Here is a 144,179-nt window from a genome sequence, read left to right as displayed (position 1 = left end):
TCTCTAAAGAAGACTTACAGATGGCTAACAAACACATGAAAAGATGCTCAACATTGCACATTATTAGATAAATGCAAATCGAAACTACAAAGAGATATGACCACACATTGGTCAGAATGGCCATCATCAAAAAGTCTAAACAATATATGCTGGATAGGATATGGAGAAAGGGGAATGCTCTTGCACTGTTGGTGAGAATGTAAACTGATACAGCTACTATGGAAAAAGATAAGGACATTTCTTAAACAATTAGGAATAAAACCACCATCAGTTCAGTTCAGTTCAGTTCAGTCACTCAGTCGTGCCCAACTCTTTGCGACCCCATGAATCGCAGCATGCCAGGCCTCCCTGTCCATCACCAACTCCCGGAGTTCACTCAGACTCATGTCCATCGAGTCAGTGATGCCAACCAGCCATCTCATCCTCTGTCGTTCCCTTCTTCTCCTGCGCCCAATCCCTCCCAGCGTCAGAGTCTTTTCCAATGAGTCAACTCTTCACATGAGGTGGCCAAAGTACTGGAGTTTCAGCTTCAACACCATTCCCTCCAAAGAAATCCCAAGGCTGATCTCCTTCATATGACCTGGCAATCTCACACCTAGGCATATACCATGAGGAAATCAAAATTGAACAGGACACATGTATCCCAATTTTCACTGCAGCACTATTTATGCTAGCTAGAACATGGAAGGAACCTAGATGTCCATTGACAGATGAATGGGTAAAGAAGCTGTGGTAGAATGCAATATTATTCAGCCATAAAAAAGAATGCATTTGAGCCAGTTCTAATGCGGTGGATGAATCAGAGGCTATTATATAGACTGAAGTAGGTTAGAAAGAGAAAGATAGATATCAAATTCTTACACATATATACAGAATCTAGAAAAATGGTAGTGAAGAATTTACAGGGCAGCAACGGAGAAACAGACATAGAGAACAGACTTATGGATGTGGTGAGAGAGGAGGAGAGGGTGAGATGTACGGAAAAAGTAACATGAAAACTTACATTACCATGTGTAAAATAGATAGCCAACAGGAATTTGCTGTATGGCTCAGAAAACTTAAACAGGGATTTTGTATCAACCTAGAGGTGTGGGGTAGGGAGGGAGGTGGGAGGAAGTTTCAAAAGTGTGGGGATATATATATTTCTATAGCTGATTCATTCAGAGGTTTGACAGAAAACGACAAAATTCTGTAAAGCAATTATCCTTCAATTAAAAAAATAAATATAAATACATATATGTAAATAAAACTTTAAACTTAATAATCAATTAGTGTAGATTAGGCCTAGGTTGACTCATTTCATCCTAACAACTTATAAATTATTAGGGATTTATTAAATGCATCAAAGCAGTAAAGTAGAAATGTTCATTTATTTTGGGGCTGGTTGTTTTGAATTTTACTTTTAATAAAATCAGCTTAAGGAATAAAATAAAGAGAAAATGTTTATATTTAATTATAATTTATCAACAATTTTAAATATTTTTAGTTCCCTCATGAGTTTACTCTGTTTGAATTATTTTGGCTTCATAAAAATAGTTACTCACAAAATTTGTTTTATTATTCTTATATTCAACATTGCATTTGGCATTTTTATTAAATATATGAAATAAAATTAATAGAATAAGCTATTTTAAAAATTTCATTATTTTGCTCAATATTTTATGTATTATGATAGGAAAGAGGATCATTCTTTCACAAACCCACGTTTAATTAGGCTTCTCATGTAAAGACTCTTCATTTAAAAAAAAAACAAAACACCATTTTTAAGATTACTGCATAGTGATTTGTATTTTAGCTGTTATGAAATTGAACTCATGTCTTATAGCATCTTACTGCACGTTTATAAAAAAAAAAGAAACAAATGTACATTTAAATGTGCATTGTGTTGTTCCATGTAGATTCTCTTACTAACTACAAAGAGTTTCAATATTGGTTTTTTTTTTTGTTAAAAGTGAAATGATTCCAGATATTACCTACTTTGGAATTTTAACCTTCTCTTACTGCATTGATTCAGTTTGGTTCATTCGCTCAGTCGTGTCGGACTCTGAGACCCCATGAACCACAGTACGCCAGGCCTCCCTGTCCATCACCAACTCCGGAGTTTACCCAAACTCATTTCCATTGAGTCAGTGATGCCATCCATCAATCTCATCCTCTGTCATCCCCTTCTCCTCCTGCCCTCAATCTTTCCCAGCATCAGGGTCTTTTAGTTACAAAATCCACAAAATTTTAATATTAGGCTCATTATCATTGATTTTTATCTTGCAAGATATGATAGGAATATCTACTGTTTGTGAGCTTCATTGATGCTTGGCTTTGGAAGTTTCTAATTACCATCTTAAGACAATATTACACTTTGGATTAATTTTATGAAAAATTAATTTTGAAGTGATATAATATATTCTTATTATTTTTAAACTATATTTTTCTTAATTGATCTCACTATGTAATAAATCTAACAGCAGGCTTCTGAAAGTGGAATTTTTTTTGTGTGTGTACTGTGAAATTCAACATTTGTAATCTATTGGTCTATTAAATTTTTTAGTGTGAAAACTTTTTAAATATTATATATTAAATAAATAATATGGTTCATCTCCATAGGTTTTGATATTAAGTTTATTCTAGCTATACAAGATAGTTTAGCAAATTCTTTATTTCTTCAAGTCTGCAATAGCAACTTTACCTAGGATTAATTACATATAATTGTTTCTGGGTTTTGAGCCAGTGTGAAGAAGCATAGTCAGTGTTTTTTTCTTTTCCTCTGTTATATAAGTATTCTTTATTAAGATTTGCTACCTCCTCTAGAGTCAAATTTTGACAATATATAAAATTATTTATCATTAATATTTATACTGTATTGACATTCAGTCAGTCAGTTCAGTCGCTCAGTCATGTTCGACTCTTTGCAACCCCATGGACTGCAGCATGCCAAGTCTCCATGTCCATCACCACTAGTGGAGTTTACTCAAACTCATGTTCATTGAGTCAGTGATGCTACCTAACCATCTCACCCTCTGTTGTCCCCATCTCCTCTCGCCTTCAATCTTTCCCAATATCATGATCTTTTCCAATGAGTCAGCTGTTCGCATCAGGTGGCCAAAGTACTGGAGTTTCAGCTTCTGCATCAGTCCTTCCAATGAACACCCAGGACTGATGTTCTATAGGATGGACTTGTTGGATCTCTTTGCAGTCCAAGGGACTCTCAAAGGTCTTTTCCAACACCACAGTTCAAAAGATCTAATTCTTCAGCACTCAGCTTTCTTTATAGTCCAACTTTCACATCCATACATGACTACTGGAAAAACCATAGCCGTGACTAAATGAACCTTTGTTGGTCAAAGTTAATGTCTCTGCATTTGAATATGCTGTCTAGGTTGGTCATAACTTTTCTTGCAAAGTGTCTTAGTTTAAGGCTGCAGTCATCATCTGCAGTCATTTTGGAGCCCCCCAAAATAATGTCTGCCTCTGTTTCCGCTGTTTCTCCATCTATTTGCCATGAAGTGATGGAACAGGATGACATGACTATTGTTTTCTGAATGTTGAGCTTTAAGGCAACTTTTTCACTCTCCTCTTTCACTTTCATCAAGAGTCTCTTTAGTTCTTTTGGTTTTCTGCCATAAGGGTGGTGTCATCTGCATATCTGAGGTTATTGATATTTCTCCCAGCAATCCTGATTCTAGCTTGGGCTTCATCCAGCCCAATGTTTCTCATGATGTACTCTGCATATGTTAAATAAGCAGGGTGACAGTATACAGCCTTGATGCACTCCTTTCCAAATTTGGAACCAGTCTGTTGTTCCATGTCCAGTTCTATCTGTTGTTTCCTGACCTGCATACAGATGTCTCAACAGGCAGGTCAGGTGGTTTGGTATTCCCATCTCTTTCAGAATTTTCCACAGGTTATTGTAATTCATACAATAAAAGGCTTTGGCATAGTCAATAAAGCAGAAATAGATGTATTTTCTGGAACTCTCTTGCTTTGCAATGACCCAGCAGATGTTGACAATTTGAACTCTGATTCCTCTGCCTTTTCTAAAACCAGCTTGAACATCTGGAAGTTCACAGTTCACATATTGCTGAAACCTGGCTTGAAGAATTTTGAGCATTGCTTTGCTAGTGTGTGATATGAGTGCAACTGTGCTGTAGTTTGAGCATTCTTTGGTATAGATTTTCTTTGGGATTGGAATGAAAACTGACCTTTTCCAGGCCTGTGGTCACTGTTAAATTTTCCAAATTTGCTGGCATATTGAGTGCAGCACTTTCACAACATCATCTGTCAGGATTTGAAATAGCTCAACTGGACTTCCATCACCTCCACTAGCTTTGTTCATAGTGATGCTTTCTAAGGCCCACTTGACTTCACATTCTAGGGTGTCTGGTTCTAGGTGAGTAATCACACCATCGTGATTATCTGAGTTGTGAATATATTTTCTTTACAATTCTTCTGTGTATTTTTGAAACTTCTTAATATCTTCTGCTTCTGTTAGATCCATACTTTCCTGTCCTTTATTGAGCACGTCTTTGCTTGAAATATCCCCTTGGTACCTCTAATTTTCTTGAAGATATCTCTAGTCTTTCCCATTCTATTGCTTTCCTCTATTTCTTTGCACTGATCACTAAGGCAAGCTTTCTTATCTCTCCTTGCTATTCTTTGGAACTCTTCATTCAAATGCGTATATCTTTCCTTTTCTCTTTTGTTTTTTGCTTCTCTTGTTTTCACAGCTATTTGTAAGGCCTGCTCAGAGAGCCATTTTTCTTTTTTGCATTACTTTTCCTCGGGGATGGTCATGAACATCCATCCATAGTTCGTCAGACACTCTTTCTATCAGATCTAGTCCCTTAAATCTATTTCTTGCTTCCACTGCATAAACTTTAAGTATTTGATTTAGGTTATACCTAAATGTTCTAGTGGTTTTCCCTACTTTCTTCAACTGAAGTCTGAATTTAGCAATAAGGTGTTCATGATCTGAGCCACAGTCAGTCCTAGTCTTGTTTTTCCTGACTATATAGAGCTTCTACATCTTTGACTACAAAGAATACAATCAATATGATTTTGGTGTTGATCATCTGGTAATGTCCACGTGTAGAGTCTTCTCTTGTGTTGTTGGAAGAAGGTGTTTACTATGACCAGTGTATACTTTTGGCAGAACTCTATTAGCCTTTGTTCTGCTTCATTCTGTACTCAAAGGCTAAATTTGCCTGTTACTGCAGGTGTTTCTTGACTTCCTACTTTCGCATTCCAGTCCCCTAAAATGAAAAAGACATCTTTTTTTTAGGTGTTAATTCTAGAAGTTCTTGTAGGTCTTCATAGAGCCATTCAACTTCAGCTTCTTCAGCGTTACTGGTCAGGGCATAGACTTTGATTACCAGGATATTGAATGGTTTGCCTTGGAAAAAATCCAAGACCATTCTGTTGCATTGACATTAATAATACATTATTGTAAAACTTAATCATTTTTATCAGTGCTTCAAGTCCCCTTTTACAATTTCTCCTACTGATTCATGTTACTTTATCATTAGCTTTCTTATAGTTTATTTACAAAAAAAAAAAAAAAAAAACTTGAAATCATATATCTTTATCATTTTAAAATATTTTCTAAAGAGTTGACAATTGCTGTGAATTTTATCCTCCCCTTTACATTGTCTTTAATTTACATACTTTTATAAGATTTGTCCCTTTATATTATTGAAGTCTTATACATGAAGTATTTATTAATATTGTATCCTTACTGTCAACAAAAATCAACCTTCCCATGAGGTTTTGTAAATCTTTCTGTTAGAGTACAAAGACATAGAATAAAGTACACAAGCATACAGCTTAATGAATATTCACGAAATGATTTGTCTACATAAGCATCACTTTGTTCAGGAAACAGAACATTGAAAGCACCTTAGAAGTCCTCCGTGTGCTTCTTCCAGATAACCTTTCTTTTCTTTTTATGTTTAATTCACTAACATTTTTATTTTTATTTTTTAATTAATTTATTTATTTTGATTGGAGTTTAATTATTTAACAATATTGTATTGGTTTTGCCATACATCAGTATGAATCCACCACAGGTATACAAGTGTTCCCCATTCTGAACCCCAGAGTGAAGTAAGCCAGAAAGAAAAACACCAATACAATATACTAACATGTATGTATGGAATTTAGAAAGATGGTAGCGATAACCTTGTATGCGAGACAGCAAAAAAGACACAGATGTATAGAACAGTCTTTTGGACTCTGTGGGAGAGGGAGAAGGAGAGGGTGGGATGATTTTGGAGAATGGCATTGAAACATGTATAATATCATATATGAAACGAATCACCAAACCTTCTTTTCTTAAAAAAATCTACCTTTAGTCTAACTTTTGAAGAGGGGAATGGCAACCCATTCCAGTACTCTTGCCTGGAGATTCCCGTCGTCGGAGGAGCCTGGTGGTCTACAGTCCATGGGGTCGTGAAGAGTCGGACATGACTGAGTGACTTCACTTTCACTTTTCACTTTCATGCATTGGGCAAAGAAATAGCAACCCATTCCAGTGTTCTTGCCTGGAGAGTCCAAGGGATAGGGGAGCCTGGTGGGCTGCCGTCTATGTGGTCGCACAGAGTTGGACGTGACTGAAGTGACTTAGCAGCAACAGCAACAGCATTCTAACTTTTATTATCATACAACAATTTTGTCTATTTTTGACACTGTACACAAAGAATCATATAATATACTTTCTTCTGTTTGCTTTCATTTGCTCAATATTGCTTTTTGATATTCATTCATATTGGTGCATGGAATGGTAGCTCATTCTTTTCATTGATATGATTTGGTATTCTATTGCATGAATGTACTAGAATTTGATTACCAATTTAATGATTGATTGGTGTCATTTCTGGTTTTTGTTGCTCTCTGTGTGGGCTAATAATAGGAACATGCTGTGAGCATTCTCATTCATGTATTTGAATGAACTTATGACTACATTTCTGTGTATTATACACCTTGTAGTGGCATTAAGGATTCATGAAATACGTTTATTTTCAATATGCAAATCTCACCCAATTGTTTTCATTGTGCTTATATGAATTTACAATACCTCCAGCAGTGAATGAAAATCCTAAAACATCTTCACAGCATTGTAAACTATTTTATTTCTTTTTTTGACGGTCCAGTGTTTTTGTTTTTTTTTTTAATTGGAATTTGAGGATAACTGCTTTATGGATTCTCTCTTTTATTTTTTACTAAATGCTAATATAATCTATGGAGGTATGTTGGTACTAATTTCTTTCTCTTCATGACCAAAAATTGAATACTTCATTACAATATTGGTCATTCAAATATTCAGTTTAGTTCAGTTCAATCGCTCAGTTGTGTCCGACTCTTTGAGACCTTATAGACTGCAGCACGCCAGGCTTCCCTCTACATTAACAATTCCCGGGCTCACTCAAATTCATGTCAATCCAGTCCGTGATGCTGTACAACCACCTCATCCTCTGTCATCCGCTTTTCCTCCTGCCTTCAATCTTTCCCAGTATCAGGGTCTTTTAAAATGAGTCTGTTTTTCAAATCAGGTGGCCAAAGTATTGGAGTTTCAGCTTCAGCATCAGTCCTTCCAATGAATATTCAGGACTGATTTCCTTTTGGATGGACTGGTTTGATCTCCTTGCAGTCCAAGGGACTCTTAAGAGTCTTTTCCAACACCACAGTTCAATAGCATCAATTCTTCAGCACTCAGCTTTCTTTATAGTCCAACTGTCACATCCATACATGACTATTGGAAAAACCATAGCTTTGACTAGATGGACCTTTGCTGGCAAAGTAATGTCTCTGCTTTTTAATATGCTGTCTATGTTGGTCATAGCTTTCCTTCCAAGGAGCAAGCATCTTTTAATTTCATGGCTGCAATCACCATCTGCAGTGACTTTGGAGCCCCCAAAAATAAAGCCTGTCACTGTTTGCATTGTTTCCCCATCTATTTGCCATGAAGTGATGAGATCGAATGCATTGATCTTAGTTTTCTGAATGTTAAGTTTTAAGCCAACATTTTCACTCTCCTCTTTCACTTTCATCAAAAGGCTCTTTAGTTCTTCCTCGCTTTCTGACATAAGGGTGGTGTCATCTGCATATCTGAGATTATTGATATTTCTCCTGGCAATCTTGATTCCAACTCGTGCTTCATCCAGCCTGGCATTTCACATGATGTATTTTGCATATAAGTTAAATAAGAAGGGTGACAATATACAGCCTTGAAATACTCCTTTTCCAATTTGGAACCATTCTGTTGTTCCATGTCCAGTTCTAACTGATGCTTCTTGACCTGCATACCGATTTCTCAGGTGACACTGGTTATTTAAAATCGTCCATTCAACTTTTTGTCTATCGTTAAAAACTTAATTTTCCTTATCTTTATACTTTGTAAAATCCCTTATATTCACTGGCTATCAGAGTTTACTGAAAATAGTTATTGCAATGATCTTCCACCTGATGACTTGCCTTTAACTTCTCATAGTAGAATCTTTTTAAGAGTCCATTTAATGAAAAATGTTTCCTACCTCTAGGATAATAAACATATTTTATGTTATTGTGTAGAAGGTAATGCACATATTTATATGTTATTTTCTAGAAGTTTTAAATTTATTCTTCTGTTTAGACGTACAACCCACATAGAATGAAACTTAGTTTCTCCAAAACTAGCAGTCTATCGCAAAAATATTTGTCATATAATGGAAGGCAAGGCATATTACTGAAAGCTGGTAGACTTCAAATAATAGATGATACTCCCCCTTTTTGTATTTTCCATATTTTAAATTTTCTTTCTTTATAGTATTTTTAATAGTTTCCAAGTTGTTCTCATTGATCACTGTTTACTTATTTTAGAAAATTGCATGTGCCTCCAAGGGGAGACAATAACCCTTAGATCTATATCATAATATCATGAAAAGACACTTTTCTTTCCTTTCTCTCTCCTTCCAGATGTTAACTACAGCATTTCATTCTTTCAATTTTAGAGCCTTTTTTTTTTTTTTCCCTGCAATGTGAATATGATGTGTCTGTGTGTAGATCTTTGGTGTGCTTATTTTGTATTGTGTACTTTGGGTTGTGTGGGTTTAATGTTATCAGTGTGAAATACTAGGGTGCAGTATATTTCTATACTATTTTTCCTTTCAATCTTCCTTTATTTAGGACCCCAATTACATGATGTGATGAGTTGAATTGTAAACCTCAAAATACGTGTTCACCCAGAATCTTAGAATGTGACGTTATTTGGAATAAGGGTCTTTGAATGTATAATTGGGCTACAATATCAAGATGAAGTCATAATAAATATAGCGTTTTCCCTAAATCCAATAAGAGGAATTCATTTAATGGAAAAAGAGCAACAAGGGCAAAGAAAGACAAAGGAAAAGGCCATGTGAAAACAGAGAGAGACTGAAGTAATGCACCTTCTTGGAATGGATATTTTCTCAGAGCCTCTAGAAGAAACCAACCTTGATGCTACCTTGACTTCAGAATTCTAAAATCCAAAACTATGACAGAATCTGATTCTATTTTTAAAAGTCACTAAGTTAGTGTTAATTCATTGTGGTAATCTAAATTAATACACAGGCTTCCCTGGTGGCTCAGACTGTAAAAAAATCTACCTGCAATGCAGGAGACCTGGGTTCGATCCCTGGGTCAGGAAGATTCTCTGGAGAAGGAAATGGATATTCACTACAGTATTCTTGCTTGGGAAACCCCATGGACCAAGGAGCCTGGGAGAGTACAGTCCATGGGTTTGCAAAGAATTGAACACGACTGCACAACTATCATTTTCAAACTAATGCGAATGGATATGAAAACACCTGATATTCTCCAAGAAGTTAACTATAATCCTGTTCATTTTTTCCCCTGTTCTTTCATTCTATGCTTCATATTTTATGACTTACATTATATATGAAAGTATTTTTAACCTTCTCCAACATCTTCTTTGCTACTAATTCCATCTCAAGAGTTTTCTATTTATGAAGAACTTTTAATCTCAAAATAACTTATTGAATCTTTAGTTTGTCTCAATATAGTATTTTTCATTAAATACTTGACCTAGTAGGAATATATGTGCTCTATGTTCCATGTGCCAATTTCATCATATCTGTCACTATTTTGTATAATTCTATTAATCAGTTTTATGTCGTATACCCCTGTCTTTGAATGTGTGATAAATTCTGATCAGATTCAATGTATTGTATTACTTCTATAAAACTGAACTTTAGTATATTCATTTAAAGATTGTTGGACGATGTTTCAGTCTCTTTTCTTTGAAGATGTCCTTAAATCTTAAACCTGAGGAGGCTTCTTTGCAATCACACTGTCTCCAAATTCCAGTCATTTCCATCTCTCCAAATTTGTGCATCTCAGTTTAAAAAACACCATTCTCTGCTTGAGTTCCCTACCATGCTTAGGTGTCTTACCAAAAAATCCTTAAGCAAAAATCCAGGGAGATTATGGAACTTGGCTTCCCAGGTGGTACTAGTGGTAAAGAACCTGCCTGCCAATGCAGAAGACATAGGAGAGGCAGGTTTGAGACCTGGGTTAGAAAGATCCCCGCGTTAGAAAGATCCCCTGTAGAAGGGCATGGCAATCCACTCCAGTATTCTTGCCTGGAGAATCCCCATGGACAGAGGAAGCTGATAGGGTACAGCTCCTAGGGTCACACAGAGTAGGACATGATTGAAGGGACTGAGCATTATGGAACTTACTTTACTTATTTCCCTTCATTTACTGACAACAAACAAGTTATCAAGTCTCCAGTGTCTGAAAACAATTGTCCAATATATTTTGCCTAGTTTTCTGGTTATTTATAATGAGATGAAAAGTCAAGTCTCTTATACTCCATCAACACCAAAAGTGATAACCCCTTAAAATTGTATTTAAGCATGTTAAATTGCTAAATAATATTTAACTAACTTAATAGAATTGTTCTATTATAAATAGGGATATACTATACAAATGTTTTTCAGATCATTGTACTTTATAGATACAGTAAAAATATAAGTTAAACTCATCCATTATGCTCTATCTATTCTTATTCTTGAAAACAACCATGCACACATTGTGAATAAATAAGTTGTGTTGGCTGTGTTTATATTCCTGAACATATAGCTATACAGGGATATTTCACAGATATTTCAGTTCTGTTACAGACCACTGCAGCAAAGAAAATATCACAATAAAATAAGTCACACAATTTTGTTTTTTTTGATTCCCAGTGCATATAAAAGTTATGTTTACATTATACTGGAGTCTATTAAATCTGGAACATTATGTCTAAAAATGTATATACTTTAATTTTAAAATAGTTTATTAGTAAAAAAAAAAATATTAACCATAATCTGAGTCTTCAACAAGTTGTATTTTTGTTACTGAATTGTCCTAGATGTTGATGACAGTGCTTGCTGAAGGTTGGGTTTGCAGTGACAATAGCTTAAAATAATAGGGCAACAAAGTTTGCCATTTAAGCCAACTTTTCCTTTCTCATGGGATTTCTCTGTAGTATGCAACATTGTATGATAACAATGTAATAAAGCAAAACTTCTTTCAAAATTGGGGTTAGTCCTTTCAAACCCTGATTCTGCTCTATCAGCTAGATTTATGCAATATTCTAAATACTTTGTTGCTATTTCAACAATCCTGACAGCATTTTCAGCAGGAGTAAATTTCATCTCAAGAAGCCACTTTGTTCATCCATAAAAGGCAAATCTTCCTCCATGAAAATTTTATCATGAGATTACAACAATTCAACCACATCTTCAAGCTCCACTTTTAATACCATTTCTCACTCTTTTCACAACATCTATCGTTCCTTCCTTCACGGAAGTCTTAAACCCATCAAAGTCACACATGATAGTGGAAGTCAACTGCTTCCAAACTCCTGTTAATGTTGATATTTTGACCTCTTCTCATGAATGATGAATCTTCTTTATGACATCCAGAATGGCAAATCCTTTCCATGAGGTTTTCAATTTATTTTTCCCAGGTCCATCAGAGGAGTCACCATCTATGGCATCTATAACCTTAAAAATATATTTCTTATATAAAACTTGAAATATGTTTTATATAAGAAATAAATAAATTATGTATTTATTATTTTACTGTAAATAGTTGGAAATTAATTCCTTGATCCATAGGCTACAGAATAGATGTTGTATTTACAGGATTAAAAACAATATACATCTCATCATTCATCTACATCAGAGGTCTGATATGACCAGGTACATTGTCAAAGAGCAGTGCTATTATAAAGATAATCTTTTTTTTTTTTTTTCTAAGCACTAGATCTCAACATGTGTGCATGCATAGTCGCTCAGTCATCTCTTACTCATTGCTACCCTGTGGACTGTAGTCCACCAGGCACCTCTGTCCATGGCACTTTCCAGGCAAGAATACTAGAATGGATTGCCACTTCCTCTTTTAGGGGATCTTCCTGACTCAAGGATTGAACCCACATCCCCTGCATTAGCAGGCAGGTTCTCTACTACTAAGCGACCTGAGAAGGCCTTAAATCTCAACAGTGGGCTACAATATTCAGTATACCATGTTGTTAGCATGCATGCTATTATCCAGGCTTTGTTTTCCATTTATAGCGTACAGACAAAGTAGAATTAGCAAAATTCTAAAAGGCCCTGAAATTAAAAGATACTTACTCCTTGAAAGGAAAGTTATACCACCCTAGATAGCATATTGAAAAACAGAGACCTTACTTTGTCAACAAAGGTCCTTCAAGTCAAGGCTGTGATTTTTCCAGTTGTCAGGTATGGATGTGAGAGTTGGACTGTGAAGAAAGCTGAGTGCTGAAGAATTGATGCTTTTGAACTGTGGTGTTGGAGAAAACTCTTGAGAGTCCCTTGGACTACAAGGAGATCCAACCAGTCCATTCTGAAGGAGATCAGCCCTGGGATTTCTTTGGAAGGAATGATGCTAAAGCTGAAACTCCAGTACTTTGGCCACCTCATGCGAAGAGTTGACTCATTGGAAAAGACCCTGATGCTGGGAGGGATTGGAGGCAGGAGGAGAAGGGGACAACAGAGAATGAGATGGCTGCATGACATCACCGACTCGATGGATGTGAGTCTGAGTGAACTCCGGGAATTGATGATGGACAGGGAGGCCTGGCATGCTTCAATTCATGGGGTCGCAAAGAGTCGGACACGACTGAGTGACTGAATTTAATTGAACTGAAAGGGCCCTAGGATTTTGAAAATGGTAAGTGATTTCACACTTCAGTCTCCAGTAGAATCATTTCCTAAAAAGAGAGTCAGCTTGTCCTTTGAAACTTTGAAACCAGGCATTGACTTCTCTAGTTATGACAGTGCTGAGTAGTATCTTCTTCCAATACATGGCTACTTTATCTACAATGAATATCAATTGTTCAGTACAGCCACATTAATTATCTTAGCCAAATCTTCTGGAATACTTATTGCAATTTCTACATTAACATTTGCTCCTGCTCAGATGGTAAAGAATCTGCCTTCAATACAGGAGAATGTGGTTTGATTCCTGGGTGGGAAAGAAACCCTGGAGAAGGAAATGACAACCCACACCAGTATTCTTGCTTGGAGAATCCCATGGGCAGCAGAGCCTGGTGGATTACAGTCCAGGAGGTCTTGAAGAGTAGGGCACCAAATTTTCCATAGTTTGTAGTGATTCACACAGTCAAAGGCTTTGGCATAATCAGTAAAGAAGCCCAAGGCCAAATTTGCCTGTTACACCAGGTATCTCTTGACTTCCTACTTTTGCATTCCAGTCCCCTGTAATGAAAAGGTCATTGTCTTAGATATTAGTTCTAGAAGGTCCTGAAAGGTCTTCACAGAACCGTTCCACTTCAGCTTCTTCAGTTTTACTAGTTGGGACATTGACCTGTATTACTGTGATATTGAATGGATTTCCTTGGAAATGAACAGAGATCATTCCGTTGGTTTTGAGGTTGCATCCAACTATTGCATTTTGGACTTTTGTTTACTATGATGGCTAGCTCATTTCTTCTAAGGGATATTTGCCCACAGTAGTACATATAATGATCATTTGAGTTAAACTTACCCATTCCAGTCCATTTTAGTTCATTGATTTCTAAAAATCGAGGTTCACTCTTGCCATCTCCTATTTGACCACTTCCAATTTGCCTTGATTCATGGACCTAACATTCCAGGTTCCTATGCAGTATTGCTCTTAACAGCGTCGGACTTTACTTTCATCACCAATGACATCCACAACTGGATGTTGTTTTCGCTTTGGCTCCATCTCTTCATTCTTTCTGCAGTTATTTCTCCACTGACCTCCCATAGCATATTGGGCACCTACAGACCTGGGTAGTTCATCTTTCAGTGTACTATCTTTTTGCCTTTTCATGCTGATCATGAAGTTCTCAAGGCAGGAATACTGAAGCTGTTTGCCATTCCCTTCTCCAGTGGATCACAGTTTGTCAAAACTCTCCAACATGACCTGTCCTTCTTGCCTGGCCCTACACTGCATGGCTAATTGTTTAATTGAGTTAGACAAGGCTGTGGTCCATGTGATCAGTTTGGTAAGTTTTCTGGGATTGTGGTTTTCAGTCTGTCTGTCCTCTGATGGATAAGGATAAAACATTCATGGAAACTTCCTCATGGGAGAGACTGACTGAGGGGAAAACTGGGTCTTGTTCTGATAGACAGGGCCATGCTCAGTTAATCTATAATTCATTTTTCTGTTCATGGGTTGGGCTGTGTTCCTTTCTTGTTGTTTGACCTGAGGTCAAACTATGGTAAGAGGTAATGAAATAATGGGAACCTCCTTCAAGAGGTCCTATGCATGCATTGCTGCATTCAGTGCCCCTGACCCTGCAGCAGTCCACTGTCTACCCACGCCTTCTCCTGAAACTACTAGATATTCACAGGCAAGACTGGGTCAGTCTCTTGTGGGATCACTGCTCCTTTCTCCTGGGTCCTAGTATGCACAAGTTTCTGTTTGTGCCCTACAAGAGTCTGTTTCCCCGGTCCTGTGCCTGGCAGTATATAGTGGAGTTAATAGCAACTTCCTCCAAGAAGGCTCATGCCATATGCAGGTCTGCTGCACCCAGAGCCCCTGGTGTCTAGGTTTATCATAGCTTTTCTTCCAAGGAACGAGTGTCTTTTTTTTTTTTTTTTTTTTACTTTCATGGTTTCAGTCACAATCTGCAGTCATTTTAGAGCCCCCCCAAAATAAAGTCTGCCATGATTTTCATTGTTTCCCTATCTATTTGGCATGAAGTGATGGAATCACATGCCATGCTATTAGTTTTCTGAATGTTAAGTTTTAAGCCTGCTTTTTGATTCTCTTCTTTCACTTTCATCAAGTTGTTCTTTAGTTCCTCTTCACTTTCTTCCATAAAGGTTGTGTCATCTGCATATCTGTTATTTATATTTCTCCTGTCAATCTTGATTCCAGCTTGTGCGTCATCCAGTCTGGCATTTCATATGATGTATTCTGCATCACCTCCCTAAAATAGGCCCCTGACTTCTCTATCACATCCCCTCCTTGTTTGCTTTGCAAACACCTGTGTACCCAAGGAAAACAGTCACAACTAGAGACCAGAATCTTCCTGTTCCCTGTGGTTGCCTCAGCTCCTGCCTTTCCCACTGACTCAGCACCCACTCTACAAACACATTCTGAATATGTGGTATGGTTTTTACCTAGTGCCTGACTCTGTATGAACCTACAGCAAAATCTCAATTTGGTGTGTATATGTATATATATATATATATACATATATATATTTGCAGGTTATTTGGGACTCTTGAGTTGAAGGGCAGGTTGAAAGAGACTCATTAGCTGTTTCCCTTTTTTTTTTTTTTTTTTTTTTTTTTAGCTTCTTGGTGGCTCAGAGGGTAAAGCATCTGCTTGCCCTGGGGGAGATCTGGGTTCAATTCCCAGGTAAGGAAGATCCCCTGGAGAAGGAAATGGCAACCTACTTTTGGGGGGTTTTGTGGTGGCTCAGAGGGTAAAATATCTGCCTGCAATGTAGGAGACCAGTGTTTGATCCCTGGGTCAGGAATATCCCCTAGAGAAGGAGATGGTAACCAACTCCAGTACTCTTGCCTTGAAAATACCATGAATGGAAGAGCCTGGTAGGCTACAGTCCATGGGAATCACAGAATTGTGCATGACTAAGCAACTTCACTTCTCACAAAGGAGGTGGCTTCCCCCTTCTTGTGGGGAAGTCACATGACAGTATGCTTCCCCCAATCAGGTAAGAAGAGGCGTGGCCACTCACATTTACAGAGCACTCTCCATTGCTATCTTTGCTCTGCAAATGGTACAGTGTCTGTACTCTAGGAGTATCTTTACACAGCTCTAAATGTGCAGGGAAACATTGATGCTGGAACTCCAGGTAATATGGCAAAATCATGATATTCCTCCTGTGAAAGCTGAAATGTTGCAGCCTCCATCTAGCCAAGACAAAACACACTGGATCATTTTTCTGTGCATTATGCCTCTATTAATAAGGTCTTTAAAAAATTTATATGGGCAACTTTTATTCATGTGAGTAGGTCACTAGAAGTCAGAATTAAAGAAGTTATATGTTCCAAATTCCAGTCTATTATTTGAGTCTTGGCACTGTTTTATAATGTCCTGCTAATTTTTAGTTAGCTTTCTAGTTTCTATTCTAAAGTTAATTTTTTTAATTAATTAAATTATTTTTATTTTTTAATTTAAATTTATTTATTTTTAAATTTATTTTTGAGTATGTACTGCATTTTTATTTATTCATTTATTTATTTTACTTTACAATATTGTATTGGTTGTGTCATACATCAACATGAATCTGCCACAGTGTACACGAGTTCTCCATCCTGAACCCCCCTCCAACCTCCTTCCTCATACCATCCCTTTGGGTCATCCCAGTGCACCAGCCCAAAGCATCCTGTATCCTGCATTGAACCTGGACTGGAGATTCGATTCTTATATATTATACATGTTTCAAAGTTAATTTTTATTGGAGTATAGTTGTTTTACAATGTTTTCTTAGTTTCTACCATACAGAAATGGTATGGACCTAACAGAATCAGAAAATATTAAGGAGAGGTGGCAAGAATACACAGAAGAACTATACAAAAAAGATTTTCATGGTCCAGATAACCATGATGGTGTGATCACTCACCTAGAGCCAAACATACTGGAATGTGAAGTCAAGCGGGACTGAGGGAGCATCACTATGAACAAAGCTAGTGGAGGTGATGGAATTCCAGTTGAGCTATTTCAAATCCTGAAAGAAGATGCGGTGAAAGTGCTGCACTCCATGTGTCAGCAAATTTTTGAAAACTCAGGAGTGGCCACAGGACTGGACAGGTCAGTTTTCATTCCAATCCCAAAGAAAGGCAATGCCGAAGAGTGCTCAAACTACCACACAATTGCACTCATCTCACACGCAAGTAAAGTAATGCTCAAAATTCTCCAAGCCAGGCTTCAGCAATACATGAACCATGAACATCCTGATGTTCAAGCTGAATTTAGACAATTAAGAGGAAACAGTTCAAATTGCCAGCATCAGCTGTATCATTGAAAAAAAGTAAAAGAGTTCCAGGAATAAATATCTATTTCTGTTTATTGACTATGTCAAAACCTTTGACTGTGGATCACAATAAACTACGGAAAATTTTGAAAGAGATGGGAATACCAGACCACCTAACCTGCGTCCTGAGAAATATGTATGCAGGTCAGGAAGCGACAGTTAGAACTGGACATGGAACAACAGACTGGTTCCAGATAGGAAAAGGAGTAAGTCAAAGCTGTATACTGTCAGCCTGCTTATTTAAATTATGTGTAGAGTACCTCATGCAAAATTCCAGGCTGGATGAAGCACAAGCTGGAATGAAAATGGCTGGGAGGAATATCAGCAACCTCAGATATGCAGATGACTCCACTCTTATGGCAGAAAGTGAAGACAAACTGAAGAGCCTCTTCATAAAAGTGTAAAAGGAGAGTGAAAAAGTTGGCTTAAAGCTCAACATTCAGAAAACTAAGATCATGGCATCTGGTCCCATCCCTTCATGAGAAAAAGATGGAGGAACAGTGGAAACAGTGGCAGGTTTTATTTTTTGAGGGCTCCAAAATTACTGTCGATGGTGAATGCAGCCATGAAATTAAAATATGCTTACTCCTCAGAAGAAAAGTTATGATCAACCTAGACCACATATTAAAAAACAGAGACATTACTTTGCCAACAAAGGTCCATCTAGTCGAAGCTATGGTTTTTCCAGTAGTCATGTGTGGATGTGAGAGTTGGACTATAAAGAAAATTGAGCACTGAAGAGTTTATGCTTTTAACTGTGTTGCTGGAAAAGACTCTTGAGAGTCCCTTGAAGTGCAAGGAGATCCAACCAATCCATCTTAAAGGAAACCAATCCTGAATGTTCATGGAAGGACTGATGTTGAAGCTGAAACTGCAATACTTTGGCCACCTGATGTGAAGAGCTAACTCATTTGAAAAGACCCTAATGCTGGGAATGATTGAAGGCAGGAGAAGAAGAGGATGACAGAGGATGAGATGATTGGATGGCATCAGTTTCTCAATGGACATGAGTTTGTGCAAACTCCAGAAGTTTGTGATGGACAGGGAGGCCTGGCTTGCTGTGGTCCATGGGATCACAAAGAGTCAGACACGATTGAGCGACTGAACTGAACTGACTGTACAAGAACGTGTATAAATACATATTATCCCCCCTTTTTGAAAACCTTCCCATTCAGGTCACCACAGTGCATTAAGTAGAATCCCCTTTGCTATACAGTATGTTCTCATTAGTTATCCTTTTCCACATAGTATTGATAGTGTTCATGTATCAATGCCAATCTCCAAATTCCTTTCCCCACACTACTTTCCCCTTTCATATCCATACATTTGTTCTCTACATTTGTGTTTGTTTTCCTGCTTTGCAAATAATATCACTTATACCAGGAGTCCCTAACTTCCGGACCATGTACAGGCATTTTTTGTTAGATCAGAGACAGCATTAGATTAGAAATAAACAGCACAATAAATGTAATGTGAACCATTTCCCTCTACGTGGTCTGTGAAAAAAAGTGTCTTCCATGAAGTTAGTCATTGATGTCCAAAAGATTGGTGACTGTTGATTTTTACCATTTCTCTAGATTCCACATATATGTGTTAATATACGATATTTGTTCTTTGAAAAGCTAAAAACTATTTTCTGAATTATTTTTCATCAGAACATCTAAATGTATGCATATTCAATATATCATTTACAAAGAGTGCAACTTTAATGCCTACTAAGTGTTAAGACCTTACTTTTAACCAACGTACCCTAGCGGAGGCAGTATGTCACCATGGCTTAAGAACATGGCCTCTCTAGTGGGGCTGCGCAGGTGAGGACACTAACTTGTTTCCTCACCACGAGGCCTGTGTAATCAGAAAATTGATTAGATTCTCTTATGCCTTTTTTCCTCAGCTTAGGACTGAAAAGCTATTTACCATATAGAATTGCATGTGAGAAATGTATAAGAAATTACTTCTTAAAGTGTTTCAAAGAATGACTGGTCCACAAAAGAAAATAAACAAAGTTAGTTACTATTTTAAATATGGACATAATATGGTGATTTCTACCCCACTCCATATATTATCAGTTTGTCTGATTCAATGTCTGGTGTTTGTTTCCTGATTGTATTGATTGCTTCTAGGCAAGATCAATAGGCATCTGGAAGACAGAAGCAGTAGAATTTTGATAGTAAAACGTTATCAATGAAAAAGGGACATGAATAATTATATCAATAAATTAATGACATTGCTAAATGATATTTAAGTTTAAAATTTGGCCCTATATGCAAGTAACTACTTAAAAATGGACAACAAAATTTAAAATAAAATAATGTTTAGCTTTTGTGATACTCTGAAGGAATTATCTTTATTGTAAAGTACTCAGAACATTAACTATTCAAATACGTAACAGTAAATGAGAGTAAATTGATCTCTCCAATATTTATGGTATCCTTTAAAGAATTGTTCTTATTATTTACTTCAAAAATAACCTCTGAAGCATACATATTTAATAAAGGAGCCCCAAGATATGCATACAAACAGATTATACATATATACTTATATACATCATTCAAAAGATTTAATTGGCTACTAATTTGATATGATAGCCTTACTATTTTTATATTTGTCTGTAAAATTCTGAAATTCTGGGTATTGCATGTCTCTTCTAGCATCTAAAATAGGTTTCCTGTATGTAACAATTCTGGTATTGTCAAAAACAAATGAGAATTTTAAGTTCAATTAATTAGTCATTTAATGTCCTTGTTCTCCATAAAATCATAATAAAGTGAGCAATATCAGTTATTCATGACTATGAATAAGTATTTAGTGAAACAGGCCCTTGGGACTTTGTTCTAACTGCTACTGCAAATTATTCCCATTAGAATTTTGATTACAAGGGAAATCAATAATGAAATTCAAATTCCAATAATGTTTAACATTATTTTACAATGAAAATGCTTGCATATAAAAACTCATATAATGAAAATGCATGATTTCAATTTATACCTAATTAATTGTATATATTATTCATATACTACATTATAGAAATATCACCCCTTACAATCATTATACTCAGCTGAAAATTCGTTAAACATTGCAATTTTAAAGAGAGAAATGTAACATTTAGAGACTGAAAATTTTGTCTCCTATTACTTTTTTAGTGCTCCTCTGTTATTTTAATTACGTTGTACTTGTTGCTAAACTTCATAAAGAGATGTGTGGTTATTGTAAAATCATTCATGGTGCACCAAAAAAATGTTATTTATTTTTGATCAGTAATATATCAAGAAACATTACAACCTTATGCTGATTGGCAAATATAGTATCCTATTTTAGAACTGTAATATCATATTTCTATACATAGGTTAATATCTAAATATGAACTGATTGTTGTTCAAGGGATTATCATTTCTACTATCTTTACAATCAGTTTTCTCCATGGCAGCTTCTTTTAACAGCTTATCAATATCAAACAAATAACACCAAAAGGAATTAAGTACATTGTAAATGAAGAAGATAAATTAGCTTTTAATCATTTAGATTGTACCTTAAATACATAAACACAGTAGAATAATTCAAGTCACATTAGCTTTTGAAGTTCCTTAAACACTGAGTGATTCAACATAGGAATAAATGCAATAATACAATTTAATTTTAAATTGCTTTATATTTCAATAAGACAAATACTGTGTAGTTTTTTTTAAATATGTTCACTGTTTTTATACCATACAAGTGAATGTAATAAATTGAAATATTCATCTACTTAGTTAATTTGGTGTTTCTTCACTACTATATTTTAGTTACAGATATCAATTTCACATTTTAAAAAGCCCAGTACATCAATAATTTTGAGAAAGCTACAACACATATTAAAAAATAAGCCAGCGCACTGAATAACATTAAATGTATATGTAAGTGATTCACTGTGACTAATGTGCATTTAAAGATCCTCATTAAACACTGTTAATGAGTATTCATACAAAAACATTTGATCTGCACACGTTGAAGAACAAATTTTAACAGTCAGTTTACTAACATGAAAACAAAGGGACTATGGCAAAATATCTACAAAATCTGGGACAGTATATTTCATATAGTAGTGGTTCAATAAATATTTCTTAAAATAATAAGTAATAAACTTTAAGCTATAACAATTCCAATTAAAAAAAAAAGACTTTAAGAATCAAATCTTCCTAAGAAATGATTTATATTGAATTTGTATATCTACAGCATAAATATATAATACTAGAATTTTAAGAGTTTGAAATTTTAAGGCATGCGTTTTAAAGGCTTTATTTCAAATTTAATAGGAATATTTTATTTAGGTGACAAATGTGATTATATGACTTCTTATCTTTGTGGATGCTATATTTTTCAGAATACAGTATCAATTTGTAGTAAGTGCTTGAAATGCAGTATATTTATGTATTTTATTTATGCATATCCTGGCTTGTTCCATTAAATTATTTAATACATTTCGTTCTTTATTTTATTAGCATGTATATCAGTTTTACTGCACTGCAATTGTCCTATAGTAATAGAAGTCTTCAATGTTCGAAGGCCCTGTATATTATATAACATGGCAACAGATAACAAACCGTTCCAGGATGTGCCTGTGGATGATATGTAACTTCCAATAAATATGGATCAAACTCATAAATATATTTTATATCTAATATTTCACACTAAGATGAGAATGAAATGGAAAACCACTTCAGTAGTCTTGCCTTGAGAACCCCGTGAAGAGTATGAATACTATGAAAAAGTACACTTATAGAAGACATATTATTAAAAGCATTGGAGTACTTGACATAAGTCACACCTAATTAGAATTCATTCAAACCAAAAGGAATGATCTGTTGCAAATAAGTTTCAAGTGGAGTAGCTAACCTTTTATTTTCTTATTAAACCTATAATACGGAGTAATACTAAAATGAAAAATGTATTTAAGTGATATTTTGTTATATTTATTTACTTTCTCTCAGAATTTTATGCTTATTTTTTAAACTTTATTACTTTCAGAAAGAGCAAAAGAAATTAATATTTAAGTCAAAACTTTTCTATATTTTACCAAATATTTTCTTCAGAATATTACATTCTTGAAATAATGAGTCCTACAAGCTAGTTAATTCATGTGAGCTATACTTTTGGAATAAATCAATAACATGAGTATAAATAACTATATACATTTAAGCATTTTTGCATTTGTTTTTCTTAAATTATCACATTAAATCTCTATATGTTTGTCTCTCTCATATATATATGTGTGTTCATTTCTTAAGCTGACACTAACATCAATATATATGTATGACCCATTAAAATGTAATATTTGCCTATTTGTTTTTATATCTCTATATATTCATCTTATTTGGAAGACACAGACACTTCACCTTGGGAAATGTGGACATTTATCCAATAGTACAACAGATATTTTTTAGTGTTTTTATACTAGACTTTGTGTGTTGAGTGAAACCATAGGATGAAAACATATGGTTTGCTTTTAGAAACTTAGGCTAACCAACCAGGAACCCAAATAAAAATAATAGTTTACCCATAAATCAACCAATTTTTTTAATAAGGATATTCAGAAGATGCTAAAGGAATAAAGCAACTATGTTTATATCTGAAAGTTAAAAAGGTCTTTCCAAAGTGCTAAAACTTTGCACTAAGATTGGAGAAATGGTATGAAATTCTGCAAATGAGAAATCATTGTTGCAAAGGTGTGATGGACGAAGATCTATTTATTCAGTCTTCAAACAAAAATTGACCATCTCCCATATCACCAGAGGTGGGGACTTACATTTTGAAAAAAAAGCAAGAGATGCAGATTTCTCATATGCAGCTCCTGGGGAAAATCGTAGTGAATGTGCCAAGCTAATTTTCTATCCCTCCCTTCTCTCCTTTCCACACATGTCGGCTAGAGGCACAGACACCTGCATGTGCGTATGCACATCTGACATCACAAGCTTATTTCCATATTTTCAATTGGAAACTTTCTTTGTTTTACTGTTGTAAAACAATCAGATACACAGAAGCAAATAAGCTAACAAATTTCTCAATAGGACAGTTAACTTTATATCCAGTTATATAATTCAAAGTAATGTCAGGAGCTGTTACTCCCTGAATTCCAGGATCTCCAGCTGATACCAGTTTCTCAATCTCTGATGTACTTCCTTCTGATTCTTATCTTTCAAGATAAACGAATTATACAATGATAAAGGGAAATTAAACAATATCAAAAAAGAAGTTAATTCTTAAAAATGTTAAATAAATGACAAGCATCAAATAATAGACACCAAATCAATCTATGGTAATGTAATAAATGGGACAAAAACACAGATGCTTCATTGGTGGTAGAGTAGAATTTTTAGACTGTAAATCTGATGGATCCTGATTATGTTTGGGAGACCTTTTTTTTGTTACTCATGGCTCTCCAAGGTGGGCTGCTGTCTATGAGGTTGCACAGAGTCGGACATGACTGAAACGAATTATTAGCAGCGGTAACTGCTCCAAGGTGATACTTGAGATTAGGAACCATGGGAGAATGTTGTAGAAGGTTTAATAGTCCATTATAGATCTGTCTGCTTTACAACATCTCAAAAATTACCTTAACAATAACAATTGCCAGCAACTTGGGATATTTGGGGAATAGAGTTATCTTAATATATTAGATTCTCTTTCATTTCAATTCTGAGGTCTCTTAGCTAGTACTGATTTCAATATCTTATTTAATAGGAAGATTTTTGTTTTCTTTAAATATAAAGAGATGGATCTTGGAGATCATTCCTCATTATCCTCAGCCCTGAAAGAATTACCAGAGTTATATGAGCCCTGATTTTATGTGCCTTTGTTCTACACCTTTGTAGATATCTAATTTGATCCTAAGGTCGTGTCCTATTTGATTCTTTTTTTTTCTTTTATATGATGAGTGACAACAGGACCAAGATGCCAAACTAAAGCACACATGAGGAGCCTGGATGGGACACTAAAGGACTCCTCTTTTATGTTTATTTTAGACTCTCCACATTAAAAGTTTGCTTAATAATTTTAGCAAAAGAGAGGAAATTTCCTTTTGCAAACTGGCGCAGTGTGTGTTTTTTCATTTGTCTAGGATCATATGTTATATTCAGAAAATTCCTCTCCTAAGGCAATGGCAACCCACTCCAGTACTCTTGCCTGGCAAATCCCATGGACAGAGGAGCCTGGTAGGCTGTAGTCCATGGGGTCGCTAGGAGTCTGACACGACTGAGCGACTTCACTTTCACTTTTCACTTTTATGCATTGGAGAAGGAACCCACTCTAGTGTTCTTGCCTGGAGAAGCCCAGGGATGGGGGAGCCAGGTGGGCTGCCGTCTCTGGAGTCGCACAGAGTCGGACACGACTGAAGCAACTTAGCAGCAGTAGCAGCAGCAACAAAGATACAAGCCTTTTCATTCCAAGAAGCCAAGATGGACAAATATCTTTTTTATTTCAGTATTACTTCTTAATGGCTGTAAGAAGTAACCAACATCTTCCTGTGTATATGACATTTTTCTCTGTAATAGCATTGTCAAAATCCGAAGACAATAGGTAATAATAAAAAGTATGCTTTACTGTGACACAGCAAGTAAGACTCAGTTGTCTTGGCATGGAAAGATCCTTGCCAATTCCAATCCTACCTTTAGTCAGGCAGTATCACATCTTAGTTTTATTTTTCACAATATTGCACTCCAAACACAACGTTTGTATTAAGACTTTCCCCAAACTTTGGAAATGGAACTTAATCAAATAATATTAGTACCAAAGTCGAGGCATTTATTGTTCATATAATGATTCTTCCATGCACATCTAAGACAGGCACGCTATTACTATTTTCTTTTGATTTGAATCAAAATCTTAAGTACTATCTTCTCTACTGTTGGGTGCCTTTTAGCATTATCATTTTTTTTTTCAAATCAAGAGAAATTGTGAAAATATATGTAACTACTGGATACTTCAAGTTTACATACAACATATCTCATTTGATACAAGAAAAGGACAATGAAGAAGTTTTTTTAAAAGAAAATGATTTTCAATTCTGAAATGGAAAATTTAAAGAAACTTTTTAGATTATTAAGACTTGAGTCATAGACTTCCTGGTGGACAAATTGCTAAGAACTCGCCTTCCAAGGCTGGGGGTGCAGATTCGATCCCTGATCACGGAGCTAAGTTCCTACATATGTGTGTTAATTGCTCAGTCATGTCTGACTCTTTGCAAAACCATGGACAGTAGTCTGCCTCTCTGTCCATGGAATTCTCCAGGCAAGAATATTGGAGTGGATTTCATTCCCAATGTGGGATCACATGGATCCCACATGCCTATGACCAAAAATCTGGAAACATAAAACAGAAGCAATAATGTGTCATATGCACATTTTAACAGTATCATTTCTTCCCATACTTTAACCTGGGGTATTTTTACATTTATTTATTTTTAATTTAATTTATTTCATAATATTTCATAATTTTCAATATACAGATTTTTCAATTCCTTGGTTAAAATTTTTTCTAAAGTTTGTGTGTGTGTGTGTGTGTGTGTGCATGTGTGTGCACGTGTGTGTTTGATAATGGGGCCATTCGATTTTCTCTTTCTGAGAGTGTGCTGTTCTTCTTAGTTTATGGAAATGCAAATAATTTTGTATATTGATGGCAACTTTACTGAATTTTAATATTAGTTCTAACAGTTTCTGAATGAAACATTTATGTTTTTTTCTCTAAATTATACATGTCTTCTATAAACCAAGAGGATTTTACCTATTCCTTTCTGGTTCAGATGTCTTCTATTTCTTTTTTCTGCTAATTTATCTGGTTAAGACTTCCAATACTTTGTTGAGCAAAAGTGCACTTCCACTGCAGAGATATGGTCAGGGAACCAGGATCCCACATGCTGCAGTGTGTAGAATATAAAATAATAAATTATAACTAAATAATAATGGCAAATAACTAAATAATAACTAAATAATAATGGCAAATAACTAAATAATAACTAAATAACTAAATAATAATGGAAAATTTTTAATTAGAAAACTCTCTTGCTTGTTGGGCAGAACATATACTGAATTCTGGAAGCCCAGTTTATGAGGTAATGTTTTATAGGGAGAAAGTTCACAAAAAAGAAAAAAAAAAAAAGAGAGAGAGAGAGAGAGAGGGAGAAACATTAAAGAGGTAAATTAAGTAAGAGAAAATAATTTATAATGATTTAGCAATACAAAGCAGAAGTAACATTGAAAGATGAAGTTGGACATGAGACTATATGGTACTAGTTGCTTTTAATGCTGGGAAGTTACATCTTTTTATGTAGGAAGTTAAAATTTTTGCTTAGAACAAATATTTTTGAATTAGCACTCAGCAAATGATTAAATAATTGTTTCAATGGTTTAGCTATCTATCACTGTATGTCAGTTATCATGACAGGGATTGGACCACAAAAGCTAAAATTAAAGAATAATTTGGAAGAGAATAATTAAAGCATAGAAAACCATTAGGAGGTCATTGTTAATATCTTGATGAGGAAAATGAGTGTATTCATAAAGTATGGAAGGTGGTTGGATATAATTTAGATATACCTCTTTGGAAGGTATATACAGGCAGAATTTGGTGATTGACAATTGGTGTAAGAATGGGATGGGTTAAAGATAATTCTTAGATTTCTGACTGAGGCAATTGTGTGGGTGATAGTACCACTTGCTAAGATACTGCATTCAGAAAAAAACAGTTGGAAATAAAGATTCTGATTTATTTGATGTATTTGGCTTAATTTTGGGACAGAATAATATAATCAATAGTGTGTTACATCTTATATAAACACAGGTTCTTCAATTAAGTCAATCAGTAAAAACATCATCTCTAAAGGAAGTTGTATCTAAATAAAATAATTTGAGCCTCAGCTTCAACACTAGTCCTTCCAGTGAATATTCAGTATTGATTTCCTTTAGGATTGATTGGTTTGATCTCCTTGCAGTCCAAGGGACTCTCAAGAGTCTTCTCCAGCACCACAGTTAAAAAGCATGAGTTCTGCAGTGCTCAGCTTTCTTTATGGTCCAGTTTTCACATTGCACGTGACTTATGAAAAAATCATAGCTCTGACTATATGGACCTTTGTCTTTGCTTTTTAATAAGCTGTCTAGATTTGTCATAGCTTTCCTTCCAAGGAAGAAACATCTTTGAATTTCATGGCTTCAGTTACCATCTACAGTGATTTTGGAGCCCAAGAAAATAAAGTCTGACACTGTTTCCATTTTTTCCCTATCAATTTGCCATGAAGTGATGGAACCAGATGTCATGATCTTAGTTCCTTGAACGTTAGGTTTTAAGGTGTGGCCATCTATAAAATATCAAATTAGAATGGACAGAGGAAGCTGGCAGGCTAAAATCCATGAGGTCACCAAGATTCGGACATGACTGAGCACACACATACACACACACACAAACACACTCTCTTGTTTGTCACTCTACGAATACTTTTCCCTTTGCTAAAATGAACATATGGATGTACTTTTCAATTGTATAAATCTGTTAATCCATTAATCTCTTCACTATCTGTAAGCACATTCTTTGTCCAGTCTACCACCCATTGCATTACCTGAATACTTTAATACCAAATTATCCTGACATCTAATCAGTTAATTATTGATAAATCCATGAAAAACTCATGTTAATCAGATTTTTAAATATAAATCCATGATCGTGAAATTTAAACTGGATCTAAGAAATATTCAGCCAATTAAACATAGCTCCTTTTTTTCACATCTGAACAAGACAATTTTATTCTTCCCCATTTTTTTAAGGTCTTCCCAGGTGGCACTAGTGGTAAAGAATCCACATACCAAAGCAGGAGACATTAGAAAGGTGAATGTAATCCTTGGGTGCAGAAGAGCACCTGGAGGAAGTCACTGCAATCCACTCAAGTATTCTTGCTGGAGAATACCTTGGACAGAAGAGGCTGGCAGGCTATAGTCCATAGGGTCTCAGAGTTGAGCATGAGTAAAGCAACTTAGCATGCATGTTTTTTCTTAAACCTCTAAAATGTTAATTCACAGATATTTCTTAGCTTTTAAAATTAAGTAAAAAGTTAAAATCAACATTCTCACCTTGTTTCTAAAAAGCTTAAGAACCCACTGATTTACTGCATTTCTTTTTATTTGTTCCTTTCCTATATCTGCTGCTGCTGCTGCTAAGTTGCTTCAGTTGTGTCTGACTCTGTGCGACCCCATAGATGGCAGCCCACCAGGCTCCCCCGTCCCTGGGATTCTCCAGGCAAGAACACTGGAGTGTGTTGCCATGTCCTTCTCCAATGCGTGAAAGTGAAAAGTAAAAGTGAAGTCGCTCAGTCATGTCCAACTCTTCGCGACCCCATGGACTAGCGGGCCCTACTTCCCTCCTAGAAAAAAGAGAGAAGAAACTATATAACAGTTATCCTCAGGGACTTATCCTATGCCTTCTGAAGGACTTGGATCTGTTAGTTTGTCATTGATTTCTATGATATGTTCTCTTCTTCTATTCTATTATCCACACGAATAAAATAGTATTGGTGGAACAAAATTAATTTTTCTTAAACCATAACTCCACATCTCTAAATAGCTATAATTTTTGTTATCTATTTTTTAATAATTTGCTGAGTGTTATTTTTGCCAACTCGAAATCATCTTATAAAACAATATAGCCTGGCTTTGTACCGACTAACCCATTAAACCTCTTTTTATCAATGTTGCCAACAATCTCCATGTTTTAAAATCAATGGACTCTATCATTTCTTCTTCATTTTGTCAGTGTTTTTGAATGCAGTTTATCATACCACATCTTTTATGAGCCACCTTCATTTCTTTTGGCTATTCTGACAACACTTTATCGTGTGTGGTTTGTTATTTTGCTTTCCATAAATGAATAGTCCTTAAATAGCCTTCTTGGCTATTTCTTTGGCTGTTCCTTCTTCATCATCTATTCTCTAAAGGTTGCAATTTCTCAAGGCTCAGTATTTTAAATTTGTATTTTCTCTCTCATACTTCTTAAGGATGTAAATGCCACCAGTAATCTAATACTTCTATAGCTCTAAAAGGAAATCCCATAATATCCACATATTATTACTGTCCCCTACATATGAATGATCCCCTGGTAGCACTAGTTGTAAGAGTTACAGATTTGCTCCCAGGATCAGGGAGATTCCCTGGAGAAGGGCATAGCAACCCAACTTAGTATTCTTGCCTGGAGAAGCTTCATGGACAGAGGCGCCTGGAGAGCTGCAGTTCATAGGGTTGCAAAGAGTCAGACATGACTGAAGCGACTTAGCACATACATATATGCACACATGTAGGAATTAATTCCTTTCCAAGAGGATGTTCATAAGTCCAATTTGTTTGTTAAGTCTTACAAAGCTAGCCTAGGTAACCAGTTAACACAATAAGCTATATAGTACTGTATCTTAATCATTTATCATACTTTTCATAATAAATAATACATAAAAAGCAAGCAAACCCAAAAAATAAACATTTTTAATCTTACAGTAACATGAAAAGTACAGTAGCACAGTACTGTAGCTGACATACGAGGCCTGAAACCTAATGAATGGGCAAGAATGGTTATTGATGGGAGGAGGGAAAGGAGGTAGGAGATGCTAGGGCTGAAGGACTGTCAGCAACGGGAGTCAGAAGGCAAGCTACAATTTTACTCATGCCTGACATTGATGGCACAGGTTCTGGTTTCCTGCTGGATTCAATTCTACCTACCCCCTTGAAATAATGATTCAGTGATGTCTGGGTAGTAGCTTTTAAATTTTTTTCTTTATAACTGACACTCTCACTGGATTGAATTCTAAATTACTGCATGATTCTACATACAGGTCCTCTGCTTCCTCAAATAAAGAAAATCCTCTTGGCACTCCCTGCATTGTGAATCACTTCAGTTTTTTTCAGTTACTTCTTCTTGTCTCTCTTTTCTCTGCGTCTTCAATTTCTGGTGCTTCTTAGCAGTACTGATATCAACCAAGGTTTTTGGACTTCTCCAAGCAATAGAAATTGAATAGAGGCCAGATAGAAAATTCAGGAAAGGCTTTTTTGTGTTTCCAGCTCCAACAGCAGGAGGGAGCAAAAACAAGTAAAAGCGTTCACTAGTTCGCTTGTTGAGGTTGGGAGAGCTTGTTACTTATGTTGGGTGATGTGGGGTGGGGGGTGCATCCAGGGGTTGGGCTGGAGGGGTGGCTTAGGTGGTTTGCCCACTCTTTAGTTGTGTTGAGTGCAGGGGGCCGTGTGCAGCACCCTGCTTTTGCTTCAAACACCCAGTTTTTATTTTGACCCTGGCTCTTCAGAAATAGAATTTTTTTTTTTCTTCATATCTTTTGGTCAAACACTTGCCCCAATTGCACATGTATACAGTTATTTTTAGTCACATATAGATTCTTTGTATTTTGTAGTTCAAAAAGTGTGTCCAGGTGCAAATTTTGCAGTCCTGCAGCAAAAGTTTCCAGGTTCCAGGCTTGTTTCAGTACCAGCTACATCACTTATCAAGCACTTTATGCTTGATCTGGACATCCAGGGCTTGAAATAAAGATACTGTACCTCAGTACTGTATTGTACAGTAAAGTACACAGAATCACAGTCACTTGTAGAAGATACACATACATGACAATGTACTCCAGACATGTGAACTAACTTACATAATTGGACATCTGAACTCATGTTCACATTCTTGAAAGGTCACAATTTGAAGCTATGTAGAGGATTAATTGTTCAAAGAATTATTCACATGCACTAAAATAAAGTTACAAAGGGATAAAAAAATGGTTAAACTTCCTTCATAAAATTATAAGGTAAAATTATTCCTAATAGCAATTTGTATATTAATGTTGGTGTTTGCCTTGAAAATCTAATATAACTGCCTGTGTAAGTCATCAGTGGTAAAAATTAGAAGTAATTGAACACTAATTATATTAAATTACTCATCTTAGTATTAAAATACATCATTTAGAATCCACAGTACTATCTTAAACAGTTATAAAAGCATAGTTAATCTCCATCCTGAATAAAGCAATGTAAGTATAATCTGCCGGGAGCCAGCGTGAGGAACTCCGCCCATGGCAAAGGTCATGAGGAAGGAGGCTTGGCATACGCAAAGGCATGATCAAGCCTCAGGAAACCCCCTGTTCCCAAGCATCAACCCCAAAACCAGAGTCTGTTTTATGCTCTCACCTACACCTCTGACTTTACGGGGGGCTCTCCCCCATAACCGTTTCTCTCAGAGAAGGAGTAAATGTGCAGCTCCAAGTCAATAAAAATTCCTGGGCATGACAAGAGTGTTTCAGCTTACTAACTCCTCTGAAGGTTATCTAGCCCACCTGTATAGGTTCCTCCGGCCAAATGTGATTGTTTACAACCTCCCAATCTGAGAGGCACGAGATGTTTTAGACTTACTAAAGGCAAATTCTTTTGGGGAGTTAGAAATTATTAGTATAGTGGGTTGGTTAGGAATTATATTGGTGAAGGGATCTTCATTTGTTGTGTCAATAATTGCTGCTCATTCCCTGCTCTGGGTGGGACAAGGATGTCTCAGGTCAAACCTCTCTGCTGACAGACTAGCTTGTGTGACAGCATTATCCATACTCCTGCCACATGATTGTTTACTACCTCTTAACCATAAACAGTACAGAGAGTTTTGGAGTGTTTTGAGAGTCTTAATTAGCACAGGGCTTTTTCTTCTTGTTGAGTCAATGATTACCGCCAGGCCTCCATATCCTTAGGCACCTGGGAATATATTAATCAATGTATTTGGAATAAAGAAAAGGAAATATAGAAGTTTTAAGACTAGCAATACTAGACTTTTTGAGTTAATGGATTTTCTCTTTTGTAATAGATCACTGTACTTTGTTATAAATCACTGTGTCCTTGCTATGTTAAAATGTAACTTTATCATATCTTAAGACTAAATAGATCTAAAGGGGAGCATTGGTGAAAGGATTTTCATTTGGTGGGCTGATGTTTGCTGCTAAATCTCCATGTTCCCTACCCTTATAATGAATATAACTAGCATATAGGAAGAAATAAGTATTAACATTTAAGTATATAGGAGAAATAAGTATTAACCTTTAAGACTAATCATGTTAACCTTGGGTTAAATAAATTCCTTTCTTGATTGTAACTCACTGCACCCTCACCCTATAGGAATGTAACTTTATTTGGAGGGTGGTGCCTGGTTTAAGAAAAAACACCCTTGGAAGAAATAAGTTTTTTGGTTATCAGAAAGAAAGGATCATAAAATGTCAGAAGGTCTCACTAATGGCCAGAAGATGATGTACCTTTTTTATACATTTATATGAAGCACCTGATTTTGATAAAGGTCAGGACTGCTGACTCCTGTGTGACTCTGTATTCATCCCTATGTGTAACAAAAGGTATATAAGCAAACCCCAAAATAAAGAAATTAGATCAGTTTCCAGAAAGACTGATTCCCCCACATCGCTTCTTTCTTGCTCCCGTTTTTCTGGCTAAATTCCCATCTGGAGCATGGATGCTATTCCACGTAATCCAAGTTATTCAGCCTCTTTTTCTCCACTAATCTTCCTACTACACTATCCACTTCTAATCTCTCTATATCTGTGATTAAATATGCATTTTTCCAAAGACGCCGACTCCGTCCCCACCTTCGAATTCCCTGGATCCACCAGGGCTGGACCCTGGCAATCTTCATTTCAAAAAATCTAGATATATGTCAATTTTATGAACTAATATTTATTCCCTTTCCATATACTATTAGAAATATTCTGAAATATTAGATTTACAGCTAACCAATGCCTCTCAACTAAAAATGCTGTCATAGATAATGAGGGAAAACACTAAATGCATAGACAGTTTGACTTTATTTTATTATTTCTCTGTTATATGTATTTTTCCTTACATGTAAGAATGCTAAATATTTTAAGTAATAACTTCTGAAGGGAAAACTGGAAATTCAGTAAATTCTCATTTTCTTTGATTTGTAAATGTGTAGAAACTTTGTCACAAATGAAATCTTGCATCATTTTTAATTTCTAATTATTATTAAATTAGTAGGATCTAGGGGAAAATTATTTTAATTGAAATCCATACTATTATCAAAGATGGTTATGAAATAATTTAAGAGATAATCATTTGTACTCTGAATGTTTCTGTACATTTAAATAGAGGTAGAATGGAAATGGAAGAGCAGTCATAAATGTCTACAATTTTAGTGCAAGAGTTTGCAAACAATAGTTAATAAATATCATCAAATATATACCACACATGTTTCTCAGTGCTTCTATGCCAGTAACCATGGAATCCTTTCAGATTGATTCCCTAGACTCATATCTATGCTGGAATCTAAATTTCTTGGATTCTACTGATGGACAATTATATTTTATTTCCAGTTGGATTCAGTCAATGAAGAGGTATGCAAAAATATAAAAAAAGAGTGAAGAAAGTAAGAAGATAATATTTCAATAGCTTCACTCTAGTAGGATCACTCTGGAGTGGGTGGATCCTCTACTTCACAGATTCCCATCTTACTGCCTGTCTAAATAACTGTAAAATTTGTACTTACTGAAATAAACCTGGTCCTTGCATATGTGCAGTGGTGGAATCACTGCTATTGCTCATCCTAGGACACTGAAATATCCCTTATGAGCTTCTTAATTCCTTTTCATACATTTAAATTACTCCTCTATAATATTAATTTTATCTCATTCTAACTTGAATGTACACATTTTCCCCTAATTGACAAGTGAAAGTGAAAGTCGCTTACTCCTGTCCAATTATTTGCAACTCCATGGACTTTAGACTGCCAGGCTCCTCCGTCCATGGAACTCTCCATGCCAGAATAATGGAGTGGGTAATTGTTCCCTTCTCCAGGGGATCTTCCCAACCAGGGAATTAAACCCAGTCTCCTGCATTGCAGGCAGATTCTTTACCATCTGAGCCATGAGGGAAGCCTGAAGCCATACATAAATTCATATTCCTAGTTGTCCTAATAATCATTTGTTGGGAGTACTTTGGCCTCCATTTTACACATGAGAGAATTGAGGCAAAGTGTTTAGATCAAAATTGTTATGTGATAGAATTAAGATTTGAATCAATTAATCTGCTTCAGTTTAATTAATATCCATACATACCTGACATATACATATAACACATGCTGAAATATGAGTTATATTAAGAGCATACTACAAAAGTAGCATAAGAGTAAACTGTTTGACCATTTGCTTAAACTGTTCTAATTCTTGCAATAAGATCACTTGGGAAATTGTTTTAAGTGAGGACATGACATTATAGAAATGACCAAACTTGGTCAAGGGCACATAACCAGTTAAAGTTTTCTAGAAAGGCTTAAAACAAACTGATATGAACGATGGTTAAGGGAAAGATTGCATTCAGTTCAGTTCAGTTCAGTCGCTCAATCATGTCCAACTCTTTGTGATCCCATTAATCACAACACGTCAGGCCTCCCTGTTTATCACCAACTCCCGGAGTTCACTCAGACTCACGTTCATTGAGTCCGTGATGCCATCCAGCCATCTCATCCTCTGTCGTCCCCTTCTCCTCCTACTCCCAATCCCTCCCAGCATCAGAGTCCTTTCTAATGAGTCAACTCCTCGCATGAGGTGGCCAAAATACTGAAGTTTCAGCTTTAGCATCATTCCTTCCAAAGAAATCCCAGGGCTGATCTCCTTCAAAATGGATTGGTTGGATCCTCTTGCAGTCCAAGGGACCCTCAAGAGTCTTCTCCAAAACCACAGTTTAAAAGCATCTTTTCTTTGGCACTCAGCCTTCTTCACAGTCCAACTCTCACATCCATACATGGCTACTAGAAAAACCATAGCCTTGACTAGATGAACCTTAGTTGGCAAAGTAATGTCTCTGCTTTTGAATATACTATCTAGGTTGGTCATAATTTTTCTTCCAAGGAGTAAGCGTCTTTTAATTTCATGGCTGCAGTCACCATCTGCAGTGATTTTGGAGCCCCCAAAAATAAAGTCTGACACTATTCCCACAGTTTCCCCATCTATTTCCCAAGACGTGATGGGACTGGAGGCCATGATATTAGTTTTTTGAATGTTAAGCTTTAAGCCAACTTTTTCACTCTCCTGTTTCACTTTGATCAAGAGGCTTTTGAGTTCCTCTTCACTTTCTGCCATAAGGGTGGTGTCATCTGCATCAACTGCATATCTGAGATTACTGATATTTCTCCCGGTAATCATGGTTCCAGCTTATGTTTCTTCCAGTCCAGCATTTCTCTTGATGTACTCTGCATTAGTCCTGTATTAATCACAGAATATATTAAGGGAAAGAATTTTAGTGTTATAGGGAGAAGTGTCAGATATCTTACAGGGAGTGAACAGACTGCTAGCAAGTCCTGAGGATCAGAAAGCTTTTCTTATTGTGGGCACATGGGAGTCTAGATTCGTGCTTATGACAGTCTACAGGCAGATAAACTTTTCCAAGAATCTGGGATCCCTTTAGATTTCTAAGTATTTAAACATAATTTGCCATGTTGTTCTTAGTTACTCAATCCAATCCAACTCTTTGCAACCCCATAGACTGTACCTCACCAGCCTTCTTTGCCCATGGGGATTCTCCAAGAAAGAATACTGGAGTGAGTTACCATGCCCTCCTCCAGGGATCTTCCCAACCTGGGAACTGAACCCAGGTCTCCCTCATTGCAAGCGGATTCTTTACCATCTGAGCCACCAATTAAATATATTGCTAGTGGGGAAAAAAGGATAAATTTATTTAGATACCACACACAATTAAATGTTGCATTCAAGTTTTCCAATCTTAAAAAAGATCTAAGTTCTCATAAATAGTAGTAAAAAAGAAAACCAAACTAATAATTTCAGTGTAGCTCTTCTGTCCTTATTTGTAGCTAGAGGCCTTGATGAAATCATTGCTTCTTGAGCAGACTTGCCTTTCCCTGGTGACTGACCCTTCTACCATCACTCTGGTTCTCACTTTAAGGGTACAATACTGTCCCTAATTTCTATAATTGCATTCCTTACTATGGACCTTACTGAATGTTCACTGAAAACATCAAGGAATTATAATACAGATGATAATTTATAACCTTTGAGTTATGTAAACTTCCAAGTTCTTCAAACTTCCTCATTCCTGTGCATTTGTATCAAATATACAACCTCATGACAGGGTGGGGATTGTTTTCTGGTCCCAGGACAGGGTTGAACTCTTGATAAAAATATTTCCTGTCTTAGAAATGAATCACGAATTACAAAATGTCTTTTCCTTTTCTTACTCGAAGCCCTCTTCCTAGATAACATAAACCATGCCCAGAGAAAATATATTGTCTCTAATCTAGATATTCAAGGTCCCTTTAGTGAGTTTCATGTTTATATGTATTAATGATAGTTTCTATTTGACGCTTCCACTTGAAGACACACATTTGCCTCACAACAAAATATTCAAATACAATAACATTCTATCCTAGTCAGTATAAATGCCCACCAAACTAAACAAACTGGAAGAGATAGGGAATCTACCTGATAAAGATTTCCAAATAATAATAGTGAAAGTGATCCAAAATCTTGAAAACAGAATAGAGTTACAGAAAAATAGCCTGGAGACAAGGATTGAGAAAATGCAAGAACGGTTTAACAAGGACCTAAAAAAAATAAAAAAGAGTCAATATATAATGAATAATGCAATAAATGAGATCAAAAACACTCTGGAGGGAACCAACAGTAGAGTAATGGAGGCAAAAGATAGGATTAGTGAGGTAGAAGATAGAATGGTAGAAATAAATGAAACAGAGAGGAAAAAAGAAAAATGAATTAAAAGAAATGAGGACAACCTCAGAGACCTCTGGGACAATGTTAAACAACCCAACATTCGTATCATAGGAATCCCAGAAGAAGAAGACAAACAAGAAAGATCATGAGAAAATACTTGAGGAGATAATAGTAGAAAACTTCCCTAAAATAGAGAAGGAAATAATCACCCAAGTCCAAGAAACCCAGAGAGTCCCAAACAGGATAAACCCAAGGCAAAACACCTCAAGACACCTATTAATCAAATTAACAAAGATCAAACACAAAGAACAAATATTAAAAGCAGCAAGAGAAAAACAACAAATAACACACAAGGGAATTCTCATAGGATAACAGCTGATTTTTCAAAAAAAACTCTTCAGGCCAGGAGGGAATGGCAAGACATCCTTAAAGTGATGAAAGAAAATAACCTACAGCTCAGATTACTGTACCCAGCAAGGATCTCATTCTAATATGAAGAAGAAACCAAAAGCTTTGCAGACAAGCAAAAGCAGAATTCAACACCACCAAACCACCTCTCCAACAACTGCTAAAGATCTTCTCTAAACAGGAAACACAGAAAGGGTGTATACACTCGAACTCAAAACAATAAATTAAGTGGCAAGGATCATACTTATCAATAATTACCTTAAACATAAATGGGTTGAATGCCCCAACCAAAAGACAAAGACTGGCTGAATGGATACAAAAATAAGACCCATTATATGTTGTCTACAAGAGACCCATCTGAAAACAGGGGACACACACAGACTGAAAGTAAAGGGCTGGAAAAAGATATTCCATGCAAATAGAGACCAAGAAAAAAAAAAAAAAAAAAAGCAGGAGTAGCAATACTCATACCAGATAAAATAGGTTTTAAAACAAAGGCTGTGAAAAGAGACAAAGAAGGCCACTACATAATGATCAAGGATCAATCCTAGAAGAAGATATAACAATTATAAATATATATGCACCCAACATAGGAGCACTGCAATATGTAAAACAAATGCCAACAAGTAAGAAAGGGGAAATTAACAATAATACAATAATACTTGGAGACTTTACTACCCCACTCACATTTATGGATAGATCAACTAAACTAAAAATTAACAAGAAAGCACAACTTTATATGATACAATAGACCAGTTAGACCTAATTGATATCTATAGGACATTTCACCCCAAAACAATGAATTTCAACTTTTTCTCAAGCACACACGGAACCTTCCCCAGGATAAATCACATCCTGGGCCATAAATCTAGTCTTTGTAAATTCAAAAAGTTGAAATCATTCCAAGCATTTTTTCTGACCACAATGCAGTAAGATTAGATCTCAATTACAGGAGAAAAACTATTAAAAATTCCAACATATGGAGGCTGAACAACACCCTGCTGAATAACTAACAAATCACAGAAGAAATCAAAAAAGAAATCAAAATATGCACAGAAATGTGTGAAAATGAAAACACAACAACCCAAAACATGTGGGACACTGTAAAAGCAGTGCTAAGTGAAAGGTTCATAGCAATACAGGCATACCTCAAGAAACAAGAAAAAAGTCCAATAAATAACCTAACTCTACACCTAAAGCAACTAGAAAAGGAAGAAATGAAGACCCCGAGGGTTAGTAGAAGGAAAGAAATCTTAAAAATTAGGGCAGATATAAATGCAAAAGAAACAAAGGAGACCATAGCAAAAATCAACAGAGCCAAAAGCTAGTTCTTTGAGAGGATAAAAAAAAGTGACAAACCATTAGCCAGACCCAAGAAACAAAGGGAGAAAAATCAAATCAATAAAATTAGAAATGAAAATGGAGAGATTACAACAGACAACACAGAAATACAAAGGATCATAAGAGACTACTACCAGTAATTATATACCAATAAAATGGACAACGTGGAAGAAATGGACAAATTCTTAGAAAAGTACAATTCTCCAAACTGAACCAGGAGGAAATAGAAAATATTAACAGACCCATCACGAGCATGGAAATCGAAACTGTAATCAGAAATCTTTCAGCAAACAAAAGCCCGGGTCTAGACGGTTTCACAGCTGAATTCTACCAAACATTTAGAGAAGAGCTAACACCTATCCTATTCAAACTCTTCCAGAAAATTGCAGAGGAAAGTAAACTTCGAATCTCATTCTATGAGGACATCATCACCCTAATACCAAAACCTGACAAAGATGCCCCCAAAAAAGAAAACTGCAAGCCAATATCACTGATGAACTTATACAAAAAATCCCTCAACAAAATTCTAGCAATCAGAATCCAACACCATATTAAAAAGATCATAAACCATGACCAAGTGAGCTTTATCCCAGTGATGCAAGGATCCTTCAATATCCACAAATAAGTCAATGTAATATAACACATTAATAAATTGAAAACTAAAAGCCATATGATTATCTCAATAGATGCAGAAAAAACCTTTCACAAAATTCAACATCCATTTATGATTTAAAAAACCCTATAGAAAGCAGTAATAGAAGGAGCATACTTCAAAATAATAAAAGCTATATATGACAAACGCACAGCAAACATTATCCCCAATGGTGAAAAATTGAAAACATTTCCCCTAAAGTCAGGAACAAGACAAGGGTGCCCACTCTCACCATTAATATTCAAAATAATTTTGCAAGTTTTGGCCACAGCAATCAGAGAAGAATCATAAATAAAAGGAATCCAAATTGGAAAAGAGGTACTAAAACTCTCATGGTTTGCAGATGACATGATCCTCTATATAGAAAATCCTAAAGATTCCACCAGAAAATTACTAGAGCTAAAGATGATGCTGTGAAAGTGCTTCACTAAATATGCCAGCAAATTTGGAAAACTCAGCAGTGGCCACAGGACTGGAAAAGGTCAATTTTCATTCCAATCCCAAAGAAAGGCAATGCCAAAGAAGGCTAAAACTACCGCACAATTGCACTCATCTCACATGCTAGTAAAGTAATGCTCAAAATTTTCCAAGCCAGGCTTCAGCAATACGTGAACCGTGAACTTCCTAATGTTCAAGCTGGTTTTGGAAAAGGCAGAGGAATCAGAGATCAAATTGCCAAAATCCGCTGGATCATGGAAAAAGCAAGAGAGTTCCAGAAAAAGATAAATTTCTGCTTTATTGACTATGCCAAAGCCTTTGACTGTGTTGATCACAATAAACTGTGGAAAATTCTGAAAGAGATGGGAATACCAGACCACCTGACCTGCCTCTTGAGAAATCTGTATGCAGGTCAGGAAGCAGTTAGAACTGGGCATGGAACAACAGACTGGTTCCAAATAGGAAAAGGAGTACGTCAAGGCTGTATATTGACACCCTACTTATTTAATTTATATGCAGAGTACATCATGAGATACGCTGGACTGGAAGAAACACAAGCTGGAATCAAGATTGGTGGGAGAAATATCAATAACCTCAGATATGCAGATGACATCACCCTTATGGTAGAAAGTGAAGAGGAACTAAAAAGCCTTTTGATGAAAGTGAGAGAGGAGAGTGAAAAAGTTGGCTTAAAGCTCAATATTCAGAAAACTAAGATGATGGCATCTGGTCCCATCACTTCATGGGAAATAGATGGGGAAACAGTGGAAACAGTGTCAGACTTTATTTTTTGGAGCTCCAAAATCACTGCAGATGGTGATTGCAGCCATGAAATTAAAAGACGCTTTCTCCTTGGAAGAAAAGTTATGACCAAACTAGACAGCATATTCAAAAGCAGAGACAGTACTTTGCTGACTAAGGTCCGTCTAGTCAAGGCCTTGGTTTTTCCTGTGGTCATGTATGGATGTGAGAACTGGACTGTGAAGAAGGCTGAGCACCGAAGAATTGATGCTTTTGAACTGTGGTGTTGGAGAAGACTCTTGAGAGTCCCTTGGACTGCAAGGAGATCCAACCAATCCATTCTGAAGGAGATCCACCTTGGGATTTCTTTGGAGGGAATGATGCTAAAGCTGAAACTCCAGTACTTTGGCCACCTCATGCGAAGAGTTGACTCATTGGAAAAGACTCTGATGCTGGAAGGGCTTGTGGGCAGGAGGAGAAGGGGATGACAGAGGATGAGATGGCTGAATGGCACCACTGACTCGATAGACGTGAGTTTAAGTAAACTTCAGGAGTTGGTGATGGACAGGGAGGCCTGGTGTACTGCGATTCATGGGTTTGCAAATAGTTGGACATGACTGAGTGACTGAACTGAACTGAATCCATGAACACAGTTAAGTTGCAGGATATAAAATTAACAAACAGAAATTCCTTTCATTCCTATACAGTAATAATGAGAAAATAAAAAGAGAAATAATGGAAACAATTCCATTCTTCATTGCAATGGAAGGAATAAAATACTTAGGAATATAGCTACCTAAAGAAACAAAAGACCTATATATAGAAAACTATAAAACACTAGTGAAAGAAATCAAGAGGACACTAATAGATGGAGAAATATACTGTGCTTATGGATCAGAAGAATCAATACAGTGCAATAGAGTATACTTCCCAGAGCAAACTATAGGTTCAATGCAATCCCTATCAAGCTACCAACGGTATATATCACAGAGCTAGAACAAATAATTTCACAAAATGTATGGAAATACAAAAAACCTCAAATAGCCAAAGCAATCTTGAGAAAGAAGAATGAAAATGGAGAAATCAACCTACCTGACTTCAGGCTATACTACAAGGCCACATTCAAGACAGTATAGTACTTTGGCATTAAGATAGAAATACAGATCAATAGAACAAAATAGAAAGTCCAGAGATAAATCTACACACCTATGAACACCTTATCTTTGACAAAGGAGGCAAGAATATACAATGGAGAAAAGACACTCTCTTTAACGAGTGGTGCTGGGAAAACTGGTCAACCACTTGTAAAAGAATGAAACTAGAACACATTCTAACACCATACACAAAAATAAACTCAAAATGGATTAAAGATCTAAATGTAAGACCAGAAACTATAAAACTCCTAGAGGAGAACAGAGACAAAAAGACTCCGCTACATAAATCACAATAGGATCCTCTATGACCCACCTCCTAAATATTGGAAATAAAAGCAAAAATAAACAAATGGGACCTAATTAAACTTAAAAGCTTCTGCACAACAAAGGAAACTATAAGCAAGGTGAAAAGACAGCATTCAGAATGGTAGAAAATAGTAGCAAATGAAGCAACTGACAAACAACTAATCTCAAAAATATATAAGCAGCTCATGCAGCTCAATTACAAAAAAATAAATGACCCAATCAAAAAATGGGCCAAAGAACTAAACAGACATTTCTCCAAAGAAGATATACAGATGGCTCTCTCCCTTTCTTTGGTTAACAAGTTGTGTTCGACTCTTACAAACCCATGGACTGCAACCTGCCAGGATCCTCTGTCCATGATTCTCCAAGCAAGAATACTAGAGTAGGTTGTCATTTCCTTCTCCAGGGGATCTTCTCTACCCAGGATTCCAACCCAAGCCTCCTGCACTGCAGGTTATTAACAAGGTCCAAGTCTACACAATCTATTTCTTCTTAGAACAGTTAGCCATGATATGAATGATATCTATATTTGAGAGGAAAATAACATAATGGGAAAGACTAGATATCTCTTCAAGAAAATTAGAGATACAAAGGGAATATTTCATGTAAAGATGGGCTTGATAAAGGAAAGAAATGATATGGACCTCACAGAAGCAGAAGATATTAAAAAGAGGTGGCAAGAATACACAGAACTGTACAAAAAAGATCTTCATGACCAGATAATCATGATGGTATGATCACTCATCTAAAGCCAGATATCCTGCAATGTGAAGTCAAGTGGGCCTTAGAAAGCATCAGTATGAACAAAACTAGTGGAAGTGATGAAATTCCAGTTGAGCTATTTTAAATCCTGAAAGATGATGCTGTCAAAGTGCTGCACTCAATATGTCAGCCAATTTGGAAAACTCATCAATGGCCACAAGACTGGAAAAAGTCAGTTTTCATTCCAATCCCAAAGAAAGGCAATGCCAAAGAAGGCTAAAACTACCACACAATTGCACTTATCTCACTCACTGGTAAAGTAATGCTCAAAATTCTCCAAGCCAGGCTTCAGCAATACGTGAACTATGAACTTCCAGATGTTCAAGCTGGTTTTAGAAAAGGCAGAGGAACCAGAGACCAAATTGCCAACATCCGCTGGATCATGGAAAAAGCAACAGAGTGCCAGGAAAAAAAAAAAAAAACAATTTCTGCTTTATTGACTATACCAAAGCCATTGACTGTGTGGATCACAATAAACTATGGAAAATTCTGAAAGAGATGGAAATACTAGACCACCTAACTTGCCTCTTGATAAATCTGTATGCAGGTCAGGAAGCAACAGTTAGAACTGGGCATGGAGCAACAGACTGGTTCCAAATAGGAAAAGGAGTATGTCAAGTCTGTATATTGTCACCCTGCTTATTTAACGTATATGCAGAGTACATCATGAGAAATGCTGGACTGGAAGAAACACAAGCTGGAATCAAGATTGCTGGGAAAAATATCAATAACCTCAGATATGCAGAACATCACCCTTATGGCAGAAAATGAAGAGGAACTAAAAAGCCTCTTGATGAAAGTGAAAGAGGAGAGTGAAAAAGTTGGTTTAAAGCTCAACATTCAAAAAACGAAGATCATGGCATCCGGTCACATCACTTCATGGGAAATAGATGGGGAAACAGTGTCAGATTTTATTTTGGGGGGCTCCAAAATCACTGCAGATGGTGATTGCAGCCATGAAATTAAAAGACAATTTTTTACTCCTTGGAAGAAAAGTTATGACCAAACTAGATACAATATTGAAAAGCAGAGACATTAATTGGCCAAAAAAGGTCCATCTAGTCAAGGCTATGGCTTTTCCAGTGGTCATGCATGGATGTGAGAATTGGACTATGAAGAAGGCTGAGCCCCAAAGAATTGATGCTTTTGAACTGTCGTGTTGGAGAAGACTCTGGACAATGCCTTGGACTGCAGGGAGATCCGACCACTCCATTCTTAACATGAGCCCTGGGATTTCTTTCGAAGAAATGATGCTAAAGCTGAAGCTCCAGTACTTTGGCCACCTCATGCGAAGAGTTGACTCATTGGAAAAGACTATGATGCTGGGAGGGATTGAGGGCAGGAGGAGAAGGGGACGACAGAGGATGAGATGGCTGGATGACATCACTGACTCAATGGACGTAAGTCTGAGTGAACTCCGGGAGTTGGTGATGGACATGGATGCCTGGCATGCTGTGATTCACGTGGTTGCAAAGAGTCGGACATGACTGAGCTACTGAACTGAACTGTACCACAATCAAATAAGCATTTATTTTCTCTAATCTCCCATATTTGTGACTTTTTACCTCATAAACATCATTTTTGTCCTATACTTCCCACTTTTATAATGTTGAAATAAAGTTTCAGATGCTTTTTATCCTTTTTTTTAAGCAAAAGTCCCTGGTGGATCAGATGGTAAATAATCTGCCTGCAATGCGAGAGACGCAGATTTGATCCCTGGGCTGGGAAGATCCCCTGGAGAAGGGAATGGCTATCCACTTCAGTACTCTTGCCTGGAGAATTCCATGGACAGAGGAGACAGTCCATGAGGTTGCCAAGAGTCTGACATGACTAAGCAAGTTACACTTTCACTATCATATAATATCTGAAAATAAAATATATATAATCTGGTTATTAATAGGACACAAGAACTCCTGCTAGGTTTTGAAGTATATTTACCATTATGACTATTTAAAAGATTGTATTTCTATAACTTTCAGAATTGTATTTATTATAAAAAGGGATGCACTTTTTTTTAGTACAAAGCCATCTCTTCAAAACATAATATAAATTAGAATAATTTTTAAAAGATTTGTAACTTCCCCATAATCATTTTTAAAAATTTTTTTTCATAGATATTTAGAAATGAATAATTGTTAAATAACAGAATGATTAAGAACATGAGCTTCAGGTGCAGATAATCCAGATTTTGGTTTCATATAAACCATTTGCTAGCTGTGATACTTCCATTAAATTACTGAACTCTTCAGCAGTCCTGCTTCCTCAAATATAGGAGTTGAGAAGGTTAAATGAAAGAAGCATTTAAAGTGCTTAACTCACCCTGCAAGACATAATTATATTTTTGAAGATACTTGAAGGTCCCATTACTATTATTTTAACTGTAAATTGCTGACACATATGATGGCTTATAGAGCTATAAATGCACTTTTCTTTAAACTAAAAGCAACAGATGGTTTTTGAAAAATTAACTCTCAAGCATATTAAAAGAATTAAATTTCAGAACTGATTTGAATAATATTTTCCATATATATATATAAATATATATGTAAGCCTGAAACTTTATTTCATGCTGTTGAACTACGATATGAAATCCCAGTCACTATAGAAACTAAGTTCACATTTCCTCTCTCTACTAAGTCAGTTTAAAATGATTTTTTGGTTAAAAAATATAAGCAAACTTTGGAAGAATAAATGGAGAATATAAATATAATCTATAAATATATGTGATACAGTTTTTCACTCTCTCAAAAAAAAATATTGATAAATATTTTGGGATCCTAGTAACCTAGCATTTGAACGAAATTAAATTCAGAGAATGTTGAAGGTGTAAAAGTTTGCAATTCCTACTCTAGTGTAAAAACTTTCAAGACTTTCTCTTCACCTATGTTTTTCTTCAGAATATTTTCGGGAGCTTAGTAGTCATTTTAAGCATAAAATTTATTGATTAGGTCCTAGAATGAGTTCTTGGAAACTGTTGTGTTTGACCAGTTTAGCTGACATTTTTGTCATTGAATTTTATAATTTTTTCTCTCTAATGTGAAAGATACATTTATTTTCATGTATTGCTCTCTTAGCAAGAAACCCCTATCATTGATATATGAATTACTACTTCAAAAATATGTATGAAGTATATATATATGTACATATATTATATATATATATATATAGAGAGAGAGAGAGAGAGAGAGCCTAATTTCTACCAGATGTCATATTATCACATCTGTATAAAGAAAGTAGTAGAACTAGGAAAACGTAACATTTTTCAAGCAAGCACTAACCAAAAAAATATTTAAATTCAATTTAAATTATTTCTATCCTATTTCCACTATAGTCTCTCTCCATCTGTCTCCCTTTCTCTCTCCTGTTCTCTCTCTGTCTCTCTTGATTTCTTTCTCTGTTCTCTTTCTGTCTTTTTTCTGTCGTTGTTTATCTGCCTGTCTGTCTCTCTTTCACACACACACAAATATTCAAACACACACACACACTATAATTGTAAAAAGCAAGCAGGAAAACTGTCTTGAATATGTTGATGCAAATGAGCTCATCCTGTAAGGTAATCAGAGCCTCCATCTTACCATTGTGGTTCTAATTATGTCCCTGAGACTGTAATGAAGTACCAGTATGACACTACATTTTCGGTATACAAGTGTTAAAAACATTTCAAAGTCAAACAAAGTATAAAGAACAAATTAATATTTAGATAAATAAAGCAAATGTAACTGTCTATCATGCAGAAATCCAGTTAATTGTGCTGCCTGAGTAAAGAAGGTCACACAGAAACACGCTGTTTGCTTTTGTCAGCATTTTGAAGACACTTACAATCCCACACCACCAAAACTAACCAAAGCCTATACCTTTATTAGGTTACTAAATCCACACTACCTGTTACACCATCATTTCCTACAATAAAACTGCTACTATTGATAAAACCTTTTATGTTTATAGGAAAAATCATAATTCCAAAAATTATTGGAATGGGATGAACTATGAAATGTGGAAGGCATTTCCAAAAATATTGAACTCTTGTTCATCATTTTTAAAATTTTATTTTGTGTGTAAATATTATTTTAAACCTGATCTTTCCCTAAATTATTTTAAATATATCATTTTGAAACTAATATATTTAGTTTAGCATTCAAAAAATAAGTGATATACACTGTTGTTTCCTAGAGAATTATATTGGAAAAGTGAACATGATGATGTGGTTTTTCCAGAAGGTATTCTTCTCTTGAATAGTTCTTTTCAATATGTGAATAAACCTGCGTATGTGTCATATCTCAAAGAGAAGTTTAGAAAATTTGTTTCCAATAAAAGCAAAACTAGATAACAGTTTGACTTGGAATAGTAGGAGACACATTTTACATATATGTGTGTATTGTATATATGTATTTGTTGATGGTATATATTTCATATACATATCTATGTAATGTAATACTGCTGTTTATTATCCTATATTTATTGTTATTATTTACCTTCTCCAAGAAATTAAGATCATTTCTGTGTCCCTAGCTAACCTAGCTGGTTAGTAGTAACTTTCAGTTCAGTTCAGTTCAGTCGCTCAGTCGTGTCCGACTCTTTGCGACCCCATGAATCGCAGCATGCCAGGCCTCCCTGTCCATCACCAACTCCCAGAGTTCACTCAGACTCACGTCCATCGAGTCAGTGATGCCATCCAGCCATCTCATCCTCTGCCATCCCCTTCTCCTCCTGCCCCCAATCCCTCCAAGAATCAGAGTCTTTTCCAATGAGTCAACTCTTTACATGAGGTGGCCAAAGTACTGGAGTTTCAGCTTTAGCATCATTCCCTACAAGGAAATCCCAGGGCTGATCTCCTTCAGAATGGACTGGTTGAATCTCCTTGCAGTCAAAGGGCCTCTCAGATAACCTAAAAGAGTGATTAATGTGACATCTCAAATTTATTAAAAGATATATATTATATTCTAGATTCTACAACTACTATTAATGTCTCTGTATGTACAACAAAGAGCATATGTGGAGGTTTTGGTATCTTAATGTTAATTTTTTTGGACATCCTTATTCTTATAGTTAACAAACCTTAATATTTCTTGACAACATGACCAAAGGTTTACTTTTTAACATTACAAGTTTCCTATACATGGCAAGAAGTTAAGCTCCTATCAGAGATGCAAAGGATATGAGCAAAAAGGTATGGAAAACAAATTCATTAAGAGATAAGGCATATAATGTCAAGATATACAAATAAAGCCTCCATGCACCCTGAGAAATACTGAGTACCACTGATAGCATGTAGATTCACTCTAAGTGCAAAACCTTTGGTAGACAATAAATGAGGAAGTAGTAGAGACTTCTATAATCCTCTTGTGTTATTTTTTAATTTTGTACATATTTTATATTGTGAAATAGATGCACATTAAAAGTGTTTATATCATAGATATTGAAATAATAGTTATGAAGCATGCTTTTCTATAGTAAGCTTCCATCTGAAGAAATAGATGTTATTATAAATGAAACTGCACAATTTATTATCATATAATTATATTAACAAATAGATGGAGCCATACTTAGGTAAACACTATGATTTTCTTGTTTTGTCATTTAAATACCCTTTAAATTAAAAAAGAGGAATTTTTATATCCTGAAATGAAATCGAGATAATCATATATCAATCATTTTAATTTCCATGAATTTTAAGGAGACTCTGAAAAGAGATGTATTAATTATTAATAGGTCAAAACATGTAATTTGAGAGCTTTTATTCAAGCACTTTTATAAGCCTTACAGTATAATAGTAATAAATCCCAAATAACAAAGTTTTATATGATTGAATCATACAAGAATATTTCTCAGTCATTTTAAAATTCATTTTAATTCATTAGACAAATATATAGAATTATTTCCCTTTACCCTTTTTACAATAAATTTAAAAAAAAAAGTCTCAACCTATTCTTTTGTCTTAAGTGAGAAGTCCCTGAATCTCCTCACAGCATTTATTTTTTTGAAAACTTTTGTAAGACACTGTTAATTCAAGTTGCATATTCTATAACTTGCAGGCCAAACCAAAACTACAGATCTAAAGTAGCTAAAACCTTGGCAATGGTGTGAATTGAATTGAATTTCCTTTTACAAAAAGCATGCCATATTTACCTTGTATGTATGTCTTTTAAAAAATTGAATAATAGCCATCAGGTAAAATCACTTCAAAATATATTTGAGTACCAACTATGACAGCCATTTTTACACTAAAAAAATCCACATTTTAGTATATAAACTGTTGAGTGCAATTTCAAATCTTGTTCATTGGGACATATAAAATATTGTATACTGCCAGGGTCCAGCCCCAGTGCATCCAGGGTGATTCAAAGGTGGGGATGAAGTTGGCATCCTTGGAAAAATACATATTTAATTACAGATATATAGAGAGATTAGAAAAGGATAGTATAGTAGGAAAATTAGTGGAGAAAAAGATGCTGAATAACTTGGTTTACGTGCAATAGCATCCATGCTCCAGATGGGAATTCAGCCAGAAAAACAGGAGCAAGAAAGAAACGACATGGGAGAATAAGTCTTTCTGGAAACTGATCCCATTTCTTTATTTTTGGGTTTGCTTATATACCTTTTGTTACACATAGGGATGAATACAGAGTCACGTGGGGGTCAGCAGTCCTGACCTTTATCAAAATCAGGTGCTTCACATAAAAAGGTCTTAGGGATTTTACATCATCTTCTGGCCATAAGACCTGCTGACATTTTATGAACCTTTCTTTCTGATAACCAAAAAACTTATTTCTTCCAAGGGTGTTTTTTCTTAAACCAGGCACCACCCTCCAAATAAAGTTACATTCCTATAGGGTGAGGGTGTAGTGAGTTACAATCAAAAAGGAATTTATTTAACCCAAGGTTAACATGATTAATCTTAAAGGTTAATATTTATTTCTCCTATATGCTTAAAGGTTAATACTTATTTCTCCTATATGCTAGTTATATTCATTATAAGGGCAGGGAACATGGAGATTTAGCAGCAAACATCAACCCAACAAATGAAAATCCTTTCACCAATGTTCCCCTTAAGATCTATTTAGTCTTAAGATAGTGATAAAGTTACATTTTTACATAGCAAAGACACAGTGATTTATAACAAAGTACAGTGATCTATTACTAAAGAAAAAATTCATTAACTCAAAAAGTCTAGTATTGCTAACCTTAAAAACTACTTTGTTTCCTTTTCTATATTCCACATACATTGATTAATATATTCCCAGGTGCCTAAGGATATGGAGGTCTGGTTGGAATCATTGACTCAAAAATGAGAAAAGCCCTATGCTAATTAAGACTTTCAAAATACTCCAAAACTCTCTGTGCTGTTTATGGTTGAGAGGTAGTAAACAGTCATGTGTATAGTGGCAGGAGTATGGATAATCTTGTCACACAACCTAGTCTGTCAGCAGAGAGGTTTGAGCTCAGACACCCTTGTCACACCCAGGGCAAGGAATTAGCAGCAATTATTGGCACAACAAATGAAAAAACCCTTCACCAATATAATTCCTAACCAACCCACTATACTGACAATTTCCCAAAAGAATTTGCCTTTAGTAAGTCTAAAACATCTCATGCCTCTCAGGTTGGGAGGCTGTAAACAATCACATGTGGCCAGAGGAACGCATACAGGTGGGCTAGACAACTTTCAGAGGAGTCCATAAGCTAAAACACTGTTGTCATGCCCAGGAATTTTTATTGACTTGGAGCTTCAGGTTTACTCCTTCTCCAAGAGAACTGGTGGGGAACAGCCCCCCATAAAGTCAGAGGTGTAGGCGAGAGCATAAAACAGTAAAGTAGATAGACTCTGGTTTGGGGGGGTAGATGCTCGGGAACAGGGGGTTTCCTCAGGCTTTATCACGCCTTTGCATATGTCAAGCCTCCTTCCTCATGACCTTTGCCATGGGTGGAGTTCCTGACGCTGGCCCCCGGCAGTATACTAAGCACTCTCTCATTTCAGAAATTTTATTTTTTCTTAAAATATCTATAATACCTTAAGAACTACAAATATATATATAAAAAGAACTACAAATATGTGCAACAGGAAACCTATCAACAGTTGGACACAAATGTTTTCTATTGCACAATCCATAGTGGAAAACACAAATATGAAGATTTGACTTATTAATATATTCACTGCTCTCCTGAAGCAAGACACTTATGGCATCAGAAGTTTTGACTGATTTCACAAGGCCATTGGACACTTGGAGCTGTGTTTTCTAATAAATAACTTCAAAAAGAATAATTACCTTAACTGTAGAAAGGAAAAGCAATACATGTATTTTGTCTGCAATAGAAAACATGCTTGTCACATTATTGGATCATAAATGTATGTAGAATGAATCTTCAAAAATTTCCTTTTATTTTTGGCACGAACAGTGCAAGATCAGAGTTAAAACAGACACCAAAAATCTAGAAGGAATTTGGACATGGGAAAATTAACCACAGAAGTTCAATGCAATTCGGTCGCACAGTCGTGTCCAACTCTTTGTGACTCCATGGACTGCAGCATGCCAGGCCTCTCTGTCCATCACCAGCTCCCAGAGTTTACTCAAATTCATGCCCATTGAGTTGGTGATGCCATCCTACTATCTCATCTTCTGTCGTCCCGTTCTCCTCCTGCTCTCAATCTTTCCCAGCATCAAGGTTTCTTCAAATAAACCAACTATTCACAACAGGTGGCCAAAGTATTGAAGTTTCGGCTTCAGCATCAGTCCTTCCAATGAACATTCAGGACTCATCTGGTTTAGAATGGACTGGTTGGATCTCTTTGTCATCCAAGAGATTCTCAAGAGTCTTCAACACCAGAGTTCAAAAGCATCAATTCTTTGGTCCTCAGCATTCTTTATAGTCCAACTCTCACATCCATACATGACCACAGGAAAAACCATTGCCTTGACTAGACAGACCTTAGTCGGCAAAGTAATGTCTCTGATTTTTAATATGCTGTCTAGGTTGATCATAACTTTCCTTCCAAGGAGAAAGCGTCTTGTAATTTCATCGCTGCAATCACCATCTATAGTGATTTTGGAGCCCAAAAAAATAAAGTCAGCCACTGTTTCCACTGTTTCCCCATCTATTTCCCCTGAAGTGATGGGATCAAATGCCATGATCTTCGTTTTCTGAATGTTGAGCTTTAAGCCAACTTTTTCACTCTCCTCTTCCAATTTCATCAAGAGGCTCTTTAGTCCTTTTTCTCTTTCTGGCATAAGGGTGATGTCATCTCCATATCTGAGTTTATTGATATTTCTCCTGGCAATCCTTATTCCTGCTTGTGCTTCATCCAGCCCAGCAATTCTCATGATGTACTCTGCATATAAGTTAAATAAGAAGGGTGACATTAGACAGCCTTGACGTACTACTTTCTCAGTTGGAAACCATTCTGTTCTTCCACGTCCAGTTCTAACTGTTGCTTCCTGACCTGCATACAGATTTCTCAAGAGGGAGGTCAGGTGGTCTGGTATTACCATCTCTTTCAGAATTTTCCATAGTTTATTGTGATCCACACAGTCAAAGGCTTTGGCATAGTCAATAAAGCAGAAATTTATCTGTTTCTGGAACTCTCTTGCTTTTTCGATGATCCAGTGGATGTTGGCAATTTGATCTCTGGTTCCTCTGCCTTTTCTAAAACCAGCTTAAACATATGGAAGTTAACGTTCGTGTATTTCTGTAGCCTGGCTTGGAGAATTTTGAGCATTACTTTACTTGAGTGTGAGATGAGTGCAATCATGCAGTAGTTTTAGCATTCTTTGCATTGTCTTTCTTTGTGACTGGAATGAAAACCGATCTTTTCCAGTCTTGTGGTCACTGCTGAGTTTTCCAAATTTGCTGGCATATTGAGTGCAGCACTTTCACAGCATCATCTTTCAGGATTTGAAATGGCTCAACTGGAATTCCATCACCTGCACTAGCTTCGTTTGACGTGATACTTCCTAAGGCCCACTTGATTCTTCATTCCAGGATGTCTGGCTCTAAGTGAGTGGTCACACCATCGTGACTATCTGGTTCATGAACATCTTTTTTATACAGTTGTTCTCTGTATTCTTGCCACCTCTTCTTATATCTTCTGCTTCTCTTAGGTCCATACCATTTCTGTCCTTTATTGGGCCCATCTTTGCATGAAATGTTCCCTTGGTATCTCTAATTTTCTTGAAGAGATCTCTAGTCTTTCCCATTTTATTGCTTTCTTCGATTTCTTTGCACTGATCACTGAGGAAGTCTTTCTTATTTCTCCTTACTATTCTTCGTAACTCTGCATTCAAATGGATATATCTTTCCTTTTCTCCTTTGCTTTTCACTTCTCTTCTTTTCACAGCTATTTTTAAGGCCTCCCCAGACAGCCATTTTGCTCTCTTGTGTTTCTTTTCTTGGTCATGGTCTTGATCTCTGGCTCCTGTATAATGTCACAAACCTCCATCCATAGTTCATATAGCACTCTATCAGATCTAGTCCCTTAAATCTATTTCTCACTTCCACTATACAATTGCAAGTGATTTGATTAAGGTCATACCTGAATGGGCTAGTTGTTTTCCCTACTTTCTTCAATTTAAGTCTGAATTTTGCAATAAGGTTTTCATGATCATAGCCACAGTTAGCTCCCAGTCTTGTTTTTGCTGACTGTATAGAGCTTCTCCATCTTTGGCTGCAAAGAATATAATCAAACTGATTTCAATGTTGACCATCTGGTGATGGCAATGTGTAGAGTCTTCTCTTATGTTGTTGGAAGAGGGTGTTTGCTATGACCAGTGCCTTCGTTTCACAAAATGCTATTACCCTTGCCCTGCTTCTTTCTGTACCCCAAGGCCAAATTTGCCTGTTACTCCAGGTGTTTCTTGACTTCCTACTTTTGCATTCCAGTCCCCTATTATGAAAATGACATCTTTCTTGGGTGTTAGTTCTGAAAGGTGTTGCAGGTCTTCATAGAACCATTCAACTTTAGCTTCTTTAGCAATACTGGTCAGGGCATAAACTTGGACTACTCTGATATTGAATGGTTTGCCTTGGAAATGAATAAAGATTGTTCTGTTGTTTTTGAGATTGCATCCAAGGGCTGCATTTCGTACTCTTTTGTCGACTATGATGGCTACTCCATTTCTTCTAAGAGGTTCTTGCCCACAGTAGTACATATAAAGGTCATGTGAGTTAAATTCACCTATTCTAGTCCATTTTATTTTTCTGATTTCTAAAATGTTGATGTTAACTCTTGCCATCTCCTGTTTGACCACTTCCAATTTGTCTGAATTCACAGACCTAACATTCAGGTTCTAATGTAGTATTGCTCTTTACAGCATTGAGCCTTGCTTCTACCACCAGTCACATCCACAACTGGGTATTGTTTTTGCTTTGGCTCTCTCTCTTCATTCTTTCTGGAGTTATTTCTCCACTGATCTCCAGTAGCATATTGGGCACCTACAGACCTGGGGAGTTCATCTTTTAGTGTCTTATCTTTTTGCCTTTTCCTACTGTTCATGGGGTTCTCAAGGCAAAAATACTGAAGTGTTTGTCATTCCCTCCTCCAGTGGACCACATTTTGTCAGAACTCTCCACCATGACCTGTCCATCTTGGGTGGCCTTACATGACATGGCTTAGTTTGATTGAGTTAGACAAGGCTGTGGTCCATGTGATTAGATTGGTTAGTTTTCTGTGATTGTGGTTTCAGTCTGTCTGTCCTCTGATGCTCTTTCCGAGTGCCTACTGTCTTACTGCAGTTTCTCTTACTTTGGACATCTAGCATCTCTTCAAGCCTGCTCCAGAAAAGTTCAGCCACTGCTCCTAACCATGGATGTGGGGTATCTCCCTTTGGCCACTTGCCGCCCCAGTGCCGTGCAGCCACTGCTTTTAACCAATTCATTAAAAACAATCCATAAGTGTAATTTTTAAAATGAAATTTTCTAAAATCACTTAACTTCTTTGCTAGTAACTTAGATTCCTTTAACATATGCCTTATCTCAATGGCCTACTTCAACCACAACTTAATAAAATGAAGTTATAATAATAGCAGCATAATTTTACCAAAGAAACGTTTGCATAATACTTAATATTGTATCACTGTGTATATGAACATTTTGTATAGAAATATATATATATATATGTATATATATATATATATATACATCAGTTCAGTTCAGTCACTCAGTCGTGTCTGACTCTTTGTGACCCCATGGATCGCAGCACGTCAGGCCTCCCTGTCCATCACCAACTCCTGGAGTTCACTCAGACTCACGTCCATCGAGTCAGTGATGCCATCCAGCCATCTCATTCTCTGTCATGCCCTTCTCCTCCTGTCCCCAATCTCTCCTAGCATCAGAGTCTTTTCCAATGAGTCAACTCTTCGCATAAGGTGGCCAAAGTACTGGAGTTTCAGCTTTAGCATCATTCCTTCAAAAGAAATCCCAGGGTTGATCTCCTGCAGAATGGACTGTTTGGATCTCCTTGCAGTCCAAGAGACTCTCAAGAGTCTTCTCCAACACCACAGTTAGAAAGCATCAATTCTTCAGCACTCAGCCTTCTTTGCAGTCCAACTCTTACATCCATACATGACCACAGGAAAAACCATAGCCTTGACTAGATGGACCTTAGTCACAAACATATATATATATGCAATTGACTAGGGAAAAATGGAATAAGGCCACACAAAATCTCTGATGAAGCCCACCAATTCACCTACAATTCTAACTGAGTAAAGAGTTCCACTGTAGTAAAGAGGGAAAAAAAGAAATAGTTGATATTCTGGTGTGCCCCCAAGATAGAGTCAAACTTAATGAGTAAGGAATTTATTTTCCATACTTCCAGGAATATTGGTTGCTTGTGGCTTTCACTTATATTCCCTTCTGGGAATTATCTATCACAAGGAGCTTCCTCCCTTAAAGTCATGCCTAATATCCAGAACCACTCTATATATAATAACATTAATGGGGAAATACAATGATTCTATCCCATCTTTTCAATTCAGGGCATCTCTTAAACACTGTTTTAGCTTGAAAGCATATATAAGGGGAAGTACATACATAAATTACTGGGATTTCTATATAAAAAGTTTGTCTTTCCTCCTCTAATAAATTATTCAGTCATTTATTTATATCAATGTGGATTCATTGCATAATTTGTGTTAAAATCAAATATAGCAGTAATATGAATATGCATGTGTCTGACTTCAGTCAAGTCTGACTCATTGAGACCCCATGGACTGTAGCCCAGCAGGCTCCCCTGTTCAAAGGACTCTCCAGGCAAGAATACTGGAGTGGGTTGCCAAGCCCTTTTCTGTGGGATGGCATGCCCTTCTCTCTGGCTCGGGGATTGAATCCTCATGTCTTTGTCTCCTGAATTGGCAGGGGAATTCTTTACCAATAATGTAAATATAATGTTATTTATTTATCTTGATGCTCAAATTGCTGTGGTTTTGGCCATTAGGAGCGCTATCAATTGGCATCTTTTTACTTATTTTGCATTTGAATATTCCCTTACTTTTTGACACAAGATGCTTATCTTGAATATGTTCTACCCAGCCCTAGAATCAACCATTACTTACAAGAAACTCTGATTCCTGTCATCAAAAATTGTCATTAGAAATCAAGTTCTGGGTATTGGGTGTGCTTATTTCTAGACCCTCTCAATGAGCAGAGGTGAGAAATGCATTCATCTCTACAAACCCACATGTATACACACATCTATGACTACTAATTCAATTAAAACATTAAAAAAAAGTCACTCAGTTATGTCTGACTTTTTGTGACCCAATGAACTATACAGTCCATGGAATTCTCCAGGCTAGAGTACTGTAGTGGGTAGCCTTTCCCTTCTCCAGGGGATCTTCCCAACTCAGGAATCAAACTTGGGTCTCCCGCATTGCAGGCGGATTCTTTACCAGCTCAGCCACAATTAGATGCATCTATAAAAGCTCACCCCACTCCAGTACTCTTGCCTGGAAAATCCCAGGGACAGAGGAGCCTGGTGGGCTGCTGTCTACGGAGTCGCACAGAGTCAGACACAACTAAAATGACTTAGCAGCAGCAGCAGCAGCATAAAGGCTCAACATGACTCATCTTCATGCCTCCCACTCTAATCCAGTACCAAATGAGTCACACTAACCTCTCTTCCCTACTTACCTGTCAATAATTTCCTCCTCCAGCAATGAGGCAATTAACTTCCACTATCCTCCATTCACTTACTTATTTTTTAAAATTCCATTATGTACATATAGCAATTTCAGAATTGCTAATTCATATCCTTGTGAGAAACAAGTTTACCAATTAGAGCATAATGTTTATGTACTTATACAGTGATTTTGTCTTTAGTTTTACAATTTCCTGTCAAAACATCTTTTTCCAGTGTACTCGAGTCAGCAGTTTTAAGAGAAGAATACTAACAAAATGATGTACTTTATTAATTTCACTATTTTTGTTACTCTGCATTCTCTCCCAAAGTTCTCTGATCTTCTGTTTTTGTTGTTGTTGTTGTTTATTTGCATACATTAAGGATCACTATTTGTGTTGTAAATTTGTACAAGTTTATCCACCACTGCAAGAACATAACAATTAGTTCCACTGCTCTAAAGTTGTTCCCTGTGCTTCCTCTCCTCAAACACTGCTCTTTCCCAAGACTGGCAAATGATCTGCCAGATCATTTCTATCTTTTTTTTTTTTTTTGTTCTCAATCGCTGTTGTTAAGTCGCTGTCATGATTTACTCTTTAGGTGACCCCATGGACTGCTTCCTATCCTTCCAGGCTTCCCTATCCTTCATTATCTCCCAGAATTTGCCTAATTTTGCTTTCTCAATAATGCCAAATTACTGGCCTTACTCCGTGTATGTAGCCTTCTAGATTTGGCTCCTTACCAAGATCCATTTGATTAATTAATGTCAGATGGATTAGGCACTTACTTTAATCACTGAATATTATTATTACACTGTATGGATGCATGCTTTTTTAACATATAATTTTAAAGGTTATTTTCCATTTATGGTTATTACAAAATATTAGCTATATTCTTTGCCTTGTACAACATATACTTGAACCTATCTTACAGCCAATAGTGAAAGACATCTTTACTGCTTACTTTTTTTTTATTATAAATAATAATTGTCTCCATAAACTGCAGTCAATATTCATTCACAGATTTTTATGTGGTCCTAAATGTTCAAATCAGTTAAATAAATGCTTAATTGTATGAGTGCTGTATCATAAGGTGTGTCTTTATTTAGCTATTTAAGTAACTACCAACCACACTTTCAAATTGTGGCTGTACCAATTTTAATTATCACCTACAGAGAATGAGTTTCAACAAGCTCCGGAAGTTGGTGATGGACAGGGAAGCCTGGCATGCTGCAGTCCATGGGGTCCAGAGAGCCAGACATGACTGAGTGATTGAACTGAACTGAACAAAGAATGAGGATTCCTATTGCTCTCTATCTTCACCAACACTTGGTATTTTCAGTGTTTAGGTTTCTAGACATTATAATAGGCTGTTAGCAGTAAGTTTTTAATGTTTTTAATTAGCACTTGGGGGCTTCCCGGGTAGCTCAGTGGTAAAAAATCTGCCTTCCATTGCAGGGGCCACAGGAGACATGAGTTCAGTCTCTGGGTTGGGAAGATCGCCTGGAGGAGGAAATGACAACCCACTCCAGTATTCTTGCCAGGATAATCCCATGGACAGAAGAGCTTGGGAGGCAACAGTAAATGGGGTTGCACAGAGTCAGACACAACTGAGCACTCAAGCAAGGAAAATTATGTTGAGAAGCTTATTGTGTTCTTTTTCTAAATTGAATATTTTTATATATAATTTTTTAATTAATTTATTTAAGGCTGTGCTTTCTAGTTGCAGTGAGCAGGGATTCTCTCTAGTGCGGTGCATGGGCTTCTGAATAAAGTGATTTCACTTCTGGAGCATTCAGTAGTTATGGTACTTGGTCTCAGTATTTGTAGCTTCTGGGCCCTAAAGCAGAGGTTCAATAGTTGTGGCACACAAGTATGTGGGATCTTCCCAGATTAGGAGTTGAACCCATGTCTCTTTCACTGGCAGGTGAACTCTTCACTGAGCCATTAGAGAAATCCTCCATATTGAATGTTAAATATCTTTTTTGATCTGTTCAGAATTTTTGCTTTGTAACTTTGCTGGAGTAGGTTTTTTTTTTTTTTTTTTTAAGATCTATATTTATAATCTGTTATTATTATTTGTTTTTAATATTTTCGTTCATATTTGAAGTCTAAAAAGGGGAAAAGGGTTAGCAGAGTAGAACTAGAACAAAAAGATGAATATTACACTATACTGTTAAAAATAAGTGTCTTAATACCTCAAATGAATGAACACTTCAAAAATTACTCTAATATTTTTAGTAGTATTTATAAGATGTATACCTGAAAATATACACTTATAATTTGGCAAATATTACCTGTCTTTAAAATGCCAGAGATATAAAATTACCAAATTCTAGTAGACAACAAATGACAGAAGAAGTTGCCTAAGATGGAGGAGACCCAAAGTCTTCTGAATTTTTCACAAAGAGAATTGGACTACCTATTATTATTTAAAAGAGGTCTCCATGGGAGAAAACAGGGTCTGAAGCCTTCTATTTGACATCTTGCTAATGTCCCCAATACTAATTTAAAGCAAAACTTATATCATTGCATATCTTTCTTGATAGACTATATTCTCTAGTTTTTAGGCATAAAACCCAGTATATTTTATAAATTAATTGTACAGCTTAATTCTTAGACATAGCACTTAAATTTCAGCATTAACTTATTGGAAACGAGGCATTCCAGGTTTTTCCATAACTTTCATTACATGTAAGTGTTCCAAAAAAAATGCAGTTCGGCCGCTCAGTCATGTCCGACTCTTGGTGACTCCATGGACAGCAGCAGGCCAGGCCTACCTGTCAATCACCAACTCCCAGAGTTTACTCAAACTCACGTCCATTGAGTTGGTGTTGCCATCAGACCATCTCATCTTCTGTTGTTCCCATCTCCTCCCACCTTCAACCTTTCTCAATATAAGGGTCTTTTCTAATAAGACAGTTCTTCAAATCAGGTGGCCAAAGAACTGGAGATTCGGCTTCTACATTAGTTCTTCCAATGAATTATTAGGACTGATTTCCATTAGAATGGACTGGTTGGATCTCCTTGCAGTCCAAGGGAATATCAAGAGTCTTCTCCAACACCACAGTTCAAAAGCATTAGTTCTTTGGCACTCAGCTTTCTTTATAATCCAACTCTCATATCCATACAGTTCAGTTCAGATGCTCAGTTATGTCTGACTCTTTGGGACCACAGCATATCAGGTCTCCATGTCCATCACCAACTACCAGAGTTTACTCAAAGTCACGTGTATTGAGTCGGTGATGCTATCTAACCATCTCATCCTCTGTCATCCCCATCTCCCCTCGCGTTCAATCTTTCCCAGTATTGGGGTCTTTTCCAATGAGTCAGCTCTTCTCATTAGGTGGCCAAATTATTGGACTTCCAGCTTCTTCATCAGTCCTTCCAATGAACATCCAGAACTGATCTCCTTTAGGATGGACTTGTTGGATCTCCTTGCAGTCCAAAGGAATCTCAAGAGTCTACTCCAACACCCTAGTTCAAAATCATCAATTCTTCAGCAATATCCATACAAGACTACTGGAAAAACCACAGCCTTGACTAGACAAATCTTTGTTGACAAAGTAATGTCTCTGCTTTTTAATATGATGTCTACGTTGGTCATAACTTTTCTTCCAAGAGGCAAGCATCTTTTAATTTCATGGCTGCAGTCACCATCTGAAGTGATTTCGGAGCCCAAAGAAGTAAAGTCTGTCATGATTTCACTGTTTCCCCTTCTATTTGGATGAAGTGATGGGACCAGATGCCATCATCTTAGTTTTCTTAATGTTGATTTTCAAGTCAATGTTTTCACTACCCTCTTTCACTTTCATCAAGAAGCTCTTTAGTTCTTTTTGACACCTCTATGGTGTCATCTTCATATCTGAGATTATTGATATTTCTCCCAGCAATGCTGATTCCAGCTTGTGCTTCATCCAGCCCAGAGTTTCTCATGATGTACTCTGCATATTAGTTAAATAAGCAGGGTGACAATATACAGCCTTGATGTACTCCTTTCTCTATATGGAACCAGTCTGTTGTTCCATGTCCAGTTCTACCTGTTCTTCCTGACCTGCATACAGATTCTCAAGAGGCAGGTCAAGTGGTCTGGTATTCACATCTCTTTCAGAACTTCCCACTTTTTTTTTGTGATCCATGCAGTCAAAAGGGTTTGGCATAGTCAATAAAGCAGAAGTAGATGTTTTCCTGAAACTCTCTTGCTTTTTCGATGATCCAACGGATGTTGAAATTTGATCTCTCATTCCTTTGCATTTTCTAATTTTAGCTTGAACATCTGGAAGTTCACGGTTCACATACTGTTGAAACCTGGCTTGGAGAATTTTGAGCATTGATTTACTAGTGTGTGAGATGAGAGCAATTGTATGGTAGTTGAGCATTCTTCGGCAATGCCTTTCATTTGGGATTAGAATGAAAACTGACCTTTTCCAGTCCTCTGGCCACTGATGTGTTTCCAAATTTGCTGGCATGTTGAGTGCAGCAATTTCACAGCATCATCTTTTAGAATTTGAAGTAGCTAAAGTCACTCACAATTTCAATCTTTAGGTCCATCCATGCTACTAAAAATGACATTATTACAATATTTTTAATGGTTAAATAATATTCCATTATATTGATGTACCTCTTTTCTAATCCATACATCTGTAATAGGCATTTAGTTGTTTCCACGTCTTGGCTATTGTGAACAGAGCTGCAATGAACATTTGGGAGCATGTATCCTTGTGGATCATATTTTTCCTCAGGTATATGCAGAAGGTATTGCTGGATCATATTGTAGTTCTATTTTTAGTTTTATAAGAAACTTCCATACTCTTCTCCATAGTGGTTATACTGTATGAATTTACAGTAATCCTCACCAACATTAATTATTTGTAGACTTTTTTATTATGGCCATTTTGACTGGTGTGAGGTGATACTCATTCTAGTTTTGATTTTCATTTCTCTAATAATTGGGGCCATGACTTCAGGACCAAAACTTATAGTCTTGCTGATGGTTCTGATGAAGTCAGTGGCCTGTATATGAGGATTACAATTCATTAAAAAAAATAATGTGCAGTTTGCAGATCTGTGAGTTGTGAATGTAGTACCTGTTCTCTGGGACAAAGGAAGGAGTTAGATTTTATTAGGAACTGCATTGACCATGTGGCTTCAATTCTATGTTAAATGTAGTTGTAACATCATAATCTCTGTATAACTCACATTCTTCCCTTGGAAGCTGATATCTATTCTGGTTGCATACAGCCTATTAAACTGAAACACTGAGGACTCCCAAATTATTGGTATTTGACTTTGATATATTTACTTCTTTAATTTTCTTCTTTTTTTTTTTAAGTCAAAGTAGATTTATTCTTTTCTTATAACTATTTGTTTATTTATAATTTTGCTGGGTCTTTGTTGCTCTGCATAAGCTTTCTCTAGTTGCTGTGGGCAGAGACTTCTCATTGTGGTGACTTCTTTGGTTGTGGAGCACAGGCTCTAGGCACGTAGCCTTTAGCAATTGTGGCATCAGGACTCTAGGACTTGAGGGCTCCAGTAGTTGTGCTATGCTTGCTCTGCAGCATGTGGAACCTTCCCAAACCATGTGTTGAAACTGTGTCCCCTGCATTGAGGCAGATTTTTTTCCACTGTACCACCAGGGAAATCCTTGAATTGTTTTCTTAGATGTTAATAGCTCTGAGTATTCAGAGGTTAATGACATTGAAAAGTGATCCGAACACTTCAGCAAATTGGTCACAAAACAGACATTGACCGAGTACTGGTGTTATTAGAATAGGAACTTTGGACCAAGACCAGTCCATATCCTTTACCGCTAAGGGTCATTTAGAAATGGAAGGACTGCCACATCTCTTCTTGCTATGGTTTTGCAATGTCCCCACAGCAACCTCTCATCATCTGCTGTTGCCTTTTTTCTCTCCATGAGTCTTCATGGGTAAAGACTCCTGTGTCTTTACCAAAGGCAAAGTGTGAGAAATATACTCCATGGAGAATAAAAGGGGAATAAATGAAAACATCTTTCCTATCAGAATCTTTAAACTTTAATTTTCTTTGCTCTTTACCTAGAGGTTTAACTCCCTTTCCTGAACCAAAACATACTTACAGTTCACAGTTCAGTCGCTCAGTCATGTCTGACTCTTTGTGACCCCATGAATCGCAGCACGTCAGGTCTCCCTGTCCATCACCAACTCCTGGAGTTCACTCAGACTCATGTCCATCGAGTCAGTGATGCCATTCAGCCATCTCATCCTCTGTCGTCCCCTTCTCTTCCTGCCCCCAATCGCTCCTAGCATCAGAATCTTTTCCAATGAGTCAACTCTTCGCATGAGGTGGCCAAAATACTGGAGTTTCAGCTTTAGCATCAGTCCTTCCAAAGAAATCCCAGGGCTGATCTCCTTCAGAATGGATTGGTTGGATCTCCTTGCAGTCCAAGAGACTCTCAAGAGTCTTCTCCAACACCACAGCTCGAAAGCATCAATTTTTCAGTGCTCAGCCTTCTTCACAGTCCAACTCTTACATCCATACATAACCACACGAAAAACCATAGCCTTGACTAGATGGACCTTAGTTGGGAAAGTAATGTCTCTGCTTTTGAATATGCTATCTAGTTTGGTCATAACTTTTCTTCCAAGGAGTAAGCATCTTTCAATTTGAAGCTAATGTAAGTTTGATGCAGTGGTAAAGAATCTTCCTACTAAATTAGGAGATATAAGTGATGAGGGTCTGATCCCTTGGTCAGGAAGATACCCTAGAGGAGGAAATAGCAAACCCTTTTAGCCTTCTTACCAGGATAATTCCATGGAGAGAGGATCCTGATGGGCTACAGTCCAGGGGGTCACGAAGAGTCAGACATAACTGAGGGTGTGCGTGCACACACACACACAATAATTAGTGATGTTGAACATCCTTAGATGTGCTTTTTGGTCATTTGTATATCTTCTTTAGAGAAATATCTATTTAGATAGTCCACCCGTTTTTCTTTCTTTCTTTTTTTTTTTTTTTTGATTGGTTGTTTGCTTTGTTTTTAAACATTTTTTGTGTCTTCTGGATGAATGCCATCCTTCTTTTTTGAGATCTTGGATAATCTTCAGTTCAATTCAATTCAATTCATTCGCTCATTTGTGTCTGACTCTTTGCGATCCCAAGAACTGCAGCATGCCTGGCCTCCGTGTCCATCACCATCTCCTGGAGTTCACTCAGACTAGTGTCCATTGAGTCAGTGATGCCATCCAGACATCTCATTCTGTCATCCCCTTCTCCTCCTGCCTCCAATCCCTCCTAGCATTAGAGTCTTTTCCAATGAGTCAACTCTTCGCATGAGGTGGCCAAAGTACTGGAGTTTCAGCTTTAGCATCATTCGCTCCAAGAAAATCCCAGGGCTGATCTCCTTCAAAATGGACTGGTTGGATCTCCTTGCAGTCCAAGGGACTCTCAAGAGTCTTATCCAACACCACAATTCAAAAGCATCAATTCTTCGGTACTCAGCCTTCTTCACAGTCCAATTCTCACATCCATGCATGACTGCTGGAAAAAACATAGCCTTCACTAGATGGACCTTAGTCGGCAAAGTAATGTCTCTGCTTTTCAATATACTATCTAAGTTGGTCATAACTTTTCTTCCAAGGAGTAAGTGTCTTTTAACTACATGGCGGCAGTCAACATCTGCAGTGATCTTGGAGCCCCAAAAAATAAAGTCTGACACTGTTTTCCACTGTTTCCCAATCCATTTCCCATGAAGTGATGGGACCGGATGCCATGACCTTCGTTTTCTGAATGTTGAGCTTTAAGCCAACATTTTCACTCTCCTCTTTCACTTTCATCAAGAGGCTTTTGAGTTCCTCTTCACTTTCGGCCATATGGGTGGTGTCATCTGCATATCTGAGGTTATTGATATTTCTCCTGGCAATCTTGATTCCAGCTTGTGTTTCCTCCAGTTCAGCATTTCTCATGATGTACTCTGCATATTAGGTAAATAAGCAGGGTGACAATATACAGCCTTGCCGTACTCCTTTTACTATTTGGAACCAGTCTGTTTCATTTCAATTGGCTGTTCTCAGTTTCATCTTGTGCCTTGATCTGGGACTTATTACCCTGCCATCTCATTTTGTCTAATTTTCTGAGACACTGTCCATTCCCCATGATGCAGGACTATAGTTCTTATTTCTATTGTCTGCCTTCTGGTGAATGAATCTGTCTAAGAGGCTTGTGCAGCCTTCCTGATGTAAATAACTAGTTCCTACCCTGCAGTAATTGGTCTGGCTCTTGTTCCTCTGGTGGGCAGAGCCTTGTTCAGCGAGATTTTAGGTCACTTGGCTGCAACTGTGTTCCTGCCTGTCAGTTGTTTAGCCTGAGGAAAGCCAGCACTGAAGCCTGCACACTGTTTGGTGGGGATAATGATGGCTTTGAGCAGGTATCTTTAGAATGGGTACTTCCCAGAACTGATCCTGCCAATGTTTTTATCCCTACATTGAGCCACAGCTGTCCACTACCTCTGAAGGAGACTCTTCAATTCTAGCAGTTAAGTCCAGTTGAGCATCTTATAGAGTCACTGCTTTTATGTCTTGGATCTTGATGAGCATGAGACTTTGTGTGGACTCTCCAAAAGTGGATTTCTCTGTTATTCAATCCTGAGGAAGTTCTACAATCAAACTACACTGGCTTTCAAAGGAAGATCTCTTGGAACTCTTCTTCTTGTTTCTTGCCCCAGTCTAGGGGTTCTGAATCCCCACTCTAGTGAGATAACCTCTGTGATATAATTTTTTCTTCAATGTAGAGTTTTAAGCCAGCTTTATCACTCGCCTTTTTCACCTTCATCAAGAGGCACTTTAGTTTCTCTTCACATTCTGCCTTTAAGGTGGTGTCATCTGTATATCTGAGGTTATTGATATTTCTCCTGGAAATCTTGATTCCAGCTTGAGCTTCATCCAGTCTGGAATTTCCCATGATGTACACTGCATATAAATTAAATAAGCAGGGTGAAAATATACAGCCTTGACTTACTGTTATTCCAATTTTGAACCAGTCCATTGTTCCATGTCCAGTTCCAACTGTTGCTTCTTGATCTGCATACAGGTTTCTCAGGAGGTAGGTAAGGTGCTCTGGTATTCCCATCTCTTTAAGAATTTTTCAGTTTGTTGTGATCCACATAGTCAAAGGCTTCGTAGTTAATGAAGCTGTCGATAGTCAATATAGATTTTTTTTTTTTTCTGGAATTCCCTTGCTTTTCCTATGATCCAACAAATGTTGGCATTTTGATCTCTGCTTTATTCAAAAAACTCAGATCATATGAATCAGCCCCATCCCTTTATGGAAAATAGATGGGGAAAAAAATGGAAACAGTGGCAGACTATATTTTCTTGGGCTCCAAAATCACTGCAGACTGTGACTGCAGCCATGAAATTAAAACACGAGACAACATATTAAAATCAAAGACAACACTTTGCTGACAAAGGTCTATATAGTCAAAGTTCTGTTTTTTCCAGTAGTCGTTCATGGATGTGAAGGTTGGATCACAAAGAAGGCTGAGTGCCAAATAACAGATGCTTTCTAACTGTGGCGTTGAAGAAGACTCCTGAGAGTCCCCTGAGCAGCAAGAGATCAAACCAATCAACTCTTAAAGAAATCAACCCTGAATATTAATTGGAAGGACTTATGCTAAAGCTGAAGTTCCAATATCTTGGCCACCTGATGCAAAGAGCCTGTTTACTGGAAAAGACCCTGATGCTGGGAAAGATTGAGGGCGCAAGAAGAAGGGGGCAACATAGGATGGGATGGTTTGATGGCACTACTGACTCAATGGACATGAGTTTGAGCAAACCCTGGGAGGTAGTGAAGGACAAGGAAACCTTGTACACTTCAATTCATGGAGTCACAAAGAGTCGGAAACAACTGAGTGAATGAAGAACATAATTGTTTTCTAGTTTGTGGGTTGCCCAACCAGTGGGTATGGGATTTGATTTTGTCTTTATTGCACCCCTCTTACAACTCATTTTGGCTTCTTCTTTATCTTTGGAGGTAGGGTACCTGTTTTGTAGGTTCCATTGTTTTTTTTTTTTTTTTTTCATCAATGGTTATTCAGCAGCTATTTGTGACTTTTGTGCTTTTGTAAGAAAAGTGTGAGTTCACCATATTGAGCTAATTTCTCAGTGAGTTTTCTTTTAAACTCAAAATCGTTTAGTCTTAGTCATCATTGATCACTTGAAAGGCATTGCAAGCCACAGGATACACTATTAATATGGGTCTATAGCTACACAGACATCTGTTAGATAATAAATCGAAACATAAATAGATCATCAAATTGATGGATAAGTTACACAGAGGACACTCTTATGATTCAAATGTTAAATATTCATAAAGGGTAAAGAACACTCAGAAACTATATTTTACCAATAAAATTACCAAGTAAAGTTACAAAAACAGTTGGAGAATTTTATTTGAAGAAATTTTAAAGCATTATATTATTGCATGATGTAATTGGAGATATGTTTGGAAGGCAAGCTATGTAAAACAAGAAAATATGAGGAGTTAGAGTTTTAAATGATCAGGACATGATATATTTATGAATTTGCCTTTTAAGAACATATTAAATATCCAGTTACCTAAATGATTGGTATTATCATTTAGTAATTAGTATACAAAGAAGTATAGAATGTGAAGAGAATTATAACTCTTTTAGAAAAATAAATGCCAAAATGTGTCATATGTTTTCAAATTACAGAGAATACTGCTTCAGTATGAAATATATAAGCAAAGATAGAGCAACAAGATTAAGTATAATCAAAAAGCCAGTCTAGACAGATAGGCATATAGTTTCATCTATACCTTCAATTTACAAGTACTGCCGTAATCACTGTGGAAATAATACCAAAGGCAGTCTAAAAAGTATGCTGAAAATTAGTAGAAGGAAGCATATTAGTTATGCACCATAATACTAGAGGCACAACTTTCAGACAGAGCCTCTTACAACCCATCACCCAAAAGAAGAAGACCCATGTCTCCTTATTACAAATCTATCAACAGAAGGTGGCCTAGCTAGACTCATCCCACCATCAGGTTGAACAGATGTTCTCATAAGTTCAGGAATATTACTAAGTATCAATAATAAGTGCACTTGACACAAAGGAGCCACATCTATACTCTCCTACCTAGAAACCAGATGTTGATGACCAGAAACACCAACAAGGGAAACTGCAGGTCAATGAGTGCCTGTTAGGAGGTACCTTCTTTTTTAGTGACTCAAATCTCCTGTCCACCAACTAGAGGCAAAGAATTTGTTGGGCAATCTCAATAGAACGAACCTATTACAATAGGAGGGCAAAACTGGGAATTTTTTTTCCCCCTAAACCATAGATCTGTCACTTATCTAGATTTGTTAAGTAGCCTGATAAGGCTGGTAGTTAAGATATCCAAGAACAGGTGTAGGAAACAGTCTTTATCTCCATAGGTCAAAGAACACCCTCCATCAATGAAAGAAAATAATTATCCAAGAGATTCAGACATGGCTGATTCCTTCACAATAAACACCAGGTCTAAGATGTACTCTTTGTCCTTGCAAACCACAAAATTGCCTCCCCATAAAACCACAAAACATCAGAACTTGGAATAATTTCTTTGAATACATCAAAAACACAAGTGGAGAAAAATGGAAACACTAGATTCAGCAGATAATTGGCTTAAAGCTTTAATGAGGAAGGCTCTGCGCACAAGAGCAAGACCCAGCTTTTCCCATTGCCAGTCCCTCCCATTAGGAAGCTTACACAGCCTCTTAGTCTCATCCATCAAAGGGCAGACAGAAGAAGAAAAATCTCATCAGCGGCTAAAACAGAAGCCATATTATAAAAAGTAAATCATGATGGAAAAGCAGAAAGTTATGTCCCAGATGAAGAAACAAGATAAAACCCCAGAAAAACAACTAAATGAGTTGAAAATAGACAACCTTCTAGAAAAAAAAAAAATAAAAATAAAATTCAGAATAATGATAGTAATGATGAGCCAGGATCTCAGGAACACATTGGACAAGATGTAAGAAATGTTTACCAAAGACCTATAAGAACTAAAGGACAAACAACAGAGATAAATAATACACTAGAAGGAATCAATAGCAGAATTAACAAAGCAGAAGAATGAATAAATGACGTGAAGGACAAAATGGTGAAAATCAATGCTGAAGAACAGAATACTGGAAAAATAATATGAAGATTGCCTAAAAGACCTTGGGACAACATTAAATTCACCAACATCCACATTATAGGGATCCTAGAAGAATAAAAGAGAGAAGTGGTCTGATAAAATATTGGAAGAGATAATAATTGAAAACTTTCCAAACATGGGAAAGGAAACATTTAACCAAGTGCAGGAAGCAGAGAGATCCAAGCGGAAAAAAAAACAATGAAGAACACACTAAGATATAGTAATAAAACTGACAGAATTTAGAGACAAAGATAAAATAGTAAAAGCAACAAGGGAAAAATGGCAGGCAACATACAAGGGAACCCCCATCATGTTATCAGCTCAATGGAATCCCTAATGTCAGGATATACTTAAAATGATGCAAAGGAAGAGTTTATAACCCAAAATAATCTACCCAGCAAAACTCTTATTCAGATTTGATGGAGAAATCAAAAGCTTTTTGGACAAGCAAAAGTTAAGACAGTTCAGCATCACAAAACCAGCTTTACAAAAAATGCTAAAGGAACTTATCTAGGCAGGAAACACAAGAGAAGGGGAAAATCTGCAGAAAATAAACCCAAAACAATTTAAAAAATAGTTAAAGGATCATGCATATGGATAATTATCTTAAATGTAAATGGATTACATGCACCAACCAAAAGCCATAGACAGCTGGGTGGATGAAAATATGTGCATGTATGCACTTCCACTTGCCATGTCACTCTGCTTGACCTCCCCAAATTGTATGGTTTATTTTATATTATTAAGTTAGTCATGTTCCTATTAAGGCTTGCATTGTAACCATCTTTTCTTTTTGTCTGGCTACTGATTGTGAAAACTGATAAACATATTTTACTATTATGATTATGTAACTATTACTCACTTAATACTATTGTATCATGATTGGACAACAGAAAAATAATTTATTCTATATCACTAAAACTATTATTTAATATAAAAACCTGTAATTAGTGTTTAAAATCCAGATGCATATCAGAATTATCTTGAAAGCTTTTGAAAAATATAAATACCTAGATATTGCATTTTTTTCTCCAGAGCTGCAGATATGTTTCTAATGAGCAATCATGTTTAAAAGCAACTGGACTATGTGATGATCTTTTATTCTTATCTAGTTTATTGTACATTTTCTATTTCATATTCAATGCTCCCACTTAATTTAGTTTATGTTTACCACTTTCTCCATTTCTTCCTATCCTTTCCTTTTTTCTGTTGTTCTTTCTCAAGCCTTTATCAAGTTTGTGTCATGCTGTGTTTAGTCATTCAGTCATGTCAGACTCTTTGTGATCCCATGGACTGCAGCTAGCCAGGTTCCTCTGCCCATGAGGATTCTCCAGACATGAGAGGGCTGCCATGCCCTCCTCCAGGGTATCTTCTCAACCCAGACATCAAAGTCAGGTCTCCCAGATTACTATCGGATTCTTTACCAACTGAGCCACTAGGGAAGGACAAGAATACTGGAGTGGATAGCCTATCCCTTCTCCAGGGTATCTTTCTGACCCAAGAATCAAACCAGGGTCACATGCATTGTACGTGTATTCCTTACCAGAGGAGCTACCAGGGAAGCCCTCCTTTCCACCATCCACAGAGGTAAAAATTGAGTCCTAAATATTCAGTGAACATCCTGTCTTGGCTGTATACAGTGTCTAGAGTAATATCTGGCAAATGGTACATGTTACATAGATAGTTACAAAATGAAGCAATCTAAGTGGTAAATGAATAGAATTTATGTTATAATAAGAATGTATTTATATGGATTATACTGACATAGGATGGCAAAAGTTTGACAACAGCATATATTAGTATGTCACGAAACGTGTCCAGACTATAAGAAAGCACACATATTAAAGCAAGCAGACTATAAGAAAGCACACATATTAAAGCACAATTTATTAAAGCTGAAAACATTCATCCAATATAGTTGCATAGGCATTTCCAAGTAGTTAAATATTACCTTTAATACTCATGGAATCTCAATATCAATTCCAATTCCTGACATTGAATCTAAATACAAATTAGCACAGGTAAACAAAAGGACAAACATGAAGAATTTATCTACTCTTGTTCGAAGAGAAATATAATTAGCTTAGATGGCTAGATCAGTCATCCAAAGGGAATGCTTAAATGCATACCTCTGATGGAATACTATATTGCAGATAAAATCAATAACCAGAAATTACATGTAGCAATATTCCTACTTTTGTATATTTATTTAACAATTACTTAGATAGCATCTCATATCTGTTAGATATGGTTCTAAGTGTTTTACAAATATTAACTTATTTAATACTGATAATCTTATGAGAAGAGGTTTTCAGGTGGCTCAGTGGTACAAAATCAGTGTAAAGAATCTGCCTGCCAATGCAGGAGATGTGAGTTTGATCCCTGGGCCAGGAAGATCCCCTGAAGTAGGAAATGGCAACCCACCCCAGTATTCTTGCCTAGGAAATCTCATGAACAGAAGAATTTGATGGGGCTGCAGTCTGTGAGCTCCCCAAAGGGTCAGACATGATTTAGTGACTATACAACAACAGCAATAACAATTTTATAAGATTGATACACTGTTATCCTCACTTAGAGATGAGAAAACTTCAGCAGAAGATGATTTTGAAACATGGCTTGGGTCACAGAACTACTAAAATTTGGAGCAGAAATCCAAACCCAAGCAGCCTGAATCTTAATTGCTCTCAAACTTTGTGCTATGTTTGCAATAGAAAAACAAGCCTGACCCCATATTCCATCTATTCCTTCATCTCTAACTATTGTATTCTGTTATTTTCTGTTATGCAACAGAAAATAATAAGTGTCCTTTTTGAATTTCATAAGGATATTGTAACCAGACCTATATGGACAGTTGCAAGCACAAAAATTTCTGGCACCCAGAAGTTTGCAACTACTAGCCACAATCCCCTCCCTTTGGAATACAGATAAGCCTGAATTCTAACTCAGATAGGACTGTTCTTTAAGATACTAGTTCTCAGCCTGATGGTTTTACAAATATAGTCACAGTTCCTTGCCTTAAGGACTTCTCTCTCAATTTATTAACCTTTCAGGTGGTGAGGAAACTGTGATTGGATTCAGTGACATGTACACACACACACATACACACACACACACACACACAGAGACTTGTATAACATTAGTAAATGGAAGAGTTAACTCATGGAATCTCAATTATAAATATTATAAAGTGTTATATAAAAATATTGTAAAATGTTCATTGCAGCACTATTTGCAGCAGATAGGACATGGAAGCAACCTAGATGTCTATCCACAGATGAATGGATAAGGAAGTTTTAATACATATATACAATGGGGTATTACTTAGTCATAAAAAGGAATGATTTGAGTCTGCTGAACTGAAGTGGATGAACCTAGAGCCTGTTGCCTCATAAAGTGAAGTAAGTCAGAAAGAGACAAAATATATATGTATCAGTTCAGTTCAGTTGCTCAGTCGTGTCTGCCTTTTTGTGACCCCATGGCCTGCAGCATGCCAGGTTTCCCTGTCCATTACCAACTCCCAGAGCTTCCTCAAACTCATGTCAATTAACTCTGTGATGCCATCCAAACATCTTGTCCTCTGTTGTCCCATTCTCCTCCCGCCTTCAATCTTTCCTAGCATCAGGGTCTTTTTCAATGAGAGTTCTTCAATTCAGGTGGCCAAGGTATTAGAGCTTCAGCTTCAGAATCAGTCTTTCCAATGAATATTCAGGACTGATATCCTTTAGTACTGATTCATTTGATCTCCTTGCAGCCAAAGAGACCCTCAAGAATCTTCTCCAACACCATAGTTTAAAAGCATCAATTCTTCAGCTCTCAGTTTTCTTTATAGTTGAACTCCCACATCCATACACGACTACTGGAAAAACCATAGCTTTGTCTAGATGGCCCTTTGTCAGCAAAGTCATGTCTCTGGTTTTTAATATGCTGTCTAGTTTAGTCATAGCTTTCTTCCAAGGAGTAGGTGTCTCTTAATTTTATGGCTGCAGTCACCATCTGCAGTGATTTTGTAGCCCAAGGAAATAAAGTCTGTCATATATTAACATTTTATCCTGCTGGTTCAGATGGTAAAAAGTTCATATGCAATGCAGGAGATGCATATTTGATCCCTGGAGAAGTAAATGGCAACTCACTCTAGTATTCTTGCCTGGAAAATCCCATGCACAGAGAAGCCTGATGCACTAAAGTCCATGGGGTAGCAAAATGTCAGATAAAACAGAGCAACTAATACACACATTAATGCATATATATAGAATCTAGAAAATAGTACTATAAACCTATTTGTAGGGCAGGAACAGATATGTAGACAGAGAAAACAGATGTGTAGACAGTAGGATATGGAAAAAAAGCAGGATGAATTGAAAGAGTAGCATTGAAGTATATACATTATCATATGCAAAAATGATGGCTAGTGGGAAGTTGCTTTATAACACAAGGAACTCAACTTGGTGCCCTGTGACAATCAAAGGGGTGGTATGGAGGGAGAGGGAGGAAGAAGAGATGTGATATATACATAAATAGATACACACACACACACACACACACACACACTTATGGCTGATTCATTTTATATAGCAGAAACTGACACAGCAATGTAAAACAATTATCCTCCAATTAAACATTAATTTAAACAAATGTTTTATTTAGAAACATATACTTATATACTAAGGAGCCTCTTGATTAAGGTGAAAGAGGAAAGTTAAAAAGCTGGCTTAAAACTTAACTTTCCGAAACTTAAGGTCATGGCATTCGGTACTATCACTTCATGGCAAATATATGGGGAAACAAATGGAAACAGTGATAGACTATTTTCTTGGGCTTCAAAATCCCTGCAGATGGTGACTGCAGCCATGAAAATAAAAGATGCCTGCTCCTTGGAAGAAAACCACTGACAAACCTAAACAGCATATTAAAAAAACAGAGACATTACTTTGCCTACAATGGTCTATATAGTCAAAGCTATATTTTTTTCCCCCAGTAGTCATGTATGGATGTGAGAGTTGGACCATAGAGAAGGTTAACTGCAGAAGAATTGATGCTTTTGAACTATAGTATTGGAGAAGACTCTTGAGAGTCCTTGGACTGCAAGGAGATCAATCCAGTCAATCCTAAAAATCAACTCTGAATATTAATTGGAAGAACTGATTCTGAATCTGAAGCTCCAATCCTTTGGCCACCTGATGCAAAGACCCAATTCTTTAGAAAAGACCCTGATCCTGGGAAAGACTGAAGGCAAGAGGAGAAGGGGATGACAGAGGATAAGATGGCTGCATGGCATCACCAACTCAATGGACATGAGTGTGGGAAGCTCCAAGAGATGGTGAAGGACAGGAAAGCCTGGCATGCTGCAACCCATGGAGTTGCAAAGAGTCAGACAAAACTGAGAGACTGAAAAACAACAACAATGAAGCATGTAATTATATTCATATATGTTAAGTTATTTTAGTAATGGATAACAAGTCAAACACGTTTGTAGTTATCCCTGAGACACTTCTGGTGGCTCAAATGGGAAAGAAACTGTTTCAATGCAGGAGACCTGAGTTAAATTCCTGGGTTGGGAAGATCCCCTGGAGAAGGGAATGGCAACCCACTCCAGTATTCTTGCCTGGAGAATCCCATGGACAAAGGAGTCTGGCAGACTACAGTCCATGGGGTCACAAAGAGTTGACATGACTTAATGACTGAACCACGACAGAGAAACTAAACTAGGAGCTGAAATTTGGGGATAAAGTTAATCATAGTTAAAATAAAATTTAAGGAGGTTAATCGCTGGTACTCTTTTATTTTAACTTAAAAGAGGCCTATAGAATTCAAGATAATGATCTTGCTTATTACCTAACTGAAGCCAAGGGAAAAGAGTAAATTGAATTCTATAGTACTCTTTCATGATTTCTACCCACTTAACCAGAATCTGTACTCACACACTGTTTTCCAGCCTGCTATGTTGGGTAAAATGTTCATACTCCTAACTAGAGTTAATCACACCAGGTATTCACTAAACTCCAACCGTTTCATCAATAAAAGAATAATCCAGACAGATTTATTTACCTTTAGTACATTATCACCATGTTAAAAACTCTAGGAAGGGTGAAGTTTGAATTACCCTATATACTTGGCATTATTTCTCCTATCATGCACAAAGTAAAAAAAAAAAAAAAAAAAGCTTTCATAATTTCATTTTTTGACCCAGCTGCTACCATGCAACTTGGCTCCATTTTTTAATGTAAATACTTTTGAAAGAATTTCTTTTTTTTTTCAAGCCCTTTAAATTATAATATAAATGAGCATTACTTTGAGGAAACAGAGACTTATATAATGAAGTTGAAAATTCTAATATAGCAACTTACTCAGGTATATATCTTATAACATTCCTTACATATATTAACCTATAAATAAGCTGTAAAATGTGCATTGTTTGCAAAAGAGACAAAAAAAAAAAGAAAATTCAACCCAAACTTCTACAAATATTCCCTGATAATCAGTGGATCAATAAATTGCAGTACAAAGTGCAATTTAATCATAATAGATATTATAACAATAAAAATCCATTATTAATGTTGTTGCTGTTGTTTATTTACTCAGTCATGTCTGACTCATTTTTTTGTCCCCATGGAATATAGTTGACCAGTCTCCTCTGGCCATGGTATTTTCCAGGCAAGAATACTGGAGCAGGTTACCATTTTCTTTTGCAAGGCATCTTCCTGACGCAAACTACTTTTTTTCTGAATTGCAGGTGGATTGTTTAGTGTTGAGCCATCAAGGCTTCCCAATTTTAATAACATAATATCTAAAAAAAAATTAAAATATGTGTACTACATTCCAATTTAAAAACTTAAAACCATGTAAAAGTACACATATTTAGGAATTCCAGCTTACATTAGAAAAGAGCTTCAGGGAATTTTACAAAAAAAGAGTCTGGATAGCACATACTTTGTACTTTGAGAGAGTAGAATATTTAATAGTATTTAAAGAGGCACAAAGAGACCTCAAAAACAATGGAAAAAAATTTTTTTTTGCTTGAGCTGGATTTTGAGTGCTGTGCACCGTCTGTATTCTCATCCTTTATTCCTTGTGTATATTTTATAGTTATCTTTTTAATTTTTAAAAGGTACAGAAATACATGGATCAAGAACATGGCAAATTATTACTTTTCTAAGGTAAAGAAATATCTGAGTTCTTAGATCATCAATACCTTGCAAAGTTAACCATGAGATCAATGTCAGAATAAATTTCAGTGTTTAATTATTTCAGGAATATTTAAAAAATTCATTGGGAGGAGGAAGTTTTACAATAATAAAATTATAGCAATAAATTATAATAATAATGCACACATATCTATAAAAATGTTTTGGTTACTATGTTTTTTTATTTTATTTTTATTTTTTATTTTTTTAATTTTAAAATCTTTAATTCTTACATGTGTTCCCAAACATGAACCCCCCTCCCACCGCCCTCCCCATAACATCTCTGTGGGTCTTCCCCATGCACCAGCCTCAAACAAAATAATTGCAAGGCAACACTATCTAGTAGAATATGATAGGAAAGCTGCTATCTATAATTTTTTTAATCAAGGAGATAAAAAGAAAAAAAATCGATAAAATTGGACAAGAAGCATGAGTAAACAAAAAGTAAATATGTTTGTAGTGAAGTGTTCAGTCACACTGAGATCAGATACAGATAAGTAAAAGCCTTAAGGTCCTGCAGCTACCAAGCACTATAAGGAATCAAATCCAGTCTGCTTGAGTCTAAAGCCCAAGCTGTAAATATCAACAAAGCAGAATTTTATCCAACCCAAAAAGAAAATCCATATATTTATCCAAGAAATTCTAGAATATGCTTTATATTTAATACTTTAGTTAAAAATATTATACTTAAGCAGACTAAAAAAAAAAAATAAGATATTATTAAATGATACTTTGCTTTTCTTGTGATATTGAAAACCTGCTTAAAGATACTGAGACGATTAAAGGCAAAATTATACCTAATGCCTTAAATATCCTTTTTATTACCTTGTATATTCAACTATTTCCTTCTTACTGGATCCTATTCATTCGTGGTTAAACACATTTATGTCTCTCCACTAAAGAAAATTTTGCAATCTCTGTTACCATATCCCATTTCCTCTAAATCTCATTTAAATTAATGTCATTCTTTCCTCCCTTTAAAATCACTCATTTTTAAATTTAAAGAGTTTTGGTCGTGTGCCCTGTGACATGTGTCATTTTAGTTCCTCAACCAGGGACTGATCTCCTGGCCCTGTGATGTAAGAAAATAAGTTTAACCATTGAATCACCAGAGAAATATCTAAAGATTTTTAAATTTATGTTTTATTGATTCAACATTGGTTTAAAACATTATGTAGGTTTCTTCTATACAATATCATGTAAGTTTTATCTGTACATTACATTTCTACATCTTATATAACACAGCAAAGTGAAGTTGAAGTGAAGTCGCTCAGTCGTGTCCGACTCTTTGCGATCCCATGGACTGTAGCTTATCAGGCTCCTCCGTCCATGGGATTTTCCAGGCAAGAGTGCTGGAGTGAATCGCCATTTCCTTCTCCAGGGGATATTTCCAACCCAGGGATTGAACCCAGATCTCCTGCATTGCAGGCAGACGCTTTACTGTCTAAGCCAGCAGGGAATGGCATAATGCAGCAAGCTTACCACCAAAAAAATCCAGTTTCCATTTGTCACCGTATAGTTGACCACCTTTATCATTTTGCTCTTCCTCAAACCGTTTCCCCTCGAGTAAACACTGCTCTGTTCTTTGAATTTTTGCCTTTATGTTTGTTTGGTTTATTTTATTCACTTATTTTTGTTTGTGTGTGTGTGTGTGTGTGTGTGTGTGTGTGTGTGTGTGTTCATCATAGCATTTACAATAGCCAAAATATGGAAACAATTCAAGTGCCCACCAACAGATAAACAGATAAATAAAATACAGTGCATGTATATACAATGGAATAATACTAATACAGATGCTGTCCTGAGAATCCTTTATTCTTGGAGACAGAGAACTTTTGATACAGGCATTTTTACTACCTTCATACATTTTGAGTTTGTAAACTTAAACTATTCAGAATCAAATGAGACTCAATATATGGCAGTACCTGTAAAGAAGTTAATTCTTCCAGTTCTTTCACAGCCTTGAATGCTATTACTGAAATTTGTAGAGGAAGTTTTGTGCTGTCTACCCAAGACAGCTTTCTCCGTCCTTCATCATCTCCTGAAGATTGCCCAAGTTCATGATTATTGAATTGGTGATGCCACTCAACAATTTCATCCCTCTGTTGTCCTCTTCTTCTGCCTTCAATCTTTCCTAGCATAAGGGTCTTTTCTAATTAGTCATCTGTTAGTATCAGGTGGCCAAAATATTACAGGTTCAGCATCAGTTCTTCCAGTGGGTATTCTGGGGTGATTCTCTTTAAGAATAACTTGTTAGATCTCACTGTAGTCCAAGGAACTCTCAAGAGTCTTCTCCAGCACTGCAGTTCAAAGTCATCAATTCTTTGACATTCTCCCTTCTTACCGGGCCAGCTCTCACATGTGTACATGAGCACTGGAAAGACAATATGGACCCTAATTGGCAAAATGATATCTATGCTTTCTAACAGATTCTCCAGGTTTGCTATAGAGTCTCAGTCAAGAAGTAATCATCTTAATTAAATGGCTGCTGTCACCATCTATTGTGGTTTTAGAACACAAGAAGAGAAATCTGTCACTGTTTTCACCTACCCCTTTTCTATTTGCTATGAAAAAATGGACTGGATGCCATGATCTTAGTGTTTTTAATGTTGAGTTTTAAGCCAGCTTTTTCACTCTCCTCTTTCACCTTTATTAAGGGGCTCATTACTTCCTCTTCTTCACTTTCTGCCATTAAAGTGATATCATCTGCATATCTCAGGTTGTTGGTATTTCTCCCAGAAACCTTGATTCCAGCTTGTAATTCATCCAGCCCAACATTTTTCATTCTCTGCTCTACATTTTAATTAAATAGCCAAAGTGACAATAAATAGCCTTGTCTTACTCCATTTATAATTTTTAACTAGTCAGTTGTTCTACATAAGTTTCTAACTGCTGCTTCTTTATCCATACACAGGTCACTCAGGCAACAAGTAAGATGGTCCCCAAAATAGTGGAGGACTTTAATAACCTACCTTCATCAGTGGACAAATCATCTAGACATAAAATCAATAAGGAAACATAGACCATGAATGATACTTATAGAGCATTCCATCAAAAGGAGATGATTGAACATTCTTCTCAAGTGCACACAGAACTTTCTTCAGGATTGACCACATTCTGAGCCATAGGTGAGGCTTGGTAAACTTAAGAAAATCAAAATCATATCAAGCATCTTTTCTGATCACAAGGCTATGAGATTAGAAATAAAGTACAAGAAAAAACTCTAAAAAACACAACAATATACTACTAAACAACCATTGGATCACTGAAGAAATAAAAAAGAAATAAAGCAGGAAATTAAAAAAAAAATCTAGAGACAAATCGAATTAAAAACACAATAGTCCAAAACTTCGGGGATGACTCAAAACAATTCTAAAAGGGAAGTTTATAGCAATACCTTATCTTGCTATTGTTCATATCAGTCTTACCTCAAGAAACAAGAAAAATATCAGATCAAAAAAACTAACCTTACATCTAAAATAACTATACAAAGAACCAACAAAACCTAAAGTTGGTAGAAGGAAGGAACTCATAAAGATCAGAAGAGAAATAAATGAAATAGAGACAAGAAAAAATCAGTCATAAAGATCAATAAAACGAAATGTTGGTTTTTTGAAAAGATAGACAAAATTGATAAATCTTTAGCTTTTTCTTCACCAAGAAGAAAAGGGAGAGGACTCAAATCCGTAAAATTAGAATACAAAAAGGAGAAGTTACAACTGAGTTCACAGAAATACCAAGGATCATAAGATACTATCATGAACAATTGTAGGCTTCTTCGGTGGCACTGATGATAAATAATCTGCCTGCCAATGCAGGAGACACAGGAGATATGGGTTTTATCCCTGGGTCAGGAAGATCCCCTGGAGAAAGAAATGGCAACCCACTCCAGTATTCTTGCTTATAAAATCCCATGGACAGAGCTAAAGCCCATGGAACCTCAAAGAATCAGACAGGACTGAGGACGAGCACAGTGAACAAACGTATGCCAATAAAATGGACAATCTGAAAAGAATGGACAAATTCTTAGAAAGGTAAGTCTCTCTAGACTGAACCAGGAAGAAATATAAAATACAAACAGACTAATCACAAGGACTGAAAATGAAACCGTAATTAAAAACCTCCCAAGAAACAAAAGTCCAGGACACAATGGCTTCCCAGGTTAATTTTATCAAACATTTAAAGAAGAGTTAACACCTATCCTTCCAAAACTGTCCTAAAAAGTCACAGAGGAAAGAAAACTTCCCATCTCATTTTATGAGGCCACCATCACCTTAATACCAAAACCAGACAAAGATACCATAAAAAGAAAGAAAGAAAATTGCCAGCCAATATCACTGATGAACATAGATGCAAAAATATTCAACAAAATAGATGTAGAAAAAGTCTTTGACAAAATTCAGCACCCATTTATGATAAAAACTCTCTAGAAACAGGGCACAGAGGCTACATACCTCAACCTAATGAAGACCATATATAACAAATCTACAGCAGCATTATAGTCAATAGTGAACAGCTGAAAACATTTTTCTAATATTAGAAGCAAGACAAAGATGTCCACTGTCATCTTTTTTACTCAACATAGTTTTAAAAGTCTTAGCTACAACAATCAAAGAAGAAAAAGAAGTAAAGGGAATCTAAATTGGAAGAGAAAAATTTAAACCATCACTGTGTGCAGATGACATGATACTATACATAGAAGATCCTAAAGATGCTAGAACCTATCAGTAAATTTGATAACATTGTAGGTTAAAAAATTAATACAAATCTGTTGCATTTCTATACACTACCAATGAAAGGTCATAAAGAGAAATTCAAGAAGCAATTCCATTTGCAACTGTGTTGAAAATAATAAAATATGTAGGAATAAACCTACTTAAGAAGAAAAGAGGCCTATACTATGAAAACTATAAGATTCTGATGAAAGATATCAAAGAAGACATAAACAGATGAAAATATGGTCATATATTGGAAGAATCAATATTCTCAAAATGACTATATTACCCAAGGCAATTTAAAGATTAAATGAAAACCTAATCAGATTACTAATGACATATACAAAGAACTAGATAAAAAAATCTCAAAATTTGTATGGAGATGCAAAAGGTCCTGCATAGCAAAAGCATATGAAAACAAAAAATGAAGCTGGAGGAATCAGAGTCACTGACTCCAGTCTATAATACAAAGCTATCATCATCAAAACAGTATGGTACTGGCACAAAAATAGAAATTTAGATCAGGGAACAAGATAGAAAAACCATAAATGAGCCCATACCCATATGATCAAGTAATCTATGACAAAGGAAGCAAGACTACACAATGTTCAAATGACAAACTCTTTATTAAATTGTGCTCGGAAAACTGGAGAGTCACAGATTAAAAAAAAAAAAAAAATGAAGTTAGATCATTCCTTAACTCCATATACAAATATAAGCTCAAAATTAATTAAATATATAAATGTGAGATAGAACATTATAAAACTCTTAGTGGAAAAACATAAGCAGAACACAGTATGATATAAATTACAGTAACATCTTTTTCAATCCATCTATCAGAATAGTAAAATCATGAGCAACTTATTGTAAAATTCAGAGATAAACAGAGGAGATTAGGGAAAACCACTAGGTCATACAGGGATAACCTAATCAAACCCTTATGATTATACAGTGGAAGTGACAAAAAGAATGAAGAGACTAGATCTCATGGACAGATCTAGTGGACAGCCACTGGTGGACACAGTGGCTGAAGAACTATGGACAGAAGTTAGAAACAGTGTACAGGAGACAGTGATCAAAAACATCCCCAAGAAAAATAAAAGCTAAAAGGTAAAATTGTCATTTGAGGAGGCCTTAAAAATAGCTGAGAAAAAAACAGAAGTGAAAGGCAAAGGAGAAAAGGAAAGTTATACCCATCTAGATGCAAAGTTCCAAAAATAGCAAAGAGAGATAAGAAAGCCTTTTTAACTGAACAATGCAAAGAAATGCCAGAAAGCAATAGAATGAGAAAGACTAGAGATCTCTTCAAGAAAATTAGTGATGCCAAGGGAACATTTCATGTGAAGATGGCACAATAAAGACAGAAACGGTATGGGCCTAACAGAAGCAGAAGATATTAAGAAGAAGTGGCAAAAATACCAAGAAAAACTATACAGAAAAGGTCTTAATGGATAGCCAAGACGTGGTCACTCACATAGACTCAGACATCCTGGAGTTGGAATGCAAGTGGGCCTTAGAAGCATTACTGCAAACAAAACAAGAAGAAGTGATGATGTCCCATCTGAACTATTTCAAATCCTAAAAGATGATGTTGTGAAAGTGCTGCACTCAATATGCCAGCAAATTTGGAAATTCAGCAGTGGCCACAGGACTGGTCAGTTTCCACTGATAAGGTTACTTTTCATTCCAAACCCAGAGAAGGGCATTGCCAAAATGTGTTCAAATGATCATACAATTGCCCATATTTCATGCACTAGCACAGAGAAGGCCATGGAGCCCCCCAAAATAAAGTCTGACCTGTTTCAACTCTTTCCCCATCTATTTCCCATAAAGCGATGGGACCAGATGCCATGATCTTGGTTTTCTGAATGTTGAGCTTTAGGCCAGTTTTTTCACTCTCCTCTTTCACTTTCATCAAGAGGCCTTTTAGTTCCCCTTCTGCCATAAGGGTGGTGTAATCTGCATATCTGAGATTATTGCTATTTCTCTCAGCAATCCTGATTCCAGCTTATGCTTCTTCCAGCCCACCATTTCTCATGATGTACTCTGCATATAATTTAAATAAGCAGGGTGATAATATACAGCCTTTACGTACTCCGTTTCCTATTTGGATCGAGTTTGTTGTTGATTACACCAAAGTCTTTGACTGTGTGGATCACAATAAACTGTGGAAAATTCATAAAGAGATGGGAATACCTGACCACCTAACCTGCCTCTTGAGAAATCTGTATGCAGGTCAGGAAGCAACAGTTAGAACTGGACATGGAACAACAGACTGGTTCCAAATAGGAAAAGGTGTACGTCAAGGCTATACATTGTCACCCTGCTTATTTAGCTTATATGCAGAGTACATCATGAGAAACGCTGGACTGGAAGAAACACAAGCTGGAATCAAGATTTCCGGGAGAAAGATTAATAACCTCAGATATGCAAATGACTCCACTCTTATGGCAGAAAGTGAAGAGGAGCTAAAAAGCCTCTTGATGAAAGTGAAAGAGGAGAGTGAAAAAGTTGGCGTAAAGCTCAACATTCAGAAAACGAAGATCATGGCATCCGGTCCCATCACTTCATGGGAAATAGATGGGGAAACAGTGGAAACAGTGTCAGACTTTGTTTTTTTGGGCTCTAAAATCACTGCAGATGGTGACTGCAGCCATGAAATTAAAAGACGCTTACTTCTTAGAAGAAATGTTATGACCAACCTAGTTATCAAATTCAAAAGCAGGGACATTACTTTGCCGATTAAGATCTGTCCAGTCAAGGCTATGGTTTTTCCTGTGGTCATGTATGGATGTGAGAGTTGGGCTGTGAAGAAGGCTGAGCACCAAAGAATTGATGTGTTTGAACTGTGGTGTTGGAGAAGACTCTTGATGGTCCCTTGGACTGCAAGGAGATCCAACCAGTCCATTCTGAAGGAGATCAGCCCTGGGATTTCTTTGGAGGGAAGTATGCTAAAGCTGAAACTCCAGTACTTCGGCCACCTCATGCGAAAAGTTGACTCATTGGAAAAGACTCTGATGCTGGGAGGGATTGGGGGCAGTAGGAGAAGGGGACGACTGAGGATGGGATGGTTGGATGGCATCACGGACTTAATGGACGTGAGTCTGAGTGAACTCCAGGAGATGGTGATGGACAGGGAGGCCTGGTGAGCTGCGATTCATGGGGTCGCAAAGAGTCGGACACGACTGAGCAGCTGAAATGAACTGAACTGAACTGATGTGAAGAGCTGACTCATTTAAAAAAACCTGATGTTGGGAAAAATTGAAGGCAAGAGGAGATGGGGAAAATGGAGGATGAGATGGTTGGATGGCATTACTGACTCAATGGAAATGAGTTTGAGTAAACTCCAGGAGTTGGTGATGGACAGGGAGGCCTGGTGTGTTGTAGCCCATGGAGTCATAAAGAGTTAGACACGACTGAGCTACTGAACTGACTGACTGACAATAGGATATTACTTAACCAAAAAGGAATTAAATAATATCATTTGCAGCAAAATAAATGGACCTAGATATTGTCATACTGAGTGAAGTAAGTCAGACAGAGAAAGAGAAAAATCATATAACATCCTTTATATGTAGAATTTAAAAGTAAATTATACAAATGAATTATGTACAAAACAGGAAGAGACTCACAGTCTTAGAAAACAAATTTATGGTTGCTGGTGGGAAAAGATAGTTAGGGATTTTGGGAAGATCAGGTACACATTGCTTTAGCCATATGATTATCTCAATAGATGCAGAGGAAGCCTTTGACAAAATTCAACATTCATATATGATAAAAACCCTCAAGAAAGGAGGAATAGAAGGGACATACCTCCACACAATAAAAGCTATACATGACAAACCCACAGCGAACTTTATCCTCATTATCCTCATTATGTTTAAAAATTGAAAGCATTTCCCCTAAAATCAGGAACAAGAAAAGGGTGCCCACTTTCACCAATACTATTCAACATAGTTTTGGAAGTTTTGGCCACAGCAATCAGAGCAGAAAAAGAAATAAAAGGAATTCAGTTTGGAAAAGAAGTAAAAATCTCACTGTTTGCAGAAGACATGATCATCTAGACAGAAAACCCTAAAGACTCCACCAGAAAATTGCTAGAACTAATCAATGAATATGGTAAAGCTGCAGGATATAGAAGCAACACACATAAATCCTTTGGATCCGTATACACTAATAATGAGAAGATAGGAAGACAAATTAAGGAAACAATTCCATTCACCGTTACAATGAAAAGAATAAAATACTATGAATATATCTACCTAAAGAAACTAAAGACCTATATATAGAAAACTATAAAATACTGGTGAAAGAAATCAAAGAGGACACTAATAGATGGAGAAATATACCATGTTCATGGATTGGAAGGATCAATATAGTGAAAATGAGTATACGACCGAAAGCAATCTATAGATTCAGTGCAATCCCTATCAAGCTACCAACGGTATTTTTCACAGAGCTAGAACAAATAATTTCACACTATGTATGGAAATACAAAAAACCTCGAATAGCCAAAGCAATGTTGAGAAAAAAGAATGGAACTGGAGGAATCAACCTGCCTGACTGCAGGCTCAACGACAAAGCCACAGTCATCAAGAAAGTATGGTACTGGCACAAAGACAGAAATATACATCAATGGAACAAAATAGAAAGCCCAGAGATAAACCCACCCACCTATGGACACCTTATCTTTGAGAAAGGAGGCAAAAATATACAATGGATTAAAGACAGTCTCTTTAACGAGTGGTGCTGGGAAAACTGGTCAACCACTTGTAAAAGAATGAAATTAGAACACTTTCTAATACCATACACAAAAATAAATTCAAAATGGATTAAAGATTTAAACATAAGACCAGAAACTATAAAACTCCTAGAGGAGAACATAGGCAAAACACTCTCTGACAGAAATCACAGCAGGATCCTCTGTGACTCACCTCCCAGAATACTGGAAATAAAAGTAAAAATAAACAAATGGGACCTAATTAAACTTAAAAGCTTTTGCACAACAAAGGAAACTATAAGCAAGGAGAGAAGATAGCCTTCAGAATGGGAGAAAATAATAGCAAATGAAGCAGCTGACAAATAACTAATCTCAAAAATATACAAGCAACTCCTGCAGCTCAATTCCAGAAAAATAAATGACCCAATTGAAACAATAGGCCAAAGAACTAAATAGACATTTCTCCAAAGAAGACATACAGATGGCTAACAAACATAAGAAAAGATGCTCAACATCACTCATTATCAGAGAAATGGAAATCAAAAACACAATGAGGTACCATTTCATGCCAGTCAGAATGACTGCAATCCAAAAGTCTACAAGCAATAAATGCTACAGAGGGTGTGGAGAAAAGGGAACCTTCTTACACTGTTGGTGGGAATGCAAACTAGTACAGTCACTATGGAGAACAGTGTGGAGAATCCTTAAAAAACTGGAAATAGAACTGCCATATGACCCAGCAATCCCACTGCTGGGCATACACACAGAGGAAACCAGAATTGAAAGAGACATGTGTACCCCAAAGTTCATTGGAGCACTGTTTATAATAGCTAGGACATGGAGGCAAACTAGATGTCCATCAGCAGATGAATAGATAAGAAAGCTGTTGTACATATACACAATGGAGTATTATTCAGCCATTAAAAAGAATGCATTTGAGTCAGTTCTAATGAGGGGGATGAAACTGGAGCCTATTATACAGAGTGAAGTAAGCCAGAAAGAAAAACACCAATTTTTCACAGGATACTAATGCCTATATATGGAATTTAGAATAATGGTAATGATAACCCTGTATGTGAGACAGCAAAAGGGACACAAATGTACAAAACAGTCTTTTGGACTCTGTCGGAGGTGGTGAGGGTGGGATGATTTGGGAGAATGGCATTGAAACATGTATAATATCTTATGTGAAATGAATCGCCAGTCCAAGTTTGATGCATGATACAGGATGCTCGGGGCTGGTGCACTGGGATGACCCAGAGGGATGGTATGGGAAGGGAAGTGGGAGGAGGGTACAGGATGGGGAGCACGTGTACACCTGTGGTGGATTCATGTCAATATATGGCAAAAACCAATATAATATTGTAAAGTAATTAGCCTCCAATTAAAATAAATACATTTATATTAAAAAAAAAAGAATTTCAGACCTCATATATTAAGGCCTTGTCATTAACATGGAGCTCAACCCACTGCAAAATATATCTTGGTTTACAGATTCTGCTGAAAGCAAAGTAAACTATCAGTTATCTGTTTTTTCAATTCTCATTTAAAACCAATTCCAGCTGTAGCCATTCTTAAAATACTAGTCCAAAATGCATATTATCAGATTAATATTGAAATGCAGCAGCTTTTACACTATGGTCTCTTTATATTTTGAGTTTATTACTAAGTTATTTCCTGTCAGAAATCAAATCAGTCTTTGTGTGGAAAGGGTAGGAGCAAGGACTTATTGGAATTTAAAGCAACAGAAATTCAAGGAACACATATCCCATAATAATTAGGTGCCAAACCAAATGAATTTTACATAATAAATGTCAAATATTATAATTTGCTGACACTGTAATCATTTTCTTATATTTCCTTTATTCCTCTTTTTTTAACTTTATTACTGACCTGGTCACATGCATATATTAAAGTGCATAAAAAAATCTGAGTGATAAATCATCAAAGAAAGTTACCATAGTATGAACAGGGAAAACTGTAAGATTTTTACATCAATGAAAGTAGGTTCACGTGTTCTTTGCCATCATTATCTGCTCTCCTTAATGTAACTACCATTCTATCGCCTTGATTAGTTTTACCAGTTCTAAAATGTCACGTAAATAGCATCATAGTGTATGTATTTTTGTGAATTTGCCTTCTTTTCCTCAAAATTAGGTCTACAAGATTTTTTCATTCTACTGTATATATCAGTAGTTTACTTTTTTTTTTTTTCTTTTCTGAGTGGTATACCATTGAACCAATAAAATGAAATATGTTTATTCATTGCTTTACTTATGGATAATTAGGTTGCAATTGTTTTGGGAAATTACAGAAAAATCTTATGTACATTCTTATGCATAACTTTTTGTGGCCACATATATTCATGTAGAGTCAGTTCAGTTCAGTTGCTCAGTCGTGTCTGACTCTTTGCGACCCCATGAATCACAGCACACCAGGCCTCCCTGTCCATCATCAACTCCCGTAGTTCACCCAAACTCACGTCCATCGACGGTGATGCCGTCCAGCCATCTCATCCTCTGTCATCCCCTTCTACTCCTGCCCCCAATCCCTCCCTGCATCAAGGTCTTTTCCAATGAGTCAACTCACATCCATACCTGACCACTGGAAAAAGCCATAGCCTTGACTAGACCGACCTTTGTTGGCTAAGTAATGTCTCTGCTTTTCAATATGCTACCTAGGCAGGTCAGAACTTTCCTTCCAAGGAGTAAGTTTCTTTCAATTTCATGGCTGCAGTCACGTAGAATAGGTACCTCTATGAAATATTGTTAAGTCATAGGCTGATATTAATCTACCTTTGCATTAATTTAATCTGTTTATCGAATCTGTTATTTACATCAGGCATAAGTAACGAGGGGTGGCCTAGTCATAAAAGATTCAAGCTGATCTCTAAACGCCACCCATGCTGCTGCTGCTGCTGCTGCTAAGTTGCTTCAGTCGTGTCCGACTCTGTGCGACCCCTTAGACGGCAGCCCACCAGGCTTCTCTGTCCCTGGGATTCTCCAGGCAAGAATACTGGAGTGGGTTGCCATTTCCTTCTTCAATGCATGAAAGTAAAAAGTGAAAGTGAAGTCGCTTAGTCATTCCCAACTCTTAGTGACCCCATGGACTGCAGCCTACCAGGCTCTTCCATCCATGGGATTTTCCAGGCAAGAGTACTGGAGTGGGGTGTCATTGCCTTCTCCAAACCCCACCCCAGATAAATTCAATTGCCCAAGGAGAGCTCACAGGTATCCTATAAAATAACTATAGAAAAGTTTCCAACTCAGAGGCATGAACTCAAGGCACACAGTGGATACAAAGTAACCACTGAAGCTTCTCCAAATGCCACACATGCATCCTTGATGCACAGCTGTGTCCTCAAGTGACCTCAGGCAACCAGAAGCCCACTAAGGATTCATGGGCATTCAGTAAATACATACATCTGATTATGAGAGACTGAGCTATGTGAAAGACATACACAGTAGAGCCTGTTGTTATATATCTTGCAACTGTCAATCAAAACTCTCAGTCCACACCACCTAGATGAATATGTAGAAGTCTCCTCTTGAAAAACCCTTACTTCATTATTTTGGCACCACAGCCTGTCTTAGCTTGGCACATCTCTCTTTTGAGTTCCTTGAGGTTTTCTTTCTGTTCCTTCTTCAATTAACTTATTTTTGCTACAGGTAAAACCTCAGATTTTTCTCTGTGTTCTTACCAAAAACCAAGGCCTCATGAGGAACTGTCCTCTTCAATTATTAGTGTGAAGTAGTGAAATTGTTAGTCACTCAGTCATGTCCAGCTCTTTGCAACCCCATGGACTATAGCCTGCCAGGTTCCTATGTCCATGGAATTCTCTAGGCAATAATGCAGTAGTGGGTTAGCCATTCCCTTCTCTGAGAGGTCTTCTCAACCCAGGGATCAAACTCAGGTCTCCTATATTGCAGACAGATTCTGTACCATCTGAGTCACCAGGAAAGTGAAAGTGTTAGTCACTTCAATTAGGTCCAACTCTTTGTGACCCTTGGACTCTAGCCCACCAGGCTCCTCTGTCCATGAAATTCTACAGGCAAGAATACTGGAATAGGTAACATTTCCGTTCTCCAGCTGATCTCCTCTATCCATGGATTGAACCTAAGTCTCCTGCATTGCAGGTGAATTCTTTACCATAAAAGCCATGAGGGAAGCCACCAGGGAAGTCCCTCAATTTTCCCTATCTGGTAACAAATCTAGATAGTAGATACATGAGCACTCTTCACATAGTTCTTTCAACTTTTATGCATGTTTGAAATGTTTCAAAATAAAAAAGGGGAAGTCTAATATGGAGGATATAAGCAAGTACCAGGGTTACTCATTCTTGATTTGTGTACAAGGCACATTTAAATATCCAGAAATGCCTATTTAAGAAAAACCATGTTCTGCACTACAGAGTGACTGGCCTTTGACATTAAGCTGAGAAATTAGGCCAGAATTCAACCCTTCTGCAGGAAGATATATGTAAGAAAGCACATAATGCTTGTAATCTGCACATTTTTTCTCTTTTCACAAACTCATAAATCAGTTAAATCATACTGTGCTGAAAGGATAAATAGAACCCCAAAGTGATGCATTTTTGATTCTTTCATATGAAAGCTTGATGAAACAGACATCATGTTTTCTCGTAATAAAGTCATATGATGACCTTTCATCTGATATTCAAAATCATCTTAATGTATTCTAAAATAAACATAAAATCTCTAAATTCAATTTTCCATTTTACTGGTGGGTTCACATGTAAAGGGAATCGTCCTTGAGGCATTTAATAATTTGAATCCATATCTAATCACTAAGTGTTGATTTTTTACCTCCCAAATAATGTTTCAACAAGATTGCTTTGTAATACTTCACTTTAGTCTTTGAGATGAGAAGTTCAGTTCAGTCTCTCAGTCGTATCTGACTGTTTGCAACCTCATGGACTGCAGCATTACAGGCTTCCCTGTAAATCACCAAATCACTGTGCCTACTCAAATTCATGTCCATCATATCAATGATGCCATCCAACTATCTCATCTTCCGTCATCGGCTTCTCCTCCCACCTTCAATCTTTCCCAGCATCAGGGTCTTTTCCAGAGAGTCAGTTCTTCACATCAGGGGGCCAAAATATTGGAGTCTGAACTTCAGCCTCAGTTCTTCCAATGAATATTCTGGACTGATTTCCTTTAGGATGGACTGGTTGGATCTCCTTGCAGTCCAAGGGACTCTCAAGAGTTTTCTCCAACACCACAGTTCAAAAGCACCAATTATTTGATGCTTAGCCTTCTCTATGGTCGAAAACTCACATCTGTACATTACTACTGGAAAATCCATAGCTTTGACTATATGGGCCTTTGTCAACAAAGTAATAGCTCTGCTTTTTAATAGCTCTGTCTAAGCTCCTCATAGCTTTTCTTCCAAGGAGCAAGCATCTTCTAATTTCATGGCTGCCATTACTGTCTGCAGTGATTTTGGAGGTCAAGAAAACAGTCAGTGTTTTCGTTCCTTTTTTTTTCCCATTTATACTCTGTGAGGTAATGGGACCAGATGTCACTATCTTAATTTTTTTTTTTTTTTTGTATGCATTTAAAGCCATTTTTTTTTTTTTACACTTTCCTCTTTGACTTTCATCAAGAGGCACTTTAGTACCTTTTTACTTTCTGCCATTAGTGTAGTATCATATGCATATCCGAGGTTGTTGATATTTTTTCCTGAAATCCTGATTCCAGTTTGTGATTCATCCAGATCAACATTTCACATGATATACTCTTCAGATAAGTTAAATAAGCAAGGTAACAATACACAGCCTTAACATACTCCTTTTCCAATTTTGAACCAACCCAGTGACCAGTTTTAACTGTTGCTTCTTGACCGGCATACAGGTTTCTCAGGAGGCAGGTAAGACCGTCAGGAATTCTCATCTTTTTAAGAATTTTCTACAGTTTGTTGTGATCCACACAGTCAAAGGTTTTGGCGTTGTCAATAAAGCAGAAGTATATATTTTTTATGGAACTCTCTTACTTTTTCAATGATCCAACAGAGGTTGATACTTTGATCTCTGGTTCCTCTTCCTTTTCTACATACAGCTTGAACATCTAGAAGTTCACAGTTTACATACTGTTGAAGCCTGGCTTGGAGAATTTTGAGCATTACTTTGCTAGCGTGTGAGATGAGTGCAATTGTGAGGTAGTTTTAACATTCTTTGGCATTGCCTTTCTTTGGGATTGGAATGAAAGCTAACATTTTCCAATCCTGTGACCACTATTGAGTTTTCCAAATTTGCTGGCATATTGAATACAGCACTTGCACCGTATCCTCTTTTAGGATTTGAAATAGTTCAGCTGTAATTCCATCACTTCCAACAGCTTTGTTGGTATAATGCTTTCTAAGACCCACTTGACTTCACCCTCCAAGATGTCTGGCTCTATGTGAGTGAGCACACTATCATGGTTGTTATCTGGGTCATTAACTTTTGTGTGTGTGTGTGTGCAGTTCTTCCATGTATTCTTGCCACCTGTACACCTCTAGTTAATCTCTTCTGCTATTGTTAAGCTCTTGCTATTTCTGTCCTTTATTGTGCCCATTTCTGCATGAAAATTTTCCATTTTTTGAAGAAAACTCTAGTCTTTCCCATTGTATCATTTTCCTATATTTTTTGCATTATTCATGTCAGAATGCTTTCTTATTTATCCTTGTTATTTTGCCTATAAAAGTTAATCCAAGAAAAGCTAAAATAATGACTTTATTCACATATATATAATTTTCTGAGCTCAATGATAATAAGGATCACAACTTCTTTACTTTTCTTATATCATTGCTTTATAAAATAGTGAGTGAGTGAGTGATAGTTGCTCAGTCATGTCTGACTATTTGTGACCCCATGAACTGTAACTTGCCAGGCTTCTTTGTCCATTGAATTCTCCAGCCAACAGTGCTGCAGTGGGTTGCCATTTCCTTCTCCAGATTTATAAAATAATCACCATACACATTTTTTCATCATGTGAGAAGTTCTGTTGTAAGTGGTTTTTCTGTGTGATCTTGAATTGAAATCTAGAGTTTTTCATTTCTAATTTTATTTTCTTGACCACTATTTACTCTTGTTAGACCAACAGAGTTATAAAGGATGTTAATTCAAGTCTAAAATTAAAATGTGTGCTAATAATTTTTATTCTTACTTGAATAAATATTGTTTTTGCCAGTACTTTCATGATGAAAATTGCTTATCTCCAAATCTAAATTTTCAATACTCTTAAAGAATATCCATGGAAGAAATTGAGAATATATCTGGTAATTCATGCAAAAAATCCCTGAAATCTGCCTTTAACAAAAAGTAAATTTAAGGATGAAAAAATATTTTTGCCTTGCTCAAATTTTTCATAAAATTGCTAAATTGCTCACTTCTTTGAGCAAGAGTTATATGAATTTTCAAGAACATCATTTCACTAAAATTATATTTGCTTAAAATATATACTTGTATAGTACATAGGTAAATATGGAAAGAATAATGCTTTAAACAGCTGAAAACCTATTTGCATATTTTCACTGAAAGTCACTAAAGTAAACTCATGTTTATTACAATAGATTGAAGGGATCTATACTTTTGGAGGGCACCTCCAATAGCTCAGTGGTAAAGAATTACCTGCAATGCAGGAGAAGCAAGTTCGATCTCTATGTTGGGAAGGTCCTCTGAAGAAGGGCATAGCAACCCACTCCAGTATTCTTGCCTGAAGAATCCCATGGATAGTGCAGCATGGTGGGCTACAGCCCATGAGGTCACAAAGATTCAAACATGATTAAAGAGATTGAACACACACACACATACTTTAGGAAATTCTACCTAGGTCTCAAAGTGCATTTATCTTTATCTTAAGGTGTTCATGCAATGATCCTTTGCTGTATTAAATCAGAATTAAATACAATGAACATTCAAAAAAAAGAAAATAAAAAGCATTTCCTTGGATAACTCATTGTCCTTTAAGTAAATACAATAATTAATTGATAGGCTATTATAAACAATAAGTCAGGCCCTATAAAAATCTAGGAAATAACATTTTAATGTATATATGGGTGTATTTATGTCTATGTATATTTATTCTCTATCATTTATAGTACCTAAACAAAATCAACACAGAGATTAAAAACAACAACAAAAAAGAAAAACAGTTTACTGAGTTCCTATTACTAGAATATTCAACAAAACCCTGAAAAAAAAAAGAAAACATAAAAAGCAAAAAAGATACTGTTTTCCCCTTGTTTGAGAGACTGAGCTTGACTTGATCTGTTCTTTAAGTTTAGGTATAATTGTTCCTCAGACCATGAAATTTGCACCAATATTATACATTTATTTACATTGTGAGATATTTAAAACTTTTTTTAAAGAGTCAAAAAAAATATATTATCAGAAAAAAATTACAGGATAATATTATCAGAGTATCAAATTATATCAAATTTTACCACATACTCCCTCAAGTTAAAATCATACTATATTCTAACTGCCATTATTACAACCTTAACTAAAAAATTCCAGTGAAAAAAATCTAAGTTAAGTAAAAACATACAATTAAATATCCTTTACATAATATTCAGAAAGAAATTAGACACATATTTTAAACACTTTATAGCTCAATAATTGAAACATGATTCTATATAAAGTAATTATAAAGTTATGAAATATGATATATATTTATTTGTAAAAATTAAAAAAAAATAATTGATTAGAATTTAAATTGTTAGAAAAATTATATGTTTCTATGTATTGAGAAGATAACCTTGCAAGCATTGTTTCCTTTTCTATAGGAAGTTGTGTATCCACTGAAAAAGATTTTCTTGACCCCATTTCCACTGGGCTACTTTTTCTACAAATAGAAAAGTTCTAGTTATTGTTAGCAGTGCCCAATAGACATGCAGGTGAAAGGATTATTGAATATGGCATACATTTTGTTAGGAAAAGGCACTAGAGAGAAAAATGCAGCTGTAAAACTATTATTAAAATATGTTTTTGCTTAAAGGTTAGTTGCAAGGAAGTTTTTTCTCTTTTATTTTAATTAGGTAAGCCCAAGCATATTTTATGTGCAGAATATTTCAAATGGTGAGGAAATGAGTGTAATTTAGCAAGTAATAGTTTTTAAAATGGCCTTTTAAGATATTTTTGTTGGTCTCTTGAAGTTCTACCAGCTGGTTTGCAATTACAGAAATGCTATAGAACGAGTCACTCTGGGATAGCTGAATTACTGGAAACTTTAGTGGAGTCAGATCAAAGGCTGACAAGGGGCTTTACTTAGAAGATAAAGTACAATAGGTTTGTGAAAAGTTTTATTTGAGACAATTTCCTTATCTCTCAAAGACTGAATAAAACTTTTGAAACATCAGCAATCCAGAGTAATCCACTTTCCTCTGACCTGAGCTTCTATAAGCCTACTGCTGTAGTTTAATACTTTGATTTGTTGAGAATGAAAAGAAAAGAAAGAGAGAAAAAAAAAAAAGGAGAAGGAGAAAAAAGGCTGATTTTGTCATATCAGGCAAAGTAAACTCTCAGGTAGTCATGTCAGGAGAAGAAGTGAATTGTTTACTCAAGTGTTCTTTTAATCAGTGAATTTCTATAACACATATCATATTCTTTTAATAGTTATAAACATAATTTATATTAATATATGTACTCATAAAAACTGAACTTATTTAAATAAAAATATTTCTATAAGTAGAATTGACTAAAACAAAATATATATTCTATAATTTTTAATCTTTAAGTCATAAAAGAAGATTTAATGACTTTTTCACAGACATATTAGAAAATACTTGAGATTTCCTTTCCTCTCTGATTTATTTTCCAAGCACCCACTGAAATGTGTCAACTCTTTTCTAAAATTGTTCCATTTCTTGGTTGTCTAGACTAGATATTTTACTTCCCTTTTCAGTTATCCCATTTGCTTTACCATATTTTCTTTAAAATGTTTTCATAGGAATTTACTTAAGCATCTGTATTCAACCAACTTTTTTTCTACTCACTGAATTATTACTTCAGTCTTATCCATCTATGGATTTTAGTTGCCAAGGTCACTAATGACACTTTTGTTACTAACTCTTAAAAGCATATATCCATTTTTCTTACTGTAACTTAGCTGTATTTTTCATTGTTTAGTAATCCCTCTCCACCTCAGTTCTCTCCTCTCTTGTCTCCCTTGACACTATTCTCCTGCTTTCTTGGCTGATTCTTCTCAGTCTTTTTTGAATGCCACAAGCTGCACTGAAACATTAAATGTTGACTTTGCTGGGATTATTTTCCTTATCTCATTTCTATTCTCTCATCACCTACTCTTCCTGTCAGGGTGATCAACTTCCTGAATTTATTTTCTATTAATATATGTTAATAACATACAATTCAAACCCATCTCCATTTCTCATGAGTTAAAAAATTATATATCCTGCATTTTGGTGTTTGATTGCTAGATGGCACATCTTAATGAGAACATAAAGTAAATTGAATTATTTATTTTCCTTAGAAATGATTTTCCAGTATCCCTTGTTGTAGAGCTGGTTACTGCAATTTAGCTTTATTTTAACTTAGACAACATATTAAAAAGCAGTGACATTACTTTGTCAACAAAGGTCCATCTAGTCAAGGTTATGGTTTTTCCAATAGTCTTCTATGGATATGAGAGTTGGACTATAAAGAAAACTGAGCACAGAAGAATTCATGTTTTTGAACTGTGGTGCTGGAAGAAACACAAGCTGGATCAAGATTGCCGGGAAAAATATCAATAACCTCAGATATGCAGATGACACCGCTCTTATGGCAGAAAGTGAAGAGGAACTAAAAAGCCTCTTGATGAAAGTGAAAGAGGAGAGTGAAAAAGTTGGCGTAAAGCTCAACATTCAGAAAATGAAGATGATGGCATCTGGTCCCATCACTTCATGGGAAATAGATGGGGAAACAGTGGAAACAGTGTCAGACTTTATTTTTCTGGGCTCCAAAATCACTGCAGATGGTGATTGCAGCCGTGAAATTAAAAGACACTTACCCCTTGGAAGAAAATTATGACCAACCTAGATAGCATATTCAAAAGGAGAGACATTACTTTGCCGACTAATGTCCGTCTAGTCAAGGCTATGGTTTTTCCTGTGGTCATGTATGGATGTGAGAGTTGGAAGGCTGAGCACCGAAGAATTGATGCTTTTGAACTGTGGTGTTGGAGAAGACTTTTGAGAGTCCCTTGGACTGCAAGGAGATCCAACCAGTCCATTCTGAAGGAGATCAGCCCTGGAATTTCTTTGGGAGGAATGATGCTAAAGCTGAAACTCCAGTACTTTGGCCACCTCATGAGAAGAGTTGACTCATTGGAAAAGACTCTGATGCTGGGAGGGATTGAGGGCAGGAGGAGAAGGTAACGACAGAGGATGAGATATCTTGCTGGCATCACTGACTCGATGGACATGAGTCTGAGTGAACTTCAGGAGTTGGTGATGGACAGGGAGGCCTGGCATGCTGCGATTCATGGGGTCGCAAAGAGTCAGACACGACTGAGTGACTGAACTGACCTGTTGGAGAAGACTCTTGAGATTCCCTTGGACTGCAAGGAGATCCAACCAGTCCATCCTAAAGGAGATCAGTCCTGGGTGTTCATTGGAAGGACTGATGCAGAAGCTGAAACTCCAACACTTTGGCTACCTTATTTGAAGAGATGACTCACTGGACAAAACCCTGATACTGGGAAAGAGTGAAGGCGGGGGGAGATGGGGATGACAGAGGATGAGATGGTTAGACAGCATCACTGACTCAATGGACATGAATTTGAGTAAACTCCAGGAGTTTGTGATGGACAGGGAGGCCTGGCATGCTGTGGTTCATGGGGTCACAAAGAGCCAGACACGACTGAATGATTAAACTGAACTGAACTGATGGCATAGATATTCATACTGCTTCCATTTTACCTTTCACCTACATTATTGTCTCTTCCATCAAAGTCTTATACTATATGGCTATATCATCTCATTCCACAAATATCCAGCTTTCTGTGTCTCCTGATTACATTCAAGCTACCCTCAAAAAATATACCAGTAATCTGAGTGGCTTAAGAATAGACAGAGCTCTAGGATCCAGAGGTCCAAGATTAAAGGAACCATCATATTCAGTGTAAGTGAAGAGAAGCATGCTTTCTAGTTCATACACAATTATTTTCTCATTGTGTCTTCACATGGTGGAAGAAGCAGTTATCTAGGGTCTCTTCTAAAAAGATATTCATTCTATGTGAGGTTCCCATCCTCATGACCTAATCACTTCCCAAAGGCCTCATTTTTAAATAGTACCCCATTGGTATTAGGCCTTCAGCATATGATTTTGAAGAGACACAACCATTCAGTTTACAGCACTAGCTCAGAGTGTCTCCTGATGCTTTAATATTGAAATCATTATGGGAAATATCCCACGGCCATATAACACTGCAGATTCATTTTTGTTATTTTGATTCTGAGGCAATTACCAGAAAACAGATTTCAAAAATTTTTATTAAGAAATGGCATGTCCTCCAATCTGATTCTTCTCTTATCCCTAAAATCATATACAGAACCCTGTGGCAATTTCATCATTTTATTTTACAGTTTGAGGGAAAGGAAAGACTCATGGAGAAGATGACAGCCTGGTACACTGTACCTTGCCACATAGTCTAAAGTAAAACATCTGTGCATCCGTCACCTACATAGTCAGATCTTCTCTCAGCCTTAGCATTCAGAGACTATCCATATCCAAATGGGTAGGAAAGATTGAGACACACTCTTCTCATAAATGCCATCCACAGCAACGAATTATATAATCCAACAGGAACTCAGAACCTAACAAACAAATGCATACTTTTCATAGAAGAGCATCAGAATACATCTCCTCAAGAGTGCATGCTGCTGCTGCTGCTAAGTTGTTCAGTCGTGTCCAACTCTGTGCAACACCATAGACGACAGCCCACCAGGCCCCTCCATCCCTGGGATTCTCCAGGCAAGAGCACTGGAGTGGATTGCCATTTCCTTCTCTAGTGCATGAAAGTGAAAAGTGAAAATGAAGTCCATCAGTCATGTCTGACTCTTAGCGACCCCATGAACTGCAACCTACCAGGCTCCCCCATCCATGCAAGAGTACTGGAGTGGGGTGCCATTGCCTTCTCCACAAGAGCACATAAATATTGTCCAAAATATACCATTATGCTAATGCAGAAATGTTAATTTGCAGATTAGAGGAATAAAATCATCTTCCTGTATTTATTCTATGACTTTATGAAAGGCTCAAGGAGAATTCCTGGAGAAGGAAATGGCAACCCACTTCAGGGTTCTTGCCTGGAGAATCCCAGGGTCAGGGGAGCCTTGTGGGCTGCCATCACTGGGGTCGCACAGAGTTGGACATGACTGAAGCGACTGAGCAGCAGAGCAGCAATGCAGAAAAAAGTTTTAATAAATTTTAAAAGATGTAAATCATTTCAACAATCTTTTCTGACCACAATAAGAAAAAAAAAAATTACTAGAAAAGCAGAAAAATTCACAAATGTGTGGAGATTAAATATGTGTTCCTGAAAACCAATAGGTCAAAGAATAATTAAAAGGATAAGTTTTACAAAACAGCATACTACACTCAAAGAATACAGCAAAAATAGTTTTAAGGTAGGAGTTTACATTAAAGAATGCCTACTTTGAATAAAAGAAAACTCTCAAATAAATGGCCTATCTTTACAACTCAATAAATAGAAAAATAAATATCAAAGAATAGAGCAGAAATAAATAAAGTAGACTTAAAAATAGAAAAAAAAAATCAGTGAAACTAAGCTGTCTCTTTGAAGGGATAAACTTGATAAACTTAAACAAGACCCCCCCCCAAAAAAAAAAAAAAAAAGAAAAAGAGAGAGAGAGAGAGAAGTTTCAAATAAAATCAGTAATTAAAGAGGAGATATTTTAACTCATAGCAGAAATATTGAGTCATAAGAAACTGTGTGAACAAAGTATATGCCAATAAATCAGATAAACTTGAAAAATAGATAAAATTCCTCAGTTCAGTTCAGTCACTCAGTCTGATTCTTTCCGACCCCATGGACTGCAGCATGCCAGGCTTCCCTGTCAATTATCAAATCCCAGAGCATACTCAAATTCATGTCCATTGCGTTGGTGATGCCATCCAATCATTTCATCTTCTGTCGCCCCCTTCTCCTCTTGCCTTCAATCTTTCCCAGCATCAGTGTCTTTCCCAGTGAGTCAGTTCTTTGCATCAAGTGGCCAAAGTATTGGAGTTTCAGCTTCAGCATCAGTCCTTGCAATGAATATTCCAGACTAATTTCCTTTAGGATGGACTGTTTGGATCTCCTTGCAGTCCAAGGGACTCTCAAGAGTCTTCTCCAACACCACAGTTCAAAAGCATCAATTCCTCGATTCTCAGCTTTCTTATTATTCCAACTCTCACATCCACCCATGACTACTGGGAAAACCATAGCTTTGACTAGACTGACCTTTTTTGGTACAGTAATGTCTCTACTTTTTCAATATGCTGTCTATGTCAGTCATAGCTTTTCTTCTAAGGAGCAAGCGTCTTTTAATTCCATGGCTGCAATCACCATCTGCAGTGATTTTGGAGCACAGAAAAATAAAGTCTGCCACTGTTTCCACTGTTTCCCCATCTATTTGTCACGAAATGATAGGATGAGATGCCATGGTCTTATTTTCTGAATGGTGAGCTTTAAGCCAACTTTTTCACTTTCCTCTTTCAATTCCTTTTCTTTTTTTTTTTTCCTAAGTTTTAAATTTTCTAGAGCCATATTTTATTTTTTAAATTTATTTATTTTAATTGGAGGCTAATTACTTTCCAATATTGTATTGGTTTTGCCATACATCAATATGAACCTGCCACGGGTATATATGTGTTCCCCATCCTGAACACACCTCCCACCTCCCTCCCCATGCCATCTCTCTGGGTCATCCCAGTGCACCAGCCCCAAGCACGCTGTATCATGCATCGAACCTGGACTGGTGATTCATTTCATATATGATATTATACATGTTTCATGCCATTTTCCCAAATCATCCCACCATCTCCCTCTCCCACAGAGTCCAAAAAACTGTTCTACACATCTGTGTCTCTTTTACTGTCTCACATACAGAGTTATCATTACCATCATTCTAAATTCCATATATATGTATTTCTATAATGTATTGGTGTTTATCTTTCTGGCTTCACTCTGTATAATAGCCTCCAGTTTCATCCACCTTATTAGAACTGATTCAAATGTATTCTTTTAAATGGCTGAATAATACTCCATTGTGTATATGTACCACTGCTTTCTTATCCATTCATCTGCTGATGGACATCTAGGTTGCTTCCATGTCCTGGCTATTACAAACAGTGCTGCAATGAACATTGGGGTAAACGTGTCTCTTTCAATTCTGGTTTCCTCAGTATGTATGCCGAGTAGTGGAATTGCTGGGTCATAAGGTAGTTCTATTTCCAGTTTTTTGAGGAATCTCCACACTGTTCTCCATAGTGCCTGTACTAGTTTGCATTCCCACCAACAGTGTAAGCAGAAAAAGAAATAAAAGAAATCCAAATTGGAAAAGAATAAGTAAAACACTCACTGTTTGCAGATGACATGAGCCTCTAAATAGAAAAGCCTAAAGACTCAATCAGAAAATTACGAGAGCTAATCAATGAATATAGTAAAGTAGCAGGATATAAAATCAACACACAGAAATCCCCTGCATTCCTATAGACTAATAATGAGAAAACAGAAAGAGAAATTAAAAAACAATTCTATTCACCATTGCAACAAAAAGTATAAAATACTTAGGAATATATCTACCTAAAAATCTAAAGACCTATATAAAGAAAACTATAAAACACTGGTGAAAGAAATCAAACAGGACACTAATAGATGGAGAAATATACCATGTTCATCGATCAGAAGAATCAATATAGTGAAAATGAGTATACTACCCAAAACAATCTATAGACTCAATGCAATCCCTATTGAGCTACCAATGGTATTTTTCACAGAGCTAGAACAAATAATTTCACAATTTGTATGGAAATACAAAAAACCTCAAATAGCCAAAGCAATCTTGAGAAAGAAGAATGGAACTGGAGGAATCAACCTGCCTGACTTCAGGCTCGATGACAAAGCCACAGTCATCAAGACAGTATGGTACTGGCACAAAAACAGAAATATACATCAATGGAACAAAACAGAAAGCCCACAGATAAATCCACTCCCCTATGGACACCTTATCTTTGACAAAGGAGGCAAGAATATACAACGGAGAAAAGACAATATTTTTAATGAGTGGTGCTGGGAAAACTGGTCAACCACTTGTAAAATAATGAAATTAGAATACTTTCTAACACCATACACAAAAATAAACTCAAAATAGATTAAAGATCTAAATGTGAGACCAAAAATTATAAAACTCCTAGAGGAGAAAATAGGCAAAACACTCTCCAACATAAATCACAGCAGGATCCTCTATGACCCACCTCCCAGAATATTTGAAATAAAAGCAAAAATAAACAAATGGTACCTAATTAAACTTAAAAGCTCCTGCACAACAAAAGAAACTATAAGCAAGAAGAAAAGATAGCCTTCATAATGGGAGAAAATAATAACAAATGAAGCAACTGACAAACAACTAATCTCAAAAATATACAAGCAACTCCTCTTTCACTTTCATCAAGAGAATCTTTAGTTCTTCTTCACTTCCTGCCATAAGATTGGTGTCATCTGCATGTCTGAGGTTATTGATACTTTTTTCTGGTAATCTTGATTCCAGCTTGTGCTTCTTCCAGCCCAGCGTTTCTCATGATGTACTCTGGATATAAGTTAAATAAGCAGGGTGACAATATTCACCCTTGATTTACTCCTTTTCCCATTTGAAACCAGTCTGTTGTTCCATGTCATGTTCTGTTGCTTCCTGATGTGCATACAGGTTTCTCTAGAGTCAGGTGGTCTGTTATTTCCACCTCCTTCAGAAGTTTCCACCGTTTATTGTGATCCATACAGTCAAAGTCTTTGGCATAATCCCTGTAATTCTTCAGGCCAGAATACTGAGTGGGTAGCCTTTCCCTTCTCCAGGGGATCTTCTTAATCCAGGGATCAAACCCAGGTCTCCCACAATGCAGGCAGATTCTTTAATAGATGAACCACAAGAGAAGCCCAAGAATATTGGAGTGGGTAGGCTATCCCTTCTCAAGGGGATAGTCCCAACCCAGAAATCAAACCGTGGTCTCTTGCATTGCTGGTGGATTGTTTACCAACTGAGCTATCATAGAATCCAGAAAATATGAATAGACTCATTATTGTTAAGAAAATTAAGATAGTAATCTGATCAAATCAGTAATGAAAAACTTCCCAGCAAAGAAAAGTCTGAGACGAATTTCATTAGTAGTCTGTATGCCATTTAAATAAGAATTAATGTCAATGATTCTAAAAAAATACTCCAAAAATGAAATGGGAAGCCATGCTACAAACTCAATTTAGGAAGCAAGCATTATGTTGAAGTTAAATATTTATAAAAACATAGAAGGAAATGAAGGAAGAAAAAAGAAAATTACAGGCCAATGAATATAGATGCAAAATCCTCAACAAAATATTGGCACACCAAAGTCAACATTATGTTAAATCGACCATACAACATGGTCATATGGCAATAGGAAGTTTCCTTAAAAAATTAAAAGTAGAATTTCTATAAGATTCTGCAACCCCATTTATGAATATATATCAAAAAGAAATTATAACCACTCTCTGGAAGAGATAGCTTTACTCCCCTGTTTTGCAGTACTATTCATAACAGCCAAGGTATGAAAACAACCAGAATGTCTGTTATGTCTGTTAAAAGATGATTGTGGTATACACACACACACACACACAAATAAATACTACCCCACTTTAAAAAAGAAGGATAGCCTACCATTTTTGACAACAAGGATGAAATTGGAGGCAATTATGCTGAGTGAAATAAGCCAGATAGAAAAAGACAAATATTGCATGCTATCACTTGTAGATAGAATAAAAATAGTTAAAATTATAGGATCAGAGAATAGAATGATCATTGTCAGAGACTGAGGGCTATGTTAAAATAAAGAGAATCTGATAAAAGGGTGCAAACTTTCAATTACAAGATGAATAATGTCTGAAGATCTATGAATAACATGAAACAATAGTGGGTAATAGTGTACTGTATGATTGAACTGTGCTAGGAAATAGAACTAATGCTCTCAAAGGAATAAAATGAAAAGAAAAAGTCAAGTAAGAATTTTCAGAGAAAATTAATAAGAGGAGGAAAACTGAAACCAATGGCATTCCGATCTTATATATTAGAATTTTGCTAATTTCCAACTTAGATTTCTTTGAATTTTATTCTTTTTGCCTGATTGTTCCCCCACCCCCAAAAAAGCGTATGCCTAGAAGATATAGAGTTGAACTGATCACTACATATGTTGAAGTTTTCTAATGTATCTAATTTATTTGAATTGAATACATTCTTAGCTTAAATATATACACATTTATTTTTATTCCTGTTACTTATAAATTCACACTATGTTAACAATGTCAATAAATGAATTTGTTAGACTTTTTTCATCACCTCTTGTGACTTCTGCAACAAGAGTATCATTATCATTTGATGATTCCCTTTCTCCGTGTTTCATGAAGACTACTGATGGCAGAGAACTTGACCATTTATATCTAACTGAGGAAAGACAGTGAGCTTCCTTCTCTGAAGTCACCAGGTAACAGAACCATATCTCACTGACCTGAATTAGACTAGGAATAAACTGACACAATCAGTAGTCATGTATGGATGTTAGATTTGGGCCATAAAGAAGGCTGAATGCCAAAGAATTGATGCTTCTGAATTGTGGTGCTGTAGAAGACTCTTGAGAGTCCCTTGGACTCCAGGAGATCAAAGCAGTCAATCCTAAACAAAATCAACCCTGAATAATTATTGCAAGGACTGATGCTGAAGCTGAAGCTCCAGTGCTTTGGCCACCTGATGTAAAGAGCCGACTCACTGGAAAAGACCCCAATGCTGGGAAAGACTGAGGACAGAAGGAGAAGTGAGTGACAGAGGATGAGATGGTTGGATGGCACCATAAGCCAAATGGACATGAGTTTGAGCAAACTCCAGGAAATAGTGGAGGACAGGGAAACCTGGCATGCTGCATTCCATGAGGTTGCAAAGACTCAGACATGACTTAGCAACTGAACAACAACAACAACAACAAAAATGCCAAAACACTGTAGTCATGAAATTGAATATTTTAAAGTGAATCAAGATCTATTCCTATTCTGGGAGTAAGGCAATTCTACCAGTCATATGGTTGAGTGAAAAATGAGAAGACAAAAATAAAATCTTAGTAGGCAACCAGCAAATCTCATTATGCCCTGGAAGACAGCACAACACCTGGTTTACACAAGACAAATATTCTGAGCATGTTAAATAAACATAAATCTATAATGTGTAATAAAAATTATTTAGCATCATTCTTGCCTGGAGAATACCAGGGATGGCAAATCCTGGTGGGCTGCCGTCTCTGGGGTCACACAGAGTCGGACATGACTGAAGTGACTTAGCAGCAGCAGCAGCAGCAGCATTCGTTATCTATGCACCTTACATATACTAACATATATATCATCAATACTCTGTTATTTAGGTATTATTATTATTCTCATTTACAGAGAATGGTATGACAGAGGATGAGATGGTTGGTTGGCATCACCGGTTCAATGGACATGAGTAGGAACAAGCTCCAGGAATTGGTGATGGACAGGAAAGCCTGGTATGCAGCATTCCATGGCGTCGCAAAGAGTCGGACATGACTGATCAACTGAACTAACTGACTATTATTCTCATTTTATACGCAAGAAAACTAGTGCAAAAAGAATTCACAACTCTTTAGTGGCAAAACAGCTTTTGCACCCAGGCAGTAAGGTTTATAGTTATTTTTATAAACAAATCTTTACTGCTTTACACAGAATTAAACTTCAGCAATGTTCTTTGAGTTTCAATTTCCCTTACTCATAATCTACTCACAAAAATTAAATGTTTCTAAATAAGGAAATAGTTTTAATGTAAACTTACCACATTACACTTTGAAGCTACTAAAATCGATGACAGAAACATGTATGTACAGACCTAAAAATTTATTGTTTAGTCACTATGCTATGTCTGCCTCTTTGGGGATCCCATGGATTGTAGCCCACCAGTATCCTCTGTCCATGGATTTCTCAGGCAAGAATACTGGTGTGGGTTGCCATTTTCTTCTCCAGGGGACCTTGCTGACCCAGGGGTTGAACCCACTTTGAAACAATAGGCTTTTTCATTCTGTGGAATAGGTGCACCTGTGTGACCACACATATCATCCTCCTTCTCCTTAGATGAGCATTATCTTCTATAGTCTACTTGTGAACAGGTTGGCTTAAGCTTCCTTAAATTTATGTGGTATTGGTCCTGTTTCTTACATCTAGTTAGATATGGTTTCATTATCACTAAATTAACCCAGAATTAACCCACACAACATAATTGCAAACTATGCTTGAAGCTTCTTTTAGTGAATGCAATCTTATCATCATAGTATCACTAATATTAAATTTTGATTTTTTTTAAAGAATTTGGTAGAGATAATAAATGTATGAGCTCAGAGATCCTTTTCTACTAATATAAATAGTTGGTTTATAAATAATCTTTCATAATATTTAATATTCATAGGATATGACATTCCACTAATATGAATCACTTCACTTAAACAATTGAACCTATTCTACCTTTGAAACATTTAATTTTGCAACAACTTTTGTGTGTTCTTTTGCTTTTTAGTCACTGATAATTGCACACAGGAATTAAATTTAATCTTTTAAAATTTGTATTCCAAATTAATACTATTTTAGAATGATAAAGTATATTTGTTTATACTCATGTCATCAATAATTCTTTGCATTCTGTTTGAATGAGAGCCTGCTATTTTTGTAAATTTTACTGAAAAACTACCATATGATATTATTGTTCAAAATAAAATTTACCTACCATTCAGTTTTTTCTTGATAGTTGTGTAAATATTTTTGCAGATTTTTCAAAAAAGAATTGAAAATAATTATCTCTTGAATTAGGTTTGATTTTGCATATCCATTCAATGTACAGATATATTTTTGTTATTCCAACCAGGAATATACACACTTTTCTGTGCCACATCTCTTTAAGTTTCATACAGAAATACAAGGCTCAATTTCCATCACATAACAGTGAGCTATCTTAATCTGATTTTGATTAGAGCTTATTATAGATTTATCTAATATCTATATCTATCTATCTGTCTATCTATCAAACTAACCTACCTACAATCTCTTTGTCAGTCAATAAACACTCACATAAAAAAGGAGGAATAACTAATATATTGTGATGCATCTATTGGACAGACTATGCATATTAATAAATGCATATATCCAGATACATATAATTATAAATATATTTAGCAAGTGTTTCTATATTTATGATATCTAAGCAGTGTTTGAAGTGTTCTACAAATATTAACTCTGTTTAATCTTTACAACAAGTCCACAAGTTAGATAATTACTTTAGAGATGAGTAGAGATCAGAAGATATTAAGTAATTGCAACAGCAGTTCAGTTGGCACAGTAGCAGAGCCCAAGTCAAAGCTATATAGTCCACATCTTTAGCCACAATATTAGGTTGCTTCTCAGCTAGATTAAAATATTTTGAGATGATAAAGTTTTGATTCTGAGTTCCTACTCCATTTTTATTACCTCTCTCTCTCTATTTGCTAAGTAAAGAAACTGAGTTATGGTTTTATTTAAGATTTCACTTATACATACTGGTGTATGTTTTAACTTCATTTCATTTAATTTATATCAGTGCATGGTGATTTCAGCGTCATGAAAAACTGTCCTTTTTTTTCTAACTTCTTTAACTTTTTAAATGTCTATTTAAATCTGCTTTTCTCAAACTGGAGTTGAGAAAAGTTCACATCTTGAAAATGATTAGGACAGAGTTGCTTCATTCTTTTGCTTTTCTGAGAGTCAAATTATGGTTTGGCATTTATTTCCTTGTCTATTTAAAAAAAAAAATGAAACAAAAATATAGGTAAGATCCATTTATAGTAAATTATTTCATTAGCGAAACTTCTGTATCCTGAAAGATTTTTTGGTTTAATTCTGGGTGTTCACCCCATTTACTTAAAGAACATTTGTTATGACAGATTATAGTACACTAAGGGAAATTTGATTCCCTGTAAATTTATTGTAAAAGTATTGTGGGGATAGTATAATAATATATTTTCAAAAATATATTATTACAAAAATTGCTTCTTAAATGAATAAAAATATTTTATACAATATAACATTAATTATTGTGTCTTTTAAAAATGTTTCAGATATTCCAAAGCTGTATTCTAAGCAACATTTAATGACAGGCAAAATGAAAGATATAAGAACCTTAGGTAAAACAGTAAATGATGAGATTGATATTGTTTTTTATGGAGAGAAAAGATTGTTTTTAATGAAAATGTAGATGGTAATTTAGTTCATTTAATTTGTAATGCTGACTAAAATTCAACTTTTGAAAAAATAACGTTTACTAATAAGCCTTATTAATTTTATTAGCCTTCTTAAATGAATGATGCAAAGTAATAAAGGAAAACAATAGAATGGGAAAGACTGGAGATGTCTTTAAGAAAACTGGAGATAGCAAGGGATGGGTAAAATGAAGGACAGAAACAGAAAAAGCAAGGACCTAACAGAAGCATAGGAGATTGAGAAGAGGTGACAAGAATACACAGAACTGTACAGAAAATGTCTAATGACCCAGATAACCATGAAGGTGTGGTCATTCACCTAGAGCCAGACATCCTGGAATGAGAAGTCAAGTGGGCCTTAGGAAGCATTACTACAAACAAGGCTAGTGGAGGTAATGGAATTTCAGCTGAGCTATTTAAAGTCTAAAAGATGATGCTATGAAAGTACCACACTCAATATGTCAGCGTATTTGCAAAACTCAGCAGTGGCCACAGGATGGGAAAGGTCACTTTTCATTACAATCCCAAAGAAAGGCAATACCAAAGTATGTTCAAACTACCACAGAATTGCACTTATTTCACATGCTAGCAGATAATGCTCAAAATCTTTCAAGCTAGGCTTCAAGAGCATGTGAACCAAGAACTTCCAGATGTTCAAGCTGGATTAGAAAAGGCAGAGGAACCAGAAATCAAATTGCCAAAATCAGTTAGCTCATAGAAAAAGCAAGGGAATTCCAAAAACATCTACTTCTGCTTCAGTCATTATGAGAAAGCCTTTGACTGTGTGGATCACAAAAATAAAATAAAATAAAATAAAAAGCAAACAAACAAACAAAAACCTGTGGAGAGTTATTAACAGATGGGAATGCCAGGCCACCATATCTGTCTCTTGAGAAACCTGTATAAAAGACAAGAGGAAACTTATAGAACTGGACATGGAAAAAGGGACTAGTTCAAAATTGGGAAAGGAGTACATAAAGGCTGTATATTGCTATGCTGCTTATCTAACTACTATGCAGAGTACATCATATGAAAGATTGGGCTGTATGAGTCACAAGCTGAAATCAAGTTTGCCAGGAGAAATATCAACAACCTCAGATATGCAGATGATACCACCCTAATGGCAGAAAATGAAGAGGACTAAAGAGGTTCTTGACGAATGTGAAAGAGGCAAGCAAAAATCCTGGCTTAAAGCTGAACACTCAAATAACTAAGATCAGGGCATCCTGTCCTATTACTTCATGGCAAATACAAGGGGAAACAATGGGAACAACGGTGGACTTTATTTTCTTGGACTCCATAATCACTGCAGATGGTGACTGAAGCCATGAAATTAAAAGACACTTGCTCCTTGGAAGAAAAGCTATGACAAACCTAGAGAGCATATTAAAAGTCAGAAACATTACTTTGCTGAGAAAGTCCATATAGTCAAAGCCATGGTTTTTCCGAAAGTCATATACAGATGTGAGAATTGGACCATAAAGAAGGCTGATTACTCAAGAATTGATGCTTTTGAATTATGCTGCTGGAGAAGACTCTTGAAAGTCCCTTGGACTGGAAGGAGATCAAATTCTTCAGTCCTAAAGGAAATCAACCTTGAATATTTCCTGGAAAGCTGATGCAGAAGCTGAAGCTCCAATAATGTGACCACCTGATATGAAGAGTAGATTCTTTGGAAAGGATTATGATAGTGGGAAAAGTTGAAGGCAGAAGGAAAAGGGGGCAACAGAGATTGATATATTTGGATGGTATCATCAACTCAATAGACATGAGTTTGACTAAACTCCAGGAGATAGTGAAGGACAAGAAAGCCTGGTGTGCTGCAGTTCATAGGGTCCCAAAGATGCAGACACAACTTAGCGACTGAATAAAAACAACAAGTTGTTTACAAATTATAAGAAACATATTTTATTTAAAACTTTGATTATTGATTATAATCTATTGACTTTTTTCCTTTTATAGATTCTATTATCACAATTTGAATTTATATGGAATATCTTATAAGTTGCAAATTTATATTATTTTATCCTCATTAATTTTTCAACATTTCACTTTTCTTTTGTATTTGAATTTGCTATGTGAATTCTTTTTAATGCTTCAAATAATCACATTATTGATCAAATATAGTTACTTTAACAGACATGTGTGAAAGCTGGCTCAGTCAACTAACACACAAAAATGTCTGACTTTTGGGGACTCCATGGACTGTAGCCAGCCAGATTCCTCTGTCTATGGAATACTCCATGAAAGAACATTGAAGTAGGTAGGTAGCCATTCTCTTTTCCAGGGGATCTTCTCAACCCAGGGATAGAAGCCAGATCTCCTGAATTGTAAGCAGATACTTTACAGTCTGAACCACCAGGGAAGACCAACAGTGCCACTCAATTATTTGTCAAATAAACATGTAAATGCCTATTTTTGAAAGGCCATTTTTTCATTTCTTTATATTTTCTTTATTTATATCTCCCCTCAGTCTTTGTACTTCTATTGAATTAAAAATCACAGAGAAAAAAATCGCTATTTTTATCTCCAATATGAAATAATGCAATGACTATCTTGTTTATATTTTAGCTTTGGTGTCAAGCATGGTGGAAAAGTCATAGTAAGCCATGATTTTGTTCAATACTGTTTTTGAGGGACACGATGTATTTCATATTATTTTTTACTCTTGTGGTGCCAAGGTGTAAAGAATATTGGGCCCAATATAGCCTGGACAAAATAAGAGAGGTGTATATCTATTAATAGAGAGAGGCATGGGAAATACACAATCCTTAATATATGATATTTTCAGCCTATACACCTTGACTCAACTCAAAATACCTGCATAACTTATTCCTTTAAATTAAATATCCAAGTAATATTTAAGTAAGAGAGGGTTAATTTCTTGCCTACATTTGATGTCATCATTCAGAATTCAGACACAGAGATGCAGAGATGAGGCATCCAGAAAGAATCGCATAGAGACAAGTTTAAGGGTAGTATTTAGATATCACTCTGGGAATTCAAGGTAAGGTTTCACTTTTGTGCTCGCAATAATCATCCATAGCTGCATACAATAAAGCAGGTACTGGATTCACCCAAAGCTATAAGCCCATTTTGATTTATTTTCACATATCACCTTTAGAGACCATCTCAGGAAGGCTGCAGTGGACAGCAACTGAGGCAAAGAAAGCCTGGCAGCTCTGAAAAAAACTATTACTGGTATCATAGCAACTATATATATATATATATATATATATATATATATATACACACACACACACACACACACACACACACACACACACATACTCTGTGTGTGTGTGTGTGTGTGTGTGTTAGTCTGTCAGTCATATCCAACTATTTGTGATCCCATTGACTGTAACCTGCCAGGCTCCTCTGTCCGTGGAATTCTCCAAGGCAAAAATACTGGGGTGGGTAGCTATTCCCTTCTCCAGAGGACCTTCCAAATCCAGGGATTGAACACTGGTCTCCTGTATTACAAGTGGATTCTTCACCATCTGAGCCACCAGAGAAGCCCAAGTGTATGTAATGGACTAAAAATGACTGACTACAATGTGATCCTTCTCCTCAGAACCCCTGGACAACTGAGACATATCCTCAGTGTTACTTGCACTAAGTTCTGCTTCCAAGGGATTGCAGAGGTCATAATAGCATATAGCAGAGCCCTGTGTCTATACTGTACAAACAGACATTACTAAGAATAAACCGTTCTCTTATGTTTACTCCCATATAAATTTTCCTACCTTCTACCCATTCCAGCTCACTCTCATATTTTATTTGCTACTTTTCAATCTCATAGGCTCTGCTTGTTCAGATTTTTATCCTTCTCTTAAACTGGGATTGCTATGATTATCAATTGACCATACTACTTACATGACTTTTAATATGCATCTGTTGTGCTCTAGTTCTGGCTGATAAATGCCTTATTCTCCAGTTATTTCACAGTTCAAAATCCTGCTTAAGAAAAGGTACTGGTTCTAAATACATTTCTGAGCCAGAATTAGCAGTACCAGACAAAATAAAGGCACACACACTATAAAGCATATTTTTGAGTTAAAAGACGTGTGCTCCCTAAAAGGAAAGCTATGACAAACCTAGACAGCATATTAAAAATCAAAGACATCACTTTTCTGACAAAGGACTCTATAGTCAAAGTTACAGTTTTTATAGAAATTCTGTACAGATGTGAGAGTTGGACCATAAAGAAGGCTGAACATCAAAGAATTTAAGCTTTCAAATTATGGTTTGGAGAAGATTCTTGAGAGTTCCTTGGACAGCAAGGAAATCAAACCAGTCAATCATAAAGGAAATCAATTCTAGATATTCACTGATGAACTGATTTTGAAGCTGAAGCTCCAATACTTTGTCCACCTGATGCAAAGAGCCAACCCTTTGGAAAAGACCCCGATGCTGGGAACAATTGAAAATGAAAGGAGAGGAGACAACAGAGGATGAGATGGATAGATAGGATCACTGACTCAATGTGCATGAATTTGAGCAAACTCCAGGATATAGTGGAGGACTGAGAAGCCTGGTGTGCTGCAGTCTATAGGGTTGCAAAGAGCCAGACATGACTTAGCAACTGAACAACAGTAAATGTTACAAAGCAAGACCATAAAGAACTTCCCATGGGAAACTATATTAGGCAGAATTTGGGGGCATAGTAGGTCACACTCTTAGTATGTCTGCTGCTAAGTCGTTTCAGTCATTTCCAACTCTGTGCGATCCCATAGACGGCAGCCCACCAGGCTCCCCCATCCCTGGGATTCTCCAGGCAAGAGCACTGGAGTGGGTTGCCATTTCCTTCTCCAATGCATGAGAGTGAAAAGTGAAAAGTGAAAGTGAAGTCGCTCAGTCGTGTCTGACTCTGAGCGACCCCATGGACTGTAGTCCACCAGGCTCTTCCACCCATGGGATTCTCCCAGCATAGTATGTCTAGTTTCATATATATATATGTATATAAAACATATATGTATGGTTGTATAAGCTTGAACTCTCATGCAATTCTTACATTAGTTCTGGAACAATGCATTATATTTCTACACAAATCATTTCGTGTTGATACTATTATTTACAAAACACATTCAAAAAAATGTTTAGGACAAGAAAATGTTGCTTAATTGTAAGTAGCACAGCAAGTACCCGCCAAATAGTTGGATAGTTGAAGCAAATAATGATTCTAATCTCATCTTTATCTAATTATTCCCCAACACCTTACTATTATTTCTGCTTTTGAGACATTTATTTATATATATCATATCAGTATGGTTAAAATGCTACATAAAACTTGCTGCTATTGCACTCTGTTAACCAACTCTGTGTTCCCTGACATCATGTTAGTGGTTTGAACTCAGTTGTACTGGACTTGTCTATTCTATAGAAACCAAAGAGCATAGCAAATAGTCTTTTTATTTCTTTCTTTTCTTTTTCTTTCTTTCTTTTTTTTTTCTTTTTACCAACACAGCACTGTACACACACTTCTATATGCATATGTATGTATATATAGACCCACATACATTTATTAATAAAATCTAAGCAGTTTAAATATTTATACAAACAAATAAAAATACACCTGTTGGAAAAGCACATTCAATCAAGGTTTGCTACTGAAGTGGAGAGTGTGAATGTGATATATGGATAAAATGACATGTATCCATAAACAGTAAAACCAAAACAGGAACTTACAAGGGCCAATGTTGATACTGAACATGTTCTTTGAACTGATGAATATGAATAAGGTAATTTTTCCACCTTAAGGTGAGAGAATTTTTCGTAAGGGCTGATCAATCTTATACATTTAATTATAAAATTAGTTGTTTAAATGGCACCTTAAGGATTTAAAGTCAATTGAAATAATAAGTTGATTCTGTCCTCATGATGCGGGTCTAAAGCACTTAACTTATTATATGATTTAATATATTTAAAACATACATATAGATAAGTACCCCAAATGTTGAAAATGTACTTATTTTCAAATAATATATATTGTATCAATATGTTTCATATTATAAAACTAAGCTTTTGTGTGTTTTGTGGTATTTTTCTCTTTCTTTCAATTCTCCATGGTCCATGAAGAAGTAGCAGTATATAGCAGAGAGAAATCTTATGTCAGTAACTAGTGTGAAACCTCAGAAGATAAGCTGCATTGCCTTTCAAAAAGGCTTTTGTATTTATTTAGCTGTTTTGCAGAAATGTCTGCACTTTACTAAAGAAAAAGAAAAAAATGTCTATAATCACTAATGTCACTGGGGAGATGTGTTCTGAGAATTCAGCTAGTTAGTGTTATGGTTGACTAGGAAAACAAGGAGAAAACAGTGACCAAAAGATAAAACTTAGATACTGTTAGAAAACTAAAATTACTCTCAAATATAGTAGAAACTTTTGGGTACAAAGATACTAAAGGAGATATAACATAATTAACAGTAAATATTGGAGGAAGTAAGAAATGTTTGCAATAAATTAGGTCTTTCCTTGCTGTAAGATTTCTAGTTGCTATGAAGATTAAATCATAAATCATTTAAGTACCAAAAAAATTGTAAAGAAAGTTCAGACATACTGAAGAATATGAAAGTGTATATTCTTAAGTGTCCCTAGTATTTTGCTTTATGCATATTTCAGTTCGGTTCAGTCTCTCAGTTAGGTCTGACTCTTTGTGACACCATGGACTGCAGCATGCCAGGCTTCCCTATCCGTCACCAACTCCCAAATCTTACTCAAACTCATGTCCATTGAGTCGGTGATGCCATCCAACCATCTCAACCTCTGTTGTTCCCTTCTCCTGCCTTCAATCTTTCTCAGCATCAGGGTCTTTTCCAATAAGTCAGTTCTTCGCATCAGATGGACAAAGTATTGCAGTTTCAGCTTCAGCATCAATCCTTTAGTGGCCTAAAAATGGTTTTCTCTTTAAAAGCTAAGTTTATTCTGAAGACCTTCTTAATTAAAATGAAACTGTTCTTTCATCTATCCCCTAATATTTCACTGGAATTAGCACTCTTAGCTTTAAAAAGGTAAAATTTAGCATACAGTATGTGGCAAAAAAATATATACAATAACTTTAAAGCAATTTTAACTGAAAAAATGGTGAAAGTGTACTTAAATTGTTGCTATTCCATTGAAAATTTTACCCAAAGCACCTGCCTTGAGGACATTGCCTACAAAGAAATAAAGCTGCTTGTGTCACACAAGTTTATAAGTTTAAGGAGTGATTCCTCATAGTTATTCAGTAGAAAGAACACTGAATGCAAAATAAGACCCAGTTTCCAAGTCCTAACTGTTGCACTTACCTATAATATGTCTTTGGAAAATTAAATACCATCTATCACAATATGCCATCTATTTACAAGGAAAATAATGCACTTTCTTTAAAGTTTTGTTCAAAGAATCTAGCATGTAACAGTACTTAATACAATTCTATGAATATTTTTATAATCATATTCTGCTTCTAACACCTCATAGAGAGATACTTAACACAACCTGTACCTGGCAGTAACAATTGTGTTATTTCCTAGAAATGAATTCTGTAAGAAGTTAAAAATTACTTAGAATGAATTACTAGTAGTTCATGAGTAAAATACTTTAAAAAATCTTGCTGAATAAAACACATTGGTACTCAATGAATGAGATACAACTCTAATAAACAGAGACTGGATTTGAACATAGAAAAATATTATAAAAAGAATCACAAGAACGTTGCCTAAAATTTTACTAACATTCCATGAAGAAAATCCTCTATAATACAGTATTGAACATTTTGAATGTGATACATAATGGTGAAAATTATTTTTTATTCATTGAAATTGGCATATTCTACAGATTATACCCACAAAGATTTCAGTTCCCAGATTCTTTTGCAGATGTGATTGAAGTCTCAAATTAAACTTGGGGAAGATTTGACATATTGTGCTGACTTGAAGACTGGAGTTAGGGGAAGGGTATATGACAAAGATTTTCAGCAGATTCTAGGAACTGAGAGTAGGCCATTGATGACAGCCAACAAGAAAATGTGGAGCTGAGTCCTATAGCATCTTGGAAAAAATTTTGTCAACCATCTGATGATCATGCACTCATATTCTACCCCAGATATTCTACATAAAATCCCAGCCCAAGCAACACCTTGGTTTCAGCCTTGTGGAGCACTAAACAAAAAGTCAGCTGAACTTACTTGGAATTTCTGACTTATAAAACTATTAAATAATGAGTGATAGTGTTTAAAGTTTATGATAATTTGTTACTTAGTAATGGAAAACCAATACATCCATTCAACAAATTGTTTTTACGTGCCAGCAGGATTTAAGGCACTATGTTGAATGATGTGAGCAAACAAGTATTAATCAAATATAAAAGTTGCTCTCTGGAGAATACAGAAATTAGTTAAAGAGATAAGATACATAAATAACCATACAATGAGAGAGAAGGGAATTCTAGAAAACATATAGAGAAATATGTTAAGGATACAAAATATTTATTTGAAAGGAAAGGTGATGAAAGAGTTGATAAAGACATTTTTATAAATGCAGTCCAAAAAGATACTAGATCATATGAGTTTCAAATATGAGTTGAAAATATTGATTAGTTGTGCAATTTTACCAGTAAATATTCTGAAGAAATTTGAGAAATATAAATGAAAAGATAAATAAGCTTTGAATGATTATCTCAGAATCCTGAATATTATTCTTTATAAAAAGCAGTTTTAAACAATGTTTATCATTGGAGTGACCTGATTAAAGATGTATAAAATGCAAGAATAAAATGAAAGCATTATAAAATGGATAAGGAAGCAAAAAATAAGTTCTTCAGAAAACCAGGTTAAAGATCTATTTAAACATAATGGTAAATGGAACATGACCTTAAATATATATATATATATATATATATATATATGTATATATACACACTTATACAAAAGTATGCATACATTTAGGCACAAATATAAATAGGAACAAAGCACCCTGAGAGATGTTGCAAGGTTATTTTTAAAAAACAAGAAAGAAATGAAAGGGAGAGAAGCATGTGTATATATATATATATATATAAAATCTTTATATATACATAAAATCTGTTTCTATTCTCTCTTGCTTCTTAAAATCTCAGGCTATACTATTTTTTAAATCCTGAATATAGGTTTGCAGGCAGGCAGAGAATAGCATCATATTAATTCAAATGTAAGCAGATGGGGAGAAGTTTGTTTGCAGTATAGAGAGTGGGTGGTTTTAAAGCAACTATTTAAACTTTCAGTGGGTTGTTTAAACAAAATTGTATGTCCTACTTATGAAAGCACAGTTTTGAAGTTCTCAGAGATAAAGTTTTAAGTTTTCCTTTGAACTTTTCTGAAGCTGTGTTTAAAATTCTTAATTCTATAGTGAGCAAAATTCAGTAAAAATTATCAGAATGCCCTATAGGATTAGGAAGAAAAAAAAATAGGGTCCAAGACTTTCAAATATGAAGGGGTCATGTTAAACACCCCATAGTTTCAATCTGAATCTTAAAAGGCTCCTCTCCAAGAATTAATTTCAACTTAAAAGATACTGGAGAGGCGGTCCTAAGATGATGGAGAAATAGGACAGGGAGACCACTTTCTCCCCCACAAATTCATCAAAAGAACATTTAAACGCTGAGTAAATTCCACAAAACAACTTCTGAATGCTGGCAGAGTACATCAGGCACCCAGAAAAGCATTATATTGTCTTTGAAAGGAGGTAGGAAAAAATATATATGACAAAAAATGAGACAAAAGAGGTAGGGATGGAGCTCTGTCCTCGGAAGGGAGTCTTAAAAAGAGAGAAGTTTCCAAACACCAGGAAACACTCTCACTGCCGAGTCTGTGGCGAGCCTTGGAACCATAGAGGGCAACATAACTGGGAGGAAAAATAAATAAATAATTAACCCCCACAGATTACGAGCCCAACAGTAACTCCCCCAGCAGAGAAGCACCGCAGACACCTGCACCCGCCACTAGCAAGCGGGGTCTGGGCAGGGAGGCGTGGGCTGCATTGCTTAGAATAAGCACCAGGCCTGAATGCCCCGAGGGCAATCTGAGAGAATGAACTTGAGCTAGCGAACCAGACTGTGGGATAGCTACCACGCAAAAAGCCCTAACTTAAGACACCACCAGTCCCGCTCACAGAAAAAAGACTGTACAGAACTAGTCGGCTGCAGACCATCCCCCTCTGGTGACAGGCAGCCAGAGCTGGAAGGAGGCAATCGCAGCCCCAGAGAGACATTATCTACCAAACTGTAAGTGGGCTTCTTTGCTAAGACTTCTTGGGGTTCTGGACAGTCAAAATCCTCCTGAGAAGGTGCTCCGGTTGTACACCCAGAAAACCGAGTGGCAGGGATGGGGGAGGCAATAAGTCACAGCGACCGTGCTTGCCAAACACCTGAGCTGCTCGGACCTGGTAAGGGCACAAAATGCAGGCCCAACCAAGTCTACACCTCTGTGGACTTCCTGAGTGCCTGAACCTGAGTGGCTTAGAACTGGGATGTGCATGCAGCCCAGGGCCAGCCTCAGACAGTTCCCAGTGGAGCAACATAGAGCCTAAGCAGTGTGGGCAGGGAGGGCACACACGCTGTGAGCGGGGGCAGGCCCAGTGTGGCTGAGACACTGCGAGCAAACATTAGTGTTATTTGTTTGAAGCCTCCCTCCCTCCCCACAGCTCAACTGAACAAGTGAGCCTAAAAAAGTGTCCACCACCGCCCCCTTGTGTCAGGGAGGAAATCAGACACTGAAGAGAACAGCAAACAGAAGAAGCTAAAACAGAGGAAGCCGCCGTGGAAATGACAGATGCAATAAATAAAAAACCTGTAGTTAGTACCAACTACATAGGAAGGGGCTTATAGATCTTGAGAAATATAAGCCGGACCAAGGAACTATCTGAAAATGAACTTACCCCACATTGCCCACAACAACAGCAGAGAAAGTCCTAGATATATTTTTACTATTTTTACGATCATTCTTTTTTTAATGTTTTTAAATTTTTAAGTCCTCTATTACTCCTTTAATTTTCATTTTTATAACCTACTATTACTTTGCAAAAAAAAAGACAAGTTTGCTTTTTAAAGCAAACTTCATATATATATATATATATTTCCTTTTATAATTTTTGTGACTTTCTTTTTCTTCTTTTTTTTCTTAATATTGTATTTTTGAAAATCCAACCTCTACTCTAGATTTTTAATCTTTGCTTTTTGGTATTTGTTATCAATTTTGTACCGTTAAGAACCCAATCTTCAGTACCCATTTTTACTTGGGAGTGAGATCACTGGCTTAACTGCTTTCTCCACCCTTGGACTCGCCTTTTTCTCTACCAGGTCGCCTCTGTCTCCTCCCTCCTCCTTCTCTTCTCTACCCAACTCTGTGAATCTCTTTTTGTGTCCCAGACGGTGGAGAACATTTAGGGAACTGATTACTGGCAGGATCTGTCTCCCTCCTTTTGATTCCCCACTTTATCCTCCTGGCCACCTCTGTCTCCTTCCTTACTCTTCTCTTCTCTGTATAATTCCATGAGCATCTCTGAGTGGTTCAGACTGTGGAGCGCACATAAGGAAGTTATTACCAGCTAGCTTGCTCTCTGCTCTTTTGATTCCACTGCATCTCATTCGGGTCACCTCTAACTCCCTCCTCCCTCTTCTCTTCTCCATGTAACTCTGTGAACCTTTCTGGGTGTCCCTCACTGTGGAGAAACTTTTCATCTTTAACCTAGAAGTTTTATCAATGGTGCTGTATAGATGGAGAAGTCTTGAGGCTACTGTAAAAGCAAGACTGAAAACCAGAAGCAGGAGGCTTAAGTCCAAATCCTGAGAACACCAGAGAACTCCGGACTCCAGGGAACATTAATCAATAGGAGCTCATCAAAAGCCTCCACACCTACACTGAAGCCAAGCACCACCCAAGGGCCAACAAGTTCCAGAGCAAGACATACCACGCAAATTCTCCAGCAACACAGGAACACAGCTCAGAGCTTCAATATACAGGCTGTCCAAAGTTACTCCAAACCCATTAACATCTCATAATTCATTACTGGACACTTCATTGTACTCCAGAGAGAAGAAATCCAGCTCCACTCACCAGAACACCGACACAAGCTTCCTCAACCATGAAACCTTGACAAGCCACCCATACAACCCCACCCACAGTGAGGAATCTCCACAATAAAGAAAACTCCACAAATTGCCAGAATACAGAAAGGCCACACCAAACTCAGCAATATAAACAAGGATGAAGAAACAGAGGAATATCCAGCAGGTAATGGAACAGGATAAATGCCCACCAAACCAAACAAAAAAGGAAGATATAGGGAATCTACCTGAAAAAGAATTCCAAATATTGATAGTGAAAATGATCCAAAATCTTGAAATCAAAATAGAATCACAGATAAATAGCCTGGAGACAAGGATTGAGAAGATGCAAGAAAGGTTTAACAAGGACCTAGAAGAAATAAAAAGAAAAGTCAATATATAATGAAAAATGCAATAAATAAGATCAAAAACACTCTGGAGGTAACAAATAGCAGAATAATGGAGGCAGAAGATAGGATCAGTGAAGTAGAAGATAGAATGGTAGAAATAAATGAGTCAGAGAGGAAAAAATAAAAACTAATTAAAAGAAATGAGGACAATTTCAGAGACCTCCAGGACAATATTAAACAACCCAACATTCGAATCATAGGACTCCCAGAAGAAGAAGACAAAAAGAAAGACCATGAGAAAATACTTGAGGAGATAATAGTTGAAAATTTCCCTAAAATGGGGAAGGAAATAATCACCCAAGTCCAAGAAACCCATAGAATCCCAAACAGTATAATCCCAAGATGAAACACCCCAGGACATGTATTAATCAAATTAACAAAGATCAAACACAAAGAACAAATATTAAAAGCAGCAAGGGAAAAACAACAAATAACACACAAGGGGATTCCCATAAGGATAATAGCTGATCTTTAAATAGAAACTCTTCAGGCCATAAGGGAATGACAGGACATACTTAAAGTGATGAAAGAAAATAACCTACAGCCCAGATTACTGTACCCAGCAAGGATCTCATTCAAATATGAAGGAGAAATCAAAAGCTTTACAGACAAGCAAAAGCTGAGAGAATTCAGCACCACCAAACAAGCTAACCAACAAATGCTAAAGGATATTCTCTAGACAGGAAATACAAAAAGGATGTATAAACTCAAACCTAAAACAATAAAGTAAATGACAATGGGATCATACTTATAAATAATTACCTTAAACGTAAATGGGTTGAATGCCCCAACCAAAAGACAGACTGGCTGGATGGATACAAAAACAAGACCCCTATATATGTTATCTATAAGAGACCCACCTCAAAACAGGGGACACATACGGACAGAAAGTGAAGGGCTGGAAAAAGGTATTCCATGCAAATAGAGACCAAAAAAAAGCAGGAGTAGCAATATTCATATCAGATAAAATAGACTTTAAAACAAAGGCTGTGAAAAGAGACAAAGAAGGCCACCACATAATGATCAAAGGATAAATCCTAGAAGAAGATATAACAATTATAAATATATATGCACCCAATATAGGAGCTCTGCAATATGTAAGACAAATGCTAACAAGTATGAAGGGGGAAATTAAGAATAACACAATAATACTGGGAGACTTTAACACCCAGTCAGACTTATGGGTAGATCAACTAAACAGAAAATTAACAAGGAAACACAAACTTTAAATGATACAATAGACCAGTTAGACCTAATTGATATCTATAGGACATTTGACCCCAAAACAATGAATTTCACCTTTTTCTCAAGTGCTCATGGAACCTTCTCCAGGATAGACCACATCCTGGGCCATAAATCTAACCTTGATAAATTCAAAAAAAATGAAATCATTCCAAGTGTCTTTTCTGACCACAATGCAGTAAAATTAGATCTCAATTACAGGAGAAAAACTGTTAAAAATTCCAACATATGGAGACTGAACAACACACTGTTGAATAACGAACAAATCACAGAAGAAATTGAAAAAAAAAAAAAAAAGAAATCAAAATATGCATGGAAATGTGTGAAAATGGAAACATAACAACCCAAAACCTGTGGGACACTGTAAAAGCAGTGCTAAGTGGAAAGTTTATAGCAATACAGGCATATCTCAAGAAACAAGAAAAAAGTCAAATAAATAACCTAACTGTACACCTAAAGCAACTAGAAAAGGAAGAAATGAAAAACCCAGGGTTAGTAGAAGGAAAGAAATCTTAAAAATTAGGGCAGAAATAAATGCAAAAGAAACAAAAGAGACCATAGCAAAAATCAACAAAGCTAACAGCTAGTTCTTTGAAAGGATAAATAAAATTGACAAACCATTAGCCAGACTCATCAAGAAACAAAGGGAGAAAAATCAAATCAATAAAATCAGAAATGAAAATGGAGAGATTACAACAGACAACACAGAAATACAAAGGATCATAAGAGACTACTATCAGCAATTATATGCCAATAAAATGGACAACGTGGAAGAAATGGACAAATTCTTAGAAAAGTACAACTTTCCAAAACTGAACCAGGAAGAAATAGAAAATTTTAACAGACCCATCACAAGCAAGGAAATTGAAACTGTAATAAAAAATCTTCCAGCAAAGAAAAGCCCAGGTCCAGACAGTTTCACAGCTGAATTCTACCAAACATTTAGAGAAGAGCTAACACCTATCCCACTCAAACTCTTCCAAAAAGTTGCAGAGTAAGGTAAACTTCCAAACTCATTCTATGAGGCCACCATCACCCTAATACCAAAATCTGACAAAGATGTCACACAAAAAAAAAAAAGAAAAGAAAAGAAAATTACAGGCCAATATCACTGATGAACATAGATGCAAAAATCCTCAACAAAATTCTACCAATCAGAATCCAACACCATATTAGAAAGATCATACACCATGACCAAGTGGGCTTTATCCCAGTGATGCAAGGATTCTTCAATATCTTCAAATCGATCAATGTAATACACCACATTAACAAATTGAAAAATAAAGGCCATATGATTTTCTCAATAGATAGCAGAGAAAGCCTTTGACAAAATTCAACAGCCATTTATGATAAAAACTCTCCAGAAAGCAGGAATAGAAGGAAAATACCTCAACATAATAAAAGTTATGCAGGACAAACCCACAGCAAACATTATCCTCAATGGTAAAAAACTGAAAGCATTTCCCCTAAATTCAGGAATAAAACAAAGGTGTTCACTTTCACCACTACAATTCAATAGAGTTTTGGAAGTTTCGGCCACAGCAATCAGAGCAGAAAAAGAAATAAAGTGAATCCAACTTAGAAAAGAAGAAGTAAAGTAAATTAAAACTAAAAGAGGTAAAACTATCACTGTTTGCAGAAGACATGATCCTCTACATAGAAAACCCTAAAGACTCCACCAGAAAATTACTAGAGCTAATCAATGAATATAGTAAAGTAGCAGGATATAAAATCAATACACAGAAATCCCTTGCATTCCTATACACTAATAATGAGAAACTAGAAAGAGAAATTAAGGAAAACATTCCATTCACCATTGCAACAAAAAGAATAAAATACTTAGGAATATATCTACCTAAAGAAACTAAAGACCTATATGTAGAAAACTATAAAACACTGGTGAAAGAAATCAAAGAGGACGCTAATAGATGGAGAAATATACAGTGTTCATGGATCAGGAGAATCAATATAGTTAAAATGAGAATACTACCCAAAGCAATCTATAGACTCAATGCAATCCCTATCAAGCTACCAATGGTATTTTTCACAGAGCTAGAACAAATAATTTCACAATTTGTATGGAAATACAAAAAACCTCGAATAGCCAAAGCAATCTTGAGAAAGAAGAATGGAACTGGAGGAATCAACCTGCCTGACTTCAGGCTCAATGACAAAGCCACAGTCGTCAAGACAGTATGGTACTGGCACAAAGCCAGAAATATAGACCAATGGAACAAAGTAGAAAGCCCAGAGATAAATACACACACCTATGGACACCTTATCTTTGACAAAGGAGGCAAGAGTATACAATGGAGAAAAGACAATCTTTTTAATGAGAGGTGCTGGGAAAACTGGTCAACCACTTGCAAAAGAATGAAATTAGAACAGTTTCTAACACCATACACAAAAATAAATTCAAAATGGATTAAAGATTTAAACATAAGACCAGAAACTGTAAATCTCCTAGAGGAGAACATAGGCAAAACACTCTCCGACATAAATTACAGCAGGATCCTCTATGACCCACCTCCCCAAATACTGGAAATAAAAGCAAAAATAAACAAATGGGATCTAATTAAACTTAAAAGATTCTGCCCAACAAAGGAAACTATAAGCAAGAAGAAAAGATAGCCTTCAGAATGGGAGAAAATAATAGCAAATGAAGCAACTGACAAACAACCTCAAAAATATACAAGCAACTCCTGCAGATCAATTTCAGAAAAATAAACTACGCAATCAAAAAATGGGCCAAAGAACTCAATAGACATTTCTTCATAGAAGACATGCAGATGGCTAACAAACACATGAAAATATGCTCAATATCATTAATTATCCAAAAAATGCAAGTGAAAACCACAATGAGGTACCATTTCATGCCAGTCAGAATGACTGCAATCCAAAAGTCTATAAGCAATAAATGCTACAGAGGGTGTGGAGAAAAGGGAACCCTCTTACACTGTTGGTAGGAATGCAAACTAGTACAGCCACTATAGAGAACAGTGTGGAGATTCCTCAAAAAAACTGGAAATAGAACAGCCTTATGACCCAGCAATCCCACTGCTGGGCATACACACCAAGGAAACCATAATTGAAAGAGACACGTGTTCCCCAATGTTCATCGCAGCACTGTTTATAACAGCTAGAACATGGAAGCAACCTAGATGTCTACCAGCAGATGAATGGATAAGAAAGCTGTGGTACATATACACAATGGAGTACTACTCGGCCATTAAAAAGAATACATTTGAATTAGTTCTAATGAGGGGGATGAAACTGGAGCCTATTATACAGAGTGAAGTAAGCCAGAAAGAAAAACACCACTACATTATACTAACGCATATGTATGGAATTTAGAACGATGGTAATGATAACCCTGTATGTGAGACAGCAAAAGAGACACAGATGTATAGAACAGTCTTTTGGACTCTGTGGGAGAGGGAGAGTGTGGGATGATTTGGGAGAATGGCATTGAAACATATATAATATCATATAAGAAATGAATCACCAGTCCTTGTTCAATGCAAGATACAGGATGCTTGGGGCTCGTGCACTGGGATGACTCAGAGGAATGGTACAGGGTGGGAGTTGGGAGGGAGGTTCAGGATGGGGAACATGTGTATATCTGTGGCGGATTTATGTTGATGTAAGGCAAAACCAACACAATATTGTAAAGTAATTAGCCTCCAATTAAAATAAATATATTTATATTAAAAAATAATAATACTGTGTCTTACAAAGATTTAAATTCACCCACATATATCAGATTTTATGATTGGATTAATATTCCAAATCAAATTATTGGTGAAGAAGTTGCACAGTCAAATTTTTTGCAGTCTCATGGAGTTAGGAATATATGAGTGTCCACCAGAACTGAAGATAGTTATAAATATTCAGTCTTTCTAATGAAATCATAAAAGGCAATGACCTATAAGTAAAAGGAATCCAAAAGCAGAAAAACCCTGCCAAGATTTAAAAAATTAGCTTTGAATAAGCACAATCTCAGATTGAATTTTGAGAGCTACTATATTGGAGGAAAATATTATTATAGCAAATTTTAAAATTTCTTTCTAATTTTTAGCACACATCACTCAATAATTACTAAAATATTATCAGGAGACAAAATCAAGTGGGCTACAAAAGAAAATTAGAAAATAGAGTAAGACCCACTGGAGATGCAAAAATATCTGAGAAATTAAAAGGTTTTTAAAATAACATGTTTATGAGTGTTAGAAAATATGTTTCAAACTGAAAATTCAGCAGAGAACTGTAACAAGAAGGAGGGGGGAAAGGGAACTAGAGAAAGGAAATATTGAATCAAAAAACATAATAAATGGCCCTTAAGATTCAGTAGGTGGTTTCAACAAATGATTAAATACTCCCAAAATGAGGATTAAGATGCATAATATTAATAACACCTGGGAAAAAATATAAATGGATGGAAAAGAAATAGATATAATGGGTTTAACATTCCTCTCATTATCCATGAAGTAGTATAGGGATGAATTTATACTAGACTTTAGTTAGTCAATAAGGTAAGTTGAAATATTTACAGCAAATTAAAAAAAAATAGGGAAATCATATTTAACATAATATTAGACCACAAGGAAGACAAAATAAATATAAAATTATCTGTATAAATATCAAATTGAAAAAATGATAAATGTAAACATTAATTTAGTGATAATTGCATTAAACACATACTGACTATTAGTTCAACCAAAAGATAAATGAATAAAAGCAAGAAAGAAAATATAACATATCAGTAACATAACTACACTTTAAATATAAAGATTCATAGAAAAAAAATGCAAAGGAATAGAGAAAAATATGCCATCCATAAACTAAACAAGAAGATGGTGTAATGTAATCAGTTCAGTTCAGTTTAGTTGCTCAGTATGTCCCACTCTGTGACTCCAAGGACTGCAGCACCCCAGGCCTCCCTGTCCATCACCAACTCCCAGAGTTTACTCAAACTCATGAACGTTGAGTCAGTGATGCCATCAAACCACCTCATCTTCTGTTATCACCTTCTCTAACTGCCTTCCATCTTTCCCAACATCAGGGTCTTTTCAAATGAGTCAGCTCTTCACATCAGGTGGCCAAGGTATTGAAGTTTCAGCTTCAGCATCAGTCCTTCCAATGAATATTCAGGACTGATTTCCTTTGGGATGGACTAGCTGGATCTCCTTGCAGTCCAAGGGACTCTCAAGAGTCTTCTCCACAACCACAGGTCAATTATTCAGCTCTCAGTTTCTTTATAGTCCAACTCTCACATCCATACATGACTACTGGGAAAACCATAGCCTTTATTAGATAGATGTTGTTGGCAAAGTAATATATCTGCTTTTTAATATGCTCTCTGCTGCTGCTGCTAAGTCGCTTCAGTCGTGTCCAACTCTGTGTGACCCCATAGATGGCAGCCCGCCAGGCTCCCCCGTCCCTGGGATTCTCCAGGCAAGAATACTGGAGTGGGTTGCAATTTCCTTCTCTAATGCATGAAAGTGAAAAGTGAAAGTGAAGTCGCTCAGTCGTGTCCGACTCTTAGCGACCCCAAGGACTGCATCCCAGCAGGCTCCTCCATCCATGGGATTTTCCAGGCAAGAGTACTGGAGTGGGGTGCCATTGCCTTCTCCAAATACGCTCTCTAGGTTGGTCATAATTTTTCTTCCAAGAGGCAAGCATCTTTTAATTTCATTGCTGAAGTCACCATCTGCAGTGATTTTGGAGCCCCAGAAAAAATCTGTCACTGTTTCCCCATCTATTTGCCATGAAGTGGTGTGACCAGATGCCATGATCTTAGCTTTCTGTATGTTGAAATTTGAGCCAACTTTTTCACTCTCTTTTTTCACTTTCCCCAAGATGCTCTTTAGTTCTTCGCTTTCTGCCATAAGGGTAATCATCTGTATATCTGAGGTTATTGATATTTCTCCCAGCAATCTTGATTCCAGTTTGTACTTTATCCAGACCAGTGTTTCTCATAAGATACTCTGCATATAAGATAAATAAGCGGGGTGACAATATATAGCATTGACGTACTCCTTTCCCTATGAGGAAGCAGTCTCTTTTTCTATGTCCAGTTCTAACTGTTGCTTCCTGACCTGCACACAGATTTCTCAAGAAGCAGGTCAGGTGGTCTGGTATTCCCATCTCTTTCAGAATTTCCCACAGTTTGTTGTGATCCACAAAGTCAAAGGCTTTGGCATAATCAAAAGTGCAGAAATAGATGTTTTTCTGGAACTCTCTTGCTTCTTCAATGATCCAGCAGACGTTGGCAATTTGATCTCTGGTTCCTCTGCCTTTTCTAAAATCAGCTTAAAATCTGGAAGTTTACGATTCATGTATTGCTGAAGCCTGACTAGGAGCATTTTGAGGAACCTGTAACTATACCCAAATCAACACTTTTATTGAGTTGAAACAAAATAACTCTTCATAAAAATATCAAAGTATGGTTGATTTGTAATGGTGTGTTAGCAAAACAACTCTTTTACAATGGAGCTTTACTCTTTATCATGTCTCTCTACTCTCTTTAATAAGTCTTATATATACAATTTAAGCAGTATTAGATAGCACAGAGATGTTAATCCATAATGAAAAAACTTCCTCCCTTCATTTCCCAACTTTAACTACTAATAAAATGATTAAAATAGCTTCCAAAGAGAACCTTCCTGTGAATTTAATTCTACCCAGTCTCCTGAGTCTTCCTCTAGTTCTCATCATCTCAAAATCCCCAGAAACTTTGTATTGGTAAATAAGATATCTAAAGCATCTAGGATTACTCTAGTAATGTTGAGATATCCTAAATCCCATTAATGTGTTTCAACCTTAGAAATTCTCCTGGCCACAGACCCAAGAGTCTCCAGATCCCTTCCCTCATCAGCTTTAGCTCAAGCCCCTCCTGTGACTTGACCCAAAGAAACCAACTCGGCCTCTCCTATAGGAATTCAGCACACTGTTTGGACCTCTTTGGGCTTCCCTGAGAGCTCAGTTGGTGGACTTCCATGATAGCTCAGTTGATAAAGAATCCATCTCCAATTCAGGAGACACTGGTTAGATTCCTGGGTCTGGAAGATCCCCTGGAGAAGGGATAGGCTACTGCACTCCAGTATTCTTAGGCTTAACTTATGGCTCAGCTGGTAAAGAATTTGCCTTCAATGTGGGAGACCTGGGTTGGCAAGATGCCCTGGAGAAGGGAAAGGCTACCCACTCTGGTATTCTGGCCATGGACTGTATAGTCCTTGGGGTTCAAAACAGACATGAGTGAGTAACTTTCACTTTGGACCTCTATAGGTGTCAGAGGACAGTTGTCCCTACATTACTTTGGTGCTCCATTGAAATCAACAAATCCCCAGTATTTCCTCTCTTAAATACAGAATTCCAAATAACTATCTTGCCTAGAAATCTCTCTAAATATAAGTTATCTCTCTTTAACTTACGAGGGGTCATTGGCTTTAAAGTCTTAGTCTCGTTAATTAAACATGTCAAAATTGAAATCATTTGACTGAGAAATATTTTAGTGATTACTCTTCCTCTTAAACTGGAATTTCCAAAATTGAAATAGATACCATCTCAGGGAAATCCACTGAGTGGAAAAAAAATAAATAAATCTGTAGCCTTATTAGTGGGCCACATTGAATGGAAACCCATTGATTTACCTATGCTATTTTAAATAGCTAATATTTCAGCCTACCAGTTGAAACAAGAACCAGAAAGACTGGCCAGTCATACAAGATTTATTGAAAGAATAGGCCATAATATACACAATTTATCCTTTTAATAGTATAATTTGATCGGTCCTTAAGGCAGATAAAAATAAATGGAGGCTCACTACTGATTATCATGATAATCTAAATGCTATAGTCCCTCTCATCAAATCTCCCATATTCAATATCATTGAGATGAATGAGAACACTCAAAAGTCCCTAGGAAATATTTTTCTATCATGATTTAGTCAATAGGCTTTATTCTTTTCTTATTACTACAATTTCCCAGTTGCAATTTGCCTTCTCCATTGAAGAAATATCCAATATACATTTACCCATTTACCTATAGAATATATTTATGCATATATATATAATTTATATATTCATATATAAATATCTATTTAAATAAATGTATATGTTTAATATATTTTAAAATTTATTTATTTATTTTTGCTTGCACTGGGTCTTCATTGTTGCATGTGGGCTTTCTGTAGTTGCACTGAGCAAGGGCTGCTCTCTAGTTGCAGTGTGCAGGCTTCTTATTGTAGTGGCTTCTCTTGTCGAATAACCCAGCCTCTAGGCACACAAGCTTCAATAGTTTGCAGCATGCGGGCTCTAGACCACAGGCTCAGTAGTTGTGATGCACAATCTCAGTTGTCCAAACACACATGAAATCTTTCCAGGCCAAGAATTGAACCCATGTCCCGTTCAATGGCAAGTGCATTCTCATCCAGTATACCATTAGTGAAGTTCCACCTATAGGATATTTTAATACTCCTGCCTCAGCCTGTATACTTGGTCTCCAAGAACTGGAGAAGAGCGATTTTTTTTTTTTTTTTTTTTTACTTTCTCTGCTGATATTATATAAATAATAGAATAAGAGTCAGTTGTGTCTGACTCGTTGCTATCCCATGGACTGTATCCTGCCAGGCTCCTCTGTTCATGGAATTCTCCAGGCCAGAATACTGGAGTGGTTAGCCATTCCCTTCTCCAGGGGATCTTCCATTCTCAAAGGGATCTTCCCAACTCAGGGATCAAACCCAGGTCTCCTAAGTTGCAGGCAGTTTCTTTACCATTTGAACCAACATGGAAACCCGATTACTGGAGTGGATAGCCTATCCTTTCTTCAGGGAATCTTCCTGGGCCAGGAATCAAATCAGGGTTTCCTCCCTTGCAGGCAGATTATTTACTGAGCTACCAGGGAACCAGGGGCCAACAAGGCCAATTTGGGTGTGGTGATGGCAGGACCTCAAGCCAGAGATTGGGCTACCATCCCACATAAAATCATAAGGCCATTTTTTTTTTTTTTTTTTTTTTTGCTGAATTTGTCTGCATTGTCTAGTCAGTAGAAGGATGATAAATTCCTGAGAAAATTAAGCATCAACTCTGCCTTAAAACAATCCTCACATCTCCTATGTTTCACAGGGTTTTAGAGACAATATATTCCTTATTTTTCTATCATAGTAAGATGCTTCTCTCAGATTTCCCATATTTCATCCAAATGTTATGTGCCTGGGATTTTGCCCATTTGGCCACACCACAGGACTTGCTTTTGGCATTGCTGGGGTCCAACCTTTCAGTGGAGGCCCTGGTCATCAAGGACTATGTCTGTTGAAACCTATTTGAACAGAGACTGCCTATGGAATTTTGGATCTAGTGGCTACATGTAACACAAAATGAATACACATTTCTGGCAACACCTTCTGATACACTGGACATTCTTGGAAACAAAAGCCATTATAGGATCCTTATCTGTTCATCTGCATACTTAGGTGTCCATTATTCAGTGGGTTAAGAACTTATCACCTACGTGGCTCTGCATGGCCACAGAATTCTCACTATTCAGTATAGGGCTAAACCTGACCCCAAAGGTCTTTCAGCACTACAGTAGGAGGTGAATTCTCCTATCTTTAACCCTGCTGTAAAATTAGGAGCCCTCTGGCACCAACTATCTGAAGAAGAGAGTCACTGATGGCAGTATTAACTTCACAGGTGATGGAACTATCCCTAGAAAGCAACTGCATTTCACTTGGCTATTCCCTCATGTGAAATAGCACCCTTGGTGGTGGTTTAGTCACTAAGTCATGTCCAACTCTTGTGACCCCATGGACTGTAGTCTGCCAGGCTCCACTGTCCATGGGATTCTCTGTCCATGGAATTCTCCAAGCAAGAATACGGGAAAGGGTTGCTGTTTACTTCTCCAGGTGATCTTCCCAACCCAGGTATCTAACCTGGGTCTCCTGCATTGCAGGCAGATTCTTTACCGACTGAGCTATGAGGCAAACCCCAAAATAGCACACTTGGCTTGCTTTAATTAGTGGAATTACAGGCCATGGCAAAGCTATTAGTTGTTTACCCTTTCAGAAATTTGTGAGGAATATCTAACAGACTTGCTATTTGTTCTAGTGAAAGGGAAATGGATGATTTGTTTATTTAGGGAAAGAACTATGCGAATATTCCATTTGGCAGAAACTGACTATTTCCCCTTGGGTAGCTTATTTCTCTGTTTATACCAAGGCCAAGACTTCCTTTCATAATAAGGCTGATAAACAGGCCAGGATTATCCTTACTCAAACTTCGTCATTTTTGCTGCCATGGGAGTCTGAACCTATGAGACATTTGGCTTCTGAGGAGTCGTTTCTCTGATTGATCAGGACTAGGCTATGGGATTTTCTCTAATACAATGCTGGTAAACTTGACTATTCATAAAGTGTCATCAGTAATTCATGAGCTAAAACACACAGAATATATATATATATATATATATATTTCCTGGGGTAATATTCCCTACAGGAGATGGTAACTGGATGATATTAGACTGACTCTCCCTTCAGCAGAGAAATTTATGCTCAAACTATGGTAGATAACTATACTGGCCTCCTAGTGGCCTTTCATAACTAGGCATGAAATGGCTTAAACCACAATAATTGGCCATACCAAGACCATTCTTGTCTCCTTTGGGATTCTGACATTGTTGATTCACATCAGGGTTCTCATTGATTAGCACATATAGTGCAACAGTTGATCCTGGAACAAGACTTTCAATGAACTATCCATCCGGCATATGGCTCCCAGACAACTAGTTTAATTACACCAGCTCAACAATTGCTTTTTGAACTTCAGTCTAGCAAATGTACTCTTAAATAAGTGTCAGTTTTATATCAATACTAATTTCTCTTAATACCAAAACTTTACCTCATGCTAATTTTTACCAACTCTCTATCAAGTTTTTCTATATTTAAAGAGGGACAGAACTCATCTTTATGTTTAGGAAGATTCTTTACAAGAGATCTTTTAACAAAACCTCCAACAAATATAAAATTTTAGTCTTGCTCCATTCCGCAGGAGCTAGAAGTCAGATCAAGTATGGATATTCGTATGACATCCATTAATGAGACATTGCCCTTCAGGCCTGGCATTTGTCCCACTTGCTATGGAACTCTTTTGAACCTAAAATTTCGCCATTTAAAATCTTCCACAGTCTTCATGCTGTAAGGTATGGATAATTAATCTGGCCTCCCTCTCTGATTCTCTTCAGGAAGTAGGAATTATTGTCCTAAGCCCATTTCTACAGACAGTATGACAACCAGGAAGGGAGATAAGCAACTTCACTTGGCAAATGAAAATCACATTAAAAGATTATCATGGTATTGTAAAGTAAAATAAAGTAAAAATAAAAATTAAAAAAAGTAAATATTCTCTACCAAAAAAAAAAAAAGATTGTCATGGAATCTAGATCCTACTCCACCATAATCAAAGAAGACAATCCCTCTTTGGTAATAATTTGTGCTGGAGGGAAAGAAATATCAAACAATAAAAACCGTATAAGATGCAGTGGCATACTATTCCGTTGGCTCTTGGTCGTATTGATCTGAATATTTTTGATCTGAATATTTTCATTGGCTTATAATCTGGAGGCTCAAACTCTCCAATAAGTCATTGTTTTAACCAAACAGGGCAAATACAAAGGGCCACATACCACTGAGTTTAGCTAGTGCAAGCCTTACAGACCAAAGACCTCACTGGCTTGCTCTTTATCAGCCAAACTAACAACTGAAATAAAAGGTGCACAGTAACTGGCTAAATTGGAGTACCTAACTGCAGATTAATTTTGTTCCCCTAGCTTCAGCCTTGGGTATTTTAATCGACAAATATCCTGACACACTATTAATCACATCTGCCAAAATCAACCTTATGCTTTTAAATCTATTTGTAGTATAACCTCACTCATCATCAGTCAGAACAAACCTTTATTTGTTAGGAGTTTTTAGATTCAGCCACCTTTAACTGGAACGTTAATGGTGGCAAGTGAGTCGTTGAGCTTTGGTCCATTTATGACAGTATCACAGATGCCATTGTCACATTGGCTAACAGTATATCGCTTCAAAATTTTGATTTAATATGTATTTTGAAGTCATATACACATACTTAAGTTGCCTTCATATTCTACAAGCAGCTCAGCCTCATAATACTATAAGGGCTACTAAAGCATGACCACATCAATTCTAACTAGTGTATTTCAAGGAAAGATATTCTAGTCCCATACCACCAGAATCCAAGCGCTCGCTGGTGAAGGCACCACCTCAGAAGACATTGTCTCAGCCTAAGATCTTATCTTTCGAGATGATCTTTCCTCTGCCTATTAACTAACTACTAAAAGTCCCAACTATGTCAGAGGTAGAAAGTCTCACTTTTCACAGAAGACTTCATATATCCTCAGTTGTCCAGTGACTGACTACACTGCTAAGTCATGTTTAACAAAGTGAAACCAACTAGATTATAATGAATTTCCAGACATTCAGTTTGCTTGCTCCATGATTCAATTGTGTGTGTGTGTGTGCGTGTGTGCTACCTGTAAAACTGTAACATTTTTAGGCACTGGCCTAAAAAAAATGTCTGGCCCCTATAATTTTAACAATTTTAAGCCCATATGCAATGGCTTTGCAATATTTTCAAGGCTAAAATTTTCCTAGTTTCATGCATTTTTCCCATCTAACTTGTGACTTTAACAAAGTATTGATCAATGTTTTCTTCCTTGGTATAACAGAATTTATTGGCTTCTCAGTGCTCAAACCACTATTCCCTTCTCTCTCCTTTCCCTCCCTTTCCCACATTATCCAGAATCACTTTCCCTTTGCCAGCTTTCCAACACTAACAGTGCCTAATCTGTTGTCCTCCAAAAGATTATATGGCAAAGAAAAGCTAAACCTATTTCCTCAGCCCCTTAGATTTTTATACAAATTATACAAAATTACGTATCTTTAACTGAACTAGCGTCACATACTTTGACCCTCCATAATTATTGAATTTGCCATCAGCCTCCTACTTCTGCATTTTCTATACCATACATTTATCTAGCTGTGAGAGGGAGAGATATTGGGAAACTAAGACTTCTTTCAAATTGCTACCTTTGCTTGTTCTTTGCGTGTCTCCTCATAGCAAGTGGAAAATACTCAATTTCCTCAATATGCAGCCCAGATGAGATATTAATAGCTAATGAACAATTCTGCTTCCTCACTATATGCCTGGAAAACACGATTACTTTCATCCAGTCCTATTCCTTAGGAATACCAAAAGTGTAAAGCAAACTGCAATTTCAAATCAAAATATAAGTCCATAAATCTATACTGTGGCCCTATATTCATTTTTTCCAATTTGCTCTTCACTACCTTCAAACCCCAAATTGTAGATATATTCCAGCCTCCTTTCCATTTACATATATGTTAATTATTCTTTACCCACTCCAGCCAAATATCATAAATATACCACATTCATACCTAAAATATGATAACCCACCACCACTGAGGGACTTATGGAAATGATGCAGAAATCATATGTTTAATAGTAAAAAAATACTGACACTTAATAACATGACCAAAATTCTAATATCTCATATTTTAAAGTAGGGTAAATATAAAGCCTTCATAAATAAAACCAAGGAAGCATGGTAAAAATAAATTATGACAAGAGATTGGCTATAGACTATGTATTAGCTAATCAAGAAGGCATTTTTAATATTAATATTTGCTGGGGTTGTTCAGCTGCTCAGTTATGTCTGACTCTTTGAGACCTCATTGACTGTAGCATGCCAGGCTTTCCTGTCTTTCACCATTTCCTGGAGATTGCTCAAACTCATGTCCATTGAGACAGTGATGTCATCCAACCATCTTGTCCATTGTCATCCCCTTCTCCTCCTGCCTTCAATCTTTCCCAGCTTCAGGGATTTCCTCTTGAGTCAGTTCTTTGAATCAGGTGACCAAAGTATTGAAGTTTCAACTTTATCATCAGTCCTTCCAATGAATATTCAAGACTGATTTCCTTTAGGATGGACTGGTTGGATATCCTTGTAGTCCATAGGTCTCTCAAGAGTCTTCTGCAACACCACAGTTTAAAAGCATAAATTCTTTGGCACACAGCTTTCTTTATAGTCCAACTCTCACATCCATACATGACCACTGGAAAAAGCATAGCTTTGATTAGATGGACCTTTGTTGGCAAAACAATGTCTCTGCTTTCTAATATGCTATTTAGGTTGGTCATAACTTTCCTTTCAAGGAGCAATTATCTTTTAATTTCATGGATACTGTCACCATGTGCATTTTGGAGAGAAAAAAAAAAAAAAAAACAATAAAAAATGAAGTCTGTTTCCCTATCTATTTGCCATGAAATAATGGGACCAGATGCAATGATCTTAACTTTCTGAATGTTGAGCTTTAAGCCAACTTTTTCATTCTCCTTTTTCACTTTCATCAAGAGGCTCTTTAGTTCTTCTTCACTTGCTGCCACAGAGGTGGTGTCATCTGTATATCTGAGGTTAGTGATATTTCTCCTGGCAATCTTGATGCCAGCTTGTGCTTCATCTAGCCTAGTGTGTCTCATGATGTACTCTGCATATAAGTTAAATATGCAGGGTGATAATATACAGCCTTGATGTATTCCTTTTCCTATAGGGAACTAGTTTGTTGATCTGTGTTCAGTTCTAACTGTTGTTTTCTGACCTGCATACAGATTTCTCAATAGGCAGATCAGGTGGTCTGGTATTCCCACCTCTTTCAGAATTTCCCACAGTTTGTTGTGGTCCACACAGTGAAAGGTTTCACATAGTTAATAAAGCAGAAATAGATGCTTTTCTGGAAATCTCTCACTTCTTTGATGATCAATTGGATGTTGGCATTTGATCTCTGGTTCCTCTTCCTCTTCTAAATCCAGCTTGAACATCTGGAAGTTCACAGTTCACATACTGTTGAAGCATGACTCAGAGAATTTTGAGCATTATTTTACTATCATGTGAGATGAGTGCAATTGTGCGGTAGGTTGAGCATTCTTTGAGATTGCCTTTCTTTGGGATTGAAATATAAATGCTTCTACTTGCTTACTTTTTAATGTCACAACAAAATGTTTTCTAAGGCATTTAAACCAATTCATGCCCTATTCTCTGGACATCTCTTTTACTATTCAGGCCAAACCAGTACCTCAAATAATTGAGCTCAAAATTGATGTCAAGACATAAAGATATAAATTTTAATATAATATTTCAAAAATCTCTCATGACCCTCTTTTGAAGTCATGGTTTGAAACTTTTAATTCCGCTTCATAGTTTACTCTACCTGTCCACTCCCAACACTCTATTTATCAGGCTTCTCCTATTTTGGAAAAACATGCACATATATCATCTACTTCATTTATCAAGTATGCCATGTTCTGGGATGAGGTACTAAACATCTAATGGCAGGATTGCTACCTTGTAGATCATGAAATTTTTGAAAATATCCTGGCTTCAAGAAACCTACTGAGACTTAGTTACTTCTAATGACTTGTATGCTTGTGTGGGTATGTGTGTGTGTATATATTTATAGCTTAGTCTTACAGTTATATCTCATTTATGAAAATCAGAGTGAATGAAATGTTAAACTTATGCACATTTTAAAAGATACAAAGAAATATTACAACCTTATGAATATGAAAATAAAATTAATTTTGTTTACTTAGTATAATTGTGTATTGTTTTAAAGATTTTAGCAATAATATGCATTGTATGGATAAATAGAGAAAAAAAAATTGCTCGCATGCTTTCTATCATAGTATATACATTTAGTAAAGTACTTTTTACACTGATTGCATTCCTAGAAAACTATTATACATTAAAATAAATGTAATATCGGTGTTCTAAATGTATTATATAGGAACATGCACCTGAATTTCTCCATAACTATGAATGTTTGGAAGTGTGCAGTTGCTAAACAAGATGAGGTGATCTATATGAAAATTAGATGAAGGGACAAAGGAGGCATAGTTAAGGAGAGATTATGAAACAGTGTGAAAGAAGGAGAGTTTGTAAAATTATTTTAATAATCATAGCAGATTATGAATGTGTCAAATCTGTGATGTTGGCAGGAAAACAACGGCAGGAGGAAGCAAAAAGGTTTAGAAAGGGAGATCACAAACTAACCATCTGTGTTTCATAAATCAAATGGAATTACTGAAGCAATTGCTTTCTTAAAACTTCAGTACAGTTCAGTTACTCAGTTGTGTCCAACTCTTTGTAACCCCATGAACCACAGCATGCCAGGCTTCCCAGTCCATCACCAACACCCAGAGCCCACCCAAACCCATGTCCACTGAGTTGGTGATGCCATCCAACCATCTCATTCTCTGTCGTCCCCTTCTCCTCCTGCACTCAGTCTTTCCCAGCATCAGGGTCTTTTCAAATGAGTCAGCTCTTTGCATCAGGTGGCCAAAGTATTGGAGTTTCAGCTTCATCATCAGGCTTTCAAAAGAATATTCAGGACTGATTACTTTAGGATGGACTGGTTGCCATCCTTGAAGTCCAAGGGACTCTCAAGAGTCTTCTACAAGACCAGAGTTCAAAAATATCAATTTTTTGGTGCTAAGCTTTCTTTATAATCCAACCCTCATATCCATACATGACCATTGGAAAAACCATAGCTTTGACTAGACGGACCTTGGTTGACAAAGTAATGTCTCCACTTTTTAATATGCTGTCTAGGTTGGTCATAACTTTCTTTCCAAAGAGTAAGCGTCTTTTAATTTCATGGCTGCAGTCACCATCTGCAGTGATTTTGGAACCCAGAAAAAACAAAGTCAGCCACTGTATCCAATGTTTCCCCATTTATTTGCCATGAAATGATGGGACCAGATGTCATAATCTTACTTTTCTGAATGTTGAGCTTTAAGCCAACTTTTTTCACTCTCCTCTTTCACTTTCATCAAGAGGCTCTTTAGTTTCTTCACTTTTTGCTGTAAGGGTGATGTCATCTGCATATCTGATGTTATTGATATTTCTCCCAAAAATTTTGATTCCAGCTTGTGCTTCTTCCAGTCCAACATTCATCATGATGTAGTCTGCATATAAGTAAGTAAGCAGGGTGACGATATACAGCCTTGACATACTCCTTTTATTATTTGGAACCAGTCTGTTGTTCCGTGTCCAGTTCTAACTGCTGCTTCCTGACCTGCATATAGGTTTCTCAAGAGGCAGGTCAGGTGGTCTGGTATTCCCATCTCTTGAAGAATTTTGCACAGTTTATAGTGATCTATGCAGTCAAAGATTTTGGCATAGTTAATAAAGCAGAAATATATATATTTTTCTACTACTGCAGGCAGGAATCTCTTAGAAGAAATGAAGTAACCATCATGGTCAACAAAAGAGTCTGAAATGCAGTACTTGGGTGCAGTCTCAAAATCGACAGAATGATCTTTGCTCGTTTCCAAGGCAAACCATTCAATATCACAGAAATTCAAGTTTAGGCCACAACCAGTAACGCTGAAGAACCTGAAGATGAAGTGTTCTATGAAGACCTACATGACCTTTTAGAACTAACACCCCCCAAAAATGTCCTTTTCATTATAGGGGACTGGAGTGCAAAAGTAGGAAGTTAAGAAACACCTGGAGTAACAGGCAAATTTGTCCTTGGAGTACAGAATGAAGCAGGGCAAAGGCTAATAGAGTTTTGCCAAAAGCACACACTGGTCATAGCAAACACCCCCGTCCAACAACAAAATAGAAGACTTTACACATGGACATCACCAGATGGTCAACACTGAAATCAGATTGTTTATATTCTTTGCAGCCAAAGATGGAGAAGCTCTATGCAGTCAGCAAAAACAAGACCAGGAGCTGACTGTGGCTCAGATCATAAATTCCTTATTGACAAATTCAGACTAAAATTGAAGAAAGCAGGGAAAACTGCTAGACCATGTAGGTATGACCTAAATCAAATCCATAATGATTATACATTGAAAGTGAGAAATAGATTTAAGGGACTAGATCTGACAGATAGAGTGCCTGATAAACTATGGATGAAGGTTCATGACATTGTACAGGAGAAAGGGATCAAGATCATCCCCATGAAAAGAAATGCAAAAAAGCAAAATGGCTGTCTGGGGAGGCCTTACAAATTGCTGTAAAAAGAAGAGAAGCGAAAAGGAAAGATATAAGCATCTGAATGTAGAGTTCCAAAGAATATCAAGGAGAGATAAGAAAGCCTCCCTCAGCGATGAATGCAAAGAAATAGAGGAAAACAACAGAATGGGAAAGACTACAGATCTCTTCAAGAAAATTAGAGAAATCAAGGAAAATTTCATGCAAAGATGGGCTTGATAAAGGACAGAAATTGTATGGACTTAACAGAAGCAGAAGATATTAAGAAAAGGTGGCAAGAATACACAGAAGAACTGTCAAAAAAAATTCTTCATGATCCAGATAATCACGATGGTGTGATCACTCACCTAGAGCCAGACATCCTGGAATGTGAAGTAAAATGGGCCGTAGAAAGCATAACTATGAACAAAACTAGCGGAGGTGAAGGAATTCCAGTTGAGCTGTTTCAAATCCTGAAAGATGATGCTGTGAAAGTGCTGCACTCAATATGCCAGCAAATTTGGAAAACTCAGCAGTGGCCACAGGACTGGAAATGGTCAGTTTTCATTCCAATCCCAAAGAAAGGCAAAGCCAAAGAATGCACAAACTACCACACAATTGCACTCATCTCACATGCTAGTAAAGTAATGCTCAAATTTTCCAAGCCAGGCTTCAGCAATATGTGAACTGTGAACTTCCTGATGTTCAGGCTGGTTTAAGAAAAGGCAGAGGAACCAGAGATCAAATTGCCAACATCCGCTGGATCATCAAAAAAGCAAGAGATTCCAGAAAAATATCTATTTCTATTTTATTTAGTATCCCAAAGCCTTCGACTGTGTGGATCAAAATAAAACTGTGGAAAATTCTTCAAGAGATGGGAATACCAGACCACCTGACTTGCCTCTTGAGAAACCTATATGCAGGTCAGGAAACAACAGTTAGAACTGGACATGGAACAACAGACTGGTTCCAATTAGGAAAAGGAGTACGTCAAGGCTGCATATTGTCACCCTGCTTATTTAACATATGCAGAGTACATCATGAGAAACGATGGACTGGAAGCAGCACAAGCTGGACCAAGATCACTGGGAGAAATATTAATTACCTCAGATATGCAGATGACACCACCCTTATGGCAGAAAGTGAAGAGGAACTAAAAAGCCTCTTGATGAAAGTGAAAGAGGAGAGTGAAAAAGTTGGCTTAAAGCTTAACATTCAAAAAACGAAGATCATGGCATCTGGTCCCATCACTTCATGGGAAATAAATGGGGGAAACAGTCAAAACAGTGTCAGACTATTTTTTGTGCTCCAAAATCACTGCAGATCATGATTGCAGCCATGAAATTAAAAGATGCACTCCTTAGAAGGAAAGTTATGACCAACCTAGATAGCATATTCAAAAGCAGAGACATTACTTTGCCAACAAAGTTCCATCTAGTCAAGGCTATGCTTTTTCCAGTAGTCATGTATGGATGTGAGAGATGGACTGTGAAGAAAGCTGAGCGCCGAAGAATTGATGCTTTAGAACTGTAGTGTTAGCAAAGACTCTTGAGAGTCCCTTGGACTGAAAAGAGATCCCACCAGTCCATTCTAAAGGATATCAGTCCTGGGTGTTCTTTCGAAGGGATGATGCTAATCCTGAAACTCCAGTACTTTGGCCACCTCATGTGAAGCGTTGACTCATTGGAAAAGACTCTGATGCTGGGAGGGATTGGGGGCAGGAGGAGAAGGGGACAACAGAGGATGAGATGGCTGGATGGCATCACCAACTCGAAGGACGTGAGTCTGAGTGAACTCTGAGAGTTGGTGATGGACAGTGATGCCTGGCATGCTGCAATTCAGGTTGTCACAGAGGCAGACATGACTGAGCAACTGAACTGAACTCAACTGAGATATTTTTCTGGAACTCTCTTGCTTTTTGATGATCCAGTGGATGTTAGCAATTTGATTTCTCTTTCTTCTGCCTTTTCTAAAATCAGCTTGAGGTTCTGGAAGTTCACATTTCATGTATTGCTGAAGCCTGTCTTGGAGAATTTTAAGCATTTGTTTAATAGCGTGTGATATGAGTGGAATTGTGCAGTAGTTTTAGCATTCTCTTGCTTTGCCTTTCTTTGGGATTTGAATGAAAACTGACCTTTTCCCATCCTATGGCCACTGCTGAGTTTTCCAAATTTGCTAAGCTATTGAGTGCAGCCCTTTTACAGCATCATCTTCCTGGATTTGAAATTGCTCAATTGGAATTCCATAACCTCCCCTAGCTTTGTCCATAGTGTTGCTTCCTAAGGCTCCCTTCACTTCACATTCCAGGTTGTCTGGCTCTAGGTGATTGATCACACCATCATGTTATCTGGGTCATGAAGATCTTTATTTTACAGTTCTCTGTGTTCTTGCCACCTCTTCTTAATACCTTCTGCTTCTGTTAGGTCCATACCATTTCTGTCCTTTATTGAATCCATCTTGGAATGAAATATTCCCTTGGTATCTCTAATTTTCTTGAAGAGATCTATAGCCTTTCTGATTCTTTTGATTTCCTTGATTTCCTTGCACTGATTGCTGAGGAAGGCTTTCTTATCTCTCCTTGCTATTCTTTGGAACTGTGCATTCAAATGAATATACCTTTCCTTTTCTCCTTTGTTTTCACTTCCCTTTTTTTCACAGCTATACTTTAGGCCTCCTCAGATATCCAGTTCTTCAGACTAGGATTGTTTAAATCTATATAATCCATCTTTCAACATCAACTTATTGCTGCAAAGTCATAGTCTTAATTTAGAGCCTAATCTCCACCTTTTTTTTTTTTTTTTTTTTGAGTCCACATAAGCAAAAGTAAATCTGATACAGAATGTGCATTGGGTCATGTAATTTCTTGTAGCTTTCTCTTTATTTTTAATAAATATAAAATATTTTTCATTCAACTGTCCAGACTTTTAATAAGTATTTCTCACATATTTTGAAGTGTAATTTCCTACTTCTGTATGTAATGCACTGCACAAATATGTATAAACATTGAATGTTTGAAACTTGAACCAAAATGTGACATTGGGAAAGCAGGGGTTTTACTCAACTAGAGTTTTAAAATATTACTTCACTTTTAAGACATAATTTCAGCAATATGTTTGTTGAAATATTTTTTCTTGTTTTTTTTTTTTTTTTCAAAATTAAACATGCTGCAGTTAGCTTTGATCTACTTAAGCACCTAATTACCCTAATGATATAGAATCGAGCATATCTAAAGATTTTCTTTCTATATTAATTTGTGAAGTATATGTATGTTATCATCAGAAACAAAAATTTTAATATTCAATGTTGGGTTTAGAAAGTATTAAATTTAAAATTTTGTAAAATAGACATAATTAAATTAAAAACAATTTAATAACATTATTGTGCAGAAAAACTGAAACTTGTAAACCTATGAAAAGTAAGCTAATGGCCAGCAGGCAGTATTTCTCCATGAAACATCAAAACATCTATTGACCAAATAATGATAAAAAATTAAGTGATCAAATAAACTGGTCTATAATTGAAAGTCAGCATTAGGAATGCTTCATAAACTTGCAGAATTTGAAGGTAAAACTTAACATTAGTTAAAGTATTCCTTCTATGCTTAAATATAGCATCCATTATTTCTGGATAATCCTGAAAACAGACTGTTGTTTTTATTGCTGTTGTTTAGTAGCTAAGTCGAGTCCACCTCATGGATTGTAGCACGCCAGGCTTCTCTGTCCACGGTATTTCCCGCACAAGAATACTAGAGTGGGTTAGGTTGACATTCCTTTCTCTGGGGGATTTTCCTTACCCAGGGCTGAAACCTGTCTTCTGCACTGCAGGCAGATTCTTTACCTCTGAGCCACCTGGGAAGCCCCAAAACAGATTATCAAATGAC

This window comes from Budorcas taxicolor, chromosome 12 (assembly GCF_023091745.1).
Source record: "Budorcas taxicolor isolate Tak-1 chromosome 12, Takin1.1, whole genome shotgun sequence".
NCBI lineage: Eukaryota > Metazoa > Chordata > Mammalia > Artiodactyla > Bovidae > Budorcas > Budorcas taxicolor.
The sequence above is the reverse complement of the archived record's forward strand: the minus strand, read 5'-3'. Positions refer to the sequence as shown.